This window comes from Elgaria multicarinata, chromosome 1 (genome assembly GCF_023053635.1).
Source record: "Elgaria multicarinata webbii isolate HBS135686 ecotype San Diego chromosome 1, rElgMul1.1.pri, whole genome shotgun sequence".
In the NCBI taxonomy this organism is placed as follows: Eukaryota; Metazoa; Chordata; class Lepidosauria; order Squamata; family Anguidae; genus Elgaria; species Elgaria multicarinata.
In genome coordinates, this window is record NC_086171.1 from 156809948 (window position 1) to 156942975 (window position 133028).

Below are 133028 nucleotides of genomic sequence, written 5' to 3' on the forward strand. Positions count from 1 at the left end.
CACTGATGTTTGGACTAGAGGGCAAGGTAATATGTGAGTGCATAGTGTAGCTTGGCTTGGCTTGTTTGAGTGTGTCTGGGTCTCCTCGGTTCTAACAGCATCTTTCTGGAGTGCACCTGCTAGTTGCATGATCCATGAGGCCAGGCTCTGGTGAGTGCATAGTCCTCCTTGACAGAAGGGGTTTGCACTTGCTAAAGAAATGCGAACAGATGTGAAGAAGCAGAGGCACACCTTGTTCTTTTGTGTTCAAAAGCCATCAAGTGTCCTGTGGCACCTTGAAGACTTGCAAACTATGTTCATCTTGTGTGTGACTGACAACGTGCTCCACAATTGTAGAAACCTCCCCCTCTTAACAACTTCCCCCCTTCTCTGTCAATGATCTGGTTTTGTGTTTCTAATTATGTTTATGTTAACACTTTGGGACTGCAGGCCCTATTGCTGTCTTTATACGTGCCTGTTTATCACTTCAGCCAAAAAGTAGTCTTCAGAGTCTCCGTTTTAAAATGTGTATTTTTAAAGTACAGATTACTTGTTAATTAAAAAAATACAGTTTACTTCAGTTTTCGTTTATTTTGTTTGTTTGATGAATGAAAAAAGGCCTTTATTACTGTATATTCAATCAATGTTTACCTTAAATGTTCACTTAAAAAATGTTTACCTTAAAAAAAATATCCCTGGTCGAACCACCTAATGAAATGTGCTGCGCACGCCTATGGAGCTACACTACTGCTTTAAAACGTTTTATATGACCTCTTCCGGCTCTGCTATTCTATGATTCTAAGTCTCTATCAAGGGATGTTCAGCCCTCAAACGTAGAATCATAGAATAGCGGAGTTGGAGGGGGCCTCGGAGGCCATTGAGTCCAACCCCCTTTATTACATTATTACATTATTTACTTTATTACTTATTTACTTTATTTATTATTTACTTTATTACTTTATTACATTATTAGAATGTAAGCCTATGCGGCAGGGTCTTGCTATTTACTGTTTTACTCTGTACAGCACCATGTACATTGATGGTGCTATATAAATAATAATAATAATAATAATAATAATAATAATAATTTCAAAGTGTGGCCCAAGTTTGAGCTATCTGTCTCTAGTTCGGTACTTTGGAAGCATTTAGCCACTTATTTACCACCTAATAGCAGGTTAAATACTTCTAAACAAAGTGCACACCTAAGATTGTTTTGTGGATTACAAACGATGTTTTGATTCATTTATTATTTTGTTTACAAATAAGCTTATAACATTACATCAGAATATATTGTGCACATAAAAACATTTGCTGTTTAACAGAGTTCTGTTAAAGATTCTTACATCTTAACAGCTTGAAGAGAAATAGCCTTTCTTAACCATTTCTTCTTAGACTTCTAGTCTTAACGCCTTAAAAAGGAGAGATCTCAATGCTTTCCAGTCACAACAATGAGGACTGCGAAGGTTTTTCTTAAAGATGGGATTAAAAAAACATTATGTAGGTATTGCTGGACTTGTTAGGAAGCTCACGATAGAGGCACAAATTACTTAAAAGTTGATAGGCCCGAGAGGACAAGATTAACTCTTCCCGCGAGGTCCGATCCTGGTAACAGCCAACACTCGCTGCCATGTCAATGTTAAACAGCACGTTTGAACTCATTTTTTGCATGCGATGCGTCAGGTCTAGTTTGGCCCTTGTGTCTTGTCCCAGTGAAACTAGCAAACATCCGAGTAAAACGTGCCAAGGATCGAGTAGTAAAAGTAGCGAGCTCTTGAGGCCGGAATCTTGGGGGAGCCGCGGCCCTGCGGGTCAGTTTACCACAGGTCTAACCATTGCCCAAGACCTCAGGAAGAAGAATAGCCGAGACGTTCTCAAGCCAGCCCCATATGGGGCGGGGACGGCCTCTCTGCCTCTGCCCCTCGCCTCAGGCTTCGGCCTCTCAACCCGACGACCGCGCTTTTCTTCGGCCGGAGAACGACGACTGGCTCCTCCTCTGTGAGGTAACTTGTAAGTCAGCGCGGCTCTGCCAATCACCGGCAGTGGAGCGCTCGGGGCGGTCCCCTTTAACTCTGGGGTGACTCCGAAGCGGGTCTACAGAGGAGGAAGTGGTGCTCGAGCAGCTCTCAGGGACGCGCCGATTTCTCCCCTTAGTTGCCCGGCGGGTGAGTCCGGCCACTTGGAGAAAGGCTGGGGAGGGCTCTCGGGTGGCTTCAGCAGATGGCGGCAGCAGCATGGCGGCTCTGGGCCCGCGGAGTACGGTCCGGCCTCGCGAGGTCCACCCTTGCCCGCCCGCCTGCCTGCTGCCACGCCCTGTTTGCTTGGGTCGCGCGTCGCGCGTTTCTGGTTCTGCTCGCACCTGGGGCGGGAGCCGCACCCAGCGGCCCGCCCGGCTTTCTGCACTTTCGCTGAGCCGACGGGGAAGTTGCTCCCACTTCCGCGGCGCCTGGCACAGGCCGCGCAGAGCAGCCGGCCAACTTGACAGCAGCAGGAGCAGCAGCAGCTCACAGGCCTCGCAGGCGCGACTCCCGCTTGCTTCGGAGCCGGGAGTTGGCCAATGAAGTGCTGCTTTTGCCCAGGCATCGCGTCTGCTTTGGGGTGTAGCATGGGTTGGAAAAAGGAGGGGGAATTGTAGTCCTAAAAACGCCGCGGCAAGAGAAGTGGAGAACTTCATTGGAGCGAGATTGTCTAGTGCCCCAGTATAGTTTTAAACCTCCCCTCTACGCCGGTTTTTAGGGGGACAACACTGGGTATAAGCCGGTGTGGGTGAGGTCAGAAAGAGGCCATTGTGCAATATCGCCGAAAGGGTTGATGAGGGCACTTGACAATCAAAGTTATCTCTCTTCCCCCCCAACAGAAAGGCTTCTCTGCTGTAAGTATAACAGGCAGAAGTTCAGCAGGTGAGGCTTTTTCAATATAGAAATGTAGTTATATGTGAACCACTTACAGTCCATCTGTCCCCAACTCTAGCACAGGAGCTCTAGCAGAGAGGAAATTTGGCAACTCTTGTGCTTTGGCAACTGCGGTATATGCCTTGGTGGGTTTATGCCTTGGTTTAGTTAATACATAATTTCTGCTTTTTTCGCCAGTCTTATGAGCACGCCTTTCCTCCCAAGATAATTTTTACAGATGACAGGGTTAATTGTACCTGCAGGGAGGGTTGAACGCTTCTTCCATAGGATAAACCAGTCAGACCACAAATCTTTCTCCATTAATGATGATTCTATCGTACAAATCTTTTAATAGCTGCCTATGTAGTTGGGGATAGAAATTACTGTAAGATATAGGTAACAGTTCATAGACCCATTCACTTGGAGAGGAAGGGAAAAGACAGTCTTCTGTTCTGCTCCATTCCTTCCTCTTGAGTTTCTTTTTTCTAATGACCCTAGAAAACCCTAACCCAGATCTCTGTTCCCAAGGTCTAGGCACAATATGATTAGGAAGATTACTTGTGTTTGTGCTTGAGGAAAATTTGACAATTCTGATAACCTGGAAGTTAACAACTGTTGACAGTAGAACAGATAAGTTGCTCCACAGAGAATGTAATGGCAAAAACCGCAACACATTTTATGGCATGGTAAAGTCTTAATATATTTATTATTGCATAAGCTTTTGTGGACTGAAGTCCACATTACAAGATGTAGACTTTAATCCACAAAAGCTTGTGTTACAATAAATTTTTGGCCTTTAAGATGCTACTAGACGCTCTGTTGTTTTTGCTGCAACAACGACTAACACAAGTACACCTGTGGAGATAATTAAAAACTAATGTCATTCAGCAATTTGGTGCCATTTTGGGAGTTTGATGTGCATATGAGATTGGGGCTTGAAAAATAATCAAAATCACAGATGCCAGCACCAAACTTAGGGATCATGACATTTTTTTTTTAACATCATCTATTCTGTGGTGTTTATTATCATGCCTGTTATACATCAGACACGTTTAGGCATATCAGCATTCCCCACCTTATAGTTCAGAGCTGCTTCTGCAACATCTGAGATTCTGGATCTAAATTCAATATCCCACAAAGTCACTTTTAACTCTGCCTATGACTTTATTTTTTTAAAAAAATCGGAGAAACAGTGGGTTTGCTTAACTCTTCCTCCTCTAGCAATTTTTTTGCAATATGTACTCCAGAGCTGGGTCCTGTAAATTCAGAATAGGAATTGAGAGCATGAGTCACCAAACATCTGGAAGGAGGGGAAGGGATTTTGAGTGGTTTAAAACTGCCAGAGAGGGAAGAGTTAAACATCTTTTCCTCCCCCTTCTATTTAAATATGCATAACTTGTACCTGAAGAGGAGGGCAAGGCTTCTTCTGTAGCCATCCAGAAGCTGTAGGAATTAAAAGGACTAAGCTGCTGCTTCGGATTTTAAAAAATCGGGTAGGATGCATGTGACTGCAAGTTGCATCTAGTTTGTGCTTAGTTAGGTCGGAGATTTCAGCTAGCTTCCCTTGCATCAGGAGAGATCAGAAGTGTTTTAATTAGTAAGTATGAAATCTGTAGATGATAACTGTTTTAATTGGATAAGGTATATCATGGGCAATAGATATGTATACTTTGTACTTCAGGAACAGATGTTGTATCTTGGTATTTTAAAGTGAAAACTTGCAATACTACTACAAGCTGCAGAATTATGCCTCTTTGTAATAGTGGAGGTCCTGTATGCTATTTAAAGGGGAGAACTGTCCTGCAGTTTTCAGATATGTAGCTGTGTTTGTCCATTGCAACGAAACAACAAAAATTCTTGTGGGACCTTAAGGACTATTGCCATAATACATTTGTTAGTCTTTAAGGTGCCACAGTGTTGGCAACTTCCAGGCAAACCCAGGTTGGGGGCAGAGATGAACAAAGGTAGAATCTGCTCCAAAGGCTCAAACAGATTTTGAGTTTTCTGAATAGTGTAGGCTAAGAAATCACAGATGGTTCCACTCTTAACTGTCAGTTCCAACATCAAGTCAAGAACATTCTAAGGATAATGCTGTAATATTTTCAGTCCAATTGCACCAGTGCAATTAGGATAAAAAAATTAAATCCAAAGTTATGGTAATACAAGTGCTAGCATTGATTACAAAGGTTTACTGTGAAAATTCAAATGCCATGACAAAATAGGTATGTAATCTCTGTTGAATTACTAGACTTCCATTCATCTTGGGTCCTAATTGAGGACTATAGTAGCTAGCTTCAATACATAGCTAGTGTAGTCCTGAACTTGGAGTTGGTCTTAAGGCTTCCAGAAAGATATTGGATCATGCGTAAACATAGGTCTTCTCCTTATATGTTCCTAGCAGTTTCCTTCCAAATGTAGAGATTAACTCCTGATCAGATTAGCCCAGAAATTCGTTCTGCCTAGCCTGTATGCAGTGTTCTGAATTAGATCCAAGTGTGTGGAATGTACTTGAGAAGGCTGCAGTTCCTGGCATATTGCCACGCTAGACCAACACTTCACTCAGATCAGAGAAGCAGATCTGGAATTATGTGGCAAGAACAAGGCATAAATCTCAGGATGGTTAAAATAATTTCTGTATTTAATTAACCCTAATTATCACTGTTTAAATTAATTATACTTTTATACTGTTAGTTTTACTCTACCCTGTGCCTGTTTGGTGCATTCTCTTCCCCTTATTGTTTCATTATGATTCTATTAGAATGTAAGCCTATGTGGCAGGGTCTTGCTATTTTTTTGTTTTACTCTGTACAGCACCATGTACACTGATGGTGCTATATAAATAAATAAATAAATAATAATAATTTGGATTACCACAATTCATAGGTTATGCTTTTCATACTTCATATGTCACAGCCTTTTACAGTTTGTGTGGAAGAAGACACTGTTGATCTGTCTAACCAGGTTACTGGCCCATACTGCTCTGTACTAGCCTTGGATGCAATCCCATATGTATCCTTCTAATCTACCCCACTGACACTTACTCTCTATCTTCCTACCTGACTCTTATGATGGCCATGCAGGTTGATGGATTTGCATTGATAAATGAACACTTAAAATAGCTAAAATAGCTTTCACACAAACAGGAGAGAAGCTCAGAACTGTTCTAATTAGTAAGTATGAAATCTGTAGAAGATAATTGTTTTAATTAGATATTGTGCCTCAGGGGCCGTGCCCTGAGTGGACACTCTAGGACAGGGGTGCTAAAAGTGCAGGCTACAGGCAGCCCTCAAGCCCTACCTGGCAACCCTCCCAGCTTCTGCTGCAGGCAGGGGGGAAAGAGAGGGAAAATGTGCTAGGAATGATCTCTAGGGTTCCTGCCATAGAAACCTCAATCCTATAGCATCCTAGGAAGCAGTGCTCCACTATCTGTGAGTATTTCCCAGGAAACAGAGACATTTCCTAGAGCATTTTTTTCTTTTTTGGCAAAGGGAATTTATTTTATTTATTTATTTATTACATTTCTATACCGCCCAATAGCCGGAGCTCTCTGGGCGGTTAAACTGAGTGAGCAGATGTGTGTATACTGTGATTGAGTGAGAGATGGGGGAAGTGGATGGATGTGAATGGGGGTAGTTTGTGTATTGAGGGGTATTGGGGTCCTGCTCTAGGACTTTGTGACCTACTGGACTGGGAAGTGAGATATCAGATTTAGGAGCAGGATGACCATCTGGGTTGCTGGACTCGGGGAATGCCAGGCTCAGAGGATGCCTATCATGAGCTGTCCAGTCAACAGCTGAAACAAATGGTATAAGCAGTTCATATGGAATGAATAAATGTGAACATACATATCCTAGCATGCATATTCCATCTTGTATGATGAGGATAAATCATACATGTATCAAAGTCATGAACTGGGCTACAAATGCAATAAAAAGATACCCAGTAGTTGAACAAATGGCAAAGGGATGCCAAACTTGCTGCTTGCATGGGGTGCCAATTGGTCTAAGGGCCAGCCCTGCCGCTGTCTATGTTTGTACATAGAAGAATCATGATGTGATTGGACACACTGGCAAGCTTGGCTAGAAACAATATTTCAGGTTTCTAGGTGTTACATGAATTTTTTAGACCAAAAACTGTGTTCTCCCTTCTGCTAACAAGTACCTTGTGGGCAGGGTTACTCTGATGGGGTTATCCCATCAGAGGCTGCCCTCCTTTAGTCCTGACTTTACTTTATTTGTTGTGGAGCTATGTCATGAATATGAAACTATCCTTGTGCCATATATCTCTCTGCATATACTGCTCTAGCTGGCCTTCTGCATGCTTTAGCCTTGGTTTAATTCTCAAGATATTGCCTATTTGATACCTAAACTAGCTGTCCAGCTTGTTAGGTGGTGGTCACTGTCCTTTGTAAACCGCCCAGAAACCTTCGGCTATGGGCCAGTATATAAACGTAATAAATAATAATAATTTACACTCTGTTAACAGAATGTATATATGTGTAGGGGTAGGGAGGAGAGTCGTTTGTGTTAAAGCTGGGGACAGAATAGGCAAAATAAGTAGTTTGCCTATTCTGTCCCCAGCATTATTCGGCAAAGAGGATAATGTACAACTTGGTTCCTAGGGCTTGAAAATTTTTGATTGCAGGCTCAGCAGCACATCTTTTTCCTTGGGGCAGGATTCTTGTCTAGTCCAAGCCTGGATTATCGTTTCACCCAAGCCTGGATTATCACTTAGGAAACATATGTGACTTTCACTATTGACACAGTGTCCATGAGTTGCAATTGGGAAGTGGAGAGAAGCTGTAGCCACAAGTGGCTGCCATACCAGAATGGAGAGGTAGGAGACTCGGCTGTCTAGGACTCAAGGTGAAAGCAATCTTGCTTGGCTTCTGCCAGTAAAACCAATCCCACATATTCCTGTTTAATGCTTGGGAACATGTGCTGAAAATTACTGCAAGGGATAGCTTGCTATTAAATGTGACCCTGCAATCTTTTACTGAGTTAGTAAAGAATAAGCATAGTCTAATCCCAGAGGCTATATATACTAACGAAAACTTTAATGTCCAGAATGCAAAGAGAGGGTAAGACCTCCTGCCTGAAAGTGGTGAAGGGGATAGAATCCATCTCTATGTGACTTGGTTTAGGGGATGATGAATGATGTTTATGTTTGGAGTTATAGCTGAGTTACAGGAACTGGGGAGGAACTGTATTTGTTTAATAAACGTTTCAGTACAAGATTCCTGCGGCAGTGGCACATTAGTTCTGATATCAGGTTGATTGTCTGAGCCTTGGAATGAACAACTGAAGTTTTTTCTTCAAACAAATGCAAGGATAGGGGAAGGTTGTAGGAGAAAATGATGTCTAGGAAGCCTTTCTTCAGCCATGTGCAACAAAAAGCATTTCTGTCTCCTTTGCAAAGAAAAGTTCATAGATCTAGTTCCTGAGCTTGTCTGTCCAGATGCCAAATGGGTCCTTTAGGAGATATATCAGGAGCTGAAAGTCTGTATACACCGGTTGCTGAGGAACATGGGTGGGAGGTGCTGTTGCACTCATGTCCTGCTTGTGAGTTCCTGGTCGACAGCTGGTTGGTCTTTCTGTGAACAGAGTACTGGACTAGATGTGCCCTTGGTCTGATTTAGCATGGCTCTTCTTATGGTTTTATGTACACTTCCAAATCCATAAGACTTAACTACCCCTTGATATGCATAATGGGGGAGCGAAGACTCACTTAAAAGCAATGACATCTATGGTCTCTGAGAAGCATGTGGCTGGAACAGGGAACTGGGCCGCATTTGCTACTGTCTTGTAAGCTTCAGAGCCTTCCAAGTGGCCTTTCTACATTCATCTCTTTTAACATGGCAGACTAGCACAACCAGCCCTTTACCTTACTACAAGGCTCAGGGATTATGCAGTCTTCTGTGGTTTCCTCGGTCCTTGTGGGCCTTTTCTACAACTTACGTGGATACAGTTCAGCTTGCAACACACCTATAAATTCAAGGAAGTCCTGGGATTGTTCTGGAAGAGAGGTAACAGTCTACTGCATATATGTTTGGACAGGAAGATGCTTGGGACTTGGGTTTGGTACCTTCCTGTGTGAACGTTGTTTTCCATTTCAGGTCAGCCTGTTGTTCTGGATGTTTGTGCATTCCTCCCCCACCCCCACCCCAGCAGAACAGCCATAGGAGCATTCCAATCCCCTCCTCCATCTCTATGCATCAATATCCTATTGAGAGATTCTTCCCTGCTCCCATGTGGGTGGCAGTACCAGGCACAACATTTCTATGCAAGTCACTCATGTGGGTGTGGGGCTTTGTGTTGTTGGTTTTGGAACGCCTGTGGGTTGGAGATGCAACAGAGCTAGGGGCCAGATCTGTCCCTATTATAGTGTTTGCAGAAGTGGGTGGAACTGGAATTCAGGGATGAAAAGTTGCAGCAGCAGAAGAGACACAACTGAGTTTAATCCCAATGCATATTTCTAGCTAATCTCTATGAGTGTCCACTGTGAAGAACACAGTTGCTGTTTAGAGATATAACTTTGATCCCTTACACATAACAGGGGGGCGATGGTTTCCTGGGTGCTATCCTGAACCTCATTCTTGAATTGCTATAATACCAAGATGTTGGGTCAGCATCAGTTCTGGGCTCCACAATTCAAGAAGGACGCAGACAAGCTGGAGCGTGTTCAGAAGAGGGCAACCAGGATGATCAGAGGTCTAGAAACAAAGCCCTATGAAGAGAGACTGAAAGAACTGGGCATGTTTAGCCTGGAGAAGAGAAGATTGAGGGGAGACATGATAGCAGTCTTCAAATACTTAAAAGGTTGTCACACAGAGGAGGGCCAGGATCTCTTCTCGATCCTCCCAGAGTGCAGGACACGGAATAACGGGCTCAAGTTAAAGGAAGCCAGATTCCGGCTGGACATCAGGAAAAACTTCCTGACTGTTAGAGCAGTGCGACAATGGAATCAGCTACCTAGGGAGGTTGTGGGCTCTCCCACACTAGAGTCCTTCAAGAGGCAGCTGGACAACCATCTGTCAGGGATGCTTTAGGGTGGATTCCTGCATTGAGCAGGGGGTTGGACTCGATGGCCTTGTAGGCCCCTTCCAACTCTGCTATTCTATGATTCTATGATCATTTTACTTGCTTTGTGATTGTTGGGAGCCTCAGTTTTAATGAATGGGAGAGAGAGTGCTCAGTTGAAGCACTTCTCTCTCTTGGGCCAAGGTTGGGACTCAGATTCCACAGCCTTTCCAGCAACCTGTCAGAATGCAGCTGGTGAAGGTTCCTGCATAGGCAGCCCTGCCAGTTTTACATGACTGATAACACCCTCTCCTGGCAGCAATTCAAAATGAAGTTATCAAAATGAAGATGTCCGGTTCTGTGTGGGAGTGGGCTTCTCAGATAATTGCAGACTTCCCTTGTACTTCCAGTTAATTAAGATGGGAGGAAGACTGTACTGTGTCCTTGGTCTGGGTGTTTATAAGGCACAGTTGCTCCTTTAGTTAGAATGTGGATTGTATAGTAGGGTGCTGAGCTCAATTCCCTCCTGCTCCCAAAGAGGCTAAGCAATTTGGACCCATACAGAACGGGTGCAGGAACAGCAGCTTTTGTGTGATACTGATTCAGCAAGAAGTGTTTAAGTGTATCCCTTGTGAAAGGTGCTGTGCTGAGACCATGGCAGGTTTCTGGCTTGTCCTTTCATAAGGCAGCCATAAATAATAATCAAGGACTAGAAAAATTTATATCGTTATGTGAGTCAAAATTGCCCACATGCTACATAACCATGCTGGCAGGGGCTGCCTTTGAAAACTATCTGGAAACTTCAGCTGGTACAAAACAGGGCAGCACGTTTAATAACAGGGACTGGCCAACAAGACCACATCACTCCAGTCCTTTTCCAGCTTCATTGGCTGCCAGTCCAGGTCCGGGCCCAATTCAAAGTTCTGCTATTAACATTCAATGGCCAAAATGGATTGGGGCTAGGCTATCTGAAGGAACGCCTCCTCCCATATGTACCTGCCCTGACCCTGAGGTCATCCTCAGGGGTCCTTCTCCATGAACCACTGCCAAAGGAAGTGAGGCAGGTGGCTACCAGGAGGAGGGCCTTCTCTACTGTGGCACCCGGACTGTGGAGTGAACTCCCTAAAGAGGTTTGCCTGGCACCTACACTATACTCTTTTAGATGCCAGGTGAAGATATTTTTATTTTCTCAGCATTTTAACAGTCTATCAAATTAATTCTAACTTTGCTGTTTAAAATTTGTATTTTAAATCAGTATTAATTTCTGCATTGCTGCTTGATTTTATTCTGGCTGTGTTTTTATATTGTATTTTATATTATGCTTTTATACTGTTTTATTTTATTTATTTATTTAAAACATTTATATCCCACCCTATATCAATAAGATCTCAGGGCGGCGTACAAATAAAAGCATACAGTATAAAACAGTAAATATACACAGCTAAAAACAAATTAAACCATAAACCAAGTTAAAACAATATATAATTTAAAAGTAGTAAAACTATTAAAACAGTTAAAACAATGTGCCAACTTAATTCAACCATTAAAAGCTTTGTTAAAAAGCCATGTTTTACTTGGTGCTGGAATAAAATCAGCGTTGGAGCCAGTCGGGTCTCCACCCCAACTGTGGAATGCCACACCAGAGAAAGCCCTCTCCCTTGTCCCATCATAGTGAATGTGTTGTGCTGATGGGATGGTTTCTATGGTTTGAATGGTTTTTATGTCATTTAATTTTGTAAACCGCCCAGAGAGCTTCAACTATTGGGCGGTATAAAAATGCAATAAATAAATAAATAACGGGAGTTGTCCAAGATATCTGGAGGGCAAGTCTGAACTAGACTGTCTTTTGTCTGTTTCTTTCAGCACTTCACTGTTGGAGCACATTCTCAACTATCATGTTAGAGGCAGGCGAGAACTACCTATATCGGGCACAGTCTGCATACATAATTTTTTGGCTGTGTTCCCTTTCTAACTGATCTAATCTCAAGAGGAGCCAAGAAAATTGGTGGCTTGTTGCCATCTGACTCTTGACGTGCTATGATTGACCCTTCATTTTTCTTGCTCCTAGACTACCTTTGCTTACTTCCTTGTAGTTTCTGAAAAAATAATGAGCCAGCTCCCTCAGAACGATGCTGTCCTTAATTCTCTTGCTGTGCTTGTTATGGTAGGTCTTGGTGCATGTTGGTGCCACCTCCCTGCTTCTTCATAAACCTAGCCAGCTTTTTTTTCATTCGTCATATTCTACTTGGTATGTGTTAGACCTTCTTGACACCTTTCAAGCTTGAAGCTTTATGCGAAATAACAACGAAAAACAGACAGATTTCTCTTAACCTATTGATCTTTTTTCTTAGGTAAGGTTCCTAAATACCTTTCTTGTCTCCCTGCTGCACTTGCTTCTTAAGATAATTATTCCTTTGGTGGTGGGAGTACATGTACACTGGAAAAACAAGTACACTGGAAAAACAAGATATACAACCATAGCTGCTTGGTGCCTGTGGATGTGGAATTGGGTAACTGAAACCGCATACCCATCAAACGTAGTTTTCTGGAAGCTTAGTCAAACCTTAAATCATCCATGCTAAATTATTGTCCTTTTATTTTTTTATTAAACAAACACTTCATTATTATCTCCTCAGTTAAATATGCCTACTTGTCTATTGACTGCTGTGTTTTGGAACATCACTTTTTCCTTTATTCTGCTTGTAAACCTGACTTCTTTGTAAGTGATATGCCACCTTTTATATATTTACATTTTTATTCCTTTTTATTATTATTTGGGTGTTCAAGCTTTATTATTCCTTTTCTTTGGTAAGGCTCCTAAATACCTTTCTAGTCTTCCTGCAACACTTGCTGATATTTTTATAAACAATGTAAGATTTGAAAGTGTAGAACTGAGCATGGCCTGTCTTTCTGCTCTTTAGTTTGTAGTGCCTTATACAGAGCAGGCAGTTGATTGCGTTTGCTACAGATGTGCAGAGTCTATGAAAAAAAATAAGGCCTTTGCGAAGCAAAGGAACTGGACAGGCTGCCTTCAATTTTTGGTATCTGGTTTGTCAATCTTTCTTGATGTCTTTGAATCTGCTATAGGGATTAGACAAGGCAAGCTTTGCATGTGTATGCATATACTTACGCAGACATAAAATGCTGAAACAGTGATGCTGTTTTCCGACTTGATAAGTGGGTTTTGCGAGAACCTTTGCTTACTAAGACTACACTGTTAGCCATGGAAGTATCCATGATCACATAGGGTGCAGGGACCAACCATCTCTTATGTGGAGCCAAAAGCAAGAGGCTTGGAAGTCGTTAAAGCTTAAAGAGTGTGGCTTCCTTATCAGAACTTGGCTCTACTTTACCCAGTTCTGAATATACAGTGGCGGCCAAAATTGTGGACACTTTTTGATATTTTCATGTTTTGCAACTTTGAATGCTTATAGAAAATGTTCTGTTTAATGAAATTCAAATGTTTATATATCAGTTGAAACAGAATTTAATGCTGAATTCAATACAAGAAACAGAATGCAAATGTAATAACAATAACAATTATTATTATTATTAGAGGCAGGGTACAACACAATTAAAAACAACACAAAATACATAAAACTAATTCAAACATTAAAAACAGTGCATCATTAAAAGCAGCACCATTAAAAAAAGGCATCTTAAAATTCAGCTGGGTAGGCCTGCTGGAAGAGATCAGTCTTTATGGCTTTCTTAAATTCTGGAAGACTGTTAAGTTGACGAATCTCTCCCAGCAAGCCATTCCACAAACTGGGAGCGGCAGAAGAAAAGGTCCTCTGGGTAATAGTTGTCAGCCTGGTTTTTGTTATCTGGAGTAAATTCTTCCCAGAGGACCTGAGTGTGCAGAGCGGATTGTACGGGAGAAGGTGATCCTGCAGGTAGCCTGGACCCAAAACTTGTAGGGCTTTAGAGGTGATAACCAACACTTTATACTTCTCCCGGAAACTAATGACATCTTTGTATCAGATGTATCTGCATTACAAAAAAAGTTATGCTTACTTTAGACTAAAAACAAACAGGTGTGATTGAGTGAGGAATTGGAATTGCAAACCCTACTGGCCAATCACAGTCCTTGTTCTGGGGACCAATCACATGGCAGTAGCTGCGATACATCATGTTTCAAGTTGGGGAAAGTCAGTTTTGCTGTTTGTTCTGTAACTAAAGCGCAATTGGAGATTGTGTGAATATTTGAAGTATTTCTCAAATTAAAAGTATACGTACATACATCATAAATAGATCAATGGCACCAAAGAAAAGAGTTGATCGGACACCCAGGAAAAGAAGTAGGATTGTTGTATTATGTGAATCAGGTCTTTCAATTGATATATACACACATTTGAATTTCGTGAAATGGAAAATTTTCTATAAGCATCCAAAGTTGCAAAAAATGAAAATTCCAAAAACTGTCCACAATTTTGGTCACCACTGCAGTAGGCATGCTCTGTTGCCTCCCAGATATAGGATTTAAGGGAGGGATTGCCCTGCACTTACTGGTGAGTGAACAGTTGAGGAGCACGTTTCCCACCTCTTGGGTTGATGATGAGTCATCCAGGGCTGAGCCAGGTGCTAGTTGTTCCTGCTTGACAACGTGCATAAAGCGGAGGCAGATGTTTTGCAATTCACCCAGCACATGCTGATCGTTCTGCTCATTCCTTTGGGGCAGGGAGGGAAGCATGCTGTCAGTGATCCTCTTTTCTTCCCTATCTTGAATGAAAGTGCCCACAGAACTGCCTTGACTGAAATATTGATGCCTGTGCTTGATTAATCATTTTTTATTCCTCCTATTGTGGTCACACCTGTTTTAGGAGTGGTTCTGATGGGGTAGTGAAACAACATCCCAGGGCAGGGGACCACATGATGATTTATTTTTCTACTTCCCTAGATGGCTATAGCAGCAGTTGCACGTTTGCAGTTGGGAGATTCCCTGGGACCTATTGCTGCCCTGGTGAAGAGCAAAAAAGGGGGCAGAGCTGAGGGGAAGTGAGGGAATTGCTTACTTCATCAGAGTTGACTGCATTCTGCAGGGGGTGAGCAAAGCTGCAGAGCATTCTCTGTCTGGACCTGGGGTAAAGCCTTACTTACAGTTTGCTCTAGTGGCCTGACTAACTCTGTTGCTTCTTGTACAGAACAGCTGCCAGTACTATTGCCATGGAATCCCTGGTGAATATGTATCAAGACTTCATGAAGGGAGCAGGTGAGCTTGGCTTTCTAAGGCAGAGGACTAAAGGACAGAAGCCTTACCTACTTTTCCTCTTGGCTCCCAATGGGAAGCAAATCTGTGGCTCCTTTATGATTGCTACCTTCCCTCTCCTAGGTGTCACTAGGACTTGTCACTGAGACATTTAAATCACATAGTCTTAATCACTGTATTGGTATAACACATTTCCCACAGTACATTATGCTCAAAGCAGATCACAAAACCCCCCAAATACAATCTTCATAATTATAATACAATATTAATTCAATTACAGTTCATTTAAAACATAAAAAAATATAAGCATAAGGAATACCAGTAGGTCAGTTAACAATATCCAGTACCAATAATATGCTCACATTTTTATTATCTAATTTTAAATATTTTAATTCTGATTTCTTTCATTTATTGTTCTCTACTCGGGAATCCTGTTGGATATAAATCAAAATATAAAACTTGTAAATTAAATATATAAACAATTAATCCACTAAACAGTTCATGTTAAGAGGCCATCCCAGGTGCATTGGGCTGCTGATAACAGAACGGGGGTTGTGGTGTTTCTTACTGGTGGATTCCCTGCATGTCTCTGAACAATCTACTTTTTCCTGCAGACCCCCGGATTTCCACTTATCCACTTATGGGCTCACCTTGGCTAATGACTGGTATCTTGCTGAGCTATGCCTACTTTGTACTGTCACTGGGGCCACGGCTTATGGCCCCTCGGAAGCCTTTTAGCCTCAAAACGTTCATGGTTATTTATAACTTTGCAATGGTAGCACTGTCACTGTACATAGTCTATGAGGTAAGCATCTCTTTTCTGTGTTAGGTATTGCTTGTGGTACCTCCACAGTGTCTGTTTCAACGTCACTCCTAATCTGGCACATGTAAAACTGGGGGTGTAGAAAGTACTGTTGGGCTTTTATCAGTCAAGAAGCAGGGGGTTGGACTTTAAGCTGCTGAAATATATATTTTATTTTTATTTTATTTATCATACTTATACCCCGCTCCTCAGCCAAAAAAGGCTCTCAGAGCGGCTTACACTTAGGAAAAAAGACAGTCCCTGCCCTCAGGCTTACAATCTAATAAAGACATGACACACAAGGAAAAGGAGTCAAGGAGGGAGGAGAGAGAAAGAAAGAGAGAGAGAGAGAGAGTCCAGCAGGAGCAGGTCCCGATGTTACTTCTGCCTGCTCCTGTCCCCTCGGTCCTTCTTCTTCCCCACAGGGCCAAGATGGCAGTTTGCCCTGTGGGGGGGGGAAGAGTCCAGCAGGAGCAGGCCCCGATGTTACTTCTGCCTGCTCCTGTCCCCTCGGTCTTATAGGCTTTAAAGTAGTTATAGTGGTTTAAATGTATGTGTATATTGTATGTTTTTGTGGTTTTTATTTTTTGGATATTGTTTTTAAGTGTCTAAATATTATGTAAACTGCCCAGAGAGCTTCAGCTATGGGGCAGTATACAAATGCATTGAATCATCATCATCATCTGTCTGCAACAATTTCCAGAAATGAGAGCCTTTATTATGCTCAGTAAAAAACTTAAGAGACCAGTATAGAAAACTAGGATTTGATGCAGTTTTAAAAGGGATTCTTATTTACATGAATAAACACTTTGAATTTTCCTACCAAAATTTTTACAAATAACATGTGGAAGTATAGTAAGGCAATCCCTGATAGACAATCTACCTGAAAGTTTCTGTAAGCTATATTGTATGTCAGTATGCCAGTTGGCCACAATCATACTAGATCAAGTTATGTTGCTGTTACACCTGTTATGCTGAATGATATATGCATGCAATTTATTAATTATTGTTTATCTGGGTGCCAGTACAATAATAAATTTAGTCTGTTGTTGTGGCAAAAGAGTACAACACTTTACTGGAATTCCATTTTATTAAGGTTGACATCAACTAGTGTTATCTATTGAGATAGATACAAGAACTCAAGAGTGCTGCTTATTAACAGCTGTCTTTTATGTAATGACATGGTGTACAATACACCTTTTGGACTTGCATTGCAGCAGCTGGATGTATAAGGGCACGACTTGGACAAAAATACATGAACTGGAATCCTAAAAGAGAGAAGACAAATGTGTATATTGGCTAGTAGGCAAATGATATCACTACCGCTGTGCTGAAAATTTCGATTCTTCCATTTTCCGCATTTCAGAGGGAGGGAAACTCTGGTGAAAGAGGTTGGGAGAAGTAAGAATTTAGAATAACTTTCTCCTTGGGTAGCAGGACAGGATTTCATCTTACCTTTATAAATGTAGGTGTTGGCTGACACGTCTTCTTTCTATTATTATTTTTAAAACCCTCTCTATACTTGCAGGAACCCAGGACTCTTCTCCAGCCCAGCAGCTCTTTCTGACCTCGCCTCCTCTCCAATAGGCATTCAGGAAAGGCTCTGGAACTGCAGAAGCTTCTTCGCAGAACATGCACAATCAGAACTTTTAGAGCTTTAGAAAAGTTCAATTCTTTCTTGCAACAACACAGAGTAAGCAAGATAAACATTTTTCTAAAGCTCAAAAAGTCCCATTTGTTCTTTGCAAAGAAGGTTCTTCAACTTGGGAATTCTTCCTGAATGTCTTGTTGGAGAGGAAGGGGACTCATAGTCTCCTGGGAGTTCAATAAGTGCTGCTGAGCTGGAGAAAAGTCTCATGCTGGGGGCATTTTTCAAGTAAAAAAAAGAAATTCCTTCAGCCGCTTCTCAAACTTAAAAAGGTATGTGGAAACCCTGTCCCCCCTTTGCCAAGGTGAAAATTCTCCAAAATGCTCCATCTGTCTGCAAAAGAGGCAGAAAAAATATTCCTCATTCACAAGGATAGAAAAAATCCCCCAAAATAGGGGGCAGGATTCCCACAGCACTAGCTATCACAGTTACTTAGCTGAAAATTCTGGAAAGTTTTAAGTTTTGTTCTGATCTTGCTCATAGTAGGAATATGTAGAAAAGAGATTTGCATATGTAGAAAAGAGCCTCTGTAGAATCTTAGAATGGTTCCGGTGAAAGGAACCACAAGGATCATCTAGTCCAACTCTCTTCAGTGTGCAGGAAAACCAGTTAAACCATCCCTGCATATGAAGCACAGCTGGCAAATGTGGTGTCATTGGAAAGGTATATTTTAATGCGGAAGAGGTGTATGGATGGTGTGTTTCAGCTGGTTCTTTCTTGCAGTTTCTTATGTCAGGCTGGTTGAATGGTTACACCTGGAGTTGTGATCCTGTGGACACATCCCAGAGTCCCACAGCCCTTCGGGTACGTTCTCTCTCCCCACTCCCTCAGTATTCTGTCTCCCTCATGCTTCCCATTCCCCGGCCCTCCATGTGTTGTATTCCTTTGTGTGTGTTTTTAATATAAGTATTTATCACAATCATATGTTGGGGTTGCTCCAAGATAAGAGATGGGCTGGTGGGGTACAGATGGGAGAGAATCAGGTCAGAATAGTGGGGTTTGGGGCTTCAATGCCCAGGATCTCTGACTTCTGCTCTGTCTCTTGATAGATGGTCCGTGTGGCCTGGATCTTCATCTTCTCTAAGTTCATTGAACTGATGGACACAGTAAGTGACTCCGGCCACTTTATGATTGCTCCTCTCTGGCTTCTAAGTACATTAATTTAGGCAGAACTAGGTGTACCTTTGTCCTAGGCCTCAGGCAATACTGGTGGTGTTAAGAAAAGTGGTGCTCAGTCAGCTGTACTCATCCTTCTGGCACAGATCACTGTTGTAAATTCATGGTGACTATCCTTTGCACTCTGTACTTGGAACCCATTAACACAGCAAGTTATTCTGGGGCTTTTCTTTCTATGCCCCTTGTTGCTGCATGTCCTTGTTCACACACTACTAACTTGTGTATATGTGCAAACAATGTGAATTTATGGGAAACTTTAATCAGAGGTGTGATGCAGATTTATATACTATACTATAAGTCATATGGAGAATAATTACTTGAAGTTGGGGGAATTCGTTCAAACACACCATAAAATGTAATTCCAATTTAGGGAAATTAGCGCTCACCCTAGATTCAAAACAAAGTAAGATTTATTTTTATGAAGATTGTTCTCAAACACACATGTGCAAATACTACAGTGAAAGATATCTACTCTTGGCACATGGGACAGTATACTGATTGTAACAGACTTAATCAATAAGAAAGAAAAGATGAAGCTTGGAGAAATTAGCGCTACCAGATAAAGAGGTGAAGGTGGTGCTAGTGAACTTTAATGCTGTTATCTGGTTTGACACAGAAATTGGGTTTGCAAGACATGATAAGCCACGATGATTTGTGAGCCTTGTTAATGTCAAAATGGCTTATCATGATGGCTAGACCTGGCCCAGGTGATTCAGTGAAGGGGTGTTTTTCGCGAACAAACCATCCTGAGAACCCATGACTGGTAGTAGGGTTGTTCAGGATAACTTGTTCTCATCATGGCTTGTCGTGATGTCTGAACCTGGCAGAGTGGCTTGGCAAAAGTGGCAAAAAGCCCATGCCACTTTTCATGATCTCACCAGTACCACTTCCAGCCTCCCTCACCAATGACTGCCCCTCTACTGATGCCAAAATTGCACTTTGGAAGGGCCACCATTCTTTTGCCACCTTAAAAAAAAAGTGGTGCTTCAGGAGTATGCAAAGGGGTTCAGGGTTTTTTTTTCTATTCCCCCCTCCCCAAGCCTTTCACAAGTGTGCAAAGGTGCAGATTTGGCTGTCTGCTATGTGTAGACAATTCTTGTATGTTTCAGCTGTCAAAGGACGCACCAAAGTGGAGTAGGTAAAGTACTAGGAAATTCCAAGGTGTGACTGCACAGAGGCTAATCTATGCACATTTGCAAAGGACCTTGGAAAAAATAGAATACTAATTGAAAGTATGATCCCTTTTGCACAATTCAGAAGCACCGAAAAAGGGGAGAAATGCAGGAGAAGTGAGTGCTCCAAAAAGGAGCACAGTGCCCTCACCCCTATCGGCATTTCCCCAAGTCCCAATGAAGTTCACAGATAGCAGTTATTGGTTCCTCTCCCTTTTCGTTGCTCCTTTTTGGAGCTTTTAGATTCTTGAGCTAAGGTGTCAGGCTAATGTACCATAAATCCATAGCCCATAATACATGTAAACAGAGAGGTAGCAGGTTTGGAGCTTCACTGTAATGTCTTCTAATAAACACAGTTGAGATTTACGAGGCTGCCTAGGGATAATTTGGCTGTTGCTTTTTGGGGCTTCTGTCATGGTGCTTCTTCTCTTCTACTCAACATCTTGGAATAGAGTTTGTCAGGTGAAAGCTGTGCTGTAGGCTCATCACCGACCAAAGTCAGAAGCCCATCTCTCATTATGCACTGTTGCTTTCAGATGATCTTTATCCTAAGAAAGAAGAATGAACAGGTGACCTTCCTGCATGTGTTCCACCATTCAGTACTACCCTGGAGCTGGTGGTGGGGTATCAAGTTTGCTCCAGGTGAGATTTAGGGAAGGGATGCACTCTGGGCTTGGCTCTGAGTTCTGAAAAAACCATGATCTGTAACACTACTCCCAAATGTGTGGCTCTCTTAAGCAGTCTTTGTCATGAACATACCCTGTGTGTGCCTCCCCTGTATGTCTCCTCCTCTTTGCTGATTTTTTACAGTCACATTCTACTGCTATGGAGGGATCTCCTATTCCTGGAATCCCATTTGGGAAGTATCCAAAAAAGCCAGATACTATGCTCTTCATTCATAAACCAGCCTCCTCCAACCCAGTGTATGATTTACAAGTCAGTGTGCCACAAGTAGTCAACGGATGTGCACATTTAGTACCTGCAGAGCAGTAGTTCCAAATGAAGCAAGTGGCCAAAGCCATTGACTGTAGAACTTCCCAGGGTTTAAAATGTTTGAATTAGTTTTATGTACTTTATGGTGTTTTTATTTGTGTTGTACCCTGCCTCGATCCAGAGGGAGAGGCGGGTAACAAATAAATATATTATTATTATTATTATTATTATTATTATTTCTGGATGAGTTGATCAGGCAAGGGGCGGGAGTGCTGGGGAAACATCTATCCAGTATCAAACGGGACTTGGTCACATTCTAGTTGTGAGCAAAATGTCCTCTAGATAGAGATGTGAAGGCCTGCGGGGGACACACACAAGAAAATGGGGTGGGGTGGGGGGCAGGAAAAAAACAGGGGAAACTTTCCCCGGGACTTTTGGACAATTAGGGGAAAGGTTTTTTAAAAATCTTTCTAATTCTCTCCCCTCTCCCTGTCCTTTTTCCTTTCCCCCAACCCCAAGGTTTTACATCTCTACTTGTATGTTATTTCCATAACGGAAGTTGCATGTTTCCAGCCCCCAGTATATTCTTGATATCAATGTAACATATCACGCCCTGAGGCCCTCCAAATGCTTCTTGACATGAATTGGACAATCCATGCTGCCCCCCCCCCCTTGGATAACTGTGGGAGAAGTGAGGAGTGCCCAGTGCATGCTGGGAAGAATGTGGCAAGCCCAGAGGCAGGCTGCCAGCATCCATCTGCTGACATCATTGACGGCACGCCAGGCTGCTACGAAGGCCTGGGTGCCTTCAGACCTTTATGACCTTGGCTTCAACTGTATTCTGAAATGGCAGCCATTTTGTGGCCATGCTCATGACAGTTTCTCAAATTCCCAGATGTGCCCATGGCCCAAAGAAGGTTGAAAAACTCAATAAGCTGCATATAATATTCCATGCAAGTTGCATGGAATAAAATACAAGCCTGCACAAATAAGTGAACATAGCTCTAAGAATACGTAATTATAATTTGATATGTCTGATATGATTTTAAAATGTCTGGCGGTTATTTTAATAATGTACTAGTTTTATATGTTTTTAATCAGTTTTATATATTTTATAGTATTTTTATATTTGATGTTGTTCCCCGCCTCAATCTAGAGGGAGAGGCCGGTAAAAAATAAATTATTATTATTACTATTATTATTAGACACCAGGCACCTACATTTAGTGAAGCCAATTTGTAACTTTTGAACTAAGTACAGTCTTTAGAACGGTCAAATACGGTATTAAATGTAATCGGAGCCAAGTTCAGTTATACCTGTAGATTTGCATTGTATTGTGTGATGAAAACACATCTAACAACTTGATGGATCTATTATGACTGTTAGGAATGTTTGTAAGCAAAATGCCTGTTAAAATACCTGTTCTCAAATCTGTATATTAAAATCTCTAGTTGTGTTAGGGAATGTTGGCCTTATTATAAATGCTACACATGCATGTCCTAAGATGTTGAGGGTTGTATCTTTACACTAATTATAAAAAAAATCACAGTTTTAGATTAGCATGGATTGAATTATAATCTGTAAATTTGCTGCAAACACTTCTGGTAGTGTTTGCCCAGAGAGCTTCGGCTATTGGGCGGTATAGAAATGTAATAAATAAATAAATGATGGTTTTTACTTTGGTCCCTGACGCCCCAGAGAAATTCCTTTCAGTTCTTACTGTTTGTGTACAGACCTTACAGCTTGGCTGTGCCCTAGACTGTCTTGTTTGTGTTTAACTTCCTTTCTTACTCTGTAGGAGGAATGGGCTCCTTCCATGCCATGGTGAACTGTGTGGTGCATGTGGTCATGTACTTTTACTATGCTCTCTCAGCTGCTGGGCCTGCCTTCCAAAAGTACCTGTGGTGGAAGAAGCACATCACTGCCTTTCAGCTGGTGAGTAATGAAGGAAAGTACCAGGCCATTCATGCCCACATCTCCCAACTTTGAATGAATGGCACAAACCAACTAGGCCACTGGTCTGCCGCACTGTCTTACTCCCTTTCTCTTGGCATGTGACTGACCAAGAACTACGGGGTCTAATTTGGTATTTGTTGCCTGTATTAGTCTCCTATGTGTTTTCCTTGCCCCTCCCGCCTTGAATTGGCTCTCCCTAGGCCTGACTGTCCTCTTCTGGGGGTGGAGAAGGGAATATGGCTTTTGTTTTTATTTCTATAACCTTTCCCTTGTTTCTGCTCCCAGCTGCAGTTCGTGCTCGTCTCCATCCACATCTCACAGTACTACTTCATGCCCACCTGTGGGTACCAGTTTCCAATCATCATCCACCTCATCTGGATTTACGGCGTTATCTTTTTCATCCTCTTCTCCAACTTCTGGTACCACTCGTACACCAGAGGCAAGCGTCTGCCCAAGGTCATGACACAACCCCAGCAGAACGGCTTCCATGAGAACGGTGCCATTGCTAATGGCAAAATCAAGGCCAACTAGTGGGGTAGGATCAAGGTGACTCGGACCATCTGGCCCCACAACTGGGGCCTGTTAGCCAGACCAAGTGCCTACAGACTGTTGTCTTGCAATTCCAAGCCACCTTCCCAACTGCCCTGTATCCATTGTTGCCTGGCCTTCAGCTGTCCCAGGGGAGAGAGGCTGCCTGAGCTGTCGGTGCTGGATCCAGCCCAAGGTCTCCAAAGTGCCTGTGTCTGCCCTGGGCTGGGCTCCCTCCAGAGCTGGACCAAAGCAGAACCCTGCCAGATGGGGCACCTCTATCCATTTAGTTCTATGTACTCCATATGATTCAGGTGGGAAACTTTATTCCTCTACTCCCCCTGAGTTTGTGTTGCCTTTTCTTCACTCCATCCTCTTTACCCCATTGGTGCCCTGCCATTCATACTTGAATGTGAGTGGTCCCTTGTTGCTCTGGAGTCTGATTCCCCCAGAGATACCTTTTCCTGTTCTGTATGCAGGTGGGGTGCTATATAGGCCAAGGGTTTCATTCCTGCTGCCTTGGCTGGCCTCAGTGTTCATTCCTCCACGTAACTCCCAACTTTTCATTGCTCTGATCCCAAGACCTTAGCAATAACTCTGGACTTTGCTCCCCATGGGTTGATGATAACAGGCTCTTGCTCCACTGAGGCCCAGGGAGAAGAAATAGGATGCTGTTGTCCAGCTTGCATGCTGTTGCTCCGTGTGCCTTTTTTGTTTTGTTTTTATTTTTATTATTATTATTATTATTATTATTATTACTAGTGGAACTGCTCCAAGGAGCAGAATCTCCCTGTATTCTAAACCTTGGGGAAGATGCCTCAGGGGGAGGTGCCTTCTTCCTCAGTTTCCCACTTGTATTCACAGAAATAAATGGTCAGAAAGAGAATAGTGGTTCTTGTTCTTGATTTCAAGGCTTTGGACCTATGAAGCAGAGCAAACATTCCCATGGGCCACAAACAGCAACGTTAACTCTCAAACAGATGTTGACTTTCAATTCCAACTACTTGTGTTGTCACTGCAAGCGACCCAGGGCCTTAACTGAGGTTGGTTTAAGGAATGGGTGTGAACAGCTGAAAAAATTATATCAAAACCCTGTGGAGCATTGGAAAAGGTATGGTGGCCACATGCTGGCTTGTCTACGGTGGTGGCAGGCTTTGAATGACTTCTGTTACAGAACCCAGGACTTGTACATTAAATCTTTGATAATATCATTATCTGTGTTGTAGATTTACTCAAAAGTTCTGTGTAGCATTTGTTTCCTAGTCTCCTGCTTTTCCTCCCTGCTAGTCCAGGCAGCAGAGTGTTTATTGCACTCACTCCTTATATGGACATTCTTTCGGGCCAGCTGCCTTCTCGCCTTGCATGGGCTCCTATTTTTGCCCGAACTCCAAATGCTGGGCGTTATCCCCTTTGGGCCTGAAGAGACCCTGCTCCTTGGTGCTATCTGCCCATAGCCTGGCTAGGTGCAACTAGTAGGGCTGCTGCAACTACTGTGCAGGGCACGCAAAAGAATCTTGCAATGGATGTGGACAAGTAATTTTAATGGCAGATACTAGATCTGTGCTATGTCCTGTGCCTAGAGTGCAAAATGTGGCTATAAGCATACCTTGCTGGATGTGATAATCCAGGTACTGTAGAATGCTTATGGAACACATGTGTTGTTGTAGAAGGCTCTCTACCTCAGTGCTAGGAGTAGTAAACTGGACTAGGAGTAGTAACCTGTGCCATAAACACTGCTAGGCACACTACAGGAAAGATTGTATCACCCACAGTATTTTGACGACACATACATTTGCCATTTTTCAAATATGATTATCTTGTCTTAAAGCCTTTAAGCAAAATTCATTGTTAGGTTGAAATAGAACCTTCTGTAACACTACTTAATATATTTCTGCTGCTGATATCCTACAGTGTACTGTCTCCTTCCCCCCAATCTGTTTGAGATATCCTATATTAATGCTTATGGTAGCCTTCCCAATTTATACAAATGTTTTGACTCAAGAATCTTTTATGATGCAAGGGATATTGTTTGTTCTCCTGTGCATGTCTGTTTTCAACATCCTTTGCTGTGAGTAAATAGGTTAGTATCTGATCAGTAATTTCTTAATGAAAACTTAAAGTGACATTGTATTCCAAATGAGGTTTTGCCAGTATGGCCTCCTACCAAAATTGTTTTGCCTTGTCCATTCTAAAATGGCCTCTCACTTCCAAACTTGGAGTAGTGGTCTTGTGATCGAGAACCACTTGTTCTCATGGATTCACTATTGAACAGGTCCCAATAGATAGTGTTTATATTCAACATGTAGCCTACCTTACTACAAATGTTTACAGATGGTTAAGTGAGTTACATAAAGGATACATTTGGACTATTGTGGCAGGCCATCATGGCTTCTCCCCACACACATACACTTTGCGCTTGCCTTGAGCATGGCCACTGTTTGCATTACTTCCCATGCTGCAGTGCAAATTGGTGTGTCGTCCAAACTTGGTATGAAGCAGAGGTGGCTTATTGCCCACCCTACTACCTCTACTGCACGTTGTGGTTGTAGGGTGGGTACGAAGCCCCCCCCCCCCCCGCGCTGTGTGCAGGGCTTAGGCATCACGTTCACTTGCACTGTAGCACAGGGAATAATGCAAATGGAGGTTGCACATGCAGGACAGGGGTGGGAGAAGCCATGATGGCTTCTTCCCCCCAATGTGATCGTCCAAACCCAGCCAAAGTGGAAACAGCTTTGGCTCTATGTCCTGTTGTGGTGTGGTGTTATGTAGAGTAGCTATGTGTCTTAGTAATGGGAGTAGCTACTGTATAAGTAAAATTTGATTGCCTGCAACTTTGTGAAAAACTAGACATCTTTTGGAAGAGTTTTCTGTTTGGATTAGCTGATAGGCTAATTGGTGTCTTATTAAAATGCTATGGAGCTGAGCTATATGTTTGAAACATGGAAGAAATCAATAGGAGAAAGTAATTGGACAAGGGGTACAAGCTGTTCTATTCGTTAAGTCTGACATGCATAACAAACTACATTTGAAAATGAGCCTCAAATTACTAGCCTGAAGGTTTTTGGATGTGGCACACCCATCCGTCGCCATTAATACTAGTTGCCTTGTTGATAGCTTGAAGAACTATTTCCCCAGTTTTACAAAAGCTACCACTGTTGGTGATTCTTATTACAGGTGACCTGCTATATTTACAGTCTTTTGTAGTCTGAACTACTTGAACTTATCAATATAATTACACTGAAGCTTTTATTTGCTGAAGGGTGGGAAGAAGTGTGTGTACTAAACAGTGATTTTTCCAGTACCTTCTATTAATAAAAGCTAAACTTTAAGATTTTTTAAAACTTTTTAATAGCAATTTTCTCACAGAGGGTTGCAAAGGCATCAACTTTTCAAGCACTTATTTTACTAATGTCATTCCTCTCACTTGACCATTTTACAGACTTCTTGCGTACAAAACACAGAAACACACCTAAAAGTGAAATTCATTATCACAATGAAGTGACCATTATTTAGCCTTTTCCCTGTGTTCTCTTATCCTCAGTATTTATTGTTAGACATTACATTTGGTTCAAGTAAAAGTCTCTCTAGCTGTATTTGCTTTTCATGCTGACTTGAAATTTAATTCTGTGTGGAGTTTCTTTCTGAAGAGAAAACTGTTGTAGGTAGTCTTGATAGAAGTACAGTCCCTAATAGCAATTCATTAATAAGTTAAACTGATTGATGTTCTCATTTCTAATTAAGGTAGAGCCGCTTGCCAAGCTTCTCATTTCAGGTCACAGTTGCATGTTTTATTTGCACTTGACACCTGTTAGACATGAGGGGTGTGTGTGTAGCTGCTGTAATATTTTCTAGACCAATAAAAACAACTTGTTCTATAAGCTTTATTCTTATCCTGCCACATTACAGGAATGCAACTGAGGTAGGAGAAGCACAATTTTTAAGCTATAAAAATAAGCTACAGTACATACTCCATTCCTAGAGACTATGTTTAAATAAGAATGAAGTCAGCTGTATAAAGCAGAGGAACAGCAATGGGTCAAGGGTAGAACAGCCCATAAATAGGGAGTGGGACACTAGATTCTCTGTACTTTAGTTGTTAGAATTTTGTAAGCAGTATGGATTCAAATTTACATTGAGCAACATAATTGGTAGTTGCGGTTGCCACCACGCTAAGACACTCATCAACAGCTTTTCCCCTTTTTTCTCTTTCCTTCCCTGCTGTAGCAGGAGCTACTACTTCTAGAACAGAAATAGGCAACCTTTTTGATCCATGGGCACATCTGGCAATTTAAGAAACTGTCCTGGGCACCCCCACAAAATAGCTTCTGTGGGAATACGTGGCATAGCTGAATTGGCCCCAAGAAACTGAAGAATTCCTTTGAACCCACATTTTCAGCACTACCAGAAACTTATTTCACAGTGATTCCAACTGCTAGTAAGAGAATGTGTTATTGAGGAGAGGGGGGCAAGTGGGAGGGGTCTAGCACTTCTGTGCGCTCCAAGAAAAGCGTTGAGGGGCATATTAATATCAGTGGGCGCTACACTTCCTACCCTTGTTCTAGAATGAAAAAGTCATTCTTCAGCAAACATACTCTATTCTAATTTCCTATATATAAAAAGTGTAAGGAGCAAGCCTTGAACAGCCAAGTCTGAGAGAAGATATTTTAGTGTTTGAATTGCTAGGCCAATTTGTCTAGAAGAATTGAACTGAAAGATAGTACTACAATGAATTTCACAGCCACTGAAGACGTCTTGCTTTACCTACTACTTCAATAAGGGAACAAGTGTTAGAGGTGATGCTGCTGGCTTTGCCATTCACCATACTCTCAGCCTTTCTAGCAAGGCAGAAGGTGGAACACAATGGGTTTTAAATTCTATTCATACTATTAGTCTCAGGGTGGAACATATAGTTCCTTGACTCCTGCTATGTCAGCCCTCATTTGGCTCTTGGTTCCTCACACCCGTCACCGCTGAACGACATTGGCTTCTTCCCCTCAGGCCTAAAGCCCACTTCTTTCCCTCTTCCTCCACATTTTAAAACCTGGCTTTTCCTAGGGCTGCTTCTTTTTCTCCTCCACTACCATCCCTGCCGCCAATATGGTAGCTCCAAGAGGGAGCTCAACTCAAAGCCCAAGGCCCTCCCTCCCTCCTCACCTTTGGTTTTCTCCCTGTGTACCTGCCTGGCTACATGGGAGATGTAGTCTCTTGACCACCTGAGGCTCCTGGCCAGGATGCAGAAATATGCTGTTTGGCTATTAAAGCTCAAGCTTTAGACTTTTTATAACTTTCAAATTTTCTGCCCATCTACAGTGCTCAAACTTTTGCTTATAAATAAATGAGCAGAATTAGTCAAGTAGATCTCTAGTAATAAGCCTTACGCTACTGTATTCTTATATAAGATGCTATGTCAGCAGAAGTCATTATCCTTTGTTACAGTGGAAGCAGGTAAGTTAGCAGGACAATGCAATTCTCAACCACAAAACAGCTTGTTTTATGGCACAGTCCCCTGCAACTCTATACAAAATGCTGTCTTTTTGATCTAGCTAGAGCAGGGGTAGAGCTGCATGCAGCCATCAAAAGGCACCTGTGAGACCCACCACAGATTCCTTGTCCCCTCCCATTCCCCCCTCCGTAACAGAATAAAAGAATCATACACACACAGTTTCCCAATTCTTCTGGGAAACATCATGTGAGGGATGACTCCTTTGCACCTGTACTGGAAGTTCTGCCAAAGAGGATACAAAAGTAGAATCAACCCACCTACTTTCCTTTTCCAGATAGATCACTGTGATGAGGGTAAGTCTAAAGCATCCTCCCTGCTACAGTGATCTGCAGGAAACCTGGCTCCTCCACCCAACCCCACTTGGGGCTGTAGAAGTTGCCCAGCCCTGACTGGAGTACAAAATACAGCTGTACTATTCATCCCCTGCTATGCAATAAAAGGAACTTAAGAAGTGTTTCACCTGAGGCACAGCACTATTTTGTCAAAAGGAATATATGTCACAATTTTGTTTCTTGCTTTTCTGCCAGTGCGTTATCAAGGCTACAGCTGATATTGCTGCTGAAGATGAGCTAGAGAGGCCACTGTTTTTTTCACAAGATCTCACATACCTTGATTAGTCCGGTGTAACTACAAGCCCTACTTTTTGTATTCAGACACAGAATCTCCTACAGCTTAGATGAAGAAGGGAGGGATTGTTATAGGATCAACATTGACATAGATCGTAAGAAACGAAAATGGGCAGTGTGTTTTAGCTCTTCTGTAGAGTAAAATCCCTAGTATGCCCAATCCACATTAGTCAGAGGTGAATGAGGTGAGAGGTTGTGTCAGTTGCATGAGACCAGTTTCGGTCCATTTTAATTAAGAAGTAACCTTTCATGTTTCAATTACTTTGAATTACTTCAAGTATCTGCTGCTCCATAGCTATATGGAAATAACAGGGAGGCTAGGAATCTGACTTGAGGCACTGCTAGAATTCCAGATAGTATTTTAAATGGATCATCTCCTGCACCCAGAGGGTTGCAGAGGTCAAGTCCCAGACTGGGGAAAAGTGACGATGTTGTCCTTTTGTCTGGGTAAGAGGGCATGGCCAAGATGAAGCATTGCTTCAGGCTTTTTGGAATGCCTCATCCAGGCCATGCATCCTCTACCTGTGGGCACATTAGGATGTTACAGTAATCTTACAGGGCTCAGCACCCGATCCAGAGTGATGTGGAGCACTTGAAAAGCACCACCTGACGTACTACCACTCCTGTGCTACTCCCAATAAATAATCCAACTCAACTCCCAAGCCTAGCAATGTATCTTTCAGGAGTGGGTGGAGAAAGGCAAGGCCCATTATTCCATTCCAGGCCTGAAAAGGCACATGGGAACAGAGGAAAGAGAACTGCACCTCTTGTAGGAAAGGCACTTGTCCTGTTGAAACTGCCACCTTATTCTATCTTCCTTCAGATCTGTTCCAAGGAGCAGACCCAGCAAATGACCCTCTTCCAAACACCAGAGAAAGGAAGAAAAACTGGCCCTAGGGAAGAAGTGGGTGGCACTTCCTTGCCCAGTCATCTAGGCTTTAATACAAACCTCCCTCCTACTAGGTGGAACACACCCCAGTGCCTACACCACTGGATGGCACCAAGTAGAGTGAAATTCATTACACTTCAGATGTAGCTTGAGGGTGCATGTTGATTTATTGTGTCAGCATCTCTGATACACGTTGTCAGTTGACTATCCCATCAAAATTCATTTCTTGATTCCCTAGGAAGTTTCTCATGACTACACCCACAGACTTTCCTGAAGCAGAAACTCCTTATGTTCCATTAGACTTATTTCGAATAAGCACAATTTTTAAAGCCACACACGATATAGGTACATATTCATTTCAATAGATATCAGCTGTAGGCTGGGCTGCATGTTTGTCTTAAAGAGCACATGAAATGCTAAATTGAAAGTGAACATTCTGGTCTTAAATAAACCAACAACTGTGGATGGAAAGTTATGTTTTATTACATTGTATACAGCCCAAGTCCTTGCAGGTAGCCAGCTTAAATGCACTTTCTCCTATTATGTCACAGGTCACACCCAAACATCAACCCATATACCAACACCATTTCTAGAGGGAGAGTGAAATATTTATTAATTGTTAAAAATTCTGTACATAAAGCAATAGATTTGAAGAGGGGTGGACCAGGCTCAGCGAATGCCTTGGTGGATAATGCTGCTCTTGGTGCTGCTTTCTTTCTCCCTTTTACGAACTGGGTCAAGCTCAAAGCAGCGCCAAAGTCTCAATGTTTCATCTGCTGCTGCGGATGCCACTGTAGACCCATCTGGACTCATTGTCAGGCTTAGCACTCTAGCAGTGTGACCTGGGGAAAGATATTAAATTAATACACCAAACACACTTTGTCAATAGGGTCCTTACAGACAAGTTGAAAAAATAATAGCTGTAATCAACGATGCAGGACCCTTCACAGTGATGTTTAATCAGGCTTTTTTTTTTTTTTTTTTTTGCACGAAGAAGGCACTACCAACAACAACCTGTAGGTTAGATGAATCTAGCCCTTGAACTATTTCCACACCTGAACTCACCTTTCAGCTCAGTAACCTTGGACATGGATGGGTATTTCCACACCACAAGCTGATTCTGGGCAAAGCCATGACCAGAAACAAGTTCTTTGTAATTTGTGGACCAAAGTATTGCACACACCTGTTAAACACAAAAGACAACTTATATTAAGTAGAACAGCACCTATCCAGTACCTTTCTACAACCACTCATGTAAAAATAGAGCAGCACTATCTTAGAGTAGGGAGGGAGAGAAGGTATATCTCCAGATATTTTGTATTTCAACTCCCACTAGCATGTGCCATGGTCAGGAATGGCAGGAGCTGAAGCCTACATCTGGAAATCTATTTTCTGTCATAAGAGTATCCAACATTGATGTGTTCCTTGCCTTCTTTTGACAACACTGGCTGCACCTACCTGGGACTGTGCATCCACTGCATTAAGGCAAGTACCAGAGCACACATTCCATATCCTGATGTGCCGGTCACTTGTTCCACCTCCTGTTGCCAGCACATTGGACTGCCACGGACTCCAAGCCACTGCCTGAAGGAAAGAGGTGTAATAGTATGTCACCCTTTCCTGTTAGCACCAACATAGCATATGCTATTTATATACACACCACCCTGTTCACCTTAACAGCTCCTTGATGTTGCGTGAAGGTCTGTACAGGACGAGTGGACCCACTGTCTCCTTGGACAGCAGGCCAGATGTTTACCAGGTTGTCATTTCCCCCACTGGCTAGGTAACGGCTATCAGGTGCCCACTTGAGCCCACACACTTCTTGGGTATGGCCAGCAAGTGTTGCCACATGGTGCTCTGCCACACGAACGTCATGGTGATGGATGTGACCTGTCCGTGACCCACTGTAAGACAGAAGATTAGTAAGTCCCTCTATAAAACCAAAGGTACCAGGAGTATTCAAATTCTGTTCTCCTGCTAAGAGACCTTCTAAAGAAATCTTCCCCCTGCTCCCAGTACTCCTAGCAAGTAATACGCAAAAGATCCCTTGTCTAGGACCTGTCCTTACCTGGACAGGATGTAGCTGTTCCAACTCAGGGAACTCACACGGGATGACTGACTGACCATGTTTCGTAGTCGCTTCTTCTGCTGGATGTCCCATAACTAGAACCATCATAACCAAAGAATTATTTATTTATTTATTTATTTATTTATTACATTTTTATACCGCCCAATAGCCGAAGCCGAATTAGTACCCAGCCTTGTTAATCTCTACTATGTTCTGGAATATTACCATGGGGACAAAGAGAATACATGAAGACTATCCCACGTGTCCCTAACCCAGGCATGTACAGAACGTAGATCTGGATCTACTGGTCGATCTCAGGATCATAGATCAGCAAGAGTCTCCCATTCCCAATGTTTAACAATAGCAACAACAAAATGACAACCTCCCCGCAAATTATAGTATTGGAGATGAAGGAATTGGCGGAGTGGGGATTCAGAACTCTATTATTCTGTGCCTTTTCCACGAGGCTGTCGTCAGTGGATCTCAGGATTCTAGTAAAAGCAAAATAAATTCTGCAAGCTTGAAGCTTCTCCAGTCCTGCTCAAACCCCCTTAAAGTCAGTTGGATGTACTAGAAGGAAGAGAGAATCAAGCTACAGCCAGAATGGCTATTAAGGAAACCAGCTAAATCATCACCCTTAAACCCAGAATACCCTCTCATCACTGGCCTCCATAGCCTGCACTGGCTAGAAAGCATTGAGACTTCTCCTGGAAATCCTCATCCCAAAAGAGTCCTTACATAACTTCTGTTAAGAGTTCCTAAGTCTCTATGCTTATCTTGCTCCCAGCTCCACAGCCAAAGGATCAAGTCACCAAAAAATAATCCCCAGAGCAAATTAAATAACCTCACTCTTACCTGCACTTCTGCATTACTTGTGCCAATAGCAAGATAATTTCCCTCTTTAATCCATGACACAGAGGAGATGTAGTCATCTGGCTGTTCCATTTGCATAAGCTGAATTATTTCTCGGGAATCATAGTTCCAAAGATACACCGTTTTATCCAGAGCCACAGCCAAGAAGTTGAGGGAGCTCCAGTCAATGAGGTTCAGATCTAAATGATAAGAGATGCAACATCCAGTGCCTTTCTCCATGTACCCAACCCCCCATAGTCAGGAAACCACAGCTAAAGCCTAACAAACTCTCCCTGCCCCTCTGCAACAGCCAAGTCTAATGCAATATGGAGTCACAATGTCGCTAGAGCAATAACTGACAGACACCCTAAAGGCATTTTTGGAAATACGATCGCATTTACATTTTTACAGTTATGCAAGAAGGTCTTAGTGGAGCTGGAGTTCTATGCCTTTGGCTGCTTACAGTAGTCATTGCGAATGTCTGGGGCATCCAGAATCCGGTCTGGCATGGAGGCTATGTATCTGCCATTCTTTCGAGTGGAGCCTGGTGTGTTTTTCTGGCTGTAGAGCACTTTGAGACTGTTCTGGTATCCTGGGGAAGAGAGTTAGCATGATTACTAGTCCAAGCCAAGGTCAACCAAGTCAATGCCTTTCTTTGCTTCTGCTAGGTCTAGCTTCAACTCAATTGCCCCACCCATATTTGGGGCTTTAGTCAGATCGGCCCAAGTGCCAAGCAACTAGGGCAGGGGGACACCACATACTCCTGTTGTTCTAAGCATATCAGGCTTGAATCAAATGGTTTGGGAGAGAAGCTTCCCCTTTGCAAGCCATGCACTTAAGTCCAGTTTTGAATTATGCTGCCACTTGAACTAAGACTGCAGCCCCATGCATACTTATCTAGGACTCTATTCCATTAAGTACTATGGAACGTACTTCCAAGTAAACTTGTCTGAGACTGCACTATATATTTTTGTTTGAAAAGCAGAACACAAACTAATCCAAGGAGACCTTCCCTGATGCCATTTGTGTAGAGAAGTAGGGGAAGGGTTGAACCGCTTTCAACCTAAGGGCCAAATTCCATTTCAGATAAGCTTTTGGGGCCATGGTCCAGCAGTGGGCATGCCCAAAGACCCACGATACCAGCATCTTTGAGCTCTTGCTTTCTGTGACTTGGCCTTAGGTATTTTAACCTTTCAAAAGGGAGAAAAAGCTGAACAAAAGCCAAGAAACCATTAAGTGATCAGAGGCAAGGGAATGGGGCAAAAGGTGTGGTCATCCAGATTTGGCCCCCAGGCCTGAGGTTCTGTATCTCTGATGTAGGAGAGCAAAGACATTTCATAATGACTTGGTTGGTGCCCTGCAACACCACAGTCCTAAACAGCCACTTGAGCAAAAAAAGCAAGCAAACAACCTTTTTTATGGCATAAGATATTTACAAGGAGCCTATAAGCTGGGAGTATCAAAGATTCACTTGATTACCACCCAAGGCATCATTTCCCTGTATCAATTCCCATTTAAAGACATAGCACAGGCATTCAAGGGATGCCATTTGCAGGAGCCTGATCATCATCAATGTACTAGTTTAGACACTTTGTGTCTTCAACAATCTTAAGGGGTAAATACTTTTCTGAGAGTTTCATCTAAAGAGACGCATTTTCAAGCATAGTGTCTATCTAGCATGCAGCTAATTTTCCAACTAAGCTTGTGTTGAATTAGCGTAACACAGACCTACCTTCAGGGGCATTCTGGGGCTTTCCACTGAGCCGTAGAATTTTTGCCTCCTCTATGTCAAAGCCATTAAGATTCATTGCCCAGGCCTTCTGATGCTCCTTAAAGGGGGGGGAAAGCATTACAAGAGATCAGTGGGACAGAGAGCTCAGCAGCTGCAAGCCCATTGACACCAGACAGTGGCAGAATCAGAACTGAAAGCATCTGCATGGCCATCTAATCCAGCATCTCACTCACACAAGCCAGTATACCATAAGCAGGGAGCAGGCATAACATTTGTAGAACAGATGACTCAAGCCATGTACTGTAGGATATTTCTATAAACAAATGGGTTATGGAATGTTTTATTTTAGCATGACGAGTAAAATGTTTAAGACAAGGTGTTCTGATATTTACTTTTTCAAATAATTTCTAAAAGCTATGTACAATATCAGATAATTACAATTTCTGTGCACCAAGGACAAGCAAGTCCTAGGTTGCAAACTGAGACTACAACTCTCAAATGTAAGAGCAAGATGCATTTCTGCCTCTAGGGGGCACTGCCACTGAAGCAGAGACTGACAGATATAGCTCAGAAAATTAGCCTGATTAAATTTCTTGAATATTCATTGAAGCTTGGCCCCCCTTTTTCTCATTTCTTTTTATGGGAATGAGTGCTTCACACTGTGGCAGACTAGCGGAGACATAAATAATTTTCTTTGTTATTAATGTTGATGGTTTCTTCTGGGTTTTTTAAATTGTTTTTTGCCTGCTCCTCATAAACTTGCAAAACCAAAGAGGTTCCTTACAGTTCAGATGATCCTTACAGTTCAGGAGCTTGTAGCTCCATTTGTTACAAAAAAAGTAAAAATTTAAAAAAGTAAATTCAATTTATAATAATTGTTTGAATACACTGTAATTTTAATAAACCAAATGTAATAATTTTATGCCAAGCCAACTTGAACATAATTACATTTTATGTTCCTAAAGAAACAAAGTGACTTTCAATGTGGAAAAAATGCTAATATTGCATTTTTTCAATTTTTCTGAAAATGTCAATCCCCCGACCCAAAATCGTTTTTTTTCCCCATGGCTTCAAAATTTCCAGAAATTTTACATCTCTTTAATTGCACATGCACACACATGACAAGCTAGGGATATGCATTGACCACTTTGATTTATAGCCAGCATGGTCAAAAGGCTTGCCCATTAGTCACCAATCTTCAGAAGGACACCATAGGGGAGGATCACTTGCCTCTTCAAACTTTCTACTTAAAGCTATAAACCCTATTGCCAAAAAGTTTGGCTTGCCAGTCAGTCCTTAGGTCTCAAAATCTTTTCCTGGGTCACTTTTGTATGGCAGCGAACAAGAGCTTGAATGGAAGAGCTTAAAGGCCACAAATAAAAGCTCACTCCTCACCTTCTTGGTGGGTGTCTCATCGGAGGAGTCATCTTTGCTCAAGAGGAAATTGGCCACATCCATTTGCATAGCACTGCGATTAGGGATGTACCTATCCCCTCCAGTTTTGTTTGGAGTGTTTTGTACTTTGGAACCCGACTTGCCTGCAGGACAGAGGTAGAGAAAAAACTATTACACCTCTTTAATCTATATCCCATAGAATAGATAATGCTAGACTCACATCAAGGAGTTGGTACTTTGGTAGCTATTCCCATGTTCCACTGAGTGATGTGGTAGCCCTGCAACTCCCCAAATCTAACTGGAGAAAGCCAACAGCACAAGGAAATGGCACTTGCTAGTTTCTAGCGTCCTTAGCCACTCAGCCAATATGTACTTGCCCCTTGAATACAATATGGATCTTACCTGGTGTTTTGGAAGGGGTCTTGCTGGTACTATGAGACCTGTTAGCTGGCTTCATAGGTGAAAGAGCTGTGATGTCTGAGGCAGATCCAGTGCTGCCAGCAGCAGCCTCCTTGGCTTTGCGCTGCCATCGTGCAGGGGGCACATTGGGTATAGGAGCATCCAACTTCAACAGCCCATGCAAATCACTCTCAAACAGGAACTGTGCCATAGGAACAGGGTGCTGCATGGGAAGGGATTGGAGACGTTAGTCAATAGATAAGGAAAAAACAGTAAACCAAGTGAATCCAAGATATATCTGGATCCCCAATAAGACTGTGCACATGCATGCTTGTACACTCACACACACATCTGTTCTTACCCTTCAAAGTCACTTCTGAAATGGCACAGCTGTGTTTCCTCTGCACATAGGAAGTGCTATATTGCACCCCCTTTTTCTTTCCAACATTTGGTGTTCTATGTGTATGGGGCTCCCACACACACACAGCAACAGCCCCCAACTGCAGCTTCAAGTCCTACAAGCCCAAACACAGGGCTGGCACTTCAGTAACTGCTACGTAGCAAAAATTGGAATGATTTAAAAGGAGTAGCAATGTTAGTCTATTGAAGCAAAAGCAACAACATATTGTGGCAGCTTAAGAACTAACAAAATGTATTCTGACTTAAACTTTTGCGAACTATAGTCCACTTCATCAGGTGTGTAGAGAGGTAACAATTCTGGAACAGTTTAATTCCATTGCTAGAGGCTTGAACTGGGATAACGATTTTTTTATACATGTGTTAATAGTGCCAGGATATTTGTGTTACTAGCAAGAACTGCAGTGTAAACGACCACTGTTAATAATGTGATTAACTTTCTACATTTAATTTCCTCCTGACCTCACTGTTTTCAATTCTTACCCCACCTCACCATGGGTACTTCATAAACCTGAAACTTTCCATAATGTTCCATGCATCTGTTGAAGTGGACTACAGTCTGCAAAAACGTATGCCTCAATGAATTTGTTCATGTTTAAGGATCTTGCCACAAGACTCTTGGCAAGAATGAGGTTTCTTTGTACTTGACAGCCTCCCATCCAAGTTCCGAGAGATCGTGCACTACTTTTATTAATTGACCGGCTGCTACAGGGATGGGCGATTTGTGGCCCTCCAAATATTTTGGCCTCCAACTCCTGCATCCCTCCTGGAAGTTATACCAACTAGAGCAGATGGGAGTTCTGGACCAAAACATGTGGACAGCCGCAGATTGCCACTTTGTGCTACCGCAACTGGATGTCATTTTGCTTATTACCAGCTATATATCCTCAATAAAATTACTGACCTGGCTGTGGTGGTGGGGGGAACCACCTCATGCACCACTCAGCTGTTACCTAAAAACGGAAAATGCACGTGGAAAGCCACACACCCCAGCAGGTGTTGCCAGAATTGAGGGACCCCAGAGGGCTTGAGGTGGGGAAAACCTCCCGGGTAATGGAGGAGCGTCAAGATGCCCCAAAGGCCAACTCACCGTTTCTCTCGCTCTGCCTGCAACTCTGCCGGCCCCTTCCGCCATTCCAGATTTAAACTCGCCGCTTTGATTAGCTATTGGTCATTTCAAACCTAACGGCCGCTCGGCGCCGGGGACGCGCATCCGCCCTCTTCTCTCTTATTGGCTCTCTTACCACAAGTGGGCGCGGCTTTACTCTCGGGACGAGCCGTGGGTAAAACTCGGGAGGTGTCCTGCCAACCATGTTGCCGTGTGGGGGAGGAGGCTTCCTGCAGCGCGTGTGACGCGGGGCGGCGTTTCCATGGCGCCGCAATGAGAAGATCCCAAGAGGAGCCTGGCTGCGTGGTGGGATTCGCCTTCCGCTCCTCTCGCACTTGAGACGGCTGCGCAGGGGCACGATTAGATAGGGCCGGGGCCGGGCCGGGCCACCCTCCAAAAATACTGCTTTCTCAAGCCTCTGTTTACTATATAGTCCGCTTCTGAGCAGGCGAGAGCGATGCTAGAGTGCAGCCTTCCCCAAACTGATGCCCTGCAGAAGTGGTTGGGAAGGCTGCCATAGTGGGGTGGAAGTGTTTCCCCGCTTCTCATACAAAGATATTTTGAAAAATCGCCTTTTAGCATTATTATTTCATTATTATACTTATATCTCGCCCTTTTCCCTCGGCAAGGAGCCCAGGGCAGCTTACGTGATCCTCCTCCCCTCCATTTCATCCTCACAACAATCCTGTGAGGTAGGCAGGCTGAGAGCTAGTGATTGGCCCAAAGGCACCCAGTGAGCTTCATGGCCGAATAGGGTTTAGAATCCGGATCCCCCAGGCCCCAGTCCTGCGCTCTTAACCACTACATCACACTGACTCTCACCACCACCACCACCCAAGCCTAATAGAGATCGTGGGCAAGCTTCAGCTCTCAGGTAGCGCCAACCGAGACCCGTATCACATGGTGGGAGTTGGGAAAGCTCAGAGTTACAGTGTCAGTACACCCCTAACTCAGGAGTGTGCGACTTGTATCCCTCCAGATGTTTTTTTCCTACAGTTCCCATCAACCGGAGCCAACATAACCAATAGTGAGGGATCATGGGACTTGTAGGCCAAAATATTCGGAGGGCCACAAGTTGCTCACTCCTCCCCTAAGCCTTGTGCAAACGGAAGATGGGGAACTGCAGGCAGGCTACTAACCTATACCAATCCAAAAAGGGTTATGGGAGTTGTAGTCCCCCCTGTTTGGTTGGTACGAGGTTGCTTACCCGTGTGCAGTGCAATCCTATATAGATCTACTTAGAAGGGAACCCCACTAAGATCAATAGACTTTCCCCAAGATAGGTGTATATATGACTGCAACTTTAAAACTGGTTTTATTCAGCCTCCAAGCCCAATGCAATTCTCTCAATTTCCCCAGGATTGAGGGAATGACTAGGATATAGGACAGCTTGTTTTATTTTGGGCACAAACATGTATGCAATAAATTTGCAGTCCCATGAAGTCACCCTATTCCAGCCAATAGATCTTTATCGTGATCATGAGCATGATTACCAATGTAGACTCTACGAGGCTACATACAGGGAAGAGCTATGAACATTTATTTTATTTGTTTATTGCATTTTTATACTGCCCAATAGCCAAAGCTCTCTGGGCAGTTTACAAAAAATAATGAACATAGTACATAGAACAGGAAGTTTGAAGGCAGAATCCTAAAGCCAACCTTGTTTTAACAGGCATTTGAGAAATGGATCTCTACAAAATGCCCTATGCGTTGCCTTTCCCCCCATCCCAGCCTGAATACTCATGCAAAACTCTCCCCATTTTTTTTCTCTTTTTATTCTCGCTCGCTCCCTTAATATTTTTAATATTACATGTAATCCTGTAAACATTTTACAAAAAATAATTCTAGTATTTCTTGGATAAGAAGTGTACTGGGGTGATTTGCAGTGCTTACTCTGTGTTTGCTATTTTGATTATACTGATTGTACCTTGCATTCTTCTAATATCTGGCCTTATGGAATTAAATTTACCTCTAAAATAAGGATCACACATTCGTTCACTACAATTGTCTTCCTGGACTCCAAGTAGTTCTAATGGTAGTAGGCAGAGAGTGCATTACATTCTGCACAACATCGTCTCCGATATTCAACCTGGATCAGAGTGTCTCTACATTAAGGGAAATCCCCTTGTTTACTTGGCACTATTGTGCTTCCTGGTTCTTTGCCATGACTGATATGAGTTCAATTACATGGGAGGAGAAGGGCAACAAGGCAGAAGAGACTGCTGTTTCCTGGGATTCCTTTAAATGGTGGACATGGTTGAAGCAAGGAAGCTCCTCCCTCCCTGGCATGTGTGCCAAGGAGTGGAGAGTCTTGTTTTCATCTATTTCCTCACAGCCCCCAGGAAAGCCAGGACTTACTTCTGAGTAGAAGAGTGTGCTGTAAGCTTACAATCTTTGACACAATGGGACTTACTTCTGAGTAGACACATGGGGATCAGTTCTGCCTCTCTTTGTTGCAGGGAAGCCTTTTACCCTCTTCTCCCTCTTTTTAAAGTACTTCTTCCCTTCCTCAGCAAGATCATAGCACAATGTCAGCTTTATTTCACACCGTTAGGGGTTTATTCCAGCATAGCTGTGATTTGTTAAAAAATGGAATAAGCAGAGAAACCACGGGAGATGTCCTGTTTGTTTTCAGCGTCATTTAGAGCTTTATCACACCAGAGTTATACTCTGAAATCACTGTGAATTGCATGCAAAGCACTCTGAAGTTTTCCAGTTTATAATCTGCTCTGACTATGAAGTACTCCCATGCATCCTGCTTTAATTGTGCTATAAGACCCCACCTATAGCTTCATCCCATGTACCTGTTTCCCTTTAATTATCCCCTACAGTGCTAAGCTGTCTTCGTTGTTGTTGCTAGCTAAATCACACCCTGGGCGGCAGCGCGCCTAAGATCCTTTGCATACCCGGAAAAGGGTTTAAAGGGGGTAACGTAAAGAAAATCATTAAAAATCAATGGATGACCCAATCCAATTCAAATTTGGTATGCTTAAAGCTCTCCTTAATATCTATTCCTGTGCCAGTTTTGATGTCTTTGTCTTTAAAACTTACACAGATGTAAGCATTTGTTTAATTTGAAGCTTAAAAGTATCAAATCCAAAACTAGTAGCAAAATAGGTCGGGTCTTTTGGCTTTATAGCACAATTAAAGCAGGATTCATGGGAGTACTTCACAGTCAAAGCAGATTATAAACTGGAAAACTTCAGAGTCCTTTGCATGCAATTTGCAGTGATTGCGCAGTATAATGCTGATGTGATAAAGCTCCTATTTTGCTACTACTTTGGAGCAAATCATTTGTTGTTTTCCGAGCGGCCACTGGGGGCGCAGGAGCAGGATTTGATACTTTAAAGCTTCAAATTAAACAAATGCTTACATCTCCGTAAGTTTTAAAGATAAAGAGATCAAAATTGGCACAGTAATAGATATTAAGGAGAGCTTTAAGCATACCAAATTTGAATCAGATTGGGTCATCTGTTGATTTTTTACGATTTTTTTACATTTCCCCCCTTAAACCCTTTTCCTGATATGCAAAGGATCTTAGGAGCGCTGCTGCCCTGGGTGTGATTTAGCTAGCAACAACAACAATGACAGCTTAGCGCTGTAGGGGATAATTCAAGGGAAACAGGTAGCTGTTTCCCTCGAATTATTAATTCGAGGGAATTAATAATTCTCTCAAATTAAGCTATTAATTGACCCAGGAGTTTCATGAGTGGCCAGAAATGAACATGCTATAAATAGCTCTTTTAGAGAAACTTAGAAGCTATTGAAATAAAAGCTGCATGCTAGATTAACATTAAAATAACAGTTCTTGTCATGTCTTTTTTTCTCCCATTGGGTTGTCCTGGCTTCCTCCCACTAAAGATGTACCAGCAATTCCAGCACTGATTCAGCTTTAAGCTTTGCCTCTTGCTTCAAGGAGATTGTCCGCATGTACATTGACAGGGCAATCCCAACCCCCCTTGGGCAGCCTTCCAAGGGGGTGGGGTTAGGGTGCAGTGCTAATGGGGACCCTGGTATGCCCATGCAAAGCTTTGCAGATGTAAGAGTCCTGCTGGTGATGTTTCCGCCAGGAGTAGGCCCCTAAGTGGCATGTCATACACATATACACACCCCTTAGGTTACTCCGCTATTTCTTTCAACACTTATCCTGTTTTTCGTTTCAAAAAACTTGCAAAATCTTTTGAAAAGAGGTGTCTTTGCGACATCACAAGTTTCAGCCAATCAGTGCTGTACACAGCTGGCTGGTACTTCACAACCAGTGGAGTTCTCTTGGGTTTGATCTTGGAGAAAAAACCACTCATTTGAACAGATCTCTATGAGTGTACTTCCACAGAAGCTGCACTACTCAAATAGCATTACAGTTGTATGCACTAGCACTAGTGTTGATGCAAGTAGCTACAGTGATTTCTCAGCTGTAGGAAGTAGTTGTGATTAAAAAGATTAAAGGTGGAGCAAGTAGATATGATATTTAGCATCACCTGCTCTCCTCCCCATGGACTGAGAGTTCTTGAGATAAGAATTTGCAGTCTCACTCACAAGCTGCTATTTGCATTCTTTGTCTTGCAGTCATGTCCTTATTCTGCAGTTCTACCTTTGGATGCTAAATGAATTTATTGCTGAAATTGACTTGCATATCATGCCTCTCCCGAAACACGTCATGCAACTAGCCAGTTTGCTTCATTTCATGCTGGGGAAAGTTTTTATAAGCTTCTTACGTATGTCTTTGGTTCTTAAAAAGTAACACCAATCGATATAGATGAATCAATAGGGTACAGTTTCTCAAGAACTGCACTGCATTTGCAGGTCTATGATAGACTTCAGTTATGGTGTCATCTAGGCATATCTGTGGGTAGAGAACCCTATTCAATTTGCATTCCATCCCAGCCTAATGTGATCAGCTCTTAAGGGCAGTGAGTGCACAGGAAAGGCTCATATTGCAAGATTTGTTAGCAAACCTGCTGCCCTGTAACTCAGAATTGTGAGAATGCAAACATCCACAGGACCCAATCGTCTCCCATGTGGCAGCCTCTAGTGAGCATGCATAATCAACCCATCAGAAGGTAAGACTGGTTTGATATGTGTGTGGCTGGTGTGGACTGATCCTCAGAAGCTTCCCATTTTCTTTCCTCTTTTGTCCCAGGGGCTGAAAGTGGTGTGCCAAACATAGGGAAGGAACTTAGTTGGACCTTAGGATCTGAAATTATGTGTGGATCACATTCCAAATTCAGCGGGAGGGTATCACACCCATCATCTGTGCCATCAAAATACTCATTTTCATTATGGCCCCCTTGAGGTCTGCTAGGACTCAGCACCATGTAGTGCTGGTGGGAAGAAGGCTGGCTATCCCATTCCACCTGCTCCACGGAAACAGTATCTAGAAGAGGGCCGTAGCTTGGTGTTTCCAGGGGCATCTCAGACAGCACTTCCAGCAGGGAAGTCAAAGGTGTGTCCTCCAAAGTCTTGTTGCAGAAGAAAGCATTCATCTAGAAAATGGGGGGAAAGCAGCATCAGAAACACTCAAGGGCCTCTGTGCTACATGCCACCTACTCCAACTACTCTGTGTATGTGCATGCATGTGTGCACATTCTTTCCTTGTGAATGTTACACTTAGGTAACAAACCTAATCTCTGGGGACATTAGACTGATCGGATCTCCTGGAGAGAGGCTCCAAGATGGTAGTCAGAAGCAACAACAACAAGGGAGTTTGTCATGACAGTTAAGAAAGTAGCATGGTAAGTGCTCTACTGAAAGCTATCAGAGAAATAACATAGAAATGTCCATCTAATTGAAGGATCATGTTTGGTGCTTCCAGGCAGAAGGCTCGTAGCACTACCGAGAAAAAGGCACTGTGGAGCATTTCTGGGGTTTTCTTTTTCTTTAATGGAAGAACTCTTCATCACTGTCAAAGGTGGGATCCTGGATGGATGTGCTCAGATTGGGAAGTGTTGTTAATAATCATTTAGAATTATTACCGTAAAATAATACTGCTTCTCATTCTTCCACCTTGACAACATACACACATCACAGTTTTGGAGTTAGAGTGGCCACTGCTAAGCTATGCAAGAATGGCCCTGCTCATATTACTCTCGAACCCTTGCAAACTTGAAGCACATTCACATAATGAGGCAGCGCTCCCATCAAAATTATAATGGAGGCAGTAAAACAGGTGGAGAACCTCAAGCCCACAGGCCAAATTTGGCCCATCTGGGATCTCAGTCTGGCTCTCCCAAGTCCCCCAAAGAGCCACACCCTCAATCATTTGGTGGCTTCCCAGCTGCTGTGTATTCCTCCTCCCACCCATTCTAAAAGGCCGAGATGCTTCTCCTAAGGCTTAGTGACTGGCAGTCAGAGCGTTAAGATAAAAATATGGTGGTATTTTTTTGGCTGTGCCCCCTTTGCCCTGCCTCCACTGCTCATGTGCCCCCCCCCCAGCGCTTCTCTGAAATTTAATTTGGCCCTCAAGGTGAAAAAAGTTCTCTATTACAGGAGAAACCCCCCACCAAAACTGGTCTCTTAAAGAAAAGAAAAAAAGGTTATCTGTTCTCTTACCCATGAACTGTGTCAATACTAGTGTTTCTATGGAAGAGGGAAGCCTCACCTGTTGTTGCTGTTGCTTGCCATTATCCTCAAGGAATCCATCCAGGACATGGTGAAGATCGGGGATGGGCGGCCAGAGCTTTTGTTTCACACTGCTTAACAATGAAATGTGGATTGTGACACCAGGGTACCCACATGATCTCAAAACATCATTATGGCTCTGTGTGGTAGGGGCTTTGCTCCATAACAGGAACAAATGAGCTATCACAGAACAGCACACTAAGGCCTTAGCTAGACCTACCTGCTATCCTGCGACAGAGGAGGGAAGATCTCGCGTTGTGTTTAACGCGAGATCCCTCCTACGTTTACACGTGACGCACGATGACCTCAGAAGGAGAGGCATCACACCCACCATTTAATTTTTTTTAAAGGAGCAGCAGCGCATGAGCGCTCGTGCACAAAAGGTAAGCATTTTTTAAAAAAAATAATTTAATTTCCCCACTCCCCCCACCCTACCCCCGATGGGCGCAGCTCCTCACGCAGAGCCAGGTCAACCCACAGCACCCAGCCACACATTCCGTGGTCTTGGGCCCAGCCCGGGACCATGGAAAAACCAGGGCCAAAGGCGAGGGCGAGATCCCGGGGCAAGGGAGGGATGATCCCTCCCTGATCCTGGGATCTCCTGTGCATCATGTGGACGCACAAGGACGATCCCGGGGTTTGTCCCAGGATAAAGCCCCGTCTAGCTATGGCCTTAGTGTGGCTTTTTGCTGAATGCTTAAGCTAGGCTTTGCATTAGTTGCACTGGGGTTCAGTTACCTGTAAATGGAAAGGCAGGTGCAGCCCAGCCCCAGCACAAGTCCTGTACAGAGCAACAGTGCAACTGCCACGTTCAAGATGGTTGAACCTAGGGCAGAAACACAAGGCTGGGTTGTGACTGAACTATGCCCGCTCTTTTCTGAATAAATGTCCGTCTGGAACTCAGCACTTGCCCCGTCATTTGTCAGCCCTCCCCACACCTGGCAACAACACCCCTTCTTTAAGCCAGTCCAGCATTTCTGTTCCTTTACAGATGGCCTTTCTTACCTGTACCAGATGGGATTTCAATGCACACAAATTCTGACCAGGCACTCCACCGCCCTCGGAACTTCTGTCCATCTGGCTGAGTACGCAGCTGAAGGCAATAGTGACCCCCAGTGGGTAGGTGGATTTCACTGTTGTTTGAATGCTGCACCTGCAGAGTCTGCCCAAAGAATTGTTCCATCAGGTGCAGTCTACTGGATAGATTCCTGTAATTCGCACCCAGAAACTAGGACAGAGTGCTGGGTATCATTGTGCTTTTATTCTGTATTTGGCAGGGTCCAAGCATAATTTCTCTGAGCCTTGTACAAATTTAAGAACAAAACAAGAACTATCACTAGTTCTTGTGGTAGTGAATGCCATAGTTTAGCTATGTGCTGTGTGAAGAAGCACTTCCTGTTACCTGTCCTGAATCTCCCACCACTCAGTTTCACGGGATGACTCTGGGCTCTACTATTATAATAGAGGGAGAAAACTGTCCCCCTGCCCACTTTCTCCATACCATGCATAATTTTGTACACCTCTATCATGCCATCCCATACTCCCCCTGGGATTACATTTGGGACAAAGAAACATTGGGTGAAGTAAGAGTTAAGCACTCATCCCCCTCTCTGCTTTTCCACTCTAAATTCCCTGGTTGCTGGATCAGGCCAAGGGACCATCTAGTCCACATTCTGTTTACACAGTGGCCAACCAGCTGCCTGTGGGAAGTCCACAAGCAGGACATGAGTGTAACACTACATGGGTGGGAGAGTGCTTGTAATGATACTTGTAATACTACCTCCCTCCCAATGAAAGCCCTGGTCTGTTTGGAAACACTGGAGGATTGACTGGGGTGCTTTAGCTTTTTAAAGTCCCTTTGTTTAAGCTGTTTATTTTTCTAGATCCCTGACTTGCACTTATAACTAAACAAGGCAATACATTATGTATTTTAATTAATACACTAATGAAAAATGCCCTTTAGACATTGTTCACTGGATGTGATGTCAGCTCTTCTCTGCACTCTGGATATCAGAAAGCCTAACTCTTTTGCTCATACATGACCCTGATTATTATGGTGCTTGTTTCTTTTGTCTGCTGATGCAAGCTATTGGCATGAAATGGGCCTTGTATGCAGTTTATTTATTTATTTATTACATTTCTATACCGCCCAATAGCCGGAGCTCTCTGGGCGGTTCACAAAAATTAAAAACATTCGAAGTATAAAACAACAGTATAAAACCATAGTACAAAATACAATATAAAAGCTCAGCCAGATAAAAACAGCAGCAATGCAAAATTACAAATTTAAAACACCAAGTTAAAATATATTTATAGACTGTTAAAATACTGGGAGAATAAAAAGGTCTTCACTTGGTGTCTAAAAGCATATAATGTAGGTGCCAAGCGAACCTCCTTAGGGAGCTCATTCCACAGCCGGGGTGCCACAGCAGAGAAGGCTCTCCTCCTGGTAGCCACCTGCCTCACTTCCTTTGGCAGGGGCTCATGGAGAAGGACCCCTGAAGATGACCTTAGGGTCCGGGCAGGTACATATGGGAGGAGGCGGTCCTTCAGATAACCTGGCCCCAAGCCGTTTAGGGCTTTAAATGTTAATACCAACACTTTGAATCGGGCCCGGACCTGGACTGGCAGCCAATGAAGCTGGAGAAGGACTGGCGTAATGTGGTCTCGTCGGCCAGTTCAGCCCAATCCCCTGTTTAATTCAGGAAATCCACAGCAAGGGCCAGCCCCACCACATACACCAGGTAAATGGTTCTGTTCTTGAACTGCTCACACTGTCAATACATTTATTTTAATCTTCAACCAGAATTTGTCCTCCTGTAACTTAAGCCCTTAGACCTAGTCCTGCCCTCTGGGGCAGCAGAGAACATCTTTCCCCTATTTTTTTTTTAAAAAATGTCAGTGTATTTCTCTCCCACCTTTTCCCCTCAAAGGAATCTAAGGCAGCTTACATGGTCTTCTTCATCTCCAATTTAGCTCACAACCACAATGTGAAGTAGGTTAGGCTGAGAGCCAGTGGCTGGCCCAAAATCATCCTGTGAGCTTCGTGGCTGAGTGGGAACTAGAACTCAGATCTCCCAAGTCCCAGTCCAACACTTTAATCACTACACCACATTGGGTCTCTTTTATGTAGCAGTTCTCTGGGTATTTGAATAACACTACTATGCCCCACTGTTCAGTCGGCTTGCCTCCAGTTCCTTCCATCTTTCATCGTACCACTGACCATCTTTGTTGCCTGTTCCAATTTATCTACATCTGCCCGAAATGCGGCATCCAGAACTGGACACTCTACACCAGACAACTAGTGCAGAATAAAGTAGGACTGTTACTTCTTGGTTCTATTAATCCAGCCTAAAATCACATTCACGTTTTTCGCAGCTGCATGACACTGCTGATTCATTAAATTGGAAAAGTTTATGTTTTTACCAGGGACATTTCTATGATGCTTCTATTCTAGAGTATTGATTAAGAGAAAAAGGCAACAGCTGCATGGATGTATCCTAACATTCTCTCGTGCCTCCCTCCGGCACCTATATATTACCTTCCATTTCAAGGTGTCTTTCACTGCATACTGTATCTGATACACCATGTGCTCAGCTAACTCTTCCAGAGGTGGAGCCCACTCCAGCTTCAGCATACCTTTGTCTACGGTGGTTTGCAGGATCCTTGGTGGTGCAGTGAGCACTATAATTGGAGACAGAGAGATTTTATTATTTATTTATTTCATTTCATTTCTATACCGCCCAGTAGCCATAAATTAAAAAACATAAGGTACGGTGTAAAATAGGGTGACCATATGACCAGGTTTGCCCGGATCTGCCTGGGTTTTTGATGGCAAATCCAGGAGGGGGAGGGGAAATCCGGATTATTATTTTTTTCAAAGAGCAGCTCTAATGGGAATTAACCAAAATGCTTATAACGCTGTCATTTTTTAAGATAAAAACATGAAACTTTGCACAATGGTAGCTCTTAGGAAGGGCTTTAATCATACCAAATTTGAAACAGATCCGTTCAGCCATTGATTTTTTAGGTATTTTTTTAAAAATTGAGGTTTTAAAATTATTTTTTGAATCATCATTTTTAAAGATAAAGAGATGAAACTTTGCACCATGAAAGGATTTAGGTAGAGCTTTAACCACACCAAATTTGAAACAGATCCATTCATCCATTGATTTTTTAGGATTTTTTTAAAAATTGAGGTTTTAAAATTATTTTTTAAATCGTCATTTTTAAAGTTAAAGAGATGAAACTTTGTACCTTGATAGGATTTAGGTAGAGCTTTAGCCACACCAAATTTGAAACAGATCCGTTCATCCATTGATTTTTTAGGATTTTTTTTAAAAATTGAGGTTTTAAAATTATTATTTTTTAAACTGTCATTTTTAAAGATAAAGAGCTGAAAGTTGGCACCATGATAGCTTTTAGGTAGAGTTTTAGCCATACCAAATTTGAAACAGATCTGGGGCCAGTAGCAAACCCTGTTAACAACAACAGTAGCTTGCAATGAGTGAAGATACAGTCAGAAAAGATATTTGAGGGAAGGGGAGAATGTAACACACAGAGTATAGCAAAAGCTTCAAAGTACAGCAAAACCTACAAAAGTAGGAGTGAGTGAAGTTCATTTCAGATACATTGAATCTCTCACTTGTTCTTTATTTCAGTGATTTTAACATTAAGATGTTATGTAGAACAGATTTGTCTTAAATGTGAGCTGTAAAATCAGACATGTGACCAAGGCTATGTTCGGGTGGGCACTCCCCCTTGGTACTGGACACGCCCCCTTGGGGGCGACCATGTTGTCCTCCTTTTTGGTTTCCAAAATATGGTCACCCTAGTGTAAAATATAAAAGATGGAAGTTTAAAACCACAGTTTAAAACCATAATATAAAAGTACAACCAGAGTAAAACCATGCAGCAATGCAGAAATTTAAAATACAGATTTAAAAAGATGGCTGGCCAGCTCAGCTTGTTGAGGTAGCAGGGGCCTACTGCAGTGCAAACAACATTACCCACCCCATAATGCCTCCGCCAATCTGGTGCCAGGGGCTTCCCAGGAGAGTGTGCTACTCCAGAAATGCAGAGGGACAGCAGCCCTGGGGAGGTGGCCTTGACATGCGGGAAGATTCTTACCTACGTGATGCAGTTGAAATGGCTCTTCAAAATAGTTGACCTCTTGCTGACCCTGGCTGACAATCACCAAGACTGAGATGTAACTAGTGTTGCTAGGTTGGAAGATGCAGACATGAGAATGGAAGTAAATGGAGGGCTTAGTTCTCTCTTCCTCACACTTCTTCCATGCTTGTGTTCTGGGAATTAAAAGTGAGGATGGAGTGAGTTACATCAATAGTTTCTCAATGTCATGTTTGCTCCTACATCTGCTTGAAATAGCTGTTTTCTGAAGTCAGGCTTTACTTTATTATCACTGCCCACCAAGGTTATCCTAGCCTAGGTGATCCCTCCAATCCTAAAAAATGACTGGAAATCTACCCCCCTGTTGCACGCCCATTTTCAACACCAGTCATCACCCTTGTACCAACTGTCATGAGGCAAGAAATATTGGCACTAGGGAAATAGGTACTGTGAAGAAGGCTGTTGCCATTGACAAGACAAAGAAGTCATAGATGGAACTCATGTAATGAAGCCTCCTAAACCATGGCCATTTCATAGAATCATAGAATAGCAGGGTTGGAAGGGGCCTACAAGGCCATCGAGTCCAACCCCCTGGATTTAGAGTCTAGACTAAACGTTTAGAAGAGGGGTAGGCAACCTACAGTCCTTGGCCTAATTTTTGACTGGCTGAACTAAGACTGGACAGCCCTTCAAATAGAGGACTGTTGTCTGTAAAGTAGGTCACACAACCACCCTAACCAGCCACATGTCAGACTGTCTAAAAGCAGGAAAAGAAGGGGCCAATGAGCTGGGGGAGAGAACAAGATAAGCCTGCTTTAGTAAGTAGTTTTTCTGAAGCTTGCCAAGGAATGGTAAGGAGAGAGGCTGCCCTGAGGAGACTAGAAGCCCTCATGTCCTGGGCTGGAGATAAATCAGTGTGGTGGAGTGGTTAGAGCAGCCTTTCCCCAACCAGGTGCCATGCTTGCTGAGAATGATGGGAGCTGCAGTACAACACATCTAGAAGGCACCAGTTTAGGGAAGGAAGGGTTAGAGTATTGAACTCGGACAGAGGAGGCCCAGTTCAAATCCCCATTCAGCCGTGAAGCTCATTGGGTAACCTTTGGCCAATCACTATCACTCAGTCTAACCAACTTCACAGGGTTGTGACAGTGAAGATAAAAATGGGAGTGGAGAAAACATATATGCTACCTTGAGCTCCTTAAAAGAAAGTTGAAATAGAAATGCAATAAATAAATATTTGTAGACAATTTTGTTTGTATCTAGCGAGGTTCATTTCTGAAGAGAGTTCCTCAGTGATTCAGAGCCTTGCCTACTGTAGGCAGGTAAGGAGGAGGAGGTGGCGGCAGCAATATATTTAGGGAATCTGATGTTGGAATAAAGTACTAAATTATGGCAGAGCCAATATAAACAAACAGAGCCCTGTCTTCATGGTGCCAAGTTAGCACTGCCTCCCTCTAACCCCCCGTGGTTTTACTCACCCGGGTGGCGTTGGGTAATTCTAATGCCAAGGAAGGAGCGTGGGGTTTCCAGTGGCCATCCAGGTACTGGAGCTGCCCCTCACTGTCTTCCTGGTGGAAGGCAACCAATTGCCGGTCGCCTCCCACCAGGACCATCCTCCGGGTTGGCCCGAGGAATAAGGTCCGATGGTGGAAGAACTGTACTGACCTCGCTCCCAATGAAAAAGTTGGGGTAAGTTCCTGACTTTTTCAACATGCAGCTTCGTGGGAAAGCCCCGCGATAGCTGCAAGTCTGTGGCTGTGTCATATAACTAACACAGCGCAAATTCGCAGCCACCATGTATAGACAGCCCAGGATTGTGTGTATTGTTAAACCGGCCATCCAGCCCTTCTGTCACCTTGCATTGCTGTTGTCTTCTGCCCAGTACAGGAGGCCAGGCTTCATGGGATTCCAGTCCCACCAGCAATGCAGTAGACGCAAGTCTGGAGTGAAGCAGTGCAGCCCAATTTCCCCTGGCCAGAGGAGAGAGTGGAATTAAGAGAGTAAGACAGGAGCTTCTGGAATACTACATAGTATCCTGCAGGCTAAATTTGTGTTCTTGGGTATATGTTCACACTGTCTTCCCAGTCTAGGCCTCAACCCAGAATGGACGTACTCTGGATCCTCACATTAAAGACAGTCTTTCCCTGATCCTGTTCAGGTTAGTCCATGTCTAGAGTGACCATATTTGGGAAACCAAAAAAGAGGACACCTAGTGTGTGTGTGGGGAAGCAGCTTTCTGAGTCCTGCAGAAAGTACGTTATTCCCGCCACCTTAAAGAACCCGATTGGAGTGGAGGAGGGGAAAGGATTTCATTCTGCACCACCACCATCCACTCCAATTGGGGCCTTTTCTATAATGTCCACGAATGACCCACTTTCCCCTTTAAGACCTCAATTGGAGCTTGGGGTTGGGGAATGATGTGCCTCAAGAAAGCATGTCATTCCCTCCTGCCATGCTAATGGCAGCCTTAAAGGGGAAGGTGTGTCATTCCAGGACATTATTGAAAATTATAGAAAATCCCCCCTGACACCATGGAAAGAACAAAAACCAGGACAAATCTGGGGAAACCCTGACAGTTGGTCACCCTATCCATGTCATGCCCCAGAGGGCTAGTTTGTCTCTGTATGCTAATTGCTGCGGAACACAAAAGCAAAGTACTACGGCACCCATGTCCTGCTTGTGGACTTCCCATGGCCACTGTGTGAGCAGAATGCTGTACCAGATAGGCCTTTGGTCTGATCCAGCACGTCATTTCTTGTGTTCTTTTATCTTCAGGATTTAAATGTTTTATTATTATTTCAAAACACAAACAAACAAGCAGACACTACAAAAAAAAAATCAGAGAAAAGTCAGCATCTATGTTGATAACTGAATGGAAACCTCTTATAGACTTTTTGTGGGGACTAGAAAAAAATATCTCTTTATCTGTAGATTCAGTGAATAAGAAGAAAACTTTAAGATAATAGAAAGAGGGGAATTCTTTTCTTTTTTTTGTAATTAAATAGTAAGAGAAAACATAGTTACATATTTTTGCTGTGGAGAAAATCTGAAGTCCATTTTAACTTTGTATGTGTGGTTTTTTTAGTGTCTGCATTTCTTGTGTTCTTAAGGAGATAATAAAATCAGACCTATGGCAGCTTCCTTGAGCCAACATAATTGCACAAATTGCAGCAGCTGCTTGTGATGCTGCCCCATGATTCTGTTGTAGTTGAACATAGTGCACTGTGTCAAAGGCCACATCGATATGGGAGGGAGCTTGGATTAATGACAGAGCAAATACTTTCCATTCAGGAGATTCTAGGCTCAATCCTTGGCATCTCCAGGTAGGGCTCGAAAACCTTGTGCTTGAAAACCTGGAGAGCCACCACTAGTCAGTGTCAACAATACCACAAGAGATGGTCCAATGCACTGACTCAGTATAAGACAGCTTCCTATGTTCCAATTTGCTTCCCAACCAGCAGGAGACTAACCAGGAAGATGGGATGTCTCTGCTAACACTGCTGGAGACCAGGGTCCCCAGAGCCCATCAAAAGAGAGGCCATCAGGCTTAGTGCGGACTTGGATAAGATACCGTTGCCCAGGGAGCAGATCCCTGAGGTGATATGCAAGACTGTTCCTCACTTCAATCTATAAGAGAGAGAGAAAGAGAGAGAGAGAGAGAGAGTCAGGCAAAAGTAAGGATGAATGGAAGCAGTTTCCTCCAGTAGTCCAACTGCTCCTTGGGAGCAACAGTCTCTTGCCTGGGTTCCTATGCACAGATACCCTGCAGGCTTTGTGTACAAGACACCCTTCTCTATAAAAGCCATACCCTTGATGGTGGCTCCCTGGCACCTTCAACACCATAAAGAACCTCATAGGCCAAGAACTCCACATAGCTGATGGGTGGGGGAACCCAGGTTACATGCAACTGTCGTGCCACCCGAGGCCACACAGCCGTTATATTCATTGGTGGAGCAATGAGACCTAAAAAGGAAAAGGAAAATAAAGTTCTTGTTCCTTTCGGTTTGCAAGCAAATGGGGAGGAGACTGGATGGGGAAATGGCCTTCGGAATTGGGAGGAGAGAACTCTGATGGTTAGACATGTTTAGCATCCCTTCTGCTGAAGGGCAGATCTGAGAGATATGTCATGCAGATATGCCTCCCTTTTTAAAGAGATGGCAGGATCATTTTATCAAAAGTATTCAGGATGGGTTCAAGGAGATGTCTCTTGGTAAAGGCCACTGGGAATGTACTACCCTGAGAAAAAGTGGTACTGTCAGAAATTGCTTGCTCGAGTTAGGAATGTAATAACTAAGGCATGTTTTTCTTCACATGTTAATATAAATATCTGAGCACATTCCCACATCTTGCAAGGCACAGCAATGCACAACAAGGCTCAGCTGATTTGACTTATATATGAGCTGCTATACATCTCAGGATAAGATGCTGTTATCACCCTGAACCAGTGTTGAAAATTTCCCTAGAGCCTCCCCAAAGCCTGCCTGCTATGCACATCTTAGCCTCTCTTATGTGTCCATGTGTGGTTGTGGTCTAGGAGTCAAACACGCCTCGTAGCCTTACCCATATGGCATTGCTACTTGGCAAATGGACTGAACTCCAGGTTGCCAATCCTGAGGTGACTTTAAAATGATGCTGTCACCACCAAAACATTTTCACTATAACGAAGTGGCTCTTTAAACCTAGGAAATAGGACTTTCCAAAGATTATGGGCCAAACTATTGAAAGTTTTCTTCTCAATTTGTTGTTTATTTGTTCAGTCGTTTCCGACTCTTCGAGACTTCATGGACCAGCCCACACCAGAGCTTTTTGTCGGCTGTCGCCACCCCTAGCTCCCCCAAGGTCAAGTCTGTCACCTCCAGAATATCATCCATCCATCTTGCCCTTGGTCGGCTCCTCTTCCTTTTGCCTTCCACTTTCCCTAGCATCGGCCTCTTCTCCAGGGTATCCTGTCTTCTCATTATGTGGCCAAAGTACTTCAGTTTTGCCTTTAATACCATTCCCTCAAGTGAGCAGTCTGGCTTTATTTCCTGGAGTATGGACTGGTTTGATCTTCTTGCAGTCCAAGGCACTGTCAGAATAGCATTTTCAAGATTGCAGCAAAGGGGAAAGGGTTAACTCTATCCCTGTCCATCATGGTTCCAATCCTGTTTGGAGTCCTCTTGTAGCAGATTTATATATATAGCACATTAAAAACAGTCACACATTTAACATCACTTTTAGATTGCCCCTAAGAATAGCACCATTTCTATTAGGCTATTTCCCCGCTAGCCCAGAACTCTTTAGCTGTGCCATTGCTCTTTAACCATAAGACCACGCAGCCGGCCCACTTTCTCAATCTTACCAAAAGCACTTATTTTAAAAGAAGGCAAAACATTCATAGCATAAAAAACACAAAGCCTAGCGCTCATGGTTACACTGTTAATTTCTGACCTACCCAGATGTATATTTACAGGTCAAGACACCTTGCTTAAGTTAACATTTCCATGAAGAGCGCAAACAGCAAGGAAGCATGCCAGCCCATGTTTTCCCTCTAAGTCTGGACTGCCACCATCTGGTGTTTCCTTTCAAACTTCCTCTCAGTATCAAATACCTGAGTAAATGTTGGAATCATTAATCATTAAGTATACTGAGTTCAGAATGGAAAATTTATATTTGACACAACATCAGTAATAACTGCAGGGGAATTATTTCCCCCCCCCCCCGCCCCATTGTCATTTTACATTTCCACATGTAATTAGCTCCCCCATGGGCTCACATTCTCCAAGTCCAATACATACCCACTCCAGGCTAAATGGGGTGCACATTAAGTTACCCACTCTACTACAGATGGTTAATATACATTGTACTGCTTTCAATAGAATGCATACTCAGATGCACATGCAAATATATAACCAATTTAATTGAAATGCAACTATGGTATCCACAGTAAGGTGCACATGTGGAATGCACATCTGAGTGCAGACTCTTTGTATCTGCATGCTTGCACCATGTTTTCTGTCGCAGTGAAATCTGGCTCTTTGGGGGCTTTGCAGAGTCCTGCTGAGCATCTACCTCGGCTCGCATTTGTGGCGTAAACTTTTCCTGAAATTTCAGAACTTTTTATTTTAAAAAAAAGCGCATAAAAAGAATTTTGTGCAAATTGCAGCTGCAGCTTGCACATTTTTCTTTTTACGCAAAAAACAAAACCAAGGAAAATCCCTGAACTGGCCCATCTTGATGGAGATCGAGTCAGATAGAGATACTGATGTCTTTTTTTAATTGATGGTTTAAATGTCAAAAGTGTAATTATTACAATTTTATATGTTTTAGTCTTGTTAACTGCCTTGTGAGGCCAGTATGCCCTGAAAGGTGTGTTAGGATCTTTTAAACAAACCAAAGACGAAGTAACATTTGCTTATGCCGTAAAACACTATGTACATTGATAGCACTGAATGAATCAATGCATCCATTTGTCACCTGTGTGTATTCCATAGACTGTGAATTTAATTCGTCTGCGATTTTGTTTGACTTTGGCAATCCTGAAATTCTGGTTTGACTGGAACCTGAGTAAATCAAGACCCCAGAATTAATACAACGCTGTATGTTAATACAGGACCTGGCTAAAACTATAGCATTCACCAGGTGTCAGGCACTGGTCATGGCATCAGTATATTTCAAGACACTGCACAACCCCAGTGTCACTGAGGCAGGCCTTGATCCTTGATCCTCTCCCCATTTCTCGGCTTCTGAAATTTTGTAGAAGGCTTACCAACAGTGTCTATTGAGAGTTTCTGAGATAATATGGTGTGATTGCTAATGATGTCCAACACCTCAACGCAGAGTTCTTTGAACAGCTGGATGCCACGATGGTCACTGGGAAAGATACAAATATGGCGCCAGCCTCCGCCGCTGTGTTCCACTCGCATCAGAGTGCACTCTTGGCTTCTTCCTCTGTGGGGATGAATAGGCAATGGAACATCATACCGGGCTGGATATTTCTCCCTAGTTCTGGCCTGAAGTAGGCAAGGAGGAAGATAGGTTTCAACCTTACCTCAAAACCCTTTACAAATAGCTCTTGTCTCACAGACCCCCAAATAATCTGCTCAGAAACAGTGGGGGGCGTCTACACCTACTGTTTATTCCAGGATTGTATCACAGTTGTCACTAATGGGCCACATGACATTCACTTGCTCCCACAGTGATTTCAGCTCCACCTCTCAATTTTCCTGGAATATCACTGACTGCTTTTGTCATGGTTTTTCCAGCTCTCTCACATCTATTGTGAGGAATGTTTGTGGTATGCGCCCCCCCCTTTGCGAGGTCATTGCTGTTCGCCATGAGTTCCGGGATGAGCGAACAGCCAATTAACTGTGAGGGGTGTGTGCATGGGTATCAGCGTGTTTTACCGCTGAGGGTTTTTTAAAAAAATAAACAAACATATCTCTGCGCAGGAGCGCATATGCAACAGAGTTCCTACCCAACCATGTGTCGCTGTGTATCTGCGCTGATGCGCAGCCATCACAAGTAATTTTAAAAAAATCCTGTGCCCTGTAGCCATCTGCCCAGCCCCACCCACTTCTACCAATACGCTTGTGGAACTGCCGTAACAGGGCACACGTGCTCCTGCAATGGCACTCCTGTCATTGCGGGAAAGTTCGCTCGGGTGTGCCCTGTGAGTTCCGATCGCAAAAGTGGCAAAACTTGCAATCACACACACACACACATACCCCGTTGTGAAAGGGCTGTAGGTGTACCTAGGTTCATGCATGCCTGGCCAGGTTTTTCCGACTACTCTGGAGAATGGATCCCAGCCAGTCCATATAAAACCTGACCTCCTACCTTTTGTATGTATAGTAGAATCGATATTCCCTTTCCACATGTGGTGGCTCATCCCAGAAACAGGTGAGATCCTCAAAGGTTCGGGAAAAGCAAATTACTTCTTGAGCTGTTTTGGACAGTAGAGCAGCCTCTGTGGGGTGGGGAAGGGGGGGAGAGAGAGAGAGGGACTGCTGTGACCACAAATAGTCAAAACACACCAATTCCCTCCATTCCTTCCAGGACACTTTCAATTAACTTTTAAGGGCTCCTCCCCACCCCACCATTTGCTATTTTTTCCTCCTCACTTGACAGTTCAACATTCTCCACATCCTAGAAGCTCACGTGTCCTTTTTGGCTTCTATAGAACACTTATTTTTCTTTTAACTTCCAAGCTGATAAACTCCAGTGTAGCTAGGGTGTCCTGGAGTATGTAAAAGCCACTACCAAGTTTTGGTGGCCCCATTCACTTCCAAACTGATATACATTCTATCACCCATGTTTGCTATTAGAGGGAATGATAAAATTGAAAAGGCTGTGCAAGGACCCTGTAATCTACTAAAGGAAATATATTACTCTTTCTATAAGACAAGGGGCTATTTATGACTTTTCTCAGATTGTGTCTTAAAGGCACATATCGGGAACTATGGAGGAAATGGCTACAGTAACAAGATGCAAGTCTTTGAGCGTTATACGAGTGATTTATTGCACGCTCACAATTTGTCACCTATAGAGGTTTGCAAGTCCTTTAAATGACATTGTCTACCTCCAGGACATCTCCCACATTTTCCACCCTTCATCCTGCTTTCATAAAGATTGGAAGTAAACTGTAATAAAAGTTAATGATGCCATATCGGCAGTGCATAATGCTGGCATGGCACTATAACAGCCACTAGATGGCTTTGTTGCAGTGAACATATAGTGCATTACCAAGAAGGGAAGTTTTCAGTTCCAAATCACGTGTTCGCCTAAAGAAGCCCATTGTAAACCCAGAAAGACTCCAGAAAAAGAAAACATGGTAAAGGTACAGGATTTTTGCTTAATGTAGAGAAGTTCTAAGTCATTTCAGAATAGTCAAATGGAAGTCTGATTCATTCAACTGAAAGACCAGCTTCAAGCATGGGCATCTGCTGGAATCTTTCTGTGGGTGGTGTGGCAAAACGATACAGCATTTTGTAGTTGTAATTCACACACATAGCATGCTTCACTACAACACACCTGTGCACTTTCCTTATGTGTGCTCTTTGTTGTTTAGCATCACATTTTATGACATTTAGAAGCCTATGCAGAATAATATAAATTTCTTGGAATTGAACAGCACTACTGCATAACAATATTCAAGAAGCATAATGAACTCCAACAGAAGTTTACTTGGAATGAGGGATAAAAACACACATCTAGGAACAATAAAAAAAACCAAATACACAAACACAGTACAGCCATCTTAGGAATACCTCATTGTATATTTTATGGCATCACTGACCTTATCATAACATTGACAACCGACTGGTGTCATTTGTACGCATGCAGCACCTGGTGAAAAGGGAATTTCGACAGGTGTCCTTCGTATGCATGCCACACCTGGTGAAATTCACGTGACCAGATACAAAAGAGGGCAGGGCTCCTGCAGCCTTAACTGTTGTGATGAAGAGGGCATTTCACCAGGTGCTGAATGCATACAAATGACACCTGCTGAAATTCTCTTTTCTACATAACTGTTAAAGATACAGGAGCCCTGTCCTCCTTTCCATATGGTCACCCCATTCTTAAGTAAAATCATGGGAACTGGCTGTGGTTATTCAGAATGTGCCCCATGAGATTTCCTTTTAGTTCCATGCTTTAAAGCCAAACTGGGATAAGAGCCAGACACAACTAAAGATAATGGCTGACTTGGAGCCATGCTACAAACCTGTGACTGAGGCTTCCATCATCCAAGCCTAGGCTCAATGTTCCTGCCACTGTTCGACCGTTACCATGAAACTGCTTTCTATAGAAAATAATTTTAAAGAGAACTGGAAGTGTTACCATAGGACCATTGGTACTGGTGGTGCACATTGTACAGTGTACACCCCCATTTCTTTTATTCTGATATTTGCATTGGTCCATGACATTGCCAATAGCTGCTCCAGTGCAAAATGGCAGTGTCAAGCGGGTGGGGGAAAACACTTTCATTTTAAATGCAGGCTTCAGGAGCACAAATTTGCATTTAAACAAGGTGTGCCTTGTTTTAAAGCAAAAATGCAACTTTTTCCTCACCACCGAATTTCTCCTGAAATTCATGGCAATTTGGCAGCTATGATTTCAGCCGTGAGGTGGTGGTGGTGATGGTGGTGGTGCATAAACTGGCCATGTACACTGATGTTCATAAACCACATATGCAAACACAACCATCTCTTAAGTGTCACTGCAGTCTTTTCTTTCGATGTAAAAATAACTGTATCGGGTAAGCAATCATATGAATGGGTCGGGCGACAATTAGGCGATGGGACAGCCAGTTATTTGTCTCAGCCTCTACGAAGTAAGAGGGCATTTTTTTTCACAAACAAGCATCCCAAAATACCCCTGTGGTTTTGTGGCAAGCTTCTGTAGGCAGGGAGGGAAAGCTTCCTGGCCCAGGGAGATAGAGCTCCTAGTGAGAGTGAGAGGAAGTAAGATAAAGGAATACACATTACATGCAAAAACACTCCACAAAACCATTACTTAATTTGCTCTAAAATAGAAAGCCTCAGGGGTCTGCCATTGTGACATGTGAGGGAGTTGCACCCTAATCCTAAATATTTTTCCTGTTACCCTTGCTTGTTTTAGCTCCCATATCCCTATTGTCTTCCAATCTGCTGAAATTTAGATGGTAAGTTTTAGGACAGGGACTTCTTGTTGTTGCTGCTGCTGCTGTTGTTGTTGTCATTGTTGTGCTTACCTTATTCGACAAAGTTTCATGTACATTGATTGGGCTGTATTAGGGGTGGGCAACTTGTGCTTCTCCAGATGCTGGTGGACTGTAATTCCCATCAGCCCTAGTCATCATAGCCAATGAAGAGGGATTATGAGAGTTGTAGTCCAAGACATTTGGAGGGCCACGTGTTGCTCGCCCCCTGAGCTAGATAAATAATAAAAAGAAGAACCGATAGGAAAATGTGGCAGAGGAGACAGCCTTACAAGGAGGAGTGGATGGAGTGGGCCATACAGCATCTATTATTCTATGCTCAAGAAACCTCAGCTGGGCAAGGGGGCAGCGATACCCCTATTCGCACAAGTGAGAGTGTTCTGACACAACAGTGCTCATTTCTGAGGGGGAGCCTGCAATACCTGTAAATTCATGATGCCCTACATAGATGGACTGTGCTCATCTCAGCACTTTAACAGTAGGGGTTGCTTCCTGTTTCAGGTTTTATTCATAGGAGCGTGCCGTACTCCACTCCCTAATCACTTCCTTGACGCGTATCTCAAATAGTGCAAGACAGGCATGGATATAACCAGTTGTACACTGGCCTCTCTGCAAACCTATATCCAGCTTGCAAGTAGACAGATAAAAGTAGGGTGACCATATGAAAAGGAGGACAGGGCTCCTGTGTCTTTAACAGTTGTATAGACAAGGGAATTTCAGCAGGTGTCATTTGTATATATGGAGAACCTGGTGAAATTCCCTCTTTATCACAACAGTTAAAGCTGCAGGAGCTATACTAGAGTGACCAGATTTAAAAGAGGGCAGGGCACCTGCAGCTTTAACTGCTGTGATAAAAAGGGTATTTCACCAGGTTTCCCATATATACAAATGACACCTGCTGAAATTCCTTTTTCAATACAACTGTTAAAGATACATGAGCCCTGTCCTCCTTTTTATATGGTCACCCTACATAACACGTGTCATTTTTTTCACCACTTTTTCAACTGCACATTATCAGATTTCCAACTGCACATTTTGTGTCCAACTGCACACTAAAAAGAAAAGACCCCTGCTGAGTGTGTGCACGTGTGTGTCAGAGTTACGTTCTAAGTGGTATCTGCTTTTGATTGAGGCAGCAGGTAGTAAATAATGTGATCCTGAGACACATATGCACATGTGTGTGGGCACACATGGACACCCACCCACCATGTTTCATAGCCCAGGCAGTCTTAAAATAGCGTAATAACTTAGTTAAAAGAGGTCAGTGTGTTTTGCCCAGGATAGAATCACATCTGAGTAACAGTTGAATTTTATATTTGCAGAATTGGGGTGGGGGTTGGTCAATCAATGTCCCTTTTTATTTTCACCGTCATGTGTCTTGCAGAGCCTAATTTGAATGTTTGCAGATCCCTGCTTCATCTTGGGTAAGTTTGGTTTTTGTTTCCTCCCATCCCCCCTCCACAAAACCTGGTTTTTGTAACATGGTGCCTGATGAAGATTTTGGGAGTTCTTGAAAGCTTGCACATTTTATGATGATCTTTTGGTTGGTCTAATAAAGGTATTATACTAATATAGATTTTGGAATTTACAATCAACATGGCTAACTTTATTTTTATTTTTATGTCAAACAGAAAGAATGGAATTATCAGTTTGACAGGGCAACAAAGATATCCAGGGGATCAACCACACCAAGAAGTAAGAAGGAAACGTGCCATCAGAACGTAAGGTAGTATTGCGGTGCCAGTAGAAGTATCTTTTGCAGAACACAGGAGATCTGTGGAATCTGGATGCTAAATGCAAGGAGGTGATAATGTGACATTTTACCCATGGCCATTCTTACTCATGGTAACTGTCATAGGGTCCTTTAAGACTGAGTTTCATGATCAGCCAGGGTAGGTAGGGGGAGGGGTCTAGTTCTGATATCTGCCCTTGCAATATTCCTGACTTAATAATATCTATCAGCAAAAATGGAATAACCCTTTGATCAAGTGGTTTATTGTGGAGTATGAATATTATAGAAATAGATAGAATTTTTAACCAGAGTTTTCTAGTTACGCTTAGGTTACATAGCTGGAAGCCAGAGAATGTTTCCAAAGGAACCTAAATTTATTTACGACATTTCTGGGAGCACGGGCCAGCTGCATTCCTTGGCTGTGGTATTCCTGCGCCAGGGCTTCATAGATCACTTATTTCTGAGACTTTGCCCTGAGCTCTTCTGTGCGTTTAACTGGAGGAAACGGAGGCTTTGGGCAAGGCTCTTGGAGAGGGAAGGATATGCCACCATTCTAGGGAAGGGACAGTAAAGGACAGTGGATGAACACATTCAAATCCCAAAATCAATTCTTAGGTGAAGCACACCGGTTCCTTGATGGATGGGAAACAGTTATCATCTAGTCTGACAAAGAGTTCAGGAGAACTTAAAAGCTTGCACACTATTTTGTAACTTTTGGGTTGCTCTAATAAAAGTTTTGTTCTAATATGGATTTTTGATTTTTTCCCCTTACAGCCAGCATGGCTACCTTTGCTTTTTGTAGTATGGAAGGACTGCAAGTGACAGCAGAACTGAACTGATTTGGACAGGAGACCATTTGGGTTGCAGTGACTATACTTTCTTTGACTTCGTGACCCAGACTTCTCCAACTTGGTGCCCTCCAGATGTGTTTATCTGCTACCCCCGTTGTTGATGGAGTGTCCTGGGCTGGGGAAGGCTTTGGTAATCTATGCCCAGCAATGCTGTCATTCTACACAGTGTTCCTTGCTCTCTTGTCAGCTGGCACCTGAATGATGAACAAAGCACAGAGAACGCTTGGTACAGGTGAGGCATAGAGCTCTGAGCCATGAGAACATGAGAAGAGCCATGCCGGATCAGACCAAGGTCCAGCTAGTCCAGCATTCTGTTCACACAGGGGCCAACCAGCTGCCTGTGGCAAACCCACAAGTAGGACCTGAGTGCAACTGCACCCTCCTGCCCGTATTCCCCCTCAGCTGGTGCCCTTGATACTGGAGGGGATTATATATATATATATATATATATATATATATATATATATATATATATATCTAGTGGCCACTAATAGCTTTATGTATGTATGTATTATTGCATTTATATCCCACCTTTTTTCCTCCAAGGAACCAAGGTGGTGTACATAATCCTCCTCTCCACTTTATCCTCACAACAACAACCCTGTGAGGTGGGTTGGGCTGAGAGTCTGTGACTGGCCCAAAGTCACCCAGTGGGTTTCCATGGCAGACTGGGGACTAGAACCTGGATCTCCCGACTCCAAGTCCGACACTTTAGCCACTTTAGCCACTACACCACACTTTATCCTCCAGGATTTGTCCAATCCCCTTTTGTAGCCATCCGAATTCATGGCCATAACTTCATCTTGTGGTCTGGGCTCCATCCTGACACAGGGCATGAAAGAGTGTTCTCCAAACCTTCCTTCCACAGCAGCCAAGGTGGAGCTTGATCCATGAGGGATGTAGTACACCTTTGTTTCCTGACCACTGCCAGCACCCCCATAATTCATTTCCTAATATCAGGCCTTGAAGAGTTCTTCCGTATTTTTATAAAGGCACAGCAGGGAGAAGTTTGATAGGTGCAGCTTCTTCCACCACTGTAAGTCCATAAGAAGTTGTGTCTGCTGAACCACTGCATGCCACAACAGAAAAACCAAACGCTCAAGAGGTATTTTAGATCAGCAGATAAGTGGCTTGTAGTGCTTCAGGGAAGCCTCTCATCCCATCCCATTCTCCCTCTGCCCAGACACTCTCTGTTCGCAAGGGTGTTCATCAGCCTGGCTGTGCTACATTCGCAGGTACAGATTTGCAGAGCCACAGAAAGGCAGCTAAAGACAGGTTTCATCCATGCTATTCCCCCGCACCCTCCCCAAGGGCAGTGCAGCAATTTGCAATCTTACCTTCATCTGTGACGAGTACAGAATTGAGCACAGGTAAGAGGGTGAGCAGGAGCATATCAAGCAAGGCGCATGGCCTCACCGAGCACTGATGGATTGCCATTCTCTTGAGGGTTGTGTGCAGGATCAGACCCAGGCGAGACGCTTGTGCATGTGAACAGCTGGTACCGACAGCGTTGGCTGAACATCGGGCACTGGATGCACCAGTGGACCAGGCACTTGCTGAGGTTGCCGATCACGATGCTCGGCCTTTAGGCCCCACCAGTGGAGGCGGCAGGCAAGCCCAGAGCTCTGAGCCTTTGTTGCCGGACCTTTGCAAGGGAAACGTATCTGGGAAGTGTCAGCCCAGCTGCTCAGGAAGCCTGGGTTAAAGCCCCCTGCAACCCCAGCCCCACCACTTCCCCAGCCTCAAACCACCACGCCATAGTTTGTGAGAATGGCAGCCCTGCCCGGAGGCTGCACCTATCAGATAGGCAGCATGTCCTGCCCTTGTGGTGGTGCCTTAAGAGGACAAGGCCTTGGGCAGGAAGCAAACAGCCCCGGCCCTTGCCCGTGGCAGACTGGAGGGCTGACGGAGGCGGCTCTCAAAATAGGAACAGGCCATAAACATTATGAATGGCTGGCAACCTGAATTGGGGCTGGGGGGAAAGGAGGATGCACTCTCTTAACTCCCTAATCAACTGATCTGTTTGCCCAGACAGACAGGGTGTTTCATACATGAGAATTCAAGTGTGGGTTGTGTAGTGGAGACTGTTCTGTGCTTGCACTTGCCACATGGGTAAGCTAGAACCAGAGCCCCTTGAGACTAGCCAGGCAACTGTTCCTGGAGTTAACTGGCACCCACGTCCACAAACGGTGGGGAACGGGGCTGGTGACAAGGGTAGGCATGGTCGGGCACCTGCTGAGGGTCCATATACTCCAGCAGGGGCCCACTGACCAGAGCCCCTTGGTCCTGCTTCTCCGCTTCATCATTGCAACCTGCTTGTTCACCTGCCTCTCCCTCTGGCCCAGACAACGGCAATGGTGAGGAGGAGGAGGAGCATCAGCATCAGATGCCACTGCCTACCTGCTCACTGCTTCTCTGCCGATCAAGCAAGCAAGCGGCAGCAATGATGGGGAAAAAAGGACGAGGAGCAATAGCAGCTGATGACAATGGCGGTGAGAAAATAGATTTATTTAGGGAGGGGGCTCGTTGGGATGCCTTGCTCAAGGACCCTCAAAAAACTGGAGCTGTCACTGGAGTAGCGCAAGTCTGCTGGAGCACCCCGTAGAGCAGGCAGGGAAAAGGGGGAAGTCAAACGAGAGAGCAATGAGAGTGAGGGTTGGAGCAGTGAAGAGTCTGGTTGACCGAATCAGCACAATTCTTTTCTTCCCTCATTCCCCAAGCAGAATGAGGGAAGGAATTCAAATGGTGCGCTGGTGGAGAACCTCCTCTTTCGTCAGCAAGACCACCCTTCAACGCACATGCCCCCAACAAAAAAAACAGGGCGTTCCGCCATTGCTCAAGGACAGCAATACACGGGGAAGGAAGAACGGTTTTATCTTGTGTGGAGGGGGAAAACCTGACTTTCCCTGCTCTAAAAAATAATGGAAAATGGAGGGGAATAGGAGAGAAGACTGCAGGACAGGCACAACGTCATGTGAATACCGTGCTGCAAAATGGCAAACAAGGCAGGACAAAATTGTGATAAAACGCTGGTGCGATGGAGCTCAATGAGACACCAGGAAAATCTACAGGAGGTGTACGGGGGCTATGGGGATCATCCTTTATTCACACACACACCCCATAACGGATAATCCGACACTGAGGAGCAGGTTGCCAAAGCAGTTCAGAGGCTTTTGGGGCAGTGGGCCAGGCTAGGGGAGGTGTTTGCTCCTCCTGGCTAAAGTGAAATGAGTAGGGTACACACTCGATTAGAGGCTCACACCTCATGTCCTCAGCTCAGAGTAAAGTCCACCTGTTACTATAGGGAGGGCTGCCAGGACAACCAGTGCTAAGGTGGAGAACAAAGACAGGATCACAGACTGTCACCAAGTTCAGAGTCAATGATAACAAACTAGAAAAACCTGGGAAGCCCAGTTCTGTGCAAATAATGCGGTAGTGGAGAGAATGAGACACAGAGGCACTTTCTACTCCAGTTTCCCAAGTATGAGGAAGTGTGTGTGTGTGTGTGTGTGTGTGTGTGTGTGTGTGTGTGAGAGAGAGAGAGAGAGAGAGAGAGAGAGAGCGCTCTGGGAGGGAGCATTTTTGAGCAGAGGAGCAGGAAAGAGGGTGCTTAGCCCTCCCCACAGCTGCTGTTTTTCTGCTTCACCCCCTCTTTCCCCATGACTCCCCTCACACCCCTCCGGGGTTGAAAGCTTGGGAACAACATCCAAGGATGTGCCCTTAGGGTAGCAGTCAGGGGAGCGTTTATAGCAGTTTCCCCCAAGATATGACTGGAGAAAGCTCTTGTCATTTGTACCACATCCTTATTGATGGACTATGTGCTGTTGACAACATTTTAATTTCTTGCCAAGAGATTCTCACTTCTCTGCAATATACTGCAGGATGCCTGATCGCTGCAAAGCATATTGGATCTTCTCCCTCCATTCTCATTGCCTTAGTTATCATTGATTCAGTACTAGGGTGACCATATGGAAAGGAGGACAGGGCTCCAGTACCTTTAACAGTTTCATAGAAAAGAGAATTTCAGCAGGTGTCATTTGTATGCAGGCAGCAGCTGGGGTATTCCTTCATCACAACTGTGAAAGCTGCAGGAGCCCTGCCCTCTTTTGTATCTGGTCACTCTAGTATAGCTCCTTCAGCTTTAACAGTTGTGATGAAGAGGGAATTTCACCAGCTGCTGCATGCATACAAATGCTGAAATTCCCTTTTCTGTTCAACTGTTAAAGACACAGGAGCCCTGTCTTCGCTTACTCTACGGCTGGATGCCATGAGCAAAAAGCTCTTGCCAGCACTTGTCCCTTGGGGACAAATATGCTAAATATGGCTGTGTATTTTTCAGGCCAGAAATAGCCTAATCAGGAAGACACAATCTTTGTCAATCTTAGTTGGAAAGAAACAAGCCATACATGGGACAGCTAGTTGAAGATACGTTATAAAGAAAGAGTAATGACCTTACCTTAGAGGCTGAAGTGAAATGGTGGCATGGCTTTACTCACTTGGGGGCTGTCTGTATGCCCTGCATAATCCATGGTGGCTGCGCAAAGGCTCTGCACCATTTATACGATGCAGCCACTAACCCGCAACCACCACAGGCTTTTCCTTGAAACTGTGCTTTTAAAAAGTTGCTGCCTTACTGCGACTTTTTATTTTACTCCGAGGTCATCACCTTCGTTCTGCCATCTGTCAATGGTGACCTCGCTTCGGCTTCAAGCTGGGGGCTTTGCTGGGGGCAGGTCAAGGCCCAGGGTTGGACAAGGTAAGCGGGAAAGCAGGGCATAGGGCGAGCTTGATGAGCCAAATGGCTGACAGCACTGCAGCTTTTTTGGCCAGGAAAGTCCGTGTACTCCCTCCTGCAATTAATGTTCCCACCCCACAACCGCAATGCCGTGGAGGTTGGAGGGAATAAGCAGCAAAGACACTATCAACACATGGCCTTGTTGTGTGAACTGTGGGTGGATAGTGCCCCTCATGGGTCACTCTCGGGAAACTGGAGCCAGAACCTGGGAATGTGGGGTGGGTGTGTGTGTGTGTGTGTGTGTGTGTGTGTGTGTGTGTGTGTGTCAGAGGCTGTTTGTCCTAAAGGGGAAAGGTCCAGGAATCCGTACCTTTGCCTGTGAGATTGGCAACATTTAGGAGACCATGTGTCCTACTTTACAGAGGACACTCCTCTGTTTGATGGACTCTCCTGTCCAAGTCCAATTTAAAGACTGCCATAATAAGAACGGAGAGCCAGGCCTTAAAGTTGCCCATCAATACTCAGCACCTGGACAGCAGATAGAGTGGGCATGCAGGCCATCTGGGCACAGTCTTCCCCACTATGAGATGATTGCATTTCTATTCAAATTACAGTAATTATTTCTAAGTGTGCATCTATATATAGATTAGCATGTGCAAATTTTATGCAAACTGGTTTTCTTTTGTGGGGAGTGATGCTTTTCTCCTTTTTAGCTCTGCATATGTGGCCACCCTAGCAATACTTGCAGTTCATAGATGCAGAATGTGTAGATGCTATTGGCAGAGAATAGCCATATTTCTGTGTCCTTGTGCAGTCCTGTGGCCAATTCTTTGAGCTAAATGCATACAACAACAACAACAACAACAACAACAACAACAACAACAACAACAAGTTGGATCCTCTTTCCTCCCTCCCTATTCCCACCAAAACAACCAGCGATGTCCAGTATTCCTTGCAGGGCAAAATCTAGTATGGAGCCAGTATTCCTTATAGGTCAAAGGCCCACACAAAATTCTCTGACTCATAGAGCCAGCCCATCTGGGGTGTGGGAACGAATATGCAATCAGTTCTGTTGGAAATTGATAGTTAATATTGGGAGGAGGGTGCCATCTGCCTCTTAGAGCAGTGTGGGAAGAAGCTGTCCCTTACAGTTTTTAAGATATCTGTTGGAGTTCCTGGGCCTGTTAAGACGAAAGGCTAAGCCATGGTTAGGCCACTAACCCCATTGCAGCAAATGGTTAGTGAGCATATTTAAACCATGGTTATGTAGCCACCATGGTTAGGAATGGTTCACATGGCACACATTGGCCCTGTTCAGATGACACGCTAAGCCACAGTGGTTAAGCATTTTGAGCTAAACATTATGGCTTAGTGTGTTATGTGAACCATTCCTAACCATGGTGGCTACATAACCATAATTTAAACACGGTCGCTAACCATTTACTGCAAAAGGGTTAGCAACCTAGCCATGGCTTAACGTGTTGTCTGTACAGGCTCTAAATCATGGTTCACATGACAATCAAAGCTGTAATGTTTAGCTCGAAATGCTTAACCCAATGGCTTAAGAAGTCATCTGAACGGGGCCATCGTGGTTAGAGGCTCTGGGCCTCAGTTATATTACACCCAAAAATAAACAGTTTGGGTTTCCTTCAGAAAAAGATGAACACCAGAGAATACAACTGAAACTGTATGGCAATGCAGAGAAAGAATACTCCTATTCAGAGGTTATAGCTCCCACGTGGAACAATGCGTGAGTGGGAGTGGGGCTGCACTCAGTAGCCGTGCTCCTCACACCATGTGTGCCAACTAGCCCTATGCCTTGGCATATCCTGCGTACATCATGAACACCTGCAGGGACAGAGAGGCTATGTGTGTACAGCTGTATACACAAGGGGCTTCATTCCTTCAAACATTTGTACGGTATCCATAGATGCCAGTGGGGAGCAGGACTAGTCAGCATGTGTGATGTTGCCTGAGGCAGGAGAATGTGCTGCTGCTGCTGCTGCTGCCTTCTACACACACACCCCCATCATAACGTGTTGCTGCTCCCTCCCACTGCTCAATGCCTTGCTCTGAGGGCGCCATCCTTGGAGTGAGGCATTGTGCTGGCCTTGGAGACTGCTTGGACTATGGCATCACAAGCAGTCTCCAGGGCCAGCTCACCCATAATGCCTTGTTCTGAGAAAGGTTCCCTCAGAGAGGACCGTTTAGTCTTGGCAGTCTCTCTGAAGAGCCACGCTAGTCACTCTCCCATCTGTTGCTGCAGGAAAGTGGTGGATGGAGCACCACAGAGAGCCTGGTCATCTGCCTGATGCCTCACTCTGAAGGGTGTGGCATCAGGCTAGAGGCCAAGCGGCTCCTCCAAAGAGCTCCCCCAGCTGCTCTCCAGCTGTGGACTCCTCAGAAGGCGGCATTGGCTGGCTGCTCCCTGATCAGTTTCCTGCTGTGACGTTTGACAGTGGTGGTGGCAGCAGTGGAGGGTGGACAGGCAGCCTTCTCAGTGGTGGTGGGGTATGCAGTTCGCTGCCCTTCCAGAGGCAATGTCTGAGGTAGAGGATTCACTCCATCTCATGGGAGGGCCAGCCCTGAGCTCTGTTCATGAGTTGCTATTATTATTATTATTATTATTATTATTATTATTATTATTATTATTATTATATAGCACCATCAGTGTACATGGGGCTGTAGAGAGTAAAAACTTCTGAATAGTTTTTATGTACAATAGCACATATTGTTTTGGTGGGAATAGGGAGGGAGGAAAGAGGATCCAACTTTTTATTCTGAATAGCTATAACTTCTGAATAGTTTTGTTGACTTACCCTATTTCTTGACTTCAGTTTTTTACACAGCTTTTATTAGGTATAAATCTGAGGCAGAGGCAGCATAAAATTGGCAGAGGCATATACAGACACAAACCGTCCACGTTGCACCTCTCTGTACTAGCATTTCTGTTCCATGGAGCGTGCCCTATGTCTCACCTCCTAGCAAAATCCTACTGCAGCAGAGCAAGAACTCACAAAGGAGAGATTGCGACAGTGTCTTTCCATCACGTGTCTTCCCTAGCCTTCCCACTTCCACACAATTCCCTTCTGGGACCTCCTGCATACAAAGCACATGCTCTACCACCGAACTATGGCCCCTCCTGTCATGTAACATGTAGTTCGAATGTTCTAGTGCATGGAACAACGTAAGAATAGTCCTCCTGGATCAGGCCAAACATCTATCTGCTCCAGGACAATGTTTATTTGGTGCCAGTATCCTCCTCCAGTTTTTTTGAACAGGCTTCAGCACCCATAATAACTGGCTGGATAAGCAGCAGGACAGAAGAGAGCTGTGGAGATGGGGAAGACAGAGAAGTGGAGGAGAAGAATTCATTCCTCAGCCAGAAGGACATTCAGAGGGATGTTATAATTCTGAACATTCTTGGGGGGTGGCGGTCATGACAAGTTTGTGCAGTCCTGCCCTTTAAAGAGAAACAACAGGTTGTGAAAAAGAACCGGGAAACTGATGGGCTAGTTGAGAAAGGACATGAGATGCAGTGCAAACAGCACAGGCCTATCCGGCTAAGAGCAGCAAATCCCATGAAAAGGATCTATGTGGACACCAGCTACCCCCTGCCTAGCATCTGGGCTCTGTGAATGGGTACCCTCCACATTCCTGCCTTCTCCCACAGAAGTGAACTGTAGAGGAGAGAGTGAAAGGGACCCTGTAGCCCTTCTTCCCTTGTTTTCTGCAGGCTGCTACTAAGGGAACAGCAGGTCACCTCTGCCCTGAGTCCTCCTGTGGGGCAGGAGGGCAAGGCTACAGCATGCCTCCACAGGATGAGATTCTTCTGCTGGCTTGATTTCACCATGCATTGCTTCTCTCCATCAGGCACTTTACAGAACTCTCCACAGCGCTTAAAGGCTGTTCCACATGTAACTCATTTCTTCCATCAGTGCACCTGTCCCGTGTTGTCCATCTTGGAGACAGGTTGGAAGGCAGCTTGAACCCTCTTCATGCACTGTGCAGTCAGCATGTAGAAATGGCAGTATGGGCTATTCAGTGCTTCTGAGCAGAAGTACATGACACAGGTGAGCCTCTGGCACAGTTCATAGCTGAGCGCCCCCTCTGTGAATGCCATGTCGCCTTTTAGTAATGGCAGAGCCTGGGATTGTTCATGAAGTGTGCTATCCATGCTCTTGTGGTCAGGGAAGGAGAAGTTGGCATGAGGGCTGGGCTCGTGCAGGTCCCTTGAGACTAGCAGTATTCAACTAAGCTCTGCGCCCAGCACAGTCTTCAGTGTCATGATGGCGGCATGGCCAAGAGGCATATGTACAGGAGGCTCCTATTCCACAGGTGTCCTATTTGTGCTCAGAGGTGGAAGGGGTCTGTGCACATGTTCTTCATGCCTCCTCAGCTGTGGCATCAATCCCTGCATAGGTGAAATTCTCAAACAAAGCCATGTTCACATAGGCCTGTCAAAGGAGAAAAAGAGTAGGGATGTATGAGAATTTTGGTTTTGTTCACAAAATGTGCAAGCATGCCCTGTTTGAAGTTCTGAATGTGATTGCAAGTCAAGCACGTGTCTGCCACAAATGTCTGCAAATTTCCAGACATAGACTTGTGGTTGCTTTGCACAACTTTCCATATTCAATTTTGTGCACATTTCCCAATTTGCGCAAATTCCCCCTGTAGACTGAATCAGCCCCTCTTCATTCTCTGGAGAAATTTGCACAAATTTCACATTCGATCGCTGCTTGGTTTGTGCAGTTTCCCCATTTGCACACAGCGAGCAGCCATCACAAACATCAACAAGAATCACGCATGATATGATGTTCAGAAAACCGTAGCGATCTCGAAAGTTGCTTGTTTACCCATTCCCTAAAAAAGAGTCAATTTGGAGGCCTACTCAACAGTCGGCTCCCTTCCTTCCCATGTTCTTCTGTGAGTACATTTCCCTCTATATTCTGATGAGAAAAGATGAGGCAATAGCACCTACTTTAACTTCATGCTGAGATCATGCTTAGAACAAGCTCCATTCCAATGCCTGGAGACAATTGCCTGATATTGAGGCCAGCTCCTTGTAATCTCTAAGGACCACCTGCATCCTGTCTGCTGAGGGAAGCAATGTGTCCTTTTCAGCTGAGGGGCACGATAACGGTGCCTGGGGATCCCTAATGGTGACACTAGGCTGCCTATAAGCAGGGGTGTCAAACTTCATCTTTGGAGAAGCTCTTGGGGACGATATTCCAGTGATGAACGGGGCCAAAGGCAAAGGGGACGAGGCCGGAAAAGGAGTGGGGCCAAAAATACCAGCCTATTTTAGCTTAAATCTCTTAGTGCTGATAACTGCCAAAGGGGCAATTCATATATATATATATATATATATATATATATATATATATATGGAAAAGCAAGGAAACCCACCAAACAAACAGGAGCCAGGGAATGGGGGTGGGGCCAGGGGACGGAGACGTGGCCATTCAGGATTGGGACACCAGTTAGGCCACATTTGGCTCACCACCCTGAGGTTCGACACCCCTGCTATAAACCCTTTAAAGCACCCGGGTTCTAAGTGGGGCAGCTGTGCATGTGTGTTCAGAGTGCAGTTGGAACATCTCCCAATAGTGGTACCTTCCTAGCTTCCAGCATGCGGATGAGCTGCACCGAGATCTGAGCAAAGGGTGGACGTTCATAGGGCCGGTCCCGCCAGCACTGCCGCATCAGCTCATACCTGCAGGAGGAGGTCAGGAGTCAGAGCCAAGCAAAGACCGGAGGAAAGGGGGACTGCCAGAGATCCCGGGAGGCTGGTTGTCATGATTCCAAGCCCTCCCACCAAGATGTGAGGCAATAAAGAGGTCTGTTGTGCAATCCACAAAGCTTTCTCCAGCAATTAGACATCTCTTCACACCTGAGGTGAGTGTGAAAGCTAGCACTCTCCTCGAAGCGTAATTAGCCTAACAAAGCAAAGCAATTGCCTATCAGCTTAAAGGACAGTTTCTCCACAGTGCTTAACAGACTTTTACTGAAAACCTCTTTCAGGGTGGGTATTGAAGATGTAGCCTCTTTCAAGTGGCCAACGTCACGGACCGCCTCCCACCTGCTCTCAACTCTGCCCACTTGACCCTGCAGTGGACTCTGGGGTCTGTCAGCTACAATGTTCCCTCCTCCTCTGACAGAGATTGAGTTCCCAGCGGGGCGGGGGATCTCTGATTCTGGTTGTCCTGTCCAATAAGCTCCAGGGAAGCTTCCTCCTGGGCTCCTGAAGATTCTTGGAGAATTTCCTCCCCCACTTCCTGGTGTACATCTGCGTCTGCTTCTTCAGCCTCCGAGTCTGATTGAGGTTGTGAAACCCAGCACTACACAATAGGGAGAACAGGCCTGATCCTGACACTGGTCTACTGTGCATCTCTCTTCTGCTCTTCCAGCACTGTGAGGAGTTAGGAATGAGAAGGGAGGCTGAGCCCCAGTCTAACCATTACCAGCAATGAGAGACAACTGGATCTATGTGATGTGTATGTGTGTGTACTGTGGGGGAGGATATGGCTTCCACTTACACTTCATCGTCACAGTTGAGGGGCTTCTCCATGCGGTATCCTTGGGGCAGCTTTTCATAGAGCTCGGCACATGTCATGCCGCAGTATGGCGTCCCTCCTAGGAAGATGGAAACCACATGAGACAAGACTAGCATCCTGGTACAAGGCGCACTTAACACAGCCCCTGGATGCTGCTGGAACAAAGCCGGAATGGGGCAGCAGTTCTCTACTGAAGTCACTCATTTCTGTCAGTGCAACATGTACCTCCCGTCCCCAGATGTGGTGAAAAGTGAAGCTAGATTGGAAGAGAAGAAGTAGCAAGAAGTAGCAAGATGAAAGTGGGGGGTGAAGAAATTGTGTGGGTCAGTAAGAGTTTCCGTCTCTCATGGTGTTTTCGGGATTAGCTCCCCACACTGCAATTGAAGCTTTTTATCCTTGAGATCCTGTGATGGGATGGGCAGACTCCAAGTTGTTTCCATCTCCCCGAGGCAAATTGGGTGTAAGATGATCCAATGCCACAGGCAGAGAAAGTGGAACAAACGAGAAGAACAAGTTGGGCCCATATGGGACGCAGGCCATGAAGGATAATGAGAACAACTATTCCCATTAGATAGGAACTTACCCAGGCTGACAATTTCCCACAAGAGGACCCCAAATGACCACCTGCAAGAGAAAGATAAGTTAGGATGTGGGCTGAGGTTTTTCAGCACATGAAACATGTTGATTTGTTGAGCTTATTTTGGTACTGGTCTGTTACTGTAATACAGAATGAAAAGAACCATAACAAAGTCAGTAGCCTCTATCTATTGATTTGAATCATCACACACTTCCTTCAACATCTCAAAAAGCACCAATATGTTAGTACAACATTCAATTTCAATTTAATGGATTGCTTTATCTGGCAAAAGGCAGAGGGTTCATCTGCTAAACATTCTTCTCCTCAGTGAATATTCCTTGTTATGATAGTTTCTATTAGTTTCCTCCCCCAGGAATAGGAGCGAGGGGCTGTGTGGAGGCCTGCAGCATCATCTCCTTTGATAGGACCATTGGAAGCCTGCAAAAACTGTGTCTCACTCTATGGTGGTCCCTGCCACCCACCCACCATGCATGAATCACTCACACATCACTCTTGGTTGTGTAGACACTGTAATTCAAGGACTCGATGGCCATCCAGCGAACTGGCAAGCGGCCCTGCAAAAAAAAGGCACTGTTGGGGGGGACAGAAGCTCACTGTGGGGATGCTGAAGAGAAAGAGATGGAGCAATTGTCCTCAGAACGGAGAAGACATCTAAGCAACATGGGACATTCTAACTGCCCTAATCTTACCCTGCTGTGACCCTCTACCCAGACTCACCATCGTCTTCTTTACATAAACTTCCTCTCCCCGGGACAAGCCAAAGTCAGCAATCTTGGACGTTAGGTTTTCCCCCACCAGGATGTTCCTGGCAGCCAGATCTCTGTGGATGAACTAGAGTGGAAAGACAGCAGTGAATTAACACAGCTAGTGGCAAAGACCTCAGGCACCCATCGAACTTGGTGGCTGATATAGCAACTTTTGCTACTGTACACAAATTGCAGAGCTTTGGTGCATCTTGAACCAGAAACTTCTCATGAGCTCCCTTGCAAAACCAAGAACATCTGCGGCTCCAAGTCCAACCTCCTATTCCATCTTCCATATTGCTTCAGTGTTCTCTGGTTTTCCTGACCCAGAGTCATACTGAAATCAAGTTTCCTCCAGCTCTAACTAAACCCTTCATTCCAAACACACTTCTACTTCTGCAGCTTAGGGAAATCAGTCCCTAGAACGGAGTGGGGAATTTGTGTCTCTCCAGATGTAAAGAATGTAAGAACATAAGAAGATTCCTGCATTGAGCAGGGGGTTGGACTCAATGGCCTTATAGGTCCCTTCCAACTCTACTATTCTAGGATTCTGAGAACTGTCCTGGATCAGACCAAGAGTCCATCTCGTCCAGCATTCTGTTCACACTGTGGCCAATCAGCTGTTTGTGGGAAATCCACAAGCAGGACATGAGTACAACATCACCCTCCTGCTTGTGTTCCCCAGCAATTGGGGTACATAAGAATACTGCCTCTGATCCTGGAGGTAATATATAGCCATCATTACTAGTAGCCATTGATAGCCTTATCCTCCATAAACTTGTCTAACCCATTTTTAAAACCATCCAAGTTGGTAGCCATCCCTCTGCCTTGTGGTAGTGAATACCATAGTTTAACTAGGCTTTGTGTGTTTCATGGGATTATCCCAGGTTCTAGTAGTAAGAGAAAGGGCGAAAGTTATCTCCCTATCCACTTTCTCCACACCTTACATAATTTGGTACACTTCTGTCATGTGTACTTCTATTATGTGTACCTCACATGCCTTTTCTCTAAGATAAACAGTCCCAAATGTTGCAACGTTTCTTCATAGAGCTTCAGCCCCTTGATCACTTTAGCTGCCCCTTTCTGTACTTTTTCCAACTCTGCAATGTCCTTTTTTAAATCCAGTGACTAGAATTGTACACAGTATTCCAAGTGTGGTTGCAGTATGATATTGGCAATTTTATCTTTGATGCCTTTCCTAATTATGCACAACATGGATTTTGCCTTTTCCACAGAAGCTGCATACTGGGCCAACACTTTCATTGAGCTGTCTACCACAACCCCGAGATCTCTTTCTTGGTCAGTCACCACTAGCTCAGATCCTATCAGCATATACATGAAGTTGGGGTTCTTTTGCCCCATCATGCATCACTTTATAGTCACTTACATTGAACCGCATATGCCATTTTGATGCCCAGTCTCCGGGGATGGAGAGATCCTTTTGGAGGGCTTTCCAATCTGTTTTTGCTGTAACCACCCAAAATAATTTGGTATCATCAGCAAACTTGGCCACCTTACTGCTCAGTCCTAATTCCAGATCATTTATCAACAACTTAAAAAGTATTGTTCCCTATATAGATTTCTGTAGGTCCCCACTATTTACACTCCTCCATTGCAAGAATTTACCATTTTATTCCTACTCTCCGCTTTCTGTTCGTTAACCAGTTACTGATCCATAAGAGGACCTCTCTCCACTTATTCCATGACTGCTGTGTTTCCTCAGGAGTCTTTTGTGAGGGACTTTGTCAAAAGACTTTTGGAAGTTCAAGTAAACCATCAGATTACTCCTATCCACATTTTTATTGACACTCACAAAAAACTCTAAAAGGTTAGTGAGACAGGACTTACCTTTGTAGAAGCCATGTTGATTCTTTTTCAGCAGAGCTTATCCTTCTATATGCTTACTAAGTTATCTTTAATAATGCTTTCAACCAGTTTACTGGGAACAGATATTAAGATGACTGGCCTATAATTTCCTGGATCCCCCTGGATCCCATTTTTAAAATTGGTGTTACATTGGCCATTCTCTAGTACTCTGCTAAAAAGGCCCGTCTTAGAGACATGTTACATATATTTGTTAGAAGACCAGCAATTTCACATTTGAAATTGTTGTTGGACCCCAACTCCAATCAGCCCTAGCCAGCTAAACCAATGGTCAGGTATGCTGGGATCTGGAGCCCAACAACCTCTGGAGGGCCACAAGTGCCCCACCCCTGCCCCAGAATGATGGGGGATCTGCCATTTCGTGCATGTGAAACACATTACCGATGGAAACCAGATACATAGTCTTTCCGTGCTGATTCCCCATGAAGAATTGGTACAGGGTAAGCGTAGTCAGTGGGAAAGCATGGCTAGATGGACATACAGACCTGTTTTTCACTCAAATACTGCATGCCTTTGGCCACATCAGAGGCAAACTGCAAGAGCTGCTGGGATGTGAGGGTTGAGGCTGTTCCATGCTCTCTGGCGAAGGCAGGATCTGTCTCCAGGACTCGGCTCTTGCGCAGAAAATCTAGCAAGTTTCCATAAGGTGCATATTCAATAGCGATGTACAGGTAACCTAGAAGATTAGGGCAGAGACTGTCAGGCTGTGCTCAGCCACACATATCAGCCTATGTTAGAAACTACTGGGTTGAGAAAGGAAATAGGATCATGAAAATGATCAGAAATGAAATGGCGATAACATACAAAGATACTCCTATCTATGTACTGTATGGAGAATGAAAGTAGAAACGTGCTTTGCCCTGTCAGGGGGGGTGGGATTACAAAAAAAAGTGGACTGCTTTACGTTGCTTAGCCACTAGGTGATGTCAGAACAGCCGCAGCTCTGGAGCAAGCAAGATGTAGAGGGAAGGGAAGACGGAGGAGCAGGCAGGGAAAGTAGAAAGCTTTGGAGAGAGAGAGAGAGGCAGAGCACTGAGGGGTGAGTTGTCCATCAAGCACCATTGGCAAGGTGGCTCACCCTTGTTCTCACAGGCTCCCAGCAAGTTGATGATATTGGGATGGTGTCCCAGCTTGCAAAGAACTTCCAGCTCGCCAGCAAAGTCCCGGTGGTCATTCTCAGAGGCAAATTCTAAAAACGCAGATGGGGATGCTGGGTTAGGGAGGGTGACATGAGCTCCCCAACAATCCTAATGTGTTCAATCCAAATTTTCTAATATGCAGCTTCATGTACGTATAATGCTTCATGCACATTGTACAGCTTAACAGGTAAACATAAAATGTGTTGCATGCATGTATCCAAAACAATAATAATGTGTGAAGCAACCATGAGTTATTTTGAGGTCAGTACTTCAGAGGTTGAACATAGACTTTGCATGTAAAAGATCTTGGGTCAAAGCCCCGGTATCTTTAGCTAGGGCTGGGGAAAAGCCATTGTCAGTTGTAGTAGACCAGGTTGGGACATTTGTGACCCTCTGGATGATTTGTCCTACAATCCCCATCATCTGTCACCATTGGCGACTCTGGCTAGGGCTGATGGGAACTGTAGGCCAAGCATTTGGAGAGCCACAAATTGGCCATCCCTGCAGTGGAGAATACAGAGCTAAACCGAGATTATCTGATGATGTCTGACTTCGTCTAAGGCAACTTCCTGTATAATCTTGGGTATAGCACACCCTGCTTCAGCCCTGGAGATTGGAGATGATTCCCTGGGCTGCTACAAACACAGAAAGGCTTTGGGGAGTTCATTGCCATCAGGCACTGCTTTCATGAATTGCTGGTTGATGCACAGCATCTGTGCGCAGCATCTGCATGGTGAGCCATGTAGGAAGCAATCAGTTGCTCTGAAAGGGCTTTCTAAGCTTGTCCTTGTATGGGAGCAAAGGAGACCCACTCTAAGGGCATGTCCACACTGCAAATATATTGGTTTTATACCAATTACGTCATGGCTGTTCGCCAAAAAATCCTGGGAATTGTAGTTTTAGGATTGACAATTCTGTGAAAGCATGGAGTTACCTGGGAAGAGGGAAATTTGCTATGAAACTCGTTTCACCAGTTTAAGCCTGTGGTGTAGATACACTCTGTAAGTATCTATGCTTTTGTGCCTTGAGGTTGCCCTTTGCCCTGCCCTCTAAGCAAGGATGCAAGGAGAGGCTGAGGAACACATGAACTGCCGAGAGGAAGTAAGGGCAGATCTACACATCGTTGTGAAGGCGCTTCAGTGCGCCTTTTTAAAGTACGTACCTAAATGAGGCGCCTCTTTCTTTACTGCCTCATGCGCCTTTTCTTTCGTTTCGTCGGAGCGGTTCACACTTCTGTCCCTTCCGTCCCTTCCATCCCAAGTGGGCGTTTCTTAGGGGCTGGCTTTGGGGGATGCTTGTGACGTTCTCCCTTGCTCCCCCCCCCTTTTTAAAAAAATTCTTCAAATCCCAGAATTCCCTGTTGGGTCGTTGTGATCTTTGTGGAGAAGATGGACTCCATGGATAGCCAAACGGAGTTAGTCTGCACCATGGCTGTTTCGATCAATTTACTTCTATGTGCTCTTCGAGCACTGTCTGTGCTCGAGGATGAGTACCGGCATCGCCGGTCGCAACTCCGAAAAATCATCAAAGTGCACCACAGACGGAGGATGCTGTTCTTGCAGCAGCTTGAGCAGGACAGCAACTTTTTGGTGTTAGGCACCGAGTTAGGCTAGTGTGCGTATAGTCTGTAGGCAACCCACGAATCCGGCGGGAAAAGCATCCATTTTTACTCTTCACCTTTCCCGCCAACTAGGACAGGGGAGGGGGGACGTTTCCATTTTCCTCAGTGGTTTCCTCTTTTGCCTTTCCCATTTTTTATTTTTTTTAATAGTTAATAGCGATGCGCATAAGTGCACGTTAGTTTAATATGCTCTTTACAGAGCGGTGGCTATTGTGCTTTCAAGTCTATAGGCAAACCTCAAATCCGGCGCAAAAAGCATCCATTTTTACTCTTCACCTTTCCCACCAGCGCGGAGGGGGGACGTTTCCATTTTCCTCAGTGGTTTCCTCTTTTGCCTTTCCCATTTTTAATGGGAAAGAGGAAACCACTGAGGAAAATGGAAATGTCCCCACTCCCCTGTCCTAGCTGGCGGGAAAGGTGAACAGTAAAAATGGATGCTTCTTTTCCCGCCGGATTCGTGGGTTGGCTATAGACTATACGCACACTAGCCGCCGTTCTGTAAACAGCATATTAAACGAACATGCACTTATGCGCATCGCTAATAACTATTAAAAAAAATTAAAATGGGAACGGCAAAAGAGGAAAGCAATGAGGAAAATGGAACCGACCTCACCTGTCCTTGCACGCGGGAAAGGTGATGATTAAAGATGGATGCTGCTGTTCGGACCGGAAATGGTATCGGAAGTCGAAAGGCAACAAAATAAGTCTGGGCGGAGCGGGGCGGGGAGGAAAGAGCGACTAATTGTTACACACGTTGGAAGAAGGGACGCTTTAAATTGACGTAAGGCGGACTAAATAACAGCGCCCCAAAGCCGGGAAAGTGCGCTTTGAAAGTACGCCTGTGTGTCTCGATGAGCTTCGGGGCGCACTCCAGACGCACGCAAGCGCCTTCGCAATGACGTGTAGATCTGGCCTAAGTGTGTGTGTGTGTGTGTGTGTGAATGCAATCCCCATCTCTATCAAAAGGGCAGGTGACAGGATTGGCCTGCCCATCATTTATACCAGGGGTGCAGAACCTCAAGCCCAAGGGCCAAATCTGGCCCTCTGGGGTTCCCCAGAGGTCCAGGCCCCTTTCCCCCACCCACCAATCATTTGGTGGTTTCCTGGCTTTTGTGCATCCCCCCCACCCCCATTCTACATGGTTGAAATGCTTCTCCTACTGGCAATAAGAAGTTTAACCTAAAATCTGCTGGTATTTTGGCCCTACCCTTTGGCTCCGCCCACCAACAGAATGTGGCCCCTGAGAGCTTTTCCAAAATGGAATTCGGCCTTTCGGTGAAAGAGGTCCAATACGCCTGATTTCCACCCTAAGCCAGAGCAGAGAGGGCGGGGTGATGGTGTTGTGCCTATCTATGCCCTGCGTTGGCGCCTCTTTGTTCTAGTACTTATGTGGAAAGTCTCACCTTTCAGCATCTTGATAGCTGCATTCATTCTCAGGCCATCTTTCTTGATCATGGCTCGGATGACTTGCCCAAAGTTCCCTTCCCCTATCATGTCCTCAAACTTGATGTCTTCCCACTCCAGGATAGGATAACTGAGTGGCTCCGGCTGCGGTTTGGGCCGCCGTGTCAGGGTCAGTGTGCCTGAGTTGAACTGCAGGATGGTCTCTTCCCCCTGGGAGAGCAATTGTGGAGAGGGTGGTTGGCAGTAGCCCCAACAGGTAAACGGCCTGGCGGCAAAAGCATGCCAGGGTGGGGCTTTGGAGGGTAGGGAGCCAAGATCAGAGGTGACTTGGAGGTAGGTGGGTTGGTGAGTCAGGGGACAATATCACTCACAGAGCCCGACTGGTAGGTGAATGTGCGGCGCCGGTGAAAGAAGTTCTTCTTGATGAGGAAGAGGGCCAGGAGAGCAAACAAGATGGTCAGGCAGGTGACCGAGACAGAACCCACGATGGCCAACAGCAATTGCTGGTCCATGTTGGACGGAGGCAGGTTCTTGCTCTTCAGGGTGGGCACTTGGCTCGGGGCTCCTGCAGGGAAGAGAGGAACAGGATAGTTTGTTGTAGCGCCTGGCTCTGCGATGATGGAGGAGCCGGCAAGTGCACTGCACAGCACAACCTAGATATTGTCAAGAAATCCATTTTCCTTTTGAGATTTGGCTGCTTATAAAAACTCCATTTCGTGAAGATAGGCCTGCACGTACACGCTAAACCACCTGCTTGCATTATCTCCTATTATTGTAGTCGTCAGGCCCTTCAAGGCAAGAGAAGAACTCTTGCCAAATTAGACCGAATGACTTCAGCTGGGCTTTACACACACACACACACACACCCTTCCCACAACCTAAGGAAACTGTTCAGTCAGCTAGTGATTGCCTAAGGAGGCTCTCCTCTGAAGAAATTATTCAGCTAACTGGGGATTAGCTAAAAAGACTCTCCTCACATTTGTCAAAGATTTGTGGGTATAAAGCAAGAGGGACTAATAGCTGTCTTTGTCATTTTCTGGTTTCCTGGGCTTTCATCCTTTGGCTTGCGACTGCCAGGATCAGAGTTTGGGCCCTGTCGTATTTGAAGACCTGTGCTTAGGTAATATAAAGGGCGGATCTAGGTAACTTTTGTTATTTTTTTTTGCCTGAAGTATTGTTTCCAAACACACTCTGCTTCTTGTATGCTCTTCATTCTGTTTCCCTCCTTCCCTTTCAAGTGTTGTGTGTGCTTCCTTCCAATTAAGCGATAGTATTAAATCCAGAACCTTCTGCTTTGTTTTGTTACTGTCTGAAGTTTTAGGCCCAGAGCTTGAAGTAAAGGGTGCCATTTTGTACCCTTATTTCTGAAGCCCTGGGAATGTCCTGTAAGGTCTGAGACTCCAGGCTCAGGCTGAGGTGGACGTAGGGGGTACTTGCAGCCTACTCCAGTAATTCTTTGTCCCCGTCTACACTGCCCAGAGTGAGGGCAACCCCCTCCCTCCCTTGACAGACATGGAACTCCTGCCACTAGTGGACTCTTTGGTTGCCCTGCTTTTTGAGTGGATTGGGTGCTCCAGGTTGCCAGGAGCCATTTTTTCCTGCAACCTGGCCAGCTGGTATCTGGTGCACTAGGGGTGTGCAGTAAGAGTTGTAACGGCTTATTCATGCCAACGTTTCTCCCCCACCTTCTGGCCCACTTGGACTTCACCCACTGGATCAGCAACCACGCAAACATGGTCCTTGTCCACCACTCACCATCACCCAGGATCTCAGCTCTCACAGGCATGCTCCACTCGCCTGGTACATAAGAGTTGGCTCGCACCCGGAACTGGTAGGATGTGCTGGCGTTCAGCCCCGTGATGATCTTGGTGGTATCCCAACCATTGTCCGTGTCCACCCACTGTGGCCCACTGGTACCCCCCAGCGGTTGCACCTCCACAATGTACTTCTTGATGCCACCATTGGGATATTCGGGGGCCTGCCAGGTGAGCCTGATGGTGCTGTCAGCGAGAGGCTTCACTGAGAGAGACTGTGGGGAAGAGGGCCCTGCGGGGCAAGGAGTACAGCTGTTAGCTCTGCAGCTCCTACCCATGTGCCCGACTGCCCAGGATGAATGCCATGCCAAGGTGGACAGGGCACTCAGGGCATCCTCTTTAAGAGGAAGTGGATTAGCGTAGTATGTTACCATGGTGCTGGAAAACCACCCGTTGCTGTAGGTAAGTGTCCTCAAGACACCCTCAGCTCCCCATGGCAGGACATTGTGCTAATGCTTGTTCAGAAGTTTATAAAAGTCCAATGGCCCTTTGGAAAGGAAGCAGAAATCACTGCAAAGTAGGGGGACATTTAGAGCCAGTCATGCGCCCTCTTCCAGACTGAGGGCCAAATTCCATTTCAAAGAAGTTCCCGAGGTGCACAGGGCTGGAAGCAAAAGGGGTGCGTGCAAAGGCCAAAGGGGCGAGGCAAAAATACCAGCATGCTTTAGCATAAAGCTTTTACAGCTGATAGACAAGCCCTAGCAGAGACATTTCAACCTCTTTAGAATGGGGAAAGAATGGTACAGAGATGGGAAACCACCAAAGGATCAGTGGTCGAGTAATAGAGGGAAGCCCAGAGGGCTGGAACCTGGAACCCAGGGGGAGGGGGCAGATTTGGCCCTGAGCCTGAGGTTCTGCACCACTGCAGTGATGTATAACACCATTTCAAACGGGCCAGAGCTCAGTGGTACAGCACCTGTGTTGCATGCAGAAAATTTAAGTTCAATCCCTGGCTTCTCCAGATAGGATCAGGAAAGAGAGCTGCTGCCAGTGCGTGTCCCCAATACTGAGCCAGATGAACCAATGGTCTGACTCAGTATAAGGCAGTAACAGCTCACGGCAGGGCCATGGGGGCAGGGGGTGCGAACGGGGTGTGTGTGAGTAAAGTAATGGGGTCATTCCATAATGTCCAGTCCATGATTTGCCAGTCTTTTGAACATATCTAGATTTGTATGTTCAACAAGGGTGGGCAATATTACAGATGTAATAGTTCTAGATGTACTCCAATGGGAGGCTTCCTAACAGCAGGCATACCGGGCAGTGAGGCTGGTAGGGTCCCCCAATTGTGTACCACGGCTTCAGGCCTCTAAGGCAGCATGGTGGTGAGGCCGGCCGAGAATGGCTGTAGTCCTCCTCGTCAGAAGCCTTGAGAGACCCCTGCACCTGCACCTGCAGATGCCTGTCTTTGCAGGAGGAGGGTGGGGATGGATCCATGGTGGGGCTGCACTGCCTTGGTTGCTGGTTGATCTGTGCTCCTATGGTTGGGTTGTGTCCTTCGAGTCAGTATTCAGGTGGAGTGGATGCCTTGTTGCTCCTGTGAGCACCCAAGCTAGTGTTCATCACCCTAAAAGTGGCTCTGCTGCCCCCACTAAGCTGTGGTGGTCTGCCTGCCTCTGCTCTGCTTGTCAGAACAATGCTAGGTGGCCCTCATGGAGAGGGCTCAGAGGCATGTGTATCTGGAGGGGGCTGTGTGGGTCTGAAACTGTTCTTATTTCCCTCCCTCTGGAATTCTTTCTTCTCTAGCTACCGAGATTTTTCCATGCTGAGTCCCACATGAGGCAGCAGTGGGTGCATCATCCCTGAGCAACTGCCATGCTGCTCTGAATGCTCTTTGGCATTCAGAGGTGGAAAGGGTCCTTTTTGCTGTTGGCCCCAGGCTTCTGAGCCTAGCAGGGTTGGTCCATCTGCCAACGGCAGCCTCAGAGCCGGGTGGCTACCAGGTGGATCTTACCAGTAGCATATGCTTGTCTCAAAGATTAAGCCACACATCGCTTAAGTGCATATGGGCATTACAGTGAAACTGTGAATGGCTCATTAAATCAGTTATGGTTCCTTTGGTCATGCCAACCATTACTTAGATAATTGTGGGAATTCTAGAGTTAATACATGCCAGTGAGCGCTGACCTCATGCATGCGTTTATCAGACCGAAACCAAGCTGGGCTCGCCCAGCTGCATTGGTGACTTTAGGCTCCGTTGGAGGGCAAGTCTGGTGCCAGCAGACATAGTAATTTCAGCTCCAACAGTGTACATTAAAGTTGCTGCAGTTAAACAGTTCACGGCTGGAACTGAGCTGGCAGTCTGTGCAAGGCAAGCTACAGCCTGTCCTCGCCCCTGTCTCTCAGTGCTCCATCAATGCTCTTAACTGAGTATCCAAGGAGTCTGAAACGTTTACTTTGAAAAAAAATAGAGTGTTCAAAGCAGGCTGGTCACTGGAATACTTCAGCTAGGAATAATGGAATAGGACTCCAGTTTTATTTTGTTGTTTTTTGGAAGTGGGGCCATGTTTAAGAGGGACGGCCAGAGGGGTTTGCCTTGTGCCATTGAAGGTTAAATTCTTCAACTGCTGCAAGATAAACCAGAGTGAAAGCACTTGCCAAGAATGTTTTCTTTAAATGAGAATGAAACATTGCTTGGCAGTTCTATTGCCGACAGGTCCCACCCTGCCTTGCAGAGGGCATGAAATGACGATGGACTGGTGCGCTGCTGGGGGGTTTCCTTGCAGACACCCTCTCTCTTCCTGAGGTGTCAGCTTTGTACCCTCCTCCCTTTCAGGCTGCTGGTGATGGGGCACTCTAAGCACTCTCCTTCTCCCACAGATTGTGGCATTTCTGCACTGCCCGATCGGGGACAGCGGCTTTGATCCAACTGTGATCTAGGACCACACATGGTGACCTGCTGAATTTAATACTATAGTCATCATATTTAATCATATTAGAAAAGAAACTAATCAGGATTCCTGCAGTAACTGAATAGGGAGGAGCCCAGCACCGAATCCCCATCCAATGGTGAGGCCCTTGCCAATCGAAAGGGTGACAGGGTTCGGGTCCCCAAATCCAGAGTGGTGGAGGTGGGTGTCCCAAAGCATCCAGTGCAGTTGAACGACTGATCCTGGAGAACCTTCCTGGAGAAGCTGTTGGGAGCCTCTTTCCTTTGTGAAAGGCAGGATGCCCTGAGGAAAGGGCCCACGCCTTGGAAAGAGTTGCCGTTCCAGTAGTGACAAGTGAGCTCTTGCTAGCCCTTGAAAATCTGGGGGTGGGGGGAGTGTTTAAATCTTGCATTGGGCTGTACCCACATCTGCAGCTGGTTTCCCAAGGAGGCTCAGTTGGCCTCAGATAGCCAAGCCACTTGGCCTGGTGCAGAATATTGGGAGCGGAGTGCAGATGGAAGGCTCCTGGGGAAGGAAAAGGAAAGGAAGCTCTCGTGCAAGCACTTGAGTCATTGCTGACTCCTAGAGGGAGGCCTGCTTTCGCTGACGTTTTCTTGGCAGACTTTGTAGCGGGGTGGTTTGCCATTGCCTTCCCCAGTCGCAGTTACCTTTCCCCCAGCTAGCTGGGTACTCATTTTACCGACCTCGGAAGGATGGAAGGTTGAGTCGACCTGAGCCAGCTGCCTGAGAACCAGCTTCCGCTGGGATCGAACTCAGGCTGTGGGGAGAGTTTTGGCTGCAGTAACTGCTGCTTACCACTCTGTGCCACACAAGGCTCTGGCTCTTGGGGAACCCGGTGCTAAATCATTCGTTGGCGACCTGATTCTGGGTCAGGGTTTCATACACAGCAGCTCCCTTGCTGCAATCTGTTGAAAGTCAGTCCTCGACACAAGCTTTTGTCTGTGCTCTGGAGGTGCCCCTTGCGTGAAGGATGTCCACTCCCTTCATACATCTAGGTAAATTGGGCCTCTGGGCAAGCTGGCAGCCTGGTGGGAAAGACCACGTCTCCACAGCCTCATTTCATTCTCTCCATAGGCAGGCCTCACCTCCAAGTGTTTGGCAATCCAGGAGAGTACACTTGGCCTCTTGGCTGTTGTTGGGCCAAGTGAGTAGACCTGGCCTACACCCTTGCTGGTGGACCTGACCTCCAGAAACCTTGCCTTCCAGGCTAGAACCTTAGTTTTCCCCTTTACCCCCTGGCATCACCTTGATCACAACACACAAGCTCTCCAGCTATTAAACTGCTTCACCCAGGGAGAAGTGCCGATCTGCCACACTTGGGGAGGCACAGCTGCATTGTCATATTATGAGAGAGAGAGAGAAGGAAAACCTTCTCCCTCCCTCCCATCCATTAGCCCCTTCCTGGCTCTCCACTTTGGGTATCTTCCTTACCAACTTTATCTCTCATCCTCACCCTCAGTGGGTTCCCGATGCCCTTGGACTGGATCTTGCCCATGCCATGGCTGGCATCTCTGTATTTGGTTGGCCGCTGAGAGAGACTGGCAAAACACAGATTGAACTTTTTGGAATTGGCCCGATTCCATTACTCCTCCTCTCCCAGTGATGTAAGTGCCCCTCCCCCACATGATCCTGCCATGTATCGCTAGTAATATAAAGCAGCTTCCTGTATTCCTGTGTTACCATGTAGTAGGAAGTGAATTATATTTTTTCAGACCCATCAATCACACAGCAATAGGCCAATCAGAGCCTGACCCAGTCCTGCAGTTCCAGTTGGGGCATCCCTGACATAATAGTTACTCTGCAAGAGAACACCTGGGAACAAAACTGTGCTGAGTGCACCCCCAGGCTCTTCCAGTTCCCTTCCAGCATATCTTATGGCCAGATGGCATCTCCTATGGCCCACCTTTGCTGTTGATCTTGAACTTGTAGAGGTCAGATGGCGGTCCCAGGCTGGCACAGTGGTAGACCAGCACATCCAGACTGTAGTCCATTTTGAACGTAAGGTTTGGAATATTGGCAGACTGCACAGTCATGGAAGTGATGTTCTCCTGATGCACAAGCTCTTTGGCTGCATCGTAGAGCCGGACAAGGAACCCAGAGCCCACGGTGTCACCACTGGACAACTTCCAGGTCACGCGAAGATTGTTGCTGTCTTCAACGAATGAGCCTTCAATCACCGGCTTGGCTGTGGGCTCTGTGTGAAAGAGAGAAATCGGACCCCTTTCAGCTGGATTCTGGTGCCAACAGTACTCAGGAGCATGGCATTCCTTAGACCGTCTCTATCCAGCGTGGGCTGTAAGCTTAGCAGAGGCTCCTCTCTCGTCCGTTTTTAATGCAACATTAAACTACAATCACTACCATTGCAACGTATCAGTTAGGATGCTTCCAGTCGGAGGGCTCCTAGTGCTGCCAATCCAAAAGCATTGTGCAGCCATTCCATCTTTCCCTCCTTAATAGATCTTCCGTTGTAAGAAGAAGAAAAAACTGTTGGAAAACATGGGAGGAATACAAATGGAAGACGAGGGCATTTTGAACCCCCCTTTCCCCCATTTATTTAATAAAATTCTGTGAATGAGGCAGGGTGATGGGGGCTGCTTCCAGGTGAGGCTTTAATTGTGTCATCACCCTGTCTCATTCACAGGATTCTGTGGGGGATCTGGAGGTGTCTTCCACTTGTAACCCGCCCATGTTTTCTCACCACTTCTTCAATCTTTTTACTTATCACAAAAAAATCTGCTAAGGAAGAAAAGATGGCTTTACTGCACAACGCCTTGTAATTGTTAGGAGTCATCCATCTGGAAGCAGTCTGAGTTGCTCTTTCTAACTTCATTATTATACAGTAGTGTTTGAAGTGCATTATTATTATTATTATTATTAGTAGTAGTAGTAGTAGTAGTAGTTGTAATAGCAGTAATAGCAGCAGCAGTAGCATGTTATTGATTTAAAGTCTGGGATTGATATATGAGTCTGTTTCCATGACTAGCAGAAGCCAAATAATTTTGCAGAATAAAAAATATCTATGCAAAGATGTTTAATGTGCATATATAATTTATAGAGGCCTTGATTTGTTCATGCTGAATTGAATTCTGGGTTAGAATGTTTATGTTTTCATTCACAACAACACACAGATGCACACATATAGACATGGAGAGAGGGAGGGAGGGAGGGAGGGGGAAGGGGGAGAAGAGAAGCATAAAATAAACACAGCCTTTGAATATATTTTTGCAGACTGGACGGATGGCTGGCTGAGGCCCATATCCTGGTTGGGTCCAAGCCATAATAAACAAGTCAATTTCCTTTTCCTCATCCTGGAAGCAGCTGTTCCTAAGAACAAACTGTAGGATACCCCAAATAGCACCCCCCTCTCTCCCCCCCCACCTCTCTGGGCACCCTTCATCCCCCACTCCAAACTTTAGGACCCAGATATGTCCGACTGAGCATCAGATACTGACCTTGGCACTCGGTTACCATGATAGCCTGGGGCCCCGCAGCACCTTCCCCTCCGTGTCCAGGTCGTGTGAGCTGCACCTTAACAAGGTAGGCTGTGACTGATCGCAAGTTCATCAGGGTGATGTTCTGGGCATTGTCAACTGTTGATCAGATTAGCATCTGTTAGTATGAGAATCTCATGCCACAGGCCTTGCTCCAAAAGCTCTTTGCTGCAGAGAGTCTTCTGTGCAGGATCTTTAACAGGGATCCACAAGTCTGTAAACTTCCCATCCTGCCCAACGTCCATCCCTCATCTACTGCAATACAGGAACAATATCAGTCTCTCTCAAGTGCCATGCTTAATTAACCCTGGGGCCTAGGCCATGTCAGCTAGACGTCACAAGCCTGTTGCAGATGAAGGCTATGCCCAAAGAAGCCTTGTGTTGCTCCCCACTCCTACTGGAATCTTCTGTGTCCCTCTCTCTACGGTTGAAAAGAATTGAAGCTACTGCAGATACAGATTGGAGAGGGCCCTGCAGTGAGCACAGAGGGTGGAAATAACAAACCGCTTACCTACAATGGATGACCAGGGAGAAGTGCCAGTTTGGGGTTTGTACAGAACCTTGATGGAGACGATGGGTCCATCACCGGAGAAATACCCCATAGGGGATATCACAAGCTGTCGACTCTGCTTGGCCAGAAGTCTGGGTGGGCTTAGTGGCACAGGAGGCACTAGGGAAGGGAATAGTGTTGATGTTGGTGAAACCGTCACAAACAAGGCAGAGAAATAGAGAAGGGGTGTGCAGATCTTACCTCTGTCTTTGGGAGAAAGGTGACTCGGGCAGTCAGAAAAAGCGCTGTAGCAGTTATTTCTCATGGGGCATTTCCCTGAACAGAACTTGGCACAATCCTTATCCTGTCCCTGATTAATGCTCCACTTCTAGGTTTCTTTACTTGAAATTAGTACCACATGACAAAGATATTACCCTACCCATGGTATCCTGATGTTGCATGGACAAGCAGTGTAGAATATCTTAGGGGAGGTGCTAGGGAGCTTGGGCCAGAGCCTCCTCTTTCGGGGTGGGGTGGGGATCTCTCAGCAAAACAAAACTTTGCAAACTCTGTGCAGCAACATTTCAGTACCTAAATACCATGAAATGAAAGATTCCCCCCCCCGCCTCATGACTTGGCACTTCCCAGTAGTCCTGAAATCTCACCATCTGCGCTGGCTTCTCACCTTTCACATTGAGCTTGAATTTGCCACTATCCTGCCCCCCTGTAGTGGAGACACGACATTCCCAGAGGCTAGTGTCAGAGAGGACCAGCGGTGGCACTTGAAATTCACAGGTAGTCATGTCCTTTTCCATGATGGCTTTCCTAGGCTGGACAGGAGGAAAGGGCACAATCATATCCTGCCTAAGTGTCCTGTTTATGATCCTTTGGTGGTGGTGGTGGGGGAACATAGTCCCACTGGGAAACAAGGCAAGGTTGGCCCTAGCGTCATCCTTACCAATATCAGTTCAGAAAAACAAATGTTATCATAGGCCACTAGCAGCATTTCCCAACCTAGTGCCCTTCAGATGTTTTGGACTACAGCTCCCAGGATACGTGACTATTAGCCATGCTGGCCGGGGCTGATGGGATGGTGATATGGTGATGGTGATAAGGAGGAGGAGCAGCAGCAGCAGCAGCAGATGGCTCTTTGCCTGTCAAGCAAGCAAGTGGTAGCAATGCTGAGAAAGAGGAAGAGCCACAATAGGAGCAAGTGATACGAATTGAGGGAAGGGGTCACTCTGATGTAATAGGTGGGGGTGGGGGAAGGAGTATATAAGGAGAGTGTTGTGAGTTTGTGAGTTTGAGTGTGTGTGAGGAGAGTTGTTTAGTTGTAGGGTGAGAAGAGTTTGGATTCTAGGGAGTTAGGATTGGTGTGAAGAGAGTGAGGTGGTTGGTGTGTGGAGAGTTTAGATCAGGCAGGATTGAACGTATTATATTTTGATTTAAAGCTTTAAACAACAATAAACTTATTATTTTGTTAGCTACCAAAAACCATGTGTCAGCTTGGCATTATCTACCTGCCTTACAGTTATTAAACACCCACACCAGATTATTCCTGCAATACTTTCAGAGAGATCCTATATTAAACCTGTTTCCCTCATAGCTAGGGGAAAGGTTTTATTTAACCCTCCCTCAGGTTTTCAAGTGGTGGCGTTTGGCCTGAGAAGGGTTTATGCGGCGGGCCTAGTGAAAGGGTCTGTTACGTCACGGGACCCATTGAGAGTGTCTTGCCCAAGGGCCCTCAGAAAAATGGAGCTAGCCTTGGGCGTCAGCAGGATGGGGCTTGGGAGGCAGATTGAAGTTCACACCTCAGGCCCTGGGACAGGACTGGGTCTGACCCAGGAAATGATGGTACTTTACCACGATCACTGTTCCATCAGCCTTGCGCAGTTCAATGCTGTCACGTACAGGGGGTGGGTTGCCTGTTGCTATGCAGGTAAGTACCGGCTGCGAGCCAAGGTTGAACTCCAAGTGAGAGTCCAAGTTGATGATCTGGGGTATCCGGTCTTGGCAAAGGATATCATAAAAGAGGAAAAATTACTACCGTGGTAGTAACACAGCATTTTTAAATATGCAGCTGATGTTATGATCTTTGTCCCCTGCCTCCCTCCACCTCTAGGAGGTGCTCATGGTGAGTCGATAAGCAGGGCCTCCACCCCTCGTCCACTCATGTCTGGAAGTTCTTCTGCAGTCAAGCTCCTGTCATTCCCTGTACAATTTACATTCCAAGGTGCTTTTACCTGACTTTTCACAGTGCTGTCCATGCCAACCAGACGGGCAAATACAGCCACTAAACCGGTTACAGGTGCCTCCATTCTGGCAGCGACACTCCAGGGCACAGTCAGGGCCATACCTCTCAGGGGAACACGCTGTGGGAAGAGCACAGGGAAAGCAAGTCAGCCTCTTTGAACCATGACACAGAGACTGAGCTTATAGGATATGCGGCAGACTTCACATTGGTGACGTAAAGCACTTTTGAACCTTTCTCCCAAGATTGGTGTGCAGGCATGGAAGACAGTGAAGTAGGTAGATTTACACCTGCATTTCAACTTTTCTGCACTTTTTGTGTCACCTGTGAACATATACTGTGGATTTGGGGCACATTTTTAGACTCCTGCTCAACATTTTTCTCTAGTGCATTCACATTTAGAAATACCCTTTTCTCATTTTCATCTTACTATATACATCTCTCTCTCTCTCTCTCTCTCTCTCTCTCTCTCTCTCTCTCTCTCTCTCTCTCTCTCTCCCTGTCTCTCTCCAGGTTCGCACATCACCATGGTGGCTTATAAATTACACACACTAGCTTATCTATATACCGTATTTCTTCGATTGTACGACGCCATCGATTGTAAGACGCACACTAATTTCAGTACCACCAACAGAAAAAAAAAACCCTAAGACACACCCGCGATTCTAAGACACACCTCGTTTTTAGAGATGTTTATATGGGGGAAAAAGTGCGTCTTAGAATCGAAGAAATAGGGTATATAAAAGCCCAGACTGCTCCTCCAAGCCAGTTATAGTTTTTGCCCTCTGGCGCCATCTCGCAATGTTTCTCGGAACTGCGGCTTTCTATGGAAGTTCCAAGTTCTGAGAAAGATAAATGCCAGGTGCTTCCGGCCTAGCAGAGGGGCCAAATCCCACTAACCTCCTCACCAGACTGCTCCTCTACACCTGTCGTATGACCGATTTTTTGCTAGTTTTAAAAATAACCCACTGTGCTCTGTTGCACGATCGGACAAATACGCTAATGTGCGTAACTTATCGCCCCACCCCGTTCCCTCCCTCCCCCCTCAGTCCTCCAGCCTACTTCCCAGGGAACCTGGCAGCAGACTTGTCTTCTCTGCTACGAAGTCCCCTTTCCCTGCAAGAGAAAACCTTTCCCCTGACTGATAGCAAAAGCATATTGTTGGTGGGGTAGTGGTGGAGGGGCCAGGGCAAGAATGAAACCCCTGCTGCCCTTGCCCAGAGGGGGCACAATCACCATTCTTGATCATGCCCAAGCCACAGACCTTGGTTCCCTTCCTGGCTCTGACTGCTCGCGATCAGGGTCAGGCATGACCTCTGTGGACTCCAATTAGATTTTGAAGGGGCTCCGCATGAAAAATGGAGCTGGGATGGCTAAAATAAACCACACTGCAACCATGGCTTATCAGAGTAGCTTATTTTGGCTAAATAAACCACTATGGTTGGGGGAAAACGCACGCAGATGTCACAATAAGCTGTCATGGTAATTTCAGAAAAATAAACCACTGTGGCCTAACATGTTGTGGGAACCCAGTCTTTCAGTGTGTAACCCTGTCGGTTTCACCACTGCATCATGGCGTCTCTGCTGATCAGTTCAGAGAGAATCCTTGTCTATTCTACCAATGCCTTTTTCTGCTCTCTGTTGAAACTGACAGGAATGGGAGATGTCAGTTTCACTAATGCTGGGGAAATGTCACCTGTTCATCCCTTTTGCTTGTTTTTGCTACTCAAAGTTGAGGAGGGGGATTTGTGTTTTTCCTTCAAAAGGTCATATACCTGCCTGCATGGTAGTGCAGAATACTTTAAATTAAATACAGAACAAAAACCTGACAATACAATGAAACAGAATGCATGTCCCGACTTTGTCAGTTTCACCAGAGAGCAGAGTTGGGACAACATTGAAGGAAATGGTGGTGGCCTGGCCTGACAAAAAACTGTGGAATATGAGTCTAGTCACAGGGTGTTTTGGGCCAGCATCCAGGCTAGGCAAATTCAGGAGTGTTTTCTTCTGCAGAAGGTAGAGGGGTGTGTGGCAGGAAAGGCATGATTTGTGAATAGTAATAATGTTCAGGAATTAACGGGAAGATTCTTAAAGGATAATTAAAACACTTTAAAATGCATGTACGAATTTGACCTTACAGGGGAATGGGGAATGGTAAGCTCTGTGAACCACAATGTGTTCAGGGCTTTGGGGTAATTAGATTCGCCTTAAAGCGTCCTTCCCATTTTAAGGGGAATTCCTTTTAAAAGGGATTCCTTTTAAGATTTTCTTTGCTATAGAACTTCCTGCTCACAAGGATCCCTTTTCTGTTGGTGTATTAGGCCAAGCAGGAGGGAAACAATTCTAAAGAAACAAAGGGAGGAAGCTACTCTCTCCTGGATATAAGCCAGGCAGAGTCCCAAAAGAGAAAGCAATCAAAGCTGGACAAAAGTACTAAGCACCATGATGTGTCGGTGGAGGAGGGGTTCTTGAATTCTTTCCCACATACAGATTTTTCATGTGACAATTCTGTTGGTAGCAGCAATGAAACTGCAAGTTTATATGAAAAAATTAATTCACCATCTTAAAGAAATTTGCCTTCCTCAATATTATTCCGATATCTTTGGAAGACGATATGGCCCAATTCTCATGTTCCCTTTCTGATTTGGTAAAGTCACACTGAGTTCATTTTACAGTGTTGCTTTCCATAAGACAGGGATGGGGAACATGTGACCCTGCAGATGCTGTTGGACTGTAGTTCCCATCAACCCTTTCCACTGAACTATGTTGGCTAGGGCTGATGGAAGTTGTGGTCCAACAACTTCTAGCAGGGCCACACATTCCCCACAACTGCCATAAGGAATGTTTCAGTTGAATCCTCCTTTGTGTGCTGAGAATTGGCATTTATCATATCAAGACAAATTCTAGTCTTCGTCAAACATTTACCCCAGCGTGGTAAATATTAACTTTCTCCATCTCCTAGCAAGGCCATTTTCAAACAAAAGCTTTAAACATGACATTGAGCTCCATTACACCAGCGATTTATCGCACGCTCACCATTTCTGGTACATGGTTTTGCAGTGCGATACTCACATGACGTCATCCCTGTCCTACACTCATCTCGTCCCTTCCCCCCTTGTTGTGTTTTATTTTGGTGTGGGGAAAGTCTGGATTATTTTCTTCTCTTGCTTTTTCCTTTGTTGGGTGTGTGTGCTAATGGAGTCTTTCTAACGAAAGTGGAGGGTGGGGTGGTTCTCCTCCTCCAGCACATTGGCATGCGGACTTGTTAGTTGGTTGAATTGACTTTTTAGTGCTCCAACCCACCTCATTACCCGCAGAAATGGAGCCCAGATGAAACCTTAAGTAATCTCTAGATAATAAAGCCAGAGCAGGGGTGGGTGGGGGGAAAGAACCCACACCCATCAGATTACCACAACCAAGGAACTGGAGGAGGAAGGAGAAGGGGTGGGGTGGGGAATGGAAGAGCAAACAAGCGGAAACCCACATGAAAGGGATCATGTGTGATGGAGCTCTTGACACACTTATGAAATGGAGGTAAAAAATGTGGAGACAAACCAGAGGGAGAAAAATAGGTGTGACGGAGCCCTTTGACAGGATAAAAAAATAGCATTTCATGGTAACTTTGCCATTTCAAAAAATAACATGAGAACCAGATCCCAATTGCTGTCATATTAGCTTTTATATCTCTGTTACTGCATTGGACACAATCAAGATCCCCAAAGCTTTAAGAAATTACATGATGGCAAGGTGGGATACAGAGCCACAAAGACTTTATAAATCATAGTTATTACTTAAAAGTATGATATGGAAATCTGATGATGTAATTACACCCCTCAAGCTTTCTGGACAGCTTATTTTTATTAAGAATGTAGAGATTTTGTTAAATCCGTTCCATCTGTGTTTTACGGATTGTCAGACATCTTTTATGCCATCATCTGCTCTTTGATGGAATCACATTTTTCTCAATTTCCTGAACTTGTGTTTATGTTGGAAAACATGCACTTGCGCAAATGTGGACTTCCAAAAATGTGCAAATGTGTGAATCCCCCCTCCCCCATCTGCATGGTCATGCTTTAGGCTACGGGTGGAAACTGCGTATTTTCAATAGGGCTTTTTCTTCTTATTTTTTGCATGTTTGTACAACTAAATTTACATACAATTCCGAAAAGTAAATAACTGGTCCACAAGTCTGCGGAACTCAGAAAACCAGGTCTGGTGAGGAATCCGCAGTTCTGATTCAGAGAAATCCAAACTCATTGGAATCCATTGTGGATTTCGCCATCCCTAGTTTTTATGCTACCAAGTGTTACACAGAGTAGGGTGACCATACAAAAAGGAGGACAGGGCTCCTGTATCTTTAACAGTTGCATAGAAAATGGAATTTAAGCAGGTGTCATTTGTATATATGGGGAACCTGCTGAAATTCCCTCTTCATCACAACACTTAAAGGTGCAGGAGTTATACTAGAGTGACCAGATTTAAAAGAGGGCAGGACACCTGCAGCTTTAACTGTTGTGATGAAGAGGAAATTTCCCCAGGTCCCCCATATATACAAATGACACCTGCTGAAATTCCCTTTTCAATACAACTGTACGTATCAATACAACTGATACGTGAGCCCTGTCCTCCTTTTCCTATGGTCACCCTAACACAGAGAAGAGGGGGAAAGGAAGGGCAAAATCTGCTTTGGTCCTATGATCCAGAGGACATGAGCTTCCATATTGATCCTTTCTAAGTAGGTCAGCCTCTGCCCTCTCCATTCCCATCCCCTGATCTCATTTAGTACCTCACTGTACAAAAGTGCTGGGGCAAATAAAATGCAAGTGGACATACCTGAGCTACATTGCAGATCACTCCATCCAGCAGCACAGGAACAGCCATATGGGTCGGGCAAGCAGAAGGCCAACCCCCTGCAGCCCTGCTCACTAGGGCACTTCTCCTGGCAGTTTCGCCCAAACCCGCCTTCCCGACAAGCTGCAAAACAAGAGAGTTCTCGTGAGGGATCTGCTCCCACCAGGGCCATCGGTGACTCACTAGTTGCTCCTTCATGACCCTTCTGTCCCCATAAGCTTATGTCAGAACAAGTCCTAAATAAATTATTCCCCTTTGTTTTAGTGCCATGTTTCTCTGTTGTGACCTCTTGGTTGAAGCCCAAGTCCAGGTCCCTTTTTCTCAGAGAGGAGCAGTTGATTCTTCTGCAGAGCTGCAAGCCATGGGACTCCAGGATCTTCCACCCACACCTCATGTAGCCCTTGGAGACCATCAGTGTGGCATGTGCAACTGCTCAAGCTGCTGCCACATCTCCTCCCTGATGTGCCAAATTCTCCTGCAAATCCGGCTTCCCTCAGGCTTGCCACTCACCTGTTCAGCGGTGCGTGGGTGGGTGGGTGTGCATGATCCTCATGGGGAGAGTGGCACATGGGGATGACCCTTCTCTTGTGCTACCATCCCTTTGTAAATCACTCCCCCAAATTGAGCAGCAGATGTGGGGAGTATGACTGTGATGGGAAGGATGTCATATAAGGACGGCCATTTCCATACACCATCCTCCCCATTAAGATCATGCTTCCCACAGTCTACTATACATGAGGAGAATGATGTGCAGGAAGAGATAAACCTCCCCTCTCTGTGCCCAGTCCTTCCTATTAAAGCTCCATCACACCAGGGGTTAACATGCTCCCTACCTTTGCTTCTCAGCTGGTGTTTTTGTTCCTCAGTTGCTTCCTCTTTTCAAAAGAGGAAGTACAGAACGAGCACGAGGCCCATTGAGCCTGCTGTTCTAATGGCGCTGCTTCTCCTGCACACAGCAGGAGAGAGCAGCAATTCCGAGTTTTAAAAAAACATTGGACTTAATGAGGGCTTTTTTTTTTTTTGTCACACAAGGAAGGCCAGAAGGGGCGGAAGGCATGTGGGAGGCTGATGATGTCATGTGAGGGACCTGAGCAAACTCCATGAGTGCCGAGTAACGAGCATGCAATGAAACACTCATCGGATGGAGCTATTAGTGTGTGTATATGACTCATGTATGTGTGAATGGGAGCGGAGGGGAGGTTGAGGGCTGTGTGTTTGAGGGGGGCAAGGGAGACTCCAGCCAAGGCCCTGCTCATCAAGGCCACATCCACCAGCAGCTCTGGCCACACTCACCAGTGTTCAATCCCTGGCCCATCACCCACTGCCACCCAGGCCCACAGGGGTAGAAAGGTTGCCCAACCCTGCCATAGATCATGTGTTCTTATACCTTCCCATCCCAGCCAAGGATAAGTGTGGGGGAAGTGTGTGTCTTCCTCACCAGTTAGTAAGCTTTTAAAAAGAAGCATACACTGGCACCAAGAACGATAGAGTAGAGCAGAAACTGGCACTTCTCTCATCCCTAAAGATACATCCACATGAACGTTTGGAACACTGTGATACTCAGCCAGAGCAGGGCTTGTATTACGCCTCCCCTGCCCTTCTCTTCTTGCACAGACCACATAACGCAAGGGGTTCAGCTGCAATTAGCATTGGCTGTGTAGCTTGTACAATTGGATTTCCACTTTCAAAGTTAAGGAAAATGGATCTTGCTTTATTCAGGAGCCCTTTCACATGTACTCTACATGTGTGCATGTGCAATCATGGCAAATGGATAGCCTGAAAAGTGGTTGTGAAGACACACCCTAACAATGACTTGTCCCTGAGACATTTAGGAAGGGGGAGTACAAGCCAGACACATCAAGCCTGAATGTGATAAAACAAACAAACCAGATAGAGCACTATCAAGGGATGATGTGGCCCTCATATCTTACATGCGGATAAGCTGAGCCTTGGTTCATTATCCAATTAGGTTCCAATCATTTTATTTATTATTTTATTTATTTACAAGATTTGTACACCGCTCCACATCTAAGACAGATTCTGAAGTGGTGAACATAGGGGTAAAAGAATAAAAAGTTCAAAAGACCATATTAAAATTGTTCTTTTTAAAACAGAATGCCAGTAAAATGTCAATAAAAACCATGGCTGGTCAATTAAGGAATGGTTCCTGGAATGAGACTGTTTTCAGGAGGCACCAGAAGCAACACAGTGTTGGTGCCTGCCTGATCTCCAGGGCCAGGGAGTTCTAAAGAAAAGGAGCCACAATGCTGCAGGCTCTTTTCCGGGTGGATTCCAGTTGGGCCATAGGTGGAACCACCAGGAGCAAGCCTCTGATGACCTTAGTAACTGAGCTGGTAGGAAAGGGAGAAGGCACTCTCTCGGGTATCCTGGTCTCAAGTTATTTAGGGCTTAGTACACTATTACTAAAACCTTAAAACTGGCCCGGTAGCGAATAGGCATGAGCAAGTGGCAGTCACAGCTATGCTTTGTGTACATTTGGAGCAGAATCATAGAATAGTAGAGTTGGAAGGGGCTGATAAGGCCATCAAGTCCAACCCCCTGCTCAATGTAGGAATCCACCTCAAAGCATCCCTGACAGATGGCTGTTCAGCTGCCTCTTGAATGCCTCTAGTGTGGAAGAGCCCACGACCTCCCTAGGTAACTGGTTCCATTGTCGTACTGCTCTAACAGTCAGGTCCACCCCGATGGTGCTTCTAACCTTTTTCACAGCGGGTGCCCATGAAACCGGGTGGACAGATGCATTCGCCCACAATATGGTGGCAGATGCCTCCATTCAGGCAGTCAGGACAGTCCTTGTCACAAAAGAAGCCCCATTTCTTGTCTGTACAACCTGCGGACAGAGAGGGAGAGAGAGAGGGAGAGACAGAGAGAGACAGAGAGAGACAGAGAGAGAGAGAGAGAGAGAGAGAGAGAGAGAGAGAGAGAGAGAGAGAGAGAGATGAAGAGGTCCTCAGGCAGCATCAAGGTGCAATGATCACAGCAGAATCATTGAATAGCCTGCTACACAAAGCAAGTTCTCATATGCTTGTTTCTCACTCTCTTGCGGCAACCTCAAGTGATGGCTTGCAAATCTTAAAAGACGCACCATAGAAAAAAGCTTTCATATCACCTCAAGGCATTCTCAATGGAAGCTGCTTTCAAGTCCAAAGGAGAAACATCAAAGGGTGAGATACTGAGTGAGTACATCACTCTTATTCATGGTGTGCACAACACAAATTATGCATGGTATAAAGGAAATGGATAGGGAGACATTTTTCTTCCTCTCTCAAAATACTAGAACCTGGGGTCATCCCATGAAACTGATTGGTGGAGATTCAGGACAGATAAAAGAAGTATTTCTTCACACAGCACATGGTCAAAAATATGGAATTTGCTACCACAAAATGTAGTGAGCCACCAATTTGGATGGCTTTAAAAGGAGGTTAGACAAATTCATGGAAGATAAGGCTATCAATGACTACTAGCCCTGATGGCTATATGCTACCTTGAGTATCAGAGGCAATATACTTATCTACAAGCTCCATCACACCGGGGTAAACACGCTCCCTACCGTCGCTTTTCTGCCCGTGTTTTCCTTCCTCACTTACTTCAAAAGAGGAAGTACCGAACAAGCACGAGGCCCATTGAGTCCGCTGCTCTAATGGCGCTGCTTCTCGTGCACAGAGCAGGAGAGAGCAGCAATTCCGAGTTTAAAAATACATCGGACTTAACCAGGGTTTTTTTTATCACGAAAACAAGGCCAGAAGGGGCAGAAGGCGCACAGGAGACAGATGACGATATGTGAGGGACCTGAGCAAACTCCGTGAGTGCCCAGTAACGAGCGTGCAATAAAACGCTCATCGGATGGAGCTGGTGAAAATGGGGGGGGGGAGGGTCCTGCTTGTGGGTTTCCTACAGGCTGCTCTTTGGCCACTGTGTGAACAGAATGGTGGACTAGATGGACCCTTGGACTGATCCAGCATGGCTCTTCTTACATTCTTATGGAACAACAACAAAAGAGTCTTCAGGACTAACAGATAAGGCTTTTACGGTGCCCTCACCCTGCCTCATTCACTGAAGTCCATAGAGGGGGGAGGGAGATGATGTCACCCTCTTGTAATCTTCTCTGCTTCTTCCATTTTTTACATTAATGCCCAAAATCAGTTAAGGAGAAAAAGACAGAACAACTGCACAAGGTCTTCTGGTTGCTAGCGCTAGGCCCAGGAATGGACGAATCTTTTTCAGTTTCTCTTTTTTCCTATCTTAAATTTAGTTTATCCTCAATCTTAAGATTTTTTCCACTCTTAAGTCCAATTCATTCTCCTCTTTGAGAATTTTTTTTAAAAAGTTAGCATGAAAATCTCCGTGCACGTTTCTCTTAATGCAATATTTTTGTAGGCAACTTTGCCCTATATACACATTTTTCTTGCTAGCAGTTTTCTTAATATAATTGTTAATTTTGAAGGATAACTGAGTATCAGTTCGCTTATTGGTTCTAAAGTGTGAAATTAGGTATATTTGCATAAAAATGCCAACCAAAGCAATTCCCCCACCCCATAGCTATGAGCCCTTAGTCTGGGGGCACCTTTACAGTGCAATCCTATGCACATCTACTCAGAAATAAGTCACATTGTGTTGCATGGGATTTACTCTATGGTATGTACACTGAAGCCAGATCGACACCAAGCAGGATATAGCACTATGAAAGCAGTATATAGGAGGCAGGAGCCACACTACTGCTTTATAGCAATATTGAAATGCACTGATAACTGTTGGGGACCATGACAGTTCTGGTCACCACACCTAAAAAAGGATATTATAGATCTGGAAAAAGTGCAGAAAAGGGCAACTAAAATGATTAAGGGGTTGGAGCATCTCCCCTATGAGGGAAGGTTACAACAACTTGTTTAGCTTGGAAAAAAGGAGGCTAAGGGGAGACATGATAGAGGTGTACAAAATTATGCATGGTATGGAGAATGTGGATGAGGAGACATTTTTCTCCCTCTCTCAAAATACTAGAACCTCGGGGTCATCCTATGAAGCTGATTGGTAGGTGATTAATGACAGATAAAAGGAAGTAGTTCTTCACACAGTGCATAGTTAAATTATGGAACTCACTACCACAAGATGTAGTGATGGCCACCAAAGTGGATGCCTTTAAAAGGGGGTGGATAAATTCCTGGAGGAGAAGGCTATCAATGGCTACTAGCCCTGATGGTTGTGTGCTATCTCCAGTATCCGAGGCAGTAAGCCTGTGTGCATGGGTTGCTGGGGAACATGGGTGGGAGGGTGCTGTTGCATCATGTCCTGCTTTGTTGGTCCCTGGTCAACAGCTGGTTGGCCACTGTGTGAACAGAGTGCTGGACTAGATGGACTGATCCAGCAGGGCTCTTCTTATGACACATACCATATACCGCTTTCATACCGCTTTCATAGTGCTATATCCTGCTTGGTGTAGATCTGGCCTGAGTCTTTAGGTTGCCACAAGACTCTTCGTTGCTTTTTCTGCAATAGACAAACAGAGCTACCCCTCTCATCGGAGGCCTTTGGCTCTGATGTCAATGGGATGGTGAATCCACTCTGGGGTTCAGTCAGAACTCTAAAGGAACTATATAAGGTATTAGAGTAGTTCTGACTGAAACCTGGGGTGTATTCACCACTCCAATGACATTGGAGCCACCAGCCTCCACTGACCCCTCAGGGTATTGTTACTAATGTATGAAGCATACATGGACCACAGCCAACGACTTGACTAGACTTTAGTGGGAGATGTCTGGGGCCGCCTCCCCAACGCATCTGCCTGATAAGTCTAATCACAGAAAGGCATGGGCGTGATGTCATCGCATCCTGCATTTCCCTGCTCCTGTTTACTCACAGCCAGTTGAGGGGGGCTGGGGAAAGGGTGACGGCAATGAGGTCATATCCTGGCTTTCTTTTACTAGACTTTCCTGCAGAAGTACATGTGGTAGTTGTGGACCAGCAGTGAGTTCAGTTGCAGGAGGAGGAAGACACAGCCAAGCGCTCTCCTATCTTTGTTGGTTGCCTCGAGCAGGGAACTCCAGCGGGTGCAGGTTGCCATTTATTCACTGTCTAGTATAGATTTATATCCTGCTCTTTGACTAAAACCCTCAAAATGGCTTATAGTATTTATAAGATGCAACAGATGCAACAAGAGCTACCTGCTCAAAAAAACAAAACCCAACAACACAACCAGCTCCACTTGAGCAGAAGTCATCATCTGATGTTCCTTCCAACAGTATGGTTGATTAGGGTGATCATATGAAGAGGAGTTCAGGGCTCTTGTATCTTTAACAGTTATATAGAAAAGGGAATTTCAGCAGGTGTCCTTTGCACCAAGGCAGCACTTGGTGAAATTCCCTCTTCATTACCACAGCTAAAGCTGCAGGAGCCCTGCCGTCTTTTGTATCTGGTCACTCTAGTATAGCTCCTGCAGCTTTAACTGGTGTGATGAAGAGGGAATTTCACCAGGTGCTTCATGCATGCAAAGGACACCCACTGAAATTCCCTTTTCTATATAACTGTTAAAGATACAGGAGTCCTGTCCGTCTTTTCATATGGTCACCCTACGGTTGACGTCATTTAGCCCTGGGAGGGAGGGTGGGAGCAGTCCAACTGGAGCAGCCCTGATACTCCCTTTGCCTGGTTCTGTCTCCCTGGGTCCTTCTTCCTTCCCCCAGAGCAGTTGATGTCATGCAAATGTAGCAAAAGCTGCAGCTGCTGAAATTCCCTTTATCACACAATTCCTAAAGCTACAGGTCAGGAGCCTTGTCCCCCTTTGCTTCTGATGTTCTAAGAAAAGATGCCCATACCAACAACGTGAATGTGCCAGAGAACATGAAGTGATTGCCTCAGCCCTGCAGTCTCACCTCGCACAATCAACCTGAAGAAAGCACTTGACAAGGGGCTGTCCCCCATGAACGTGGCACTGTAAATCCCATGATCAGCCATGCTAACAGATGACAGGTTCAAAGTGGATTGACGCTCCTTCACCTCACCCTGGTCCATGGTGCCACAGTAGGTCCCTGCATGGAAGACAGGAAAGAAAAGCATGAGGGCTAAATGCTGAAAAAGCAGGGTTTTTCCCCAGGCTTTTTGTCTCTACCTTTCTATAGATTCCATTACACAACCACTAGGTGGGGCTGTGCTATAGCATAATTACAGAAACACAGGAGGGTTTCATGCTGTCATTCAGTATATACCAGACTTTCCTCATTGGGAACCCCCCTAAAATGGTTGCAAAGCACAGAAGAGGCCCTGAACGAGGAGGATGTCATGTAAAGCACCCACAAACTACCATGAGTGAGGAATCACTAGTGCAAAATAAATGCTTCGTGTAGGAAGGCTCTTGATGGACTCTCAACACACTCCACCCCCTGCTACAGAGGCCCATGCAGCGCAGAGTGTGCCACTGGGAAAAGTAGTTAGGGCAGAAGAAGATCTGAGGAAACAGTACATGGCATCTCCTTTTAAGCCCATGGCCAGGGCTGCCTGTAGGTGACAATTGTTGATAGACCGACAGCTCACACAGAGGATATCTGGCTGGCTACACCTCTGCAGGGAGTGTCAGGCTTCATCATTGTTCTGGGATAGAGATGCTTCTGTAGGAGTGGGCAGATCTCATCGGGGCCATGCAGTTGGGGGAGGAAAGCACTTGCCATTCATTTTCCACAAGATGTCTGCATTCTTCCCGTACTTTATCTTGGCAACAAGCATGGCCTGTTGGGAGAGACTGACGGTATGTGTCACCTTCTCTGGGATCAGATGGGCTGCAAAGTTGGAGAGAAATAGACAACAGGTTAGACAGCAGGGCTTGCAACGTTTTCTCTTCCTTGGTCACCAGAGGGTCATGCTCTTCTGGCTTGCCCTTGTCTTAGGTGTGCATTTCTGTCTGGGCTTTCTAGCGCTTGCCTGAGCACCTCATCCTGCTTGACAATACATGCATCAATGGCCACAGCTTTTCCAAGGAAGGCAGGAGAACATTTAGGGTGAACTCATATGTGTGAGAAGAAAACTGTTGTGTCCATTTTATAGAATGTGAGAAAATAGCCTTTTTCAAAAGGGTTTCTTAAAGTTTGGGAAAAGATTATTCTGCATCTTACTACTACCATCAATGTACATTGATGGTGCTATATAAATTAATAATAATAATAATAATAATAATAATAATACCTTATTCTTCTCTCAAAAGCCTCCCTATGAATGTATCTCCCAAAGCCATGCATTAAACCGAGGGCAGGCAACCTGGTGCCCCTGAGAGCTTTTCGATGACAACTTCCATAATGCCCGACCATTGGCCATGCTGACTGGGGCTTGTGGAAGTTATATTCCAAAGTATCTGTAGGGCACCATGTTAGGGAAGACAGTATTCATAACTTTTACCATGTATTTACAGCCTTGATTTCAGGTGGAGGTGTCGTTCTACTTCACCCAAATCAATGTCCCGTGTACTTCAAAGGCCTTGTAAGAAAGGAAATTATCTTATCTAAAATAAATTATTCTTGCTGAGTTAAATTACCTGACTGACGGCTGTCTTCCTCACTAGAAGAATTAACAAACAGGTAATTGAATTCCTAGTGACATAGAAACCCGAAACTCTCTTTCGGGAGCCTCTGTAATGCCCATGGGAAACATGTATCTTAAGCTCTCCCATTTGCTGCCTTGTTAGATCTGTTAACTGAGGCCACTAAATGAATTCTAGTAGGAGATTAGTTATGAGTCCTATGCATCTGGTTGCTGATCCTGGAAATTTGGGGAAAGAAGGAATGGGATTGGCTAGAAATGAAAATGCTATGATGCCACAGTCCCATCACACACAGTGCTTTATTGCTCTTTCAAAAGAGATATTTGGAATAAATCTAGGCCACAACTCAACATTGGTTTCAAGCATTTTTAAGCATTTCTAATTGTGATAAACTTTTCATTCATTGCCAGCTGAGGCAGCATTGTTGCAACTGACTTCAGACTGGAGGCTCTACTTAGAACACATCAGGATTTATGGATCTTGGCTGAATAGGACCTCATAACTCCTGTGCAAATGTGACCTCCTGACTCCTGACTTAGCACTTCCATTTGTGTCTCCCCACCCCCTTTCTCTCTCTCTCTCTCTCTCTCTCTGTGTGTGTGTGCTTAATTCTGTGATTCTCCATTCTTTGTAACTGGTTCTGAGACTATTAACCATTCTGAGACTATAAAGTGCCATTGAAGTAATTGAGGAGATGGTCTGAGAGACATCGGATGCCCCTTCCAACATGATTCTATGAAAGAGCAAGGGAAGCCCTATTCCTCTAACCAGAATCATGGTTGGCATTGGTAGTCATCTTTTGAGGTTCACTGACAAACCCCTGGACCTGCTGATGTTCCTCCTCCTCCTCTTCCTCCCTGTGTGCTGATTTGCCCTTTCCAAGTTAATGAGAAGAACAAGGTGAACGAACAGTAACCAAAGCAGATGTTTTCATCTCCCTCTGAAAAAGAGTGCGGATTAGGTCCAGAGGAAGAGGCAAGTGAATGGGCAGCAGCAACAGTGTTGAGGAAGAAGTGGAGTGTTGTGGAAGAATTACTGAACACATCTTATCCAAGCTCCCCCCCAACCTGGAATCAACATAGCCTGGTGTAGCTCCAGATTTTGTCTACCATTGATATTAATCAATATCCAGGCAGGCCTGGGGTTAAGAGAATACCCCAAGATTAAAAACAAACTGACTGACTGATGCTTGTTTTTCCTTGTCTTGGTATGTAAACAGAGTGGGCTTGTGAAGAAACAGAGAGGAGGGGGAAAGAGAGCTCCATTACGTCAGCCTTGGTTCTATCACAGTGAGATAGGGAGCAAGCATTGAGAGAAATATTAACAAGGGACATCTCCCTATTACTCAGAAAGCATAGATGTTGGCCTTTAGTTACCACAAAGATATACAATCTTTTCAATGGGGCATGTGACCTTAGCTCAAGGCTTACCATCCACGTTGTTGTGCACATACACTACTCTGGTTTGCTCTGACTGGGTCTTCCCCAAGCAGTACGTGATGCCCACCAGGTCTGCCCGGGAGAAGCCTCGCATCTGCACCTCACTGCTGCTGTTCTTGTACATCCGGAACTTGGACTTGGGATGGGTCATGACAATCTTATTGTCTCTGTTAATCTGCAGGCTGGCATTCCGCTCGCCTGTCACACAGGAGAGGTAGAAGCTGGTGTGGGAGGGACTCAGAACATTGGCCATCAGGGTGATATCCAGAATTGCTCCTGCATCGGAAGAACCAAAGAAGGGGTCATTTTATGGACATGGAGAGCAAAGAACACCGGTGTAATTCATAGATCCAAGACCACATCAACCAGGCCCTGCCCTTGGCTCTAGAACAGGGGTGGGGAACTTGTGGCCTCCAAATGTGTTGGCCTAAAGTTCCTATCAGCCCTAACCAGCAGATCCAATGGTGAGGGATGCTGGGACTTGTAGCTTAAAACATCTGGAAGGCCACAAGTTGCACATCCCTGCTCTAGAATCTAGCAGGATCCCAGCCTCACTCCTAGAAAAGAGAATGGTTTTGGCATTCAAGTGAGGTAGTGCCATAGTATGGACCTAGAACTTGAACGGAATAGCCTACCTGAGCTTTAGAACTGAGTAAGGCCTCCCTCTTTCTTTAACGCAATCCCTAGCAAAGTACTTCCTTTGAGCCTACTTCCAGACAAGTGGGGAAACAGAGGGGAGGTCGCTGGGAAAGGAGCCATCAAACTCCCCCTCAAAAAGCTCTTGCAAGTATGGCCCCTCCCTATCTCATGGCAAACTGGACTCAGCATCACAGAATGTGCTACTCTCCCCTGTTTCTGAGGTTGGCAAGGGCAGACAAAACGACTTTCTTCTAATTGGATGTAATTTCCAATGGTACCTATTTACCCAGGACACAATACCAATTTTCGGGTACCATGCCTACAAAATCACTGGCCTCAGCTAGCATGACGGAGGGGTGAGGATCTCGCGATATTGTTATCACAAGATCTCCCCATGTGTTTACACGTGGTGCGCGATGGCCTTGAAAGAACAGGATATTGCCCCGCCATTTTGTTTTTTGTTTTTGATAAAGGAGAAGAGCGCATGAGCACTCGTGTGCAAAAGGTCAGGTTTTTTTTTAATTTTAAATAATTTTTCTCGCTCCCCCCACCCCACCCCCGTGCGCAATTCCCGGCTCCTTGCCAGTAACCACGAGGAGCCAGGACAAACCACGATGCCCGCCCACACGTTCCGCAGTCTCAGGATCAGCCCAAGACCGTGGAAAAAGCAGGCTCAAAGGGTAGGGCGAGATCCCGGGGAAAGGGAAGGATCATCGCACAGGGATAATCCTGGGGATCGCCCCAGGATATCTCCCTGTCTAGCTATGGCCACTGTCTCTAGTTCACTTTTGGAGAGAGCTTGAGGAGAAGAAAAAGCAGGAAGACACCAAATACAAGGCTTGCAGAAGGCTCATAGAACTATTAATCAAAGGACACTGTGTAGCTCAGTGGTAGGCAAACTGAAGTTTTGCCCTACAACCCCCATAATCATAGACCTTTTGCCCTGCTGGCTGGGGCTGATGAGGGTTGTAGTCTGAGTCATCTGTAGGGTACCAGGTAGCTGCCTACCTCTTGGTCCACCTCCAATCCCACCCCCACCACTAATTCCTGTTGTTTTTTTAATGCATTAACATTGTGCTGTCAGCAACCCTATCAATATGTGGACACAAATTTCCACTAGTGTTAGCTCAAGCCAAGCTGCCCCTTGCCGTAGCAAACTATGCAGCACACAAGCCTTCAGCTCTAGCAAGTCATGGTGAGCGTCTGCTGATTTGGTTAGAGACATGTGCGGCAGACAAAGTCACAATAAGGGAGTTGAAATGGCTGTAGAAAAATTGAGATCGTATCTCTATAACTTAAAGTCATGCAATAAAATGCTATTAGATTTGTAAGAACTCTGTGAATCCTGTCATCATGGTATGGGAATTTTCAGGAAAATGAGTACAATGACAGGATTTAGTAGCCCACGTACAAAATCGTTTGCCGACCTTCCTAGTTTCTATATTCCATATTTGATATTTAATGTGGATTTGTAGCAAGAGATGGGTTGGTACTTAAAATTCATACATTAGAAATGTTCCTGTTTAGGGTTCCTGCTATCTGGTCATGCCCTCCTTTAGGATACTATAAGCTATGAGCTCAAGCAGGACTTTCTACTCCTTCCCCACCCCAACTTTCTTTTCTAAGCATGGAGCGTATATTTTACCAGGAAATCCAACCCCGACCTCCAGCTGAGTCAGCAATCCCATTATCATGCAGACAGAAATTGAGGTTAAATTGTAGGTCAGGGGTAGGCAACCTAGTTCCCTCCACAACCTCCAAATCCCTGACAATTGGCCTTGCTGGCTGAAGCTTACAAGATTTGTAGTCCTGGTCATCTGGAGGGCTCCAGGTTGCCTACCACTGTTACTGATTATGCTTAAAGATATTTATGAAAACTTATTTTCCTGCATCTTTGGGTTGAATCTAGACTTAGGCAGGATGTATACTGCTTTAAAACAGTAGTGACAACTGTTGGGCCCCCGGACACACTCCATATACAGTTTTCAAACCAAAGTGTCATATCCTGCTTGGTCTAGATCTGGCCTTAATCATGCTTGGAGTCAGCCCTCTAAAATCAGTGAGACCTAACTTAGTCATGACTAGGGATGTTGGAGAAATCTGCAGAGGAATCAAATGAGTTCAGATTTCTATGAATCTGACCCACAGATTCCTCAGCAGAACAGCTTTCCTCCACATCACACAGATTCTGCAGACTTACAGACTGGTGTTTTTTGTTTTTGTTTTTAACTTTTTGTGTGTTTTTTTACTTTCTGGAATTTGACACAAATTTAGTTGTAGAAAAATACATTTAAAAAAAAAAAAAAAAAGCACCAGCCAAAAAATGTGCATTTTCCCCAATAGAGTAAAGCATGTAAATGTGCATTTTGAGGGGATTTGCACATTTTCGCAAGTGCAAATTTGCACAAATTTGGGAAATTGGAAAAACAATTGATTCCATCAATGAGCAGACGACAGAACAAAAGGCACCTGACAGTCTGTGAAACGTAGATGGAACAGCTATTACAAAATCCGTACATCCCTAGTCATGATTAATTTAAGACTAATTGATTTAAATGGGTCTACTCTAAGCCTGACTATTTATAGACTTAATACTTGGAGCTAATCAGAAGCAGTGTGCCAGAACATGGTCCCCATTCCCAGGAACAGGGTCACCATCACTGGGATCCACTGCAGGCCCATTGCATTCACCTCATAAAACTCTGCAATCACACTTCATTGATACAATAAGCAATCAAGAAACACTGGAAAGTTGCATTGCTTTGTATGAAACAAATTTGAGGTTATAAGCTACTGAGGATTCTATTTTGATGTTGTTGAACAATTTACATGGAATGAATGTAATGGATGATCTAGAAGTTGTTTCTAGCTTATTTACTCTAAAGTATTTAAATTTACTAAGAGTCTAAGGCATTATTATTATTATTATTATTATTATTATTATTATTATTATTGCCTTCATTGTGCCTATGACAATTTATTGGAAGTAGTGTATTGCTCCTCCTGTGTTGAATTGGTTTCATAGTATTTGGATATTGCAGTCTAGTCTAAACTAAATCTGAGAAAGAAGGACAAATTAGAATAAATGTATTCAAAGATTCTTGCAACTTTTGGGATAGTAAATTCCTAGGACAATATTTGACCATAAGCCTTGTTTTCTCTAATCTGTATTAGAGTTGTAAAGGCTGGTTGGGAAGTGAGGGTGGAAGGAGAAAGTGGGATTTCCTGCCCCCTTGTAAAAGAATTGGAACAAAATTGCTTTTCTGATACGACAGAATTTTTTTGGGGGGGTTGAAATAGATAGTTTTAAGAAGGAGTTTGCACAGTTTCAGGAGGAGTTGAAGGGTCAGAAATATAAAACATTTCTCAAGGACAAAAAAGACTACAAAGATAACAGAGTATACAGTTGGCTAGCAAAGAAAGAAAGAGACCTAAATTATATCCTTTAGTGCAGTGGTTCTCAACCTTCCTAATGCCGCGACCCTTTAATATAGTTCCTCATGTTGTGGTGACCCCCAACCATAAAATTATTTTCGTTCTTCTCTACACGATCCATTGTCATGGGATGGTTTGCTAATGAAAATAATACATAACAATAGCTTTAATAATACAAAAGATGATACATGACATAGTTCAGTCAATACAGTTTCCTAAGACCATCAGAAATATGTTTTCCGATGGTCTTAAGCGACCCCTGTGAAAGGGTCATTCGACCCCCAAAGGGGTCCCGACCCACAGGTTGAGAACTGCTGATTTAGTGATTATGGTTCTAAGGGCACAGATGATACAGAAGGAGATCCATTTGAAGATGAACATGGAGCTTCCAATTTGGAGTCTTTTTAAATCAGATCCAAATGAACTGGAAACAAAAGCATCCTGCCTGGGGAGAAGAACACTGAAACAGAATACTGACCGAGAAACACTCTACCTTGTAAAGCACTTACAAGCCAGGAATACAACTGTTTTGAATAAGGGGTTACTTTTGGGTTAGGGTTTATACCTTCCTCTAAGTCAGCCTTCCTCAAACTGGGGCGCTCCAGATGTGTTGGACTGCATCTCCCAGAATGCCCCAGCCAGCTGGCTGGGGCATTCTGGGAGTTGCAGTCCAACACATCTGGAGCGCCCCAGGTTGAGGAAGGCTGCTCTAAGCGATAACTAATTTCTGTCTTTATCTCTTGAATCGGATCTTTGTTATACAATCTGTAAAACTTCCTATCACTAATAGTTGCTTACACACACCTCCTTTTCATAAACAATCCAACGATCAACACTATCGCTTCACCTTTGTCAGCTGGTTTGATAATTATTGTAATATCCTGGTCAGATTGCCTAATACCTGTCTTTCTGTGTATTTTGAATTTAACCACTGATTCTTCTGCGTCTTTTCTAAAATCTATAGAATCCTCAGTACTAGATCTTCAAAAACTTGAATACAACATTTTATGCTACCTGGAGGAATAAATTTAGATTTAGGGTGAAAGGGGATATTAACATGGTATTCCTGTTTACCAGTATCCTTAAAGTAATCTCTATGTTTTAGAATTCTTATAAGCCTGCACAATTCAACCTGGACATATAACAATGACTGACAATTTCTCTTACCAGGATCAAGGCTCCCAGTAGAAAATTTCTTTATGGTCACTGTAAATATTGTGAGCATTGTTTGAGATTGAAACATTTTGTGAACCACATAGATGGAAAAGAATACACACTGAGAGATTTCACAATGTGTAATAGTAAGTTTGTGGTGCATGTTATACTTTGACCCTGTAATAAATTATATATAGGAAAAACTACAAGCAATCGTAAGATCAGAATAGGAGAGCATATCAGTAATATCAAATGTGAAATTGTAGGAGCACTGTTAGTCCAGCACTGGAAAGATAAGTTCCATAGAATAAGAGACTTTTCATTCTGGGCAATAGAGACAATTAGGAATTCTTTTAGAAAAGGAAGCCAGGTGGATTTTGAGGCGAAATATAATCACACCGTTCTCAACCTTACAGCACTCCTTTGAAATTCAACTGATTCTAGTTAGGTTTTGTGTATCTAAATACCTGGTGTTTTTCTCCCACATCTGATATAGAATGGGAGATAAGCATCTGAGGAGTTAACAACTCCCTTTGCATTAAAGTAGGTAAGTCGGTTTATCTGTAAGAGATGTGAATGTTGGTATATAGTTTGATGTTTTGAGCTTCTCTTTATGTATTATGTTTTTTATATCTTTGACTGTTGATATATATATTTATATGACTTATATGGTATACTATGTTGAACACAATGGATATATGATTTTATAAACATTATATATTCTTTTATATTTAAAACCTGTGGGGCCAAAATGCACTGAAACTAGTTTTGTTAAATTAAACATCATTTTTGTCTATCCCTTTGCTTTGGGCTTTTTTGGCATTCGTTGTGGGATTCACTTTTTTGTTGGCTTCTATATTATATTATCAAGCCACTGAATGTAGAATGATTGTTAATAAACTAAGAAATATCTTTGTATATATTTGATTTCAGAATGTGTTGAGCGATCTTTTGTATTTTGTACTCTTGTAAATATTTTATTAAGAATAAAGTGTTGTTGCTTTTTTAAAAATGTTGTTAGCATACATAAATCTGTGCTGAATGATGCTCAGTCTGTTGGTGTTTCCCTACAACAGTAGGAAGCCCTTATCTAATACACAAAAACAATATTATTATTCTGTCTCAGGATGCAGACAGGATAGTTTGGAAAACAAATAACCAATCTACCAGTTAAAATATTTATCTTTGCATTTGTTTGACTACGGAAAAGAACCTGGAGATAATTTTCATGACCAGACAATACTTTAATAGCCATTGCACGCTTCAGTGTGACAAAGTTCCTTTATGATATACATGCATGCTTCTGGGCATATGTATATACATCAAAATACAAACATAATTAACATGTGGCAATCATCTATATGTCAGTTGCCATCTTTTGTGTTTGAAATGATTGGAATTTGTCTCTGTGGTGCTTTTTGGCCCTCAAGGCTTACACTTCTTATTCACCTTTATTTCTTAGCTATGATGTTTCAGTATCACTTTTTGGAAATGTGCAATGTACATTGTGATGTTTGCTTCAGAGGATCTTGGAATTGTTGTAGATCGCAAGCTGAATATGAGCCAACAGTGCGATATGGCTGCAAGAAAGGCAAATGGTATTTTGGGCTGCATTAATAGAAGTATAGCTTCCAAATCACGTGAGGAACTGGTTCCTCTCTATTCGGCCCTGGTTAGGCCTCATCTAGAGTATTGCGTCCAGTTCTGGGCTCCACAATACAAGAAGGACGCAGACAAGCTGGAGCGTGTTCAGAGGAGGGCAGCCAGGATGATCAGGGGTCTGGAAACTAAGAGAGACTGAAAGAACTGGGCATGTTTAGACTGGAGAAGAGAAGATTGAGGGGAGACATGAGAGCACTCTTCAAATACTTAAAAGGTTGTCACACAGAGGAGGTCCAGGATCTCTTCTCGATCCTCCCAGAGTGCAGGACACGGAATAATGGGCTCAAGTTAAAGGAAGCCAGATTCCAGCTGGACATCAGGAAAAACTTCCTGACTGTTAGAGCAGTACGACAATGGAATCAGTTACCCAGGGAGGTTGTAGGCTCTCCCACACTAGAGGCCTTCAAGAGGCATCTGGACAACCATCTGTCAGGGATGCTTTAGGGTAGATTCCTGCATTGAGCAGGGGGTTTAACTCAATGGCCTTGTAGGCACCTTCCAATTCTGCTATTCTATGATTCTATGATTCTATAAGGAGGGGCTGCCCTTCTGCAGTTTCATTGGGGTTAATGGTGACCATATGAAAAGGAGGACAGTGCTCCTGTATCTTTAAGAGTTGTATTGAAAAGAAAGTGTCATTTGTATATATGGAGAACCTGGAGAAATTTCCTATTTATCACAACAGTTAAAGCTGCAGGTGCCCTGCTCTCTTTTAAATCTGGCCACTCTAGTATAGCTCCTGCACCTTTAACTGCTGTGATGAAGCGGGAATTTCACCAGGTTCTCCATATATATAAATGATGCCTGCTGAAATTTTCTTTTCAATACAACTGTTAAAGTTACAGGAGCCCTGTCCCCCTTTTCATATGGTCACCCTAGCCTTCCCATGCTGGCGCATAACTGTGTGCCAAGATGGAGACATGCGAATGCATCTCTGGCCCTTTGTATCAGGGGTGGGGAAACTCTTTCCGCCTGAGAGCTGCATTCAGTTTCAGAGAGGCTCTTGAGGGTGGGGCTGAAGGCAAAGAGGGTGGAAAAATACCAGCATATTTTTTAGCTTAAAACTCTTCTGGCCAGTAACTAAGCTTTAGGAGAGGCTTGTCAACCTACATTCTTTTAGAATGTAGAACTCCTGCACAAAAGCTGGGAAATAACCAAATGATCAGTGGTCAGGGGGAAAGTGGGGAGGGCCTCTGGGTTGGATTTGGCCCCTGGGCCTGAGGTGCTCCACCCCCACCCACTGATACATTTTATTCAAACAGCAGCTGCAAGGGGTGGTGGATGTTGTTGTTGTTGTTGTTGTTACTTATTGCATTTATATACCGCCCCATAGCCGAAGCTCTCTGGGCGGTTCTCATAAGATAAAATATTTAAAAACAATATACGAAAATTAAAAACCACAAAGACATGCAAAATTCACATACTTTTAAAACCACTATATCAACTTTAGAAATGATGAGCCAAAAAACAGGCACAGGCTCATTACATATTGCTAAATGCCTGGGAGAAGAGAAAAGTTTTGACCTGGTGCCGAAACGATGGCAATGTCGGTGCCAGGCAGGCCTCATCAGGGAGATTGTTCCACAGTTGGGGGGACACCACAGAGAAGGCCCCCTCTCTCTTGTTGCCACCCTCCGAGCTTCCCTCGGACTAGGCACCCGGAGGAGGACCTTGGATGTTGAACGTAGTGTTTGGGTAGGTTCATGTCGGGGAAGGCATTCCGTCAGGTATTGTGGTCACAAGCCGCGTAGGGGTTTATAGGTTAAAAGTGGATTAGGACCACGGAAAGGGTTAAAACTTTCTCACATGCTATTTTTTCATTTAAACCCCCCTAAAGCTGCTACTTGCTTTGTTAGTAAAAATGCATAAGCACACCTTGAATTCAAATATCCAAATATCACTGGGGCAGGGCTATAAATCACATATTGGTGGCCTGTTTGGATTTTTTCCTCCCCCAGGGTATAGAATTGGTATGAGACAGATTGCTGCTCACGATATGTATATATTCATTGATTTGCAGGGTACCTGCAAAGAATCTGTGATACCTATTTGAACGGAAACAATGTATATGTATGTACATCAAGGGTTACAAGGCCTCATATCATCCACATTTTCCACTCTTTTAATAATGGTGATCAGCCATTTGGCAGTTCTTTCTCCTCTCAAACACATATTTTCTTTGAACCACAAATGGAAATCTGAATGATCTCAGAAAGTCTATTTCTCATGGAGCATCACTGAGTAGCACTACTAAAATGGCTTTTCTCCTGTTCTTTATGCATGTGGTTCTCCAGGCCTAACTGCCCAGGGGTAGAGGTTCCAATATGAACTGACCAGATCTGCACTTTCTGGACTAATGGGCAAATTGGAACTTACTGGTTATTGCACTTTCCAAATGTTCCAGTGCAGTCCCTGGCTCAAAAACAATGTCCAAAATATGGTTAGAGAAACAAATTTTGAGATAAAATGCTTTAACTATATTTAAAGTGCATTTTTAAAAAACAATTTCAGCTTAACGTGGAAATGGGATAGACTCTGCGTGAGGAAACACATTCACAAGCGACACAGACCGGTGGAAACAGACTGATTCATCGGCCATAGCCACATTATTAGCTGGGAGAGACAAAGGCCATGGCTAGACCAAGTCTATATCCCGGGATCATCCCTGTGCATCCAAATGACACACGGGGGATCCCGGGAGCAGGCAGGGACGACCCCTCCATTTGCCTGGGATAATCCTTAGGTCTAGCTAAGGCCCTAGAGGATGTGGCAGAAGTAGCACCTAAGGCTGCATATTGTAGGATCCCAAAACCATCTTCCAGGTGGCCTCAGCAATTCCCCATCCAGAGTTTAGTCAAACAGGGCTGAGTTTGGTGGGCAAGGCTAAAAAAATGGCTGAGTTAGTAGCTGATGCAGCAGCTGGACATGGACAAAAGCGTCACAAAGGTGCACAGAGGTTTGAACAGGTTCTGAACCCTGCAAGGATTCCTGACATGCCTCCTATGCTGGCTGTGGAGTTTCATAGCAGATCCCCCAGCTTGTCAGCTAGATAGGAGGCAGATGCTATTGGATTGCCTACTCTGAATTAGAGACATGATGATGCGTACAAAGATAGTTCTAGCTAGAGTGAGCTTGTACCTTCTTACCCAGAAATCCTCAAGTGGAATGATCAGTCCATTCTGTGGATACTGTGGCCCAGCTTGTAGGGATCAAAGAAGGTTCCACCTTGCCACACAGTTGTAGCTGCTAGCCCTGGAGTCTTCAAGCTCCAGTCTCTTTGCCGCCAGAACTGAAAGCACCCTCCCTCCCTTCGGGACCCTAAGGTCATCGTCTGAGGCCCTTTGCTGGGTGCCTCTGCCAAAGGAGATGAGGCAGTTGGCTACTAGAGAGACGGCCTTTTTCAATGGCTACTAGGAAGAGGGCCCCAGTTATGGAACACCCTCTCCAGAGAGGCTTGCCTGGCACCTATGTCACCATCTTTCTCTTTGGCACCAGGTCAAAGGCCATTTTTTTATTCTCCCAGATTTTTTAGTTTTCCATTTTTTAAAAGGGTGTTTTTAGACCTTTGCACTGCTGTTGTCTTCCACTTTTGGTTTACCATGGTTTTATTCTGTGTCGGTTTTAGATATATTTTTTTTAACATTACGTTTCATTATATTTGTGTATTTCATGGTCCTAACCTTATTTAGTGAACCATCCAGAGAGCTTTGGCTGTTGGAGTGGTATAGAAATGCAGTTAGTCAATACATACATACATAAAAATAAGGAAGGTTTTTACCTGCCAGTTGCAAGGAGAGACTTAGAAGACAAATCTTGTCCAGACTCATGTTCCTGAATATGCCTCGTGTCATGAGAACTCAGACATCACTGATCCAGAAGAGGAAAGAGGGACAGAGAGGATTTATGCCATTTTTCATCCGCAGTGTGTCTCCTCTATGCTTGGCACTCCTGTGTCCTTCATCGCTTCACGAGGGCAGCAAGTTCACCCCAAACCAAGGAGGAAAGAATTTTCTGATTTCTGAGGAAATGTTCCCTGTCTCCCTGGTGCAATTCAGCAGGATATGTTACCTGAGTTTCCTGTAGAGATTCTCAAGAAAAGGAGAAGTAGGTCCACTCTGAGCAGTCAAAAGAACTGGGTTGTTGTCCTGTGGATGTTCCAGCTTCCACTGAGGCCCTTACACCCTTTCCAGCTCTTCATTCACTGCCATGTGCAGCTGCAGAGGGGATATGGCCTAGTCATTCCTTCCATGCTCCTGACTTGGAAGCCTGAGGCCTTAGCATGGGGACAAAAGAAGACCTCTGACCAGTCCAGGACCGAATTAAGAGTGGGAATGAATTGGGTACAACGTGAGCTGGGACTCAGTGGGAAGAGGCTTCTTGGCTGGGGTTCAGCCTGGGCAGGATTGGAGCCTGCTGAGGGAGGAAGGCTGAGAGGCCCTCAGACAGCACAGCCATGACACGAAATCCTGTTTCCCATACAGCGTTTCCTGCTCTCCACCCATTGTTCCTTGCCTATCTCTGGCTCCTGCAGGACGGAACAGCAGAAAGGGAGGTAGCTGGACTGAGAGACAACGAAGGGAGGGTTAGAATGAAGAGAGACCGCTGGGTTCAAGGGGCTCCCTTTATCCCAATGGAAGGCGGAGAGACAGCATGTTCCCTGGCTGGGAGCGTAGTGATTTATGGTGTAGAACCTCTGCCTCTTTAGGATCTAGTGGCAAGCCAGGGTTCAACGTTGATGAAGAAAGGAGATATAAAAGGAGTCCTGAAGTTGATTAACCGACAGCGCAAGGAACTGGTGGCCCCTGAAGTCTATGCATGGCTGTGATTACAGTGTTCCTCTGGAACTGTTTATGTACCAAAGGAAACCATTTCCCTTCCCTGAAAGATCTATTGGAAGAGTGTCACTGAGACAAACCGGTCACATTGGTAGGGCGGTTCTGCCTTGGTCCGTTAGGCAGGACAGCCAGGCACTGAAACTACTTGTGGCTCAGTAAGGCTTACTCACATGTCACACACTTACCACTGGGAGGATTTCATGCCCCTTTGTCTGTGTACAGGCAAACAGAGCCTTTCTCAGCTCCTTGTGATCATTCGGGTGTCCAAACACTCTTGTTGTCAGTGTAGTATGAGTGAAGCTAGGCAGTGGGCAGCACATGTTCAAGTTGTCGTAGGACAGATTCAGCACACACACACAGACACACACCCCTTCACAACATGCCAATCATTCCATACTACTGTTCAGCAGGTAAATAACTTCTGTTGTGGTGTCATAGTATGTGCAGTGGGGGAGCTAGATAATTTTAGAGCTTCTCAAAACAAGAGATTTATTGCACACTCATGACTGGCCACTCCAGAAGTTTACAGGTCCATTACATGATGTCATCAACAGCCACGCTATCCCCCAGAAATTTTGCTTTAACCCCCACCCCCAGAGATAATCTGGGAAATCGCGGGATCTCTCAATGTGTAAACCTGGTGTTGCACTATAGGTATGCCACTTGATGCCACTGTCTCATTAAAGTGAACAGAAATGAATGGAGCATGCAGAGAGGAAGTATTCAATTTCAAAGCATGTGGCTGCCCGTGGCTGTCCATATAATGGTACTGATCATAATCCCAGACAGCAGAAAGTCCTGGTAAGACAATGGGAGTTTGTTTTTAAAATGAATAGAAGCCTTCAAGCCCTGGATTTAATGGCCTTACACCTCTCTTCCATATGACCATATGAAAAGGAGGACAGGGCTCCTGTATCTTTAACAGTTGCATTGAAAAGGGAATTTTAGCAGGTTTCCTTTATATGCATGCAGCACCTGGTGAAATTCCCTCTTCATCACAACAGTTAAAGCTGCAGAAGTCCTGCCCTCCAGCTATAGTAGAGTGACCAGATACAAAAGAGAGCAGGACTCCTGCAGCTTTAACTGTTGTGAAGAAGATAGAATATCATCAGGTGCTGCATGCATACAAATGACACCTGCTGAAATTCCCTTTTCTATGCAACTGTTGAAGTTACAGGAGCCCTGCCCTCCTTTCCATATGGTCACCCTAGACTCTGGACTTTAGTCCTAAGGACCAGCCCTGGCTGCATTACTGGGTATATTATTATTATTATTATTATTATTATTATTATTATTATTATTATTATTTGTATCCCGCCTTTTGCCCAATACTGGGCCTCAAAGCGGCCTTACAAAATTTAAAACATATATTTTAAACCTAGGAAAAGAAATGTACATTTTTTTTAAAAAAAATACAATATTAAAACAATAAACGTTTAAAACACATGACAATTTTACAAGTCCTTAACATAGATGGAGGACCAGATTATTCTCCAAAGGCCTGTCAGAACAAACAAGTTTTTGCCTGCTTCCGAAAGCACAACAAGGAGGGAGCCAGTCTAGCTTCCCCAGGAAGAGAGTTCCAAAGCACTGGAGCAGCCACCGAGAAGGCCCTTTCCCATGTTCCCACCAAGCGCGCCTGTGAAGATGGTGGGACTGAAAGAAGGGCTTCTCCAGAAGATCTCAAAGCATGGGCAGGTTCATAAGGGAGAATACGGTCTTTCAGATAACCTCAATCCGAGCCATATAGGGCTTTATAGGTCATAACCAGCACTTTGAATTGTGGCTGGAAACAGACTGGAAGCCAGTGGAGCTGTTTTAACAGGGGAGTTGTGTGCTCCCTGTAACCAGCCCCGGTCAACAATCTGGCTGCAGCTCTTTGAACCAGCTGGAGTTTCCGAACACTCTTCAAAGGCAGTCCCACATAGAGTGCGTTACAGTAATCCAATCGGGATGTAACTGCCGGGTGCGACATCTCTAGGAATGTGCTCTGAATAAAGCAAGCTGGTTGTGTATGAAGCAGTAACATGCCTACTTCAGTCTGTTCCTGAAGCTACACAGATCACAGCATGCCAAATGGGGTACGAACAAAACTGGATCCAACCATGTGTCAGTATGGAATTGTATGAAGCTTATTTTGCAAATGTGTCCTGGGCCAGGTGAAATGTTACGTGGAGGTTATGCATGGCTGTTGGGGCTTACAGGGTTGAGAAGGGGCTTTCTCCTTCTGTTTACCCTCCTAGCACATAACATTGCTCCATGAGACCGTGGTTTTCACTAGACATACACGAGAATAAGCTCAGGGAGGGGCTAGACAGAGAACAATAGCAGTTGCCTGTTTGGGTAAATGTGTTTGGGAGGAAGTCTAAATCAGCTGCCAAACCATCTTTCCTTAGCCAATTTCCACCCACCTCTCCTTACACAAAATGGCCAAGCATCAGCATTACAGTCAGGGCATCACTTCTTAACATTACACAGATGGCACCCCAGTCTGGTTATACAATATAAATATTCTGGGCATAGCACTGTAAACACACAATTGCCACCTGCACAATTCAGTTCTGAAAAGCTCTGGAACCCAGCGCCACTTCACATGTTCCTACAATGAATTCAGAAACTGCATGCATCCCACAGGTATATCGTCGCATACAATGATCCTTCATGGCCGGATGGATGTGCCTCGGAACTTTGTAAAGGAGCGAAGTGATCCTACACTGCCCTGCATCGACTGCATGCTTCTTACTGGTGAGAGACCCTGATTTGAGTCTAGCCTGTGAAACTTGGCCATAACTTAGAACAGTTCCCACGTAAGCTTTTAGGCCACTTGGAAGAAAGCCAAATGGGGCTGGATGGCCTGGCACAGTCTAAGACCACACACTATCCCCCTGAAAATCTAAAGCAAGCATGGTCAGGAAGAGGAAATCCATTCAGTGTTTCCGACTATTGACGTAGAACTCGGGAAACCAGGTGCCCTTGCGGAGGACGGAGTGGGTGAAAGTCAGCAGGCCCAGGCTCCATCTCACCAGCAGCAGTGATGCCAGCCGGCTGCCTGGCAAGACACCCCTACAACAACTCTACCCCACTTGCAGTGTGAGGATGCATACTACACTGCACAGTGCATTCTTGACAGAGATGGCCTCAGAGCCCATTGGTCAAGGGAGGCAAGACTTATTATAGAGCATGCAGTACAATCCAATGCCTGAGAGTAAGTGCCATTGAGTTCAGTGTGGCTTACTCCCAGGTAAGTCTGCATGTTTGAAAAACTGGAATTGAGCTTTTGAGCAGAAGCTTTTATGTAGAGATGTTTAAAGTGAAGGTAGAGTGGATGGGGGAGGGAAGTGAATGTATGTCCTGAACCCAGTAAAACTGATTTGCCTTAGAATAAAAAAAAGCACAAAACCAGGAATGTATAAACAGGAAGTATGATAACTGGGTTATAAAGTGCCTTAACCTTCCAGGAGTGATGAGAATACATCTTCCTGCCCCCAAACAAGAAATGTCAACAAGATGTAGGGAAACAACACACATTGTCAGCAACATGTAGGGGGAAAAACATTGTCCAGGAAGCTGAAATGCAAAGCATTTTAATTATTTATTTGAAGTATTTTTACGCGGTTCCTTAGCCAAAAAGGTGCCCAGAGTGACTTGAATACAATCAGTTAAACAAGACTTTCTCCCTGCCAGTGGGCTTACAATCTAAGGATACAAGATATACATGAATCATGTATAAAAGATTTGCAATTCATCTGAAGTAGTAATAAAGGTTTGTATATTTGCAGAACTGGAAATAAATATGAAAAAGTACTCTACATAAGGTGTTGGTTCAGATAAACTTTTATGGTATTTGATGGAATCCCTGATGGTAAAAGGCAAGATAAGATAAAAGGCAAGATGGTAAAAGGCATAGCTAGATGGGATGATATCCCGGGGATTGTCCCTGTGCATCCACATGACGCATAGGGAATCCTGGGAGCAGGGAGGGATGATCCCTCCCTTTCCCTGGGATATCACCTTACCCTTTTTTCATGTTTTTTTCGTGGTCTCGGAATGATCCCGAGACCGTGGAAAGTGTGGCCCGCTGTCGCGGTTTGTCCCAGCTCCTCGCGAGGAGCTGGGGGTGGGGGGAGTGGGGAAATTAATTTTTATTTTAAAAATCCTTGTGCGCTCGTCCCCTTTAAAAATTAAAAATTAAATGGCGGGTGCAACGTCCTGTTTCTCCTAGGACGTCGCACACTGCGTGTAGACAGAGGAGAGATCTCGCGATAACCACATCAAGAGATTCTCACCCCTCCGTTGTGCTAGACCAGGTAGGTCTAGCCATGGCCATAGATAGATAGGTGCGCGCGTGCACACACACACACACACACACACACACACACACACACACACACACACACACACACAGAGAGAGAGAGGAGTGTATTACTGAATATATTAAAACAAGGCTGCAATCCTATGTACACTTAACTGGGAGTAAGCACCCCATTGAATTTAGCTGGACATTCAAAGGAATGTCTCTTGGCCCTCAGGCAGCATCTGTCCTTAAGCAAAGGTCTCTTCTTCATCCTTTGCATGGCTTCTGATAACTTGGTGGAGAGAGAAAATGGCAAGTCTTACGCTGAGTTGTATGGTGTGTGTGTTTTCTGTAAATATAAAACCTACATTGCCTGCATTGGTCTGTGCATTTGATTTCTCTTCCATATTTTAATCCCATGATAAAACACTGACACCCATAACAAATCGTGCATGAGCGGCCGAGGGTTCAGCCTTTTAGCGCCAAGTGTGGAACTGCTCCAATCCAAAGAGGTATTCCCACAAGCACCACTCCTTTCTTTTCCTCTAGAGAACACTGCTGTGTAAACATTGGGCCAGCTGCCTTGAACACGGAGCCTTTTGCGAAACCTGATTGCAGCCTGACAATAGCCCTGGCAAAGGCAGGAACTGGCCTCTCCTTGACCTCACTCAAACACAGGAGGAATCTTGGAGGCCTCGCTAACATTTTCTTACCTCCAACCTGGTGCCCTCCAGATGCAATTCAATACCCATCATCCCCAATCAGCCCGGCCATGACTGGGGATTATGGAAGTTGTAGTCCAACAGGTCTGAAAGGCACCAGGTTGGGGGAAGCTGGCCTACGTATTTGAAGACCAAACTCTAGGGAAGCAATGCACAGGAATTTCTTCGGAGCATCAAAAAGGTAGGTTACTGCTAAAATAGCAGGGCAGGAACTGATAGATCTTGTTTGGCTGGTTAGGAGCAGGGTACAGTTAAAACAACAAGAAGAAGCACCTAACAATGAAAACAATGAGCAAGAACTACGCAAGAGGCAGGAGAGAGGCAGTTTTGCATTTCTACGGGGGCTGCTTCTAGACAGAGGGCTCCCAGAAGAAAAGGAGGCTGTTCTGGAGTCCACTGTAAAATTCCGCAAATGAGTTAGGGTTGTGATGAGATAAAAGCCTCATCAGGAACAGTGCCAGTGCCAGACTATTTTGCACCCTAGGCAGGTGAGCTGCTTACCCCCACCCACCCCCAGCGTCCCCCACCCCCACCCCCACCCCAGGGTACCTGAGCGCAGGGCGCCATCTCACCTGCCCAGCCGAAGCGAAGCCAGGACGCTGCGGTGTGGGGGTGGGAGGCTGGCTGGCTTCAGAAAGGTGCACCCGGAAGCCACTCTCCCAGAGCGGCTTCCGGCTGGGCGCACCGTTCCAAAGCCGCCCACCCACTCCCCCACCCTGGCATCCTGGCTTCGAAGCCAGCGCCCGGCCAGAAGCTGCTCCTGGCTTTGAAGCCAGGACGCTGGGGTGGGGGCGGCTTTGGAACGGTGCGCCCGGAAGCCACCCTCTCAGAGCCGCTGTGGGAGAGTGGCTTCTGGGCGTGCTGTTCAGTGCCCCCCCCTACCTTGGCGCTCTAGGCCACTGCCTGAGCTGCCTCTATGGCAGCGTCGGCCCTGATCAAGAAGCACATCAGGTTTTATCCTTGTTATCCACACCCCACAAAACCAGATTGTTTTACATGAAGCTTTTATTGTGCAGTTGTACAGCCTCATTCACAGAATTTTACAGGGGGTCCAAACATCACTGGCCAGATCTACACCTTGTGTCAAATCATTATGATCCCATCTTGGTAATGCTATATCCCTCTTGTGCATTTATACCTTGTAGGACACACAAGGACATTTGTTGCAGTGTTTTGGATAATGTGGAATAAAAAAATAATGGCGCCAAAGTTGTATATGGAATGTTTAATGTGTCCTAGCCGTTATCAGTGCACTCGTATACTGCTACAAAGCAGTAGTGTAGATCTAGCCCATGGATTCTGTGCGTAGCGCTCACTATTTTCCCATCTCTTCTTATGTCCTTTTTCCTGTTGTTACGGAGGAAGAGCTGCACAATGCCTTTGGGTTGGAGGTGCTAGGAACCCTTCCACCTAGAAGCACCCTTCTCAAGCAGAGCAATAACTCCTGGGGCTCATCTACATGGGCGCTTTGACCCTGGATTGCTTCGGAGTGGCGGCAGGTGATCTACATGACGCAGCCACCATTCCGAAGCAATCCAGGAGCAAACCCTGGAAACTCGGCTCCAAAAAAGTTGGACACTTACCCTGACTTTTTTTGGCAGCTGAGGCTTGTCACAGCCCATGGCGCCCCCTGATTGGTCGCCATGGGCTGGACGGGGAAGGGGGCAGCCCTGCACCTCTGTAAAAGTAAAAAATAAATTAAAATGGGGGTTGGTGGAGAGGAACGGGGCTGCGCAGATACAGACAATAATTTTTTTTAAAGTGGGGTAGGAACGGCCCCGTTCCTCTCCTCCCCCCATTTTTAAAAAAACTTTTACAGAGCGGGAAAGTTCACACTTGCGTTCCTTCCTGTGCAGATGCTGGGAAGGAACACAGGTGTGGGAGCAAGGTGCCTCGTGGCGCCAAAGCGTCGCCGTCAAGACGGGGGGGGGGGTCTGAACGCTTTTGTAGAACGCTCTGGACACCGACCATAGTTCATTGTGCTTATGGAACCCTCCAGTGGTGGGAACTAGAATTGCTGAGCTTAAGACAGCATTTGCATTTCAAATATTACGAGTACAGATACGGCATTCAGTATGTACAGTCATTCCCTTTTCCCGGGAACCCTGGGAAGAATTTGTGTTTCAGGGAGAAAGCAAGGTTACAGAAATCCTCTTTCTCAGCGCCCTTATCATCCAACTACAGTTCCCAGATTGTGAGTGCTTCCAGATGGAGTGCTCCTAGTTCTAACGAGGCATTGTGCAGTAGCCCCAACCTTTTTCTTTTACTTGAATTTTCTGCAGTAAGAAAAGAGACGGCAGATATCTTTTCAAAAGACAATTGTTGAATTTCTCCTCGCCATGCAACTATTAAAGGCACAGGGGTCCTGCCAGCAACAAAACTGGCAATTGTATCTGGAAAGGCTGCATCCGAGAACCTTTGCTGACATGATGCAAAGGGGGGGGGTGTTTAGACATAGGGGGGACTGCAACAGATTCTGGGGTACATCTTGACGAGGGGTTTGCCCTGGGGGGGATCCGCAGTGGCAGCTGGTCATCTAGATGATGCAGCTGCCATTGCAAAGCCATCCAGGAGTAAACCCCAAAGCTCTGATTTCAAAAAGTTGTGTACTTACTATGACTTTTCCCGCTTGGAGCGAGGCAATGATTGCATCTACCGTCTGTTGCCTTGCTTTGGAGCTGTGGCGGAGACGTGCCCCATCCAATGGCGACCCCAATTGGTCATCATTAGCTGGACAGGAGAGGGGGCTGGCCAGCCAGTCCAAGAAAAATTACTACTACAGCTTTTCCCTGAAGGGCAAGTGCTAGAGTCAGATTCAAAGTCAGATCAAGAAAACAAACAAATGCTATCTTTACAAGCCCTTCGGACCAGTATGCTCCTCGCCCCACCCCCACCCTCTGCGTTTTCTTTGGCATCTTGACAAACAACGTGGTGCCTTAAGGCGGTGAGCTGGAATACATGTTTACAACCCCTTCAAATTCACAGGCCAAACTGGAAAAGAAGGGAAATGTCAAAAATTACAAATAAAACAGCCAATAAGACCTGCAAATGAATAATTTTTAGGCACACAGTATTAGATTTCTTAAATGTTTGTCACAGCGGGGTAGCAGCTTCGGGCTTCTCTGGCGTGGCAGAAGGACGCTGTAGACGAAGGCCGGAATCAATCCAACCTTCCTGCAAGGTAGGCCCCAGACCAAACATCCTGTTGTCCCTGGCTGCCCCTCGCCCTTGCCCTTTTCCCAACCGGGATGAGCCAGAGATTCCTGGAAATAAGCACACGCACACTCAGCGTAAGGGCCAAAACAAGTTTAATACAAATCAGCTAAAACTAACACATAAGGTTTTGGCCAGAGGTAGCAGCAAGTATAAAAAGAAGGAATAAAAGGGCGGGGTTGGGGGAAAGGAATTAAAGGAAGGATTACAAAGGGAGAAGGCACTAGTAGTCAGCCCTCCATCTAAAACCTGCAAACACACAACCCACCCCTAGCCATAAAGGCGGCTAGCCTTGTCTCAGGAAAACCAGACATTTAAAATAAACAAAGACCCTTGCTTACTCCAAGCAACCCTCCTAGGCTGCTCTTGATGTTCTTCCTCCAAAACCAGAACAGAAGACACCCTCCCAAGCAGGATACCCTTTTTATACCCTTTTGGACGTAGGGCCCCATGACCTCGCTGAACCAACCCTTAACTCAGCCTGGCTCTTAACGACCCTCCCTTCTTAGAGAGGGCTTTGCCCTCTCTCACACAACTAAACCCAATTATCCTAACAACCATGGAGATAACATGCAGGTGCGAGGCCCAATCTGACTTTGGAGTCTCTGCGCCTAGAGTTCCAAACTCCCACCTCCACTTAACATACCAGAACAGATACAGAAAAGAAAGAATAATACAATTAAAAAGCCAGTACACTTAAAGAGCCAGTACAGCCCATAAATCAGCAAAGCCCCATGTCCTTCACACGCCCCCTTTTGAAAGATGAGTCTTGGGGGACAATCCCTCAAGACCCTCATCATAATCATGGCGTCGATGTCCTTAGTTCTTTTCTTCAGGCCCATGGGCTCGTGATAGTCCATCTGTTGATACATTATCTCAGCCTCAGATATGCGACACATCAAAATCATAATCCTGGAGGGCCAAACTCCAATGCAACAATTTGCCATTGGACCCCTTCATCCGAGACAGCCAACACAAGGGGGAATGGTCTGTTTGTAGTTGGAAATGGCATCCCCACACATAAGGTCTCAATTTGCCCAGAGCCTATACAATAGTCAAACATTCCTTTTCAATAGTAGACAAAACCTTTTCCCTCTGTAGTAATTTTTTACTCAAATATACAACAGGATGTAATTGCTGGTCAGACCCCTCCTGCAATAAAACCGCTCCCACCCCTGTTTCTGAGGCAACACAAAACTTTTTTGTGTTTTGCAACACAAAACTTTTTTGGAAATCAGGAGCCTGCAGTATGGGAGCAGACATCAACCGGGTCTTTAACAAATTGAACTCCTGCTGGCAGGCAGAAGTCCACTGCACCGGTTTGCGCTTCTGACATAAATCGGTAAGGGGGGCTGCTGCAGCACTAAAATGGGGCACAAACCTTCGATAATACCCTGCCAGCCCTAAGAAAGACTGAACCTGTTTCTTGGTTCGAGGCACCGGCCAGTCTCTGATGGATGTAATTTTGGCTTCCAGGGGCTTAATGCTGCCTCCACCTACCCAGTGCCTCAAGTACACCACCTCCCCAAATCCAAACTGGCATTTTGACGCTTTTACGGTCAAGTTGGCCTTCTGAATGCATTGTAACACCTGGCAAACATGGGACATGTGCTCCTCCCAAGTTTGGGAGTAAATAGCCAAATCATCCAGATAGGCACAGGCAAAGTCCCCTAACCCATCCAAAAGTCCATCCATTAGCCTCATGAACGTGGCAGGACCATTCTTGACCCCAAAAGGCAACACAGTAAATTCGAACAACCCCTTATGGGTCACAAACGCAGATTTCTCTGCAGCCTCTTCATCCAAAAGCACTTGCCAATACCCTTTAGTCAGGTCCAAGGTGGTAATAAATTTAGCACCCCCTAATTGCTCAATTAGGGCATCAGAACAAGGCATGGGATACAGGTCCAATTGGGTCAAGGAATTGATCCGCCTGTAATCAATGCAGAAACGAACTCCCTGAGGTTTCAGAACCAGGACCACAGGGAAAGACCAGGGGCTTTGAGAGGGCCTAATCACCCCCAAGGCTAGCATCTCTTGCAACTCCCGCTCAATATCTAGGGCATGTTGGCCCATAGCCCGGTAGGGCAAAGAGCAGATAGGCAGATGATCTCCTGTATGAATTGAATGCCTAGCCAAAGAAGTCCTTCCTGGGCGATTGGAAAAGACAGGGTTAAACTCCTCTAACACCCGTTGCAACTCCGTCTGCTGTAGCTGAGAAAGAGAAGGAGGCAACACTATGCACTCCACCCCATCAGCCTGTTGACACTCCCCCAGCAGATCCACGGGCTCCCCACACCTCACACCTCCCCAGCTGTAATCCAAAAACAAGATCTTGTCTATTACTACAAAGCTTTAACATATTTACATGGAACACCTTCGGCTGTTGCTTGGTCCCAGGATACTCCAACAAATAATTCACTTCTCCCAAGCGCTGCTTAACCACAAGGGGCCCCTCCCACTTAAGAGCCAACTTATCCGGCTTAAGCGGTTTAAGAACAAGAACCTGATCCCCAGGCTGGAATACGTGGGTGCGGGAATTGCGATCATACCACACCTTCTGAGTCTCTTCTTCTGCGCCACCTCTCTGACAGTTTGTAACAAATTCTGAAGTCTCTGCATAAACATTACCACAGACTAGGGGCTGCCCACCACCCTGCCCTCCCACTCCTCCCTTAAGAGGGTAAGGGGGCTACGCACACACCTTCCAAACATAAGTTCATTTGGCGCAAACCCAAGACTCTCCTGAACTGAATCATTGTAAGCAAATAACATAGGAAGTCCCTGATCCCAGTCTGCAGGGTGCTCCACCGTAAAAGCCCGCACCATTTTACCAAGCATTTGATTAAATCTCTCCACCAGCTCATTAGTCTGATGATGGTAGGGGACAGAAAAAGTATGTTCCACACTGCTTAAGTCCCACATCTTCTGGAGTAGCTGGGAAACAAACCCAGGACCACAATCCGACAAAATAGCCCGAGGCATTCAAAAGCGGAGCTGACTCCATTTCACTTGCCCGGGTTGGATCAGCCCAATGGCCACACCATCTGAGCAAGGGCGCCGAGCTCACGGGGAAGAAGGGCAGTGAGTAGCCTCCGAACGTCCACCAGCCTCCAGCTCTTCTTCCCAGTCAGATCCAGCTTCTTCAGCTCCCGCAGGAAGAGAGTTCACCCGGCCCACCTTTGGTGCCGCCGGATTTTCCACATGCTTCTTAGCAGCTAATTTAGGGCAGTGTCTCTTCATATGTCCTTCTTCCTTGCAATAATAGCAGCCTGACACCGCCGGAGTGGAGGTGGCTCACGGGCTTCCTTCTTCCCCGCGACGCTCCCCTCTGGGTGGCCAGGCAGCAGCAGCTCCAGCCGCGCTCTTCACCCCACTAACAGGAGTTGTAGCAGCCGTCACTCCACCTCCTCCCCGCTTAGGCAGACTGGCCCGACCAGCCTCTCTGTCCCGATACATCCCCATCTGATTGGCAAGTAAGGCAGCATTATGCAAAGTTGTGGGATGATGATCGCTCACCAAGGCAGCCAGATCTTCTGGGAGGGCAGCATAGAATTGCTCCATATTCATTACATCTGCCACGGGGGTGAGGGGATCAAACCCTGCTGCCTCCACCCACTGATTCATGGCTTTAACTACCCTGGCTGCTAAAGCAACACAGCTTTCTTTAGGCTCCAGCCGAATAGCTCGATATTTCTGGCGGCAGCTCTCCGCGGAAAGGGCAAAGCGTTGACGCACTGTCTCTTTAAATTTAACATAGTCCTGCGCATCCTGTTTGGGAACCATCCCCAGCAGGTCGGCCAGATCCCCGCTCACCTGCGCTCGCAAGACAGCCATCCGTTGGTTCTGAGGGATATTCTGATCCTCACAGGCCATCTCAAAAATTGAGAAGAAACTGAACGGATCCTGCCCGGGTCGATAAGCCAGAATTAATTTTTTTATCAAACACCCCAGCTCCTTTGGGTTTCTCCCGGAGCCCGTCTACACTTGTCTAGATGAAACGTAACAAGTTGGCAGAGATGACTCAGCAGTCACGTGATGCTGTTGTTGTTACGTTTCTTCTGACTTTTAAAACCGTTCCACTTTCTGTTAAAATCGTTTTAAAACTAACAATGTGCCCCAACCTTTCGTTGTATTCAATGCCGTCTTTCAAAGTCATGTCTCGTGACCATGGTCTTTGCTTCCTGATTAGGACAAGTGAGGGCTTTTCTAGGGGAGGGAGAGCTGGCACAACGCGACGAGGGGGAGGGGGAGGGGGAGGGAGGGCGGTGAAAGAGGGGACAGAGGCTTAATTTTTTTTAAAAACCGCTTATCTTTCGGGGCGCACGTGGCCCCTTTAAGACGCTGCAGGGCTGTTCATTCAGGCTGCCACCAGCGCAGACTTACCTGGGAGTAAGCAACGTCAAATAGAGTGAGGATTACTTCAGAGTAAACCTGCATAGGATCAGGCTGAAGAGCTGACGAGATCCACTATTATTAACAGCCCTCGGTAGACGAGAAAGAGGGAGCGCGCGCCAGCATAGGAGCGCGCTGAATCGATCTGTTAAACGAGCCCAGTCAGGGATCCCTGTTTCGTGGGAAAGAAGACTGTGGGCAGATCTACTGAAGTGACGCCAGAGATCCCATCCGCTAGGGTTGGGCTCCAAGAGATCCGGAAGAATTTAGGCGTGGAGAGAGAGGTCCCAGCGGAACCGAAAATGAAGATCTGACCTCGTCTCGATTATTTCGGGGAGTGTAGAGCGAGGGGGGGATTTCCATCCAAGCAAGCGTGCAAGGGGTGGCGACCTGACCGCACGGCCCCGAGGCAGGTTTCCTCGGAAGCAAGCCCTTCGCAGCAACAGACCAGAGCCTCGACGCATTTTTCTTCCGAGTGAAGCAAAGTTCCTCTTGGGTTGCAGCTCTGGAGATGTGAACCCTCTCTCTGCCCACTGACCTGGCCGAGACACTGTGGGATTGACTACCGAGGACAGATGCCCAGGAAGATTGAGGCGCACGCCGGAACTTTCTGGGGTTGTTTGTTTGTTTGTTTATTCCCTCGTCCCTACGCGTCGCCCCGCCTCCCTGCCGGCTTATCCCGGCAGGTCTAGCTCAGAGTCACTGGAAGAAGGAGGTTTACTTCAGAGCCATAATGAAGAACGTTCTAAAGGAGAGTGTGCCCCGGTAAAACGATAGAAGAAAAGGTATTTCGATTGACTGGGCTCAAGTTGCATTTTGTAACGTTGCAAGGGAGGACGCAACAATGCACTTAAACAACGGTGTAATGAATAGTGTAGATCATGCCCCGGTCTTGTAACTGAAGCTGCAGAGACCTCATT

General features: G+C 45.0%; 3 protein-coding genes across 8 annotated transcripts; 1 reads left to right on the forward strand and 2 right to left on the reverse strand.

Moving 5' to 3' along the window:
• Window positions 1-2119: 2119 nt before the first annotated feature.
• On the forward strand, window positions 2120-24196 carry ELOVL1 (ELOVL fatty acid elongase 1). 2 transcript variants are annotated; one of them, XM_063140165.1, is made up of 8 exons: window positions 2120-2141; window positions 15031-15098; window positions 15710-15900; window positions 18269-18349; window positions 18595-18651; window positions 20430-20535; window positions 22625-22761; window positions 23068-24196. In XM_063140165.1, the coding sequence occupies exons 2-8, from the start codon at window positions 15053-15055 to the stop codon at window positions 23311-23313; spliced, it is 864 nt and encodes a 287-aa protein (XP_062996235.1). In that variant the 5' UTR covers window positions 2120-2141; window positions 15031-15052; the 3' UTR covers window positions 23314-24196. The 2 variants fall into 2 exon arrangements, with proteins under 2 accessions (XP_062996235.1, XP_062996244.1); XM_063140174.1 differs by lacking the exon at window positions 2120-2141 and adding an exon at window positions 14922-14931.
• Window positions 24197-30791: 6595 nt separating this feature from the next.
• On the reverse strand, window positions 30792-64965 carry CDC20 (cell division cycle 20). Of its 5 annotated transcripts, none has more exons than XM_063140193.1 (21): window positions 64649-64965; window positions 57869-57998; window positions 56799-56980; window positions 53859-54013; window positions 53521-53677; window positions 51906-52020; window positions 50051-50226; window positions 48462-48604; window positions 45926-46082; window positions 45659-45746; window positions 44901-44991; window positions 36778-36997; window positions 36376-36518; window positions 34981-35077; window positions 33712-33840; window positions 33252-33448; window positions 32397-32491; window positions 32001-32232; window positions 31787-31912; window positions 31394-31511; window positions 30792-31170 (listed from the first exon to the last, which is right to left on the reverse strand). In XM_063140193.1, exons 1-21 carry the CDS (start codon window positions 64746-64748, stop codon window positions 30998-31000), a joined length of 3024 nt encoding a protein of 1007 aa, XP_062996263.1. In that variant the 5' UTR covers window positions 64749-64965; the 3' UTR covers window positions 30792-30997. The 5 variants fall into 5 exon arrangements, with proteins under 5 accessions (XP_062996263.1, XP_062996255.1, XP_062996273.1 ...); XM_063140185.1 differs by having other exon boundaries at window positions 44901-44994; XM_063140203.1 differs by lacking the exon at window positions 64649-64965 and adding an exon at window positions 60762-60799 and having other exon boundaries at window positions 44901-44994.
• A 5931-nt stretch (window positions 64966-70896) lies between these two features.
• TIE1 (tyrosine kinase with immunoglobulin like and EGF like domains 1) lies at window positions 70897-119021 on the reverse strand. Its single transcript, XM_063140232.1, has 23 exons — window positions 118428-119021; window positions 107750-108034; window positions 105454-105564; window positions 104665-104820; window positions 100497-100628; window positions 97760-97900; window positions 92919-93047; window positions 92539-92684; window positions 91361-91505; window positions 90697-90855; window positions 90147-90284; window positions 88598-88888; window positions 83748-84038; window positions 82364-82557; window positions 81992-82202; window positions 78907-79017; window positions 78314-78504; window positions 75919-76032; window positions 75685-75755; window positions 75187-75227; window positions 74586-74682; window positions 73663-73762; window positions 70897-72503 (listed from the first exon to the last, which is right to left on the reverse strand). Exons 1-23 carry the CDS (start codon window positions 118498-118500, stop codon window positions 72432-72434), a joined length of 3399 nt encoding a protein of 1132 aa, XP_062996302.1. The 5' UTR covers window positions 118501-119021; the 3' UTR covers window positions 70897-72431.
• Between the last annotated feature and the right edge of the window lie 14007 nt (window positions 119022-133028).

Bases quoted from the DNA above. Each gene is read 5' to 3' on its own strand.
- ELOVL1 (XM_063140165.1), top strand. From the start codon at position 15,053: ATGGAATCCCTGGTGAATATGTATCAAGACTTCATGAAGGGAGCAG. The intron at 18,350-18,594 runs GTACGTTCTCTC...GTCTCTTGATAG, and splicing joins AGAGTCCCACAGCCCTTCGG to ATGGTCCGTGTGGCCTGGAT. The intron at 22,762-23,067 runs GTGAGTAATGAA...TTCTGCTCCCAG, and splicing joins ACATCACTGCCTTTCAGCTG to CTGCAGTTCGTGCTCGTCTC.
- TIE1 (XM_063140232.1), bottom strand. From the start codon at position 118,500: ATGACACGAGGCATATTCAGGAACATGAGTCTGGACAAGATTTGTCTT. The intron at 108,035-118,427 runs GTAAAAACCTTC...CTTCCGATGCAG, and splicing joins TCTCTCCTTGCAACTGGCAG to GAGCAATTCTGGATATCACC. The intron at 82,203-82,363 runs GTGAGTGATATT...TTGCTCTCCCAG, and splicing joins TCACCTACCAGTCGGGCTCT to GGGGAAGAGACCATCCTGCA.
- CDC20 (XM_063140185.1), bottom strand. From the start codon at position 64,748: ATGGCAATCCATCAGTGCTCGGTGAGGCCATGCGCCTTGCTTGATATG. The intron at 56,981-57,868 runs GTAGGAGGTCAG...TCATCCCCACAG, and splicing joins TTCTACTATACATACAAAAG to AGGAAGAAGCCAAGAGTGCA. The intron at 31,512-31,786 runs GTAGGTGCAGCC...TGTGTTTAACAG, and splicing joins CAGTGGATGCACAGTCCCAG to GTGTGTGCAATACTTTGGTC.